The sequence below is a fragment of the Oryzias latipes genome, chromosome 16, assembly GCF_053564925.1.
Source record: "Oryzias latipes strain Hd-rR chromosome 16, Olatipes_Hd-rR_3.1".
Classification (NCBI taxonomy): domain Eukaryota; kingdom Metazoa; phylum Chordata; class Actinopteri; order Beloniformes; family Adrianichthyidae; genus Oryzias; species Oryzias latipes.
Genome location: NC_136252.1, coordinates 21,866,276 through 22,001,105, shown reverse-complemented (window position 1 = coordinate 22,001,105; position 134,830 = coordinate 21,866,276). Strand labels below are relative to the sequence as shown.

Here is a 134,830-nt window from a genome sequence, read left to right as displayed (position 1 = left end):
CACAAAGGAATTGTTTTGTCTGTAAAGTCTTGTTAAGGGATTGAAAATGTATTTGCCTAGCTGGCCAAAGTTAAATTATGTGCAAATATTTTCTTCCATACATTTTTTGATTAAATAAGGCATATTTTATAGGAAATAGTCCAAAGTGAAACTTAAACAATCAGATTGCATGATATTCTTTCTTTTTTTTGATATTCTTTTTTTTGTTTCTTTTTTTTTATATTCTTTTTTTGTTTCAATTAAACTTGAGAAACGTTAGCCTATTCAATAAGTAGCTTGCATTTAGTAAGCAGAATACCTTTTTAAGGTACTTTATACTGCACATTTTATAATATATTTTACAATAGTAATTTCAGTGATAAAAACAATGTTTATTATGCATTGTGAGTGTTCTTCTGCATGTGTGTTATGAAAATTATAACTATTATTTATACAAATGAGCAATGCAAGTATTTGCATTTTAATTTCTGTCCTAGTAAAATGTAGTTGTGTTACCACAGATAAACACAAACATTTTTTAAACCACTGCTAACAAAATCTAACCAAACGTAAGAGAAAACTGTAATACCACAATATAGGAGATTTTTGCATTTTAAGACATGGGCAAATTTAATTGCAGTTCCAAAATGTAGTGGCATCATCTTTTTGTTCATGAAGTGAAAAGTTTCTTTGAATGGTAAATCACAATTTTCTGCTTAGGCTACGCATAACCCTTAAGTTCAGTCTTAAGTTAAACATTACTCAAGCACTGCACTTAGATACTCGGTCAACTTACAAAAAAAAGCCCCCCCCCCCCAAAAAAAAAAATCTTTGGCTTATCAAGTGCTTTCCTTCCCACTCCACTCCAGATCCGCCCCTGGGTGTCTATTGGTTTGCGTGATGTGGGTCAACTGAGTGCATTTGTAGTAGAGCGAGCCTGAATGAGCAGTGGTGAGCCTGAGGCTACCACACAGTGGCTCTTCTCTGTATAATAATCCATGTCAGTGCTAACAAATTGCAATTTCTTTTGTAAAAATGCTCTGCAAAGCTATTTACACTTACTAGAAAAATGTAATACATTAAAATAATTGTCCCAATGAACCTTTAAAATAGTGGTGGACAAAACTGTTGGTATCCCTCAGTTAAAGAAAGAAAGTCCACAAGGCTCACTGAAATGACTTTAAACGTTCAAAAGTAACAATAAAATTATAAATTCAAATTAATTGAAAATTAAATAATCAAAATCAGCCATTACTTCTGAGTTGTTGATTGACAGAATTATTAAAAAAAAAAACCTAATGAAATAGGGCTGGACAAAAATGATGGTACCTCCATGAAAGACTGAGAACTAATTGCCCAGGGAGTCATGATGAACTCAGGTATGTCCTTTAACTGACATCACAGTTGTTTTTAAACTCATGATCAGCCAGTCTGCCTATTTAAAGGGAGACAAATAGTCACGTTGCTGTTTTGTGAAAAGGTGTGAACCACACTGAACATGGACAACAGAAAGCGAAATAGAGAATTGTCCCAGGACATTAGAAACAAAATTATAGACAAACACCGTAAAGGTAAAGGCTATAAAACCATCTCTAAGCAGCTTGAAGTTCTTGTGACAACAGTGGCACATATTATTCAGAAGTTTAAGACCCACGGGACAGTAGCCAACCTCCCTGGACGTGGCGAGAACAAAATTGAGGACAAATTGAGGAGACGACCAAGGAGGACACCACTGTTGAAAAGAATTCATAAAAAAGCAAGACTGGAATTTGCAAAAATGCATGTTGACAAGCCACAAAGCTTCTGGGAAAATGTCCTTTGGACAGATGAGACAAAACTGGAGCTTTTTGGTAAGGCACATCAGCTCTATGTTCGTAGACTCAAAAATGAAGCATACAACAAAAATAACACTGTCCCTACTGTGAAACATGGAGGAAGCTCAGTTCTGTTTTGGGGCTGCTTTGCTGCATCTGGCACAGGGTGTCTTGAATTTGTGCAAGGTAAAATGAATTCTCCAGATTATCAAGGCATTCTGGATAGAAATGTGCTGCCTAGTGTCAGGAAGCTCAGGTCATGGGTCTCAGTCGCAGGTAATGGGTCTTCCAACAGGACAACTATCCAAAACACACAGCCAAAATTGTGTGCAGTGATTGCCACAAAAGGTTGTGCAACAAAATAGGAAATTACAGGTACCATCATTTTTGTCCAGCCCTATTTCATTTTTTTAAATAATTCTGTTAATCAACAACTCAAAAGAAATGGCTGATTTTTATTATTTAATTTTCAATAAATTTGAATTTATTGTTACATTTGAACGTTTCAAGTCATTTCAGAGAGCATTGTGGACTTTCTTTCTTTAACTGAGGAGTACCAAAATTTTGTCCACCACTATTATTTTCACAGTAAGGCTAAAAAGTAGTCATCCAAAGAGTGCAAGACTAGGGGAAATAAAATAACCTATGAAAAACAGTTTAAACTCACTTCAGTTCTAGCTTAAAGCTGATGAAATCGGGCAAATACAAAATAAACATTAATGTTTAAATTCTGATATTTCCGGTCTATTCAACCATTGTCTATACCTGTTTTGTCCCTTTTAGGGCCGCCAGAGCCTAACCCGGCCACTTGTGGGTGAAGGCAGGGTACACCAAGGACAAGTCGCCGGTGTGTCGTAGAGCTACAATCTCACACCCTCATTCACACCTATAAGGACAATTTAGAGCAATCAATTAACCTTTGGACAATGGGAGGCAGCCAGAGTCCCTGGAGAAAACCCAAGCATGCAGGGGGAAAACATGCAAACTCCACACAGAAAGGTCCCCCATTGGTGATTCTGTTTAAGGTCAACCAGCTGGGACTTGAGCTTCTGGCTGTGAGGCAAGAGCACTAATCACTATGCCACCATGCAGCTCCAAAATCTCCGGTGTGGAATAAAATATAATTACACATTTAGGATTTTTGCTAAAATACCAATACTTTCAAATCACAAACACCAATATCCAGTTCAAACCTTCCTTTATAAATGATACCATACCAAGACTCTCCCTCTTTGGGTTATTAATCAACGTTTTGTGTAGAACAACTATTTGGTTTAGCCTGCCAAGCATTACCGCTGCTTTACAAACATTTCAAATTGTTAGTTTTGTCCCATCCCCAAGATTTTAAATATCCCTAATTTGTTAAAGATTGTTGCAGGCATGTGATGTGTTTACTGTGGATGTATAGTTGAAGTTGTGCTTTGCTGACTCAACTAAAGTACCAATATCCACAAGTCTCTGCTTCAGAAGCATGAACACATAATAACTTGACCAATAAACGTTTACCTCACCCACAGGATATTATGGGGGAACTCTGTTTTTCCAAAAATAGAAAATTGGGCAACACCCAACACAAATATTAGGTTTTGCTGGGTCCACCCGTGAGTCCACCCACCTTCCAATCAAAACATTACGACCTTGAATATGCTTGAAAAAAACGTCTCAATTAAATTAAGGAAACCATAGTTTTTTCTTTTTTTTGTTAACAGTTTGGAAATTATCCAACATCTGTTCTGCATTTGTTTCTGTCATTCCAGCCACCCCTCTGTTATGTAATAGCACCTCAAATGTAAGAATTGCACCAAAGTTAAATAAAAATGACAAACACAAACAAGCACAATGAAACATGTGCTTTTAAAGATATTAATTATTAAAATGTTGTCTATTTTATCTCACAACAGCAGCATTTTTGGTTACGGTCTGTTATTTAGAAAGCTCTTACCAGAGGTCTGCAACCTTCAGGAGTAAAAGAGTCCTTTGATTCTGTTTCTTACTGATCAAGATCTAAATGAATCTGCAAAGTCGTACTTTACCCTTTAGGAAAATTTGACACTCCTTTGTTGTTACGTTAACAATAAATATGAATTGTATTTCTTTTCTGGCTTGAATAAAAACTTACTTACTATTGCTGTAAACCTGAACCTAAACATGCATTCATTGGTTTATGACACAGTAGAAAGATTATATAAAGAATTTGTATCTTTATTTTTTTTAAACTCTCATCTTGATAGCTGCTAACCATTGTTGCACAGCAAAAGATAATATGTGCTTTGAAGTCATAAAATTATCTGAACAATTAGAGAAGATCAGGCTTTTTACCAAATTTTAGCTTAGTATTTGAAATCTGTGCATTCTGGAGTGAATATGGCTCTGGTCAGTAGGGATGTAAAAACCTTTACATTGTTTGTCTTACTTACACCTAACTTATACATTTAGAAACACAACAAATCCATATTAAATCTGTGCTAATTTAGTAACCCATACTTTTAAAATAATTCTACTATTTTTGTTTTTTAGCCAGATAGTCACAATGGAGGGATACAAGAGCCACATGTGGCCTCAGGTTGCAGACCGCTGGTTAAAACTATTAAATCTCCAACTGTTTAACTCAACAGTGTAAACTTTTACTTTGAAGTTAGTTGAATCTAAAAAAAAAACAAAATCGTGTTACTGCAGTATTTTTACATTTTGGTAATGAGTATTTCCCCCCTGTCCTTTTGTAAAACTTTTTGAGTCGTCAAGTTAGAATATTTTATCACATTGACCCAGTTAATTGTATTGCTTCTGACAGGGGTTGTAAATCACCTTGGAAGATGCATTCCCACTGGACTCCACTGTCTGGACTTCACACAGCAGCCTTACAGTGTGTCCTCCTGCACGTGCTTCGCTCCACATCCCACACAGACACCACATGTTTTTTCCAATTACATAAATATTCCTTCATTTGTAATTCTCTTTTTCCTTTGTCTTGTTCTTACTCCGTACTTTTTTCTTCTTTCTCCCACCATTGAATGTGGCAATTCTCTTTCAGTCTGTGAATAATTGAACAGTCACGTTAGAGGGGGCTTCCCAGAACAAATCAAGGCTGAGGAAAGCGATGAGGATGTTGTTTGCCCATAGCACGACTCTGCCCCAAATATCACACACAATGTCAAGAGATACACGTGAGTCCTTGAAATACAAGTCCTGGTGTTGCGGTCTTTGCCAACCTGTTGACCACCGATGGTGGGCCAGAGAATTCCTTTAGTGAGGCAAGGAGAGTTATTACTCTCTAGAAATAATTTCTAGGAGATCTGATTTCCAATGCAGGGCTGTGCAATTTTAATGAGCTCTGAAGCTGTTTTGGACAAGTCTGCACTAAAATCCCCTCTGGACTTACGGTGAGTAAGAGCATGTGTGTGCGTCGGCTGTACCAAAGAGTGTGGGTATGGAGTTGTAAAATCCCATAGTGGCTTCGGCTCACGTGAGTTTCACTGGAGTGCAGGACTTGAGCCATGGGGGAGGGGCAATGAGTGAATGAAAACCTCATTCTATCGTTCCAGTACTTTCTTGTTGGGCACGAAAGGCAGAAGACATCCTTAATTTGTTAAACCTTTAAACAGGATGCAGACCCACAGCTAAAATCCACACAGCATGGGATAACAGGGGCAGTAAGTTCATTATGTGTAATCCTATTGATGCTTGTATGCACACACGTGCTGGTTGCATCGTCAGGAGTAAAATAGGGCAACGTTTTACCTTTATTATTTTAGTTTTATTATAATTGTGAGGAAAATGCCACATGTGACCATTCAATCCATCCAATAACTGTATCCAGAGTCAAAAGGAAAGCTGGGATCGTGAATATCTTGGGGTTTTCTTAAAAAAAAAAAGCAGCAAGGTCATGTCTCCTCCCTGTGCAACCACACATCCTCCCTCCACTCTTCTGTTATTGCCCATTCCTTCAATTCTTGAGAAGATGAAACGGGGGATGTAGCGGCTGTGTGCAAGAGCAGGGTAGGGGCTTCTCGGCTAAAAACTGCATGGATACAAGGGGGGGCCAGGAGGTGTGTGAGCAAAAAAGGAAATGACGGTTGTGTCTCTTGTTGTAGCCTGGCGCAGTCAGTGTGTCATAGACAGGCCCATCATGAAATCAGCCAGTCAGTGTGTCAGATTGTGTGGTGGGGGGAGTGGCACACACGTGCGCAACTGTGACTCTCGCTACGTGTTTGTCAGTTTGTGCAGCATGGCTGATTTCATCCATTCAGAGCGGCGAGAAGTCAAACCACACCCATGTTGTACTTGAGGCTTTTACCCTGATAGGCATCCTGCAGAATGCTGTTCTAGTGTGAAGGGAAATCATTAAATGTGGTTGCTTTGTGACTCATAAAATATATATATTTTTTAAAACATATACAATAAATGCATTTTTTTGCTTTTATGATCTGTTATTATTTTTCTCATTAGAAAGTCTCACAGTGCATATCATAATTGTTAGTAACCTTAAATGATTAATGTTCTTTAGTAGTTTAGTTTTTTCCACAAATACACTCTTACCTGTTAGATTAAACACACAAATAAAAAGACAAATATAAAATCACAAGTTAGACGGCAGAATGTCAAATCTAGTTGCCATCACAAACTTTAATAACTGGTGATACCCTTTTTAAATCTTTGCACGTGGCTTTTTAGCTGCTTCTTCTGATAATTTTTCCAAGTAAACTTAAAGAAACCCTCCTGCAATGAGAAGCCAATGGTTTTCTTTGACCTTTGGGTCAATACTTAGTGTAAAATTGCCCATAATGGGCTGTTCAGCTCCATTAAAGTGCTTTATAAAATAAAGCACTTAAAGGATTTTAAGGTAAAATGTGACACATTTGGATGTTTTTGTGTTTGTAGTAGCTCCACGGCATGTTAGAACCTTTTGAAATGCTTTAAAGAGCTTCACCGTTGTTTTTTCTGTGTGCATAGGCTACAATTGTCCCCCTTTGGAACTTTTATTTCAAAAGAGATTCTTTTGCCTGGCCCTAACACTGACTGGGTCAAGTGTGCAAGCAGGACTTCCAGCTTAACCTTGTGCTCTCCAAGTCTGTGGTCAAATTTTTTCTGTGCTTGCATTATTTTCTTTGATGTGTTGTGTTTCCTGCAAAAATTTTCAAGTAGCTCAACATTTAAAGCAGTTTCAAATATTAACAAAAAACAAGGTCTGATGATTTGTAACTGTTTTCAATTGAAACTAAAAATGTTTCGTAATGTTAAGTTGCAAGAATAAAGTAATAATTTTCATTCATGATGGGAGTGAGCTAACAGTCTTAGGTTACCCCATGAAAGCTACAGATGAGCTCAGATCAATGATCCTAAAATCAGCAAGAGCTGAGGCAGAAGATGACTCACAGACAGGACATCATGTTAATGACCTCAGAACAGACATGCCACTGAGTAGGACGAGAACTTCACAGGAAGCACTGGCATCAAATGTGGAGGAAAGGCAAGTACAAACCTCTTTGTAAACAGATTAAGGTGACTTCAGAAAAGCACCTGAGAACATATTTAAGTGGGGCCTTGAGGGTAAACAGTGGGAGTGTTGGATAGGGACTCTATGAGTCAGTCAAGTAATTTGGTTGAAAGACACTAGTAACCAATGTTTGCGGGAGACCAGCAACTCTACAAACAACAGAGAAGTGGCAGCAAAAGAACACATCTGATCTTCCAGACAAATGGAAATACAGTCCTCACACTTTGGTCTTGGTGTGTCCTTTAACGGTCTACGATTTTCCTATAACCAAAGTTGTGAGATTTTGCAGAGAATTTTTTTAAGCTTTAATTAGAAAGTAGCACGATGCTTAAGCAGTGTGGCTTTGAAGCTCCCGGTGCAGTCCATCAGAGGAGTTTAAATGTGCTGGAGGTGACCTTGTCACAATCCAAGGATACAGCTCCTATATTTTTTGCTGAAAAATCCATCTACCGGTAGTTAAATCCTCCAACAAAAATGTTTTTTTTCAGAGAAAATGCTTATTGTATTAATAAACATTGATGTTTTTTTGTACCTTTCTATATCTTCATATTTTATATCCGCTTGAGTTTTTTTTAATTCAATGTTGCATTCAAGGTATAACTTTTTGCCAGGTTTATGGGATTGTTTTAATTTTAAAAAAAGTATTCAAATAATTTAGCTCTGTTTGTAATGTTTGCATAAGATACTAGTTTCGACTCCTACTCACCTTTATAGAGCAAAAGGAAAATCAATGAATATGAATACTGACTACAGTAAGGCTGTGTTTGAGTCCAAACATGGCAGCTGGTTGGAGGATCAGCCAGCCCCCCACTACTTTTGGTGAGATTAAAGACTATAGTCTCACGCCCTACAATCCCTCCTTCCCACTGCCCTCTCCTTCCTGTTTAAGCCCCTCCACCCACCCAACTACCCACACACTCACGCACAATCCAAAATGTACAGTCTCTAAATCTGCCCCCCATTGTGCCGCACATCTGTTTAGCGAGAGAAGAGATTCAAAGCTGGAGTCTCATTCACATAACCTTAAATATTAAGACATAAAAAGCCAATGATAGTGTATGAACAGGTTTAAAAAAGAGAAAAACAAAAAAGTTGCTTTTAAAAATGTCATTTATTAAAATTTTTTCATGTCATTAATCATATATAAAAACCTGGATGGAAATGTTTAAAAATGAGAAAAAGAAAGCTTGAAGAGACGGTCGATTTGGGTTGAAGGAGATGGGATAAGGGCAGACAAGTGCAGTAGAGTGGGGGAGGGAAGACGAGTGGTAAGCCTTTACAGTTAGCTTACACCATGTAATAAGAAGGCAGCTAAAATAAACAAGACATCATTATATCTGACCAATCAGCTGTGGTCGCTGCAGTAGAAAACATACTTGGGGGGGAAAAAAACAAAAGATCGTAGACAATGAATAGTAGTAAGTGCAATTGTTTTATCAGACATACCGCAACCGTACAGTATTAAAACAGGAGGGAGGTGGAAGACGACCCCCGTCTCTGATCTCGAGTCACTATCTCGATCTTTGATGGAGGGTTTGTACTCTCCCTACCCCTAAAGCACAGACAGTAGCTCAATGACTGCAAGTGGCTCAGTGTGCACATGTTGGTTGAGTCTGATCGGTATGTGGAGTTTCAATTCACATAATTAGTGGATAAACTACTTATGCCAATTTTAAAAATATCATATTTTATATATTTACAATATATGTTGCAGGTAAATGCAATCCCATTGATAAACCTTTCCAATACTTATATCCTCCGAAAATTGTAAATATTTTGACGATTTTCTATGATCCAAAAGTTGGAGCTGGTAGCAGCGGTGGAGGGTGGTGCAAAAAAAAAAAAAAAGACTTCCTCCCTAGCATTTATGTTTCCTTTGTTTTGTTTTTTCAAGTTTTCAAGAGCACCATTATTAAGTGCAGCTCAGTCTGTTCCTCCACGGACAACACCTGGAATAAAAGCTTCAAAGGAAGCAAGCTCTCATTCCAACATGACAAAATATTCACTGTTGTTGCTGTGCGTGTGTGTTGGCTGGACATGTGAGCAGTTTGAATGCTAGACCTGGACACTGTTTTTTTAAGCAGTAGGTAGCTTTTCTTTCTGCTTTGGTGCTGCGTGTATTCTTAAAAATGTAAGATGATGAAGAACACATGTATGCATTCAAGATCAAGCGCACACTGTTTTTGTGAGTTGCCAACAATCTTAATCCGGTTTGTGAGCACCAAATGATTTTTTTTTTGTATCTGAACACATCCTATTTGGTTGAAGGCACAGTAGTCCAATAGTTTTTGTTTCACATGATAGTAAGAAAATGTGAAATGTCAACAATGTCTTTCTAATAACCCTAAAAACTGTAGGCCAAACTATGCAAGTGCACAGATGGTAATATTTAGCCACCCAATAAATAAATACATACAATAAATAGCTGCAGCATCAGATGAACACATGAATAAATTAACAGTGAGACTCAAGAGTCAGAGTTGGTCTTTTTGTTTTGTTTTGTTTTTTCCAACTGGCAGGAGTTTCTTGATCCTGATTGCCAGTCGGTTAGCAGTTAGAGACCAGGCACAGACATCTGTTCAATGGCATGATGGTAAAGGGGATCGCAAACCTCCAAGTGCCCAAGCATTACCTGGATTACCACTGTGAGATGTAAAAACATTTTCTTCCCAATGACTAGCATATCACATGTACAATACAACACTTGAATGTGTTTTGTGGTCCTCACATTACTAGCTACAAGAGTTCCTTCACTCGATGTAATGTCTCAGCAAACCTTATTTGCAAGTCATACTTTTCTGCCATCAAACAAGTATCGGGCCTGCTCTTGTTAATCTAAACTGAATCTAAACATTAGAAACTTTCACATTAAATACTGAGATCAGATGCTTCTATTATAGAATGCACGTCTGTCAAGTAAGATTTGTGCTGAAACAGCTATCACAGATTATAATGATTGCTTTCAAGTTGAGGATTAACTCGGTTATAGTCATTTCCAATCATAACTTCAAGTCCAAACTTCTTTGTCCTCTTGAACCTTTAACCACATCTGTTATTGTGCAAATTTGGATTTTTACTGATCCATGTTAAACATTTTTATGGATTTTACTGGGTTTAACACATGTATGCCCAGCTTGAAATAACAGTTTTACATGTGGCATTGATGAGGTTGGATCCATTATATAAATGAACAACAATTCTTTCCTTTTTTCCACAAGAAATGCATACGTAAAGACGACAGACCACCAGCTGGTTTCCTTCTTCCTTCCTGTCACAGCCACTTTAAGTTTGGTGTAAAAAAACGTGGGCTGCTGGCTCTTTTTGTGGTCAACACATCATGTCTCTAAGATGGCAGGACACACCTCTGGCAAAGATTTCAGCGTAACAATTGGAGACTGGCTTTGACCTTGATGACTGTGAGTTGTCTCCCCGTCACTATGCTTGTCAGCCACAGACTGGCTTTGGCACAAGACTGGCTTCTTCTGATTGTTGGTATGATTTGAGGGTGTGGTGGAGGAGATGAAGCTGTCTTGCATGGCAGGACTGCTTATCTTGCTTGTAAGGATTCTTCCGTTGCTGCTGGCGGTGGCTGTGTCAGTATGAGAGAAGCAGGACTTTCGTGGGGACAAAATGGGAGTGATGTGCACCCACGTCAGGCTTGGTTCAGAGCTCTGGCCTGCTTTGTAATTCAAGATCTTGTCAGGCTCCCTCCTCTGGCTGAATATGCTCTTCATGTCATCTCGCTGGTTGTCATTTCCCAGATGTGCCAAACGTTGGTTGGTATCAGACACCAATAGTGTAGAGGAGATGGGCAAATCCCCTACATCTTGATTATGCTTCACCCCCCTCTCTTCAGCGCTAATTCGAGGGTTCTTGCTAAGAACTGGAGAAGGTGTGGGGGATTCTGCGTCAGTCCAACTGAGTCTCCGCTTCTATCAAATGAAGAAGAAAGTAATTTGACAGTGCTTATGGTGGCGGTTACTCATTAAGTGAGGTTCTTGGATTGCAAGATAAAACATACTCCCTCACCTTGACTGGAATATGTAGCTGATCCTTGTGCTTATGTGGCGGGGTGGAGCCAGAAGGTTCCTGGAGGGAATGAGTTGAAGATTTGGAGATGGTTGAAGCTGTGCACACAGGCTGAGCAGAGATTTGTGGAAACCAAAGCTTTAGCATCATTTCCACCTGGAGCAGAGTATTCAGATACTTCTCCCTATAGAACAAGAAGATTGGGAAATGTTAATTTTAAGCAACCAACAAATGAAGATACAATTATGTCCATAGGTAGGAAACATGTCCACCTGAAGGAATGTGTCTATACTGGTGCAATCAATTTAGTCATGAAGTTAGTACTTAAAAGTTCTTGCTGCACCCGACATTTCTTTGTTCCATGTAAATATTTGGACACTTTTGTCACCTTGATGGTTGCATTCATCCTTTGTCCACTTTCCAGCATATCTCTATTGGTGTTGCCACAGCAAATCAGCTTTCACTGATTTTTACAGGTGGTTTGCCAGAAACTTTTATGCCAGTTGCCCCTTTCTTGACAACCCTGTATCATAACTAGGCTTGGGACCGGCAGAGGGAGACCCGGACTTTTGCCTCCTTAGTTATGCAGTGTTGTGAAGGGTTTTGCCCAAGGACCCACACTGGAGGAAGCTTGTTACGCCCCCTGGGAAACAAACTCTGGTTTCCGACTTGCCAGTCCTACATCTGAGCCATCCAGCCGCTCGTTGACCATTGCATGCGAGAGTTAGCATCTGTTTTCATCTGTTAAAGCAGCCATATTAATCTCCAAAGTCAGAATTATACCAATTGTTTCAACTTTAATGAAAGTCAATTTAAACGTGACAAAATTGCTTGGAACTAATTTCCAACTTGGGAATCAAGCTGCAACACTGGCCGCATATTTCTGGGAGACGTTTTAGAGTCTGCTATTTTGCCCCCTCTGTGTTGGACATGACCGTAGCACCCAACAGGGTGGTGTTCTTGCGCAAACTCCCTCAACTGCTGTCTCTTGATGTGAAAGGAGTAACAGCTCTACCAAATCTTCTTCCATGTGGCAGAGCTTTGCACACCCTAGATCCTTGAAAGTACATAGTTCATGGTCATGTGTAGGTGGGTAATTGGTTTGAGTTCAAAGATTGACAGAAAAATCTAAAGCTTTGCCTTGCAAAGTTCACTCTAATAGATCTTCACCAACCACCAACAAGTGTTTGATCAAACATGCATGAGCATCGAAGCTCTCACTGCATGATAGCATCCCAAGTTCATCTAATAGTCATTGAATAACTTCAACCCTGCTGCAACCCCTACTGTTATTAGAGCAATACTTAGAAAGAAAACACTAAAGGTGAAACAAGGAGATTGTCATCTTACCCACAATCTGGTCTTTGTAGAACTCCCACAATCCTCTGGATGCGATCCATGGCAACACTCTGCTGAAAACTACTTAACCCTGTCAATCAAAAAATATAATTCTTTAGTCAGCATTTACACTCAGAGGGCACGTGTTCAGGCAGATATTCTTACTGAGAAGCACGTTCACAAACAATGCCTTCATGCACACGCAGCTGTCTCATTACAAATCGCTACACAATGGAACACTCATGAGTGTAACAAAATGACCTTTTTCTATCATTGTTTGTATTTAGTGGCTGTAATTTCATCTATTGGCAAGTCTGCAGACATTGTAACAGAGGCAGTCATGCTTACCGTGGTCGAATCGACCCTTCTTCAGTCCATTCAGCAACTCCAGAAGGGGCCTAACAAAACCCTGCAGCTCAGCACACTGACAAAGGAAGAAGGAAAGAAGACAGATTGGAGTTTCGGTCAGGCCTTTTGCTCTGAAACAGTGTGCTGACTTTTCTCCTCCATGCAAATTACTGTCTCATCTCTCATGTCGTCCACAGTTTCAACTTACCTTCTGAGCAAACAGCAGATCTCCCTGTGATTTTGGTGTCTTGCCCATAGAATCCATCTCGCCAATGTGAGATGTTTTGCCAACACTCTCAGACTTGCATGACTCCTCTTCTTTATCTGTGAGGCTGTCACAAGTCCATTGGGACCTGGAGCTCTCGGATTCATCCTCTCTTTTGGTTGTAGCCCCACTTGTGCCACAGATGATGACAGAAGAAGAGCTGTCTGTCAAAAAGACGTCCGTGTCTTCCTCCGCCTGTTCCGAATCACTGAACAGGAGGCCGTCACTGGAACCAATAGAGTCAAAGGAGGGCTGGGTGGAGGTACTTCCTTGAGACTGCATCACTACAGGGGACAACAGAAGGATGTTGGAATAAAAGTGATTGTAGGTTCAGTTTACAAATAAGCAAAAAACAGATTTAGTTTAACTATTAAAGTCCCACTCTAATCATATTTTGATCTGTTGTAAAAACATTCTCTGTGGTCTTTTAGGTGTTTTTAGCCAAATTCTGTGTTGTTTTCTAGGACATAGGTTCTGCAGAATGGCAGGAGTTGATTAGAAATTCGCCTCTGAGTTGTGGATGAGGCATGGAGTAAGCTTTCCCTCATTTTCCAATTTTCCATCATCCACCTGTTCACACATTCTCCCGCTAGCTTACAGCACTACACACCCCAAGCCTAACATTATAGGTGCATCCTAAATGGTGATCAATATTGGAGCTATTCAGTCGTACAGTTTTGAGCCAGATGCCAGTTTAGATGAGGAAAACGAAGACATGCATGGATCTGATTGACTACAAGCGGATGCATCAGAATGAAGTGGAACAGGGAGATTGCGGCCCACCGACTACAGCACCTGCATCTCTGCTAGAGGCTTTTTCAAAACAGCATATTTTGTCTGCTCCAGATTGAATAAAGAAATACTTCGATATACAAATTAAAGCTTAATTTTAATGTTAAAAACATCAAAAACACTATTTTAATTAGAGTGGGTCTTTAAGTGTTTTCAATAGTGTGAAGCAGCACAGGAATTCTTTTTTTTAAGTTGGCAATGCCCTATTTACCCATCTTAACAGCAAAAATGTGAAAACACAAGACGGCTGCTATAGCAGTGCCCTACTTTAACATGGTGCAGAGTGGGACAGAGTATTTGCAAAAAAACAAACAATGGTGGCGATAGTCTGGCTTCCACTGAGGAAACTGGGGGAGAGTAAAATGTGAGGGGGGATGGGAGGGTGCCTAGTAGTGAAGTCAGAACCGACACTCTTCCTCTCCACCACAGCCTTCGGTGCTCTATGTAGCCCCTCCTCTCCCCTGTCTCGGGCTTGCTCTCCATCCCCCCCTTAGATCCAAGCTCACACAAACCACCCTTTTTTCCTCTCCGGCTGCATTTTTGCATGCATCTCATCTCTTTTTGCTGCTTACTTACCCTATTTGCTATGCACACATGGTGCCCCTCCTCTCCTCTGGCAGCCAAGCCTTTTTTTCTCCTCATACTTTTGCATTCTACATTTAGTATCCTGGCCATGAACCCCTTTCTAAAAGGTTTCCTCCCCCCTTTTCTTCTTTTAGCCTGTGTAATCTCTGAATGCCTGACAGTCCCACCAACCCATATGGGGAAAATGACAGCAGGGCTCGGAAGGTAGTTTTCAAACAGAACTGATAAATACATTAATCAGAGGTAGATCACATGCAAAAATTAATTAGCAAATGGTTAAAAGTAAAATTTAAACAAGGGTCCATTTTTGTTTTATTCATAGAGACTACTTTAAACTTTTTTATTTTTACAAAAGACATGTTGCTTTGCCTGCCATAATTGTGAGTAAGGATCCAACACTCCCACATTTTTTAAAGAACGCATTATATATTGTAAGAGTGAAGAGAAAATGAGAAGTTTGCTGCTTCTCTGTGTGTCACCATGATCTAAATTACGGATTTATTTGCTACAAGAACCCTAAACCTTATTATATATTCATTTATCAGAAATTAATTTCACATAAAAATTCATAATTTTAAAAACAAAACCTTCAATTTTCTATCAACTGAAATAATTGAAACATAATTGATTAGGCTTTTTCCTCATATGTATAACTTTAGAAAATACATACAATTTAACATGAAACAAGGAGATGTAGAGGTTTTTTTAAGTAAAACTCTGAAACCTTTATAAAAAATAACAAAAACTTTAAAATACTTACCTCAAATATTTGTGATGCAGCTGCCAAAAAAGCGGACAATCAAGAATATCCCTGTCGGTCACGCAGATCCGTCAGTCCTCATGCCGTCGCTGGAGCATCATCGGGGCGCCCAGCCTCCGCTTTGACACAACCTCGCAGCCCGACCCCTCTTCAAGGCTTTGCTTGAGCTGCCTTCCTCCCTCGACCGTTTACGAGCGTCAACATGTGCGAGGATCCACGTGCCAGCATTGTGGACCCATCCTAATGGCTGCCGTGAAGTTTCAGCGGCGCGCGCGATTGGCCGAATCCTCCAGCCACTGAATGCTTTGCTCGTCGCTGATTGGAGGTCGAGGAACTCGGGCCCCGACGGTCCCGCCCACTCATGTGTCCACAGTGTGTGTTGAAGGGGAAGCGCGGATCTACTACAGCCAGCGAATGTAAACACATGCACGCGCGGCGATATAGACGCCTATGGTATAGATACATATAGAGAAACGAGGACTACGCCCACTCACGCTGAGAATATAGAAACCAGGGTTAAACACTAGAAAATTAGAGCGTTTATGCAACGCAGATCACGATTACTCCACGAGTTAGGAATGAAAAATAATGGAAAAGTTTGCAATTTTTTAATAAAAATAAGAATCTCTTTTGGTATTATTATAGTCGTATTTCTTTCAGAAGAGCCAATAAATCAGATTAAGCAGCTTTACAATCAAGAAAATATTCAAGAAAATGAATGTATAGGCTGAAAGAATATGTAAATAGATATTTATAGAGTTTGGATTCTCTTGTGTGAAAGCAACTGCTACACATTTTTTTGCTGGTTGCACGTAACCATATAATGATGCTGTTGTTGTCATGTGGTGTTGTGAAATAACGGACCACACAGTCCACCTCTAGGCAATTTCACACTCTAACAAGCCGTATTTAAAAACCTACTCCAATAAAAATGTTGTTGGTGTTTTTAACATGTTCTTGTGGTGTTTTTTTTTATAAAATGGACGATATAGATAAAGAAAATTAAGATTAAAATGACATTTCTTTATTCAAATCGTGACTCAGGAGCAAAAAAAAATGCCGTCTGAAAAAGCTCAGTGACGTAAGTGCTACAGTTGGCGGCTGCAAGCTCCCTGCTCTGCTCCATTCTGATGCATCTACTTGTAGACAACTTGATTCATGTTAGTTTTTGTTTCAGAACTGTACAGCTGGATAGATCCAATATTGCCCTCCATTTTTGTTACACTGGTAATGTTATGTTAGGATTGTAAGAAGCTGTAAGGTAGTAGAAGAGAAATTAAACAAAGTGATGATGGAAAATGAGGACAGGCTTACTCTGCGGCAACAGTTTCGTCCACAACTCAGAGGCCAATTTCTCCTGCTGCTCTGCAGAAATTGTATTTTTTTTTCTTTAGCCTAAAATTGGCATGATTTAAAAGACCACTAGAAGACTTAAAAAATAGATCAATAGATGATCGGAATGGGACTTTGAAGATCTTCCTGTTGACATGTTAAACACAAATCCTCAAAAGAAAAATTACAATTGGGTCTTTGTTGAATCTGGAAATTGTTAATAGTTCTGTTAAGTCAATTTAGATTTTTCTTGGACATTTAAAAAAAATCTCTACATCTGAATTCTTTGCACTTTGTTTACTAGATTTTGCTCCTGCATTTAAAGCTCCCATAAGGCAGAGATCCACCCCTCCTCCCTATAGCTTACCAGAATGAACTCAGTGACCACCACTTGAAACGAATGCGGTTCCAATCCTTCAGCATGAAAACACGCACGCACACTTCCATCTATCTCTTCTGTAGCATGGGAAATGTTTTTGTTGCATGTGCACATCGGAAAACACTTCCATCTAGATCTGATGCCTGCTTTTAGATGTTCATTTTTCAATTTAAGAAGCAGTATATGGTAAAGAGAAGCCTGCCCTGCCCCCCCTGCACGTACAACGTAAACATGAACCCAATGGCTCCTTCCTCCTCATATAGTGGGGCTGTGCCCTTGACTGACACAACATGTTGTTGAGTTGTGGCCACGCACAGCCCACTCCCTCTTATTGTTAAAGCTCAACAAAAGTTAACCTTTGGCTAAAGAAAACCAAGTGAATGGTCGTGTTTGTATGGTATAGGGATCAGTGTTCAAACGGTTTGCAGCATTCCACAACACATACACCAATGAACCTAGTAGAGTTCATGTGTGCTGAAGACCTCCCCCCATCATTTCCATCCTTCCATCTCTGCTCCCACAGATTACCATCCCCCACCTGTTTCCCTGTGTTTTTTCGTCTCTACCGCTCCTTTCCTCATTATCAGGCAATGACATGCTCCACAATCCGAGAAGATGGATGTAAGTAAAGTCAGGCAAGAAACACCTCTCGTCAAAGTAAAATGTTTTTCATTAGCAGTAATTAGAAAGAAAATGAAAAATTGTTAGGAAGTTTTGCAATTAAACATGACAGCCCCTCCATATATACGGGAGAATTCTGTAAAATCATGAAGGACACGTAATTGAAAACAATAATAAAGACTTTCCCTGGAAGATTGAAATCTTGCTTAGAAACATGTTGAAGGTCAAATGCGGCAGCAGCACATGGAGCCATGGACCCAAACAGGAATCTGATCTGGGGAAAGGCAGAGGTCTTAAACTGCTTAATCTGGTTCACTGTGGTGACTAACATATCAGGTTTCAGCTGGCTTGGAAGTCCTGACTTCCCAGATTTACACTTTTTTACCAGGCTCACGCTGACTTAAAGTTTAGAAGAAATGCATTTCCTTCCTTTATTTTATACTTCCTTCCTGCCCTTTATTTAATCAGTCATCTCCTTAAAAAATTGATTGTGGGAGGAAAAAGACAGTTTCATGTCATTATTTTTTTATCTACTAGGAATATTGTGTGGTAGAAAGAAGAGAGACGTTGGGGTTTATGTCCAAGAAAATAAAAAGATAATGTAAAATAGAAAAATAAGGATCTAGATTTTTCCATTTTCCTCCACAGCTGCAGACTCCAGGCATGTGCGCTGCAGAGGGGCGTGTGCAGCTGCTGACAACCTGCGCGCTCCGCATGCCGGAGAGGCGCTCCACCGCGGGATTTATGAATGAATTCAAACGACACGCCCCCTGCCGCGAGACAGCCAATGGCACGTGACACAGTTTAGACCACACCTCCCAGTGAGACGCAGATTGACCAATGAAAGACTGCTTGGGGATTCTGATGTTGCATAATTTTTCGGAGGGCTGCACGTTTCAAGCGTACGGTGACCACGAAAGGGGTTCTGTGGTTTTCTACCAGTCAAATTAATTATTACCAACAAGCAAGTCTGGTCTAAGTGTTTGAGCTTCACTTCTATGCTTTACATTATATTAAGTCAAACAGATGTTAAGAAAAAAATAACAAAAAATTCCTTAAATTTTCCGAAATATTTGGGATTTAATACCTATTTTTGTTTGCAATTCTAACTGTATTTCACTATAATCCATTTTTTAGCCCTGGAAATGAATGAAAAGAGTATTTCTGCCTGTGTTAATTGTTTTCGGGGCCTCTAAAAATTTAAAGACAGGGCTCCTCTTCATATTTGTATTACACAAGCTCCAAGTTTCACACTGTGTTATAGATTACGTAATATTTTTAATATATTCACATTCTGTGACCGCAACAGAATAAGAAAAAAGAAGATCCCTCCTGTGTCTCCATTCAGACTGCACAAGTGTTTATTCTAATATTCTCTATTGCAGAATGATGCAAATTTATGTAACCCTCACGGAAATTGAATGCTTTTAAACTGAAAAAGACAAGGAAAGGACACATTTTAGAATATGTAAATGAAAGAAACCTTTTTTTGTGCTGAAAACGAATTAAATAAATGGGAGAAATATTGAAGTGAGACTTCAGTTGTTCAGTTATGCTCACATAAATTAAATGATTTGATGGAGCGCGACAATGAAGCATCCATCTATTTAATATAGCACTTTAATCCACTGCTAGGCCACAATCATGTTTATCTGTATGAAAAATTCAGATTCACGACAAAACAGGATCATATACCGATACTTTAATCTGAATAAGTCCACACATGAAAATAATGTCCAGACAGAAATGCAGAAGCTAGGGTTTAAAACAGGGCTTTCATAAGCCTGTATTATGCACCTGTTTATTTTTGGTCTTTGAAATACATTTACTTTTGAGAGAGAGCTAAATTTTTATTTAGTGGTTCTCAATCAAACCGTTTTTTGTTAAATGATATTTAAGGGAAAAAAAAACATCACTGACTGGAATTGTTGAAATGCATGAAGATGTGGTCCACCATCATATTGCATTGTATTATAAAATAAGATATCATGACTTTAAACGAATTTCTGAAAACGTTAAAAATATGACATTTTTATTGTGGCATATTTTAACAGTGGATTTTCAGCGTGTTTAAAGTTTTGCAAGAGCTCCGCCTTGTGGCCAAAGTGAGCCTGTCCTTGTTCTTTTTTTCTACGTCACTTAAATGTTTAAATGTTTAATGACCGTACATTATTATTAAGTGATCTGTGGTGCATATATTCAAATGTCCTTGTTTTATACGATGTTTTTCCCCTAAATTAAGTCCCATTGGTGGCTCCTCCACAAAGCTTTATTTTAATTTTAAGCAAAGCTATGGAAAAATGTACAGCAAACTGTGGATATGAATGATCAAAATGTCTTTACCATTTTTATTTTATTTTAGTTTATTACACCTTGCATCCAAATTAGGCTCAGGACACTGACGTAAATGAAAAGGGGAATTGGGATTTTAATCTAATATTGTTCACATTCAATACATTTCAGCATAAAAATACAATTTAATTGTTTATCACTTTTAAGGATTTCTTATTGTTTGTGATAACGTCCGTATTATATTTTTTGATACATTTTTTTTTAAACACAGTGTTTGCAGAAGTGTGTCTCCATATGCTGGCTGAACATTATTATGTATCTTTATGCAGGTCATATTTTGTCTATTGATACCAGTAAGTGTCGGTGTGACTTCATTGACAGAAATAAACTCATTTATTCAGATATTTCACAAACTTAAAATTTACATGACCTTTAGTATTTTTCCTCTTTTTTGATCATCATCTGTTTCGAGGATGGAACCTCTAGAGGTCACCTTTATTACTTTGAGTTCAGCTTCTTTCATGTTTAGATAAACAGTGTAAGGTGAATGGATTTTTTCTGAGTCCTATTCCCTCATTTCCATCCGTATCAAACCACTTATTCTGTCTTTTCTTGGAAATAATTTAAGCCCATCTGTCTGGTGCTGATAGCTGCTGCTGTGGAGCTCAGCATGTTTGAGGAGATTCGGTTCTTTCATCGAGGTCTAGCAGGTGGGATTGCTGGACCCAGTCCCTCACTCCCCCGTCTCTCCCTCACTGAGTTAGTCCTCATCCCTCAGTCCCTTTTTACTCACTTGTGTGTATGGGTGCAGAGGGCGAACATGGACTCTCCGGGTCTTTTTGTCCTTTTATGTCTTGTGATTTTTGGTCAGGCAGCTGCTTCTTCTGCTGGTAAGGTCTGCATTAGCATAATAATGTAATGCGATTTTGGCTTGCTTTATTTAACTGCCTCATTGTTTGCTTGAGCACAGAAATAGTAAGCTCAGACACAAAAATAAAATCTGGAGTGTGTTTTAGAACATTTGCTTTAAAAGTTTTAAAAAAGAACTTTCTTTTGAATGCTAAACTGCAAAGGCACTTTTTTATTTAGCTTTTTATCATTCAGTTTAGATGCATAACGTTAAACTTCTGTTATTCTCCCTTTTTCAGAAGAAATCACCTGGTCCTACACTGGTAAGTCAGAGTTTTTCCTTTTTCAGATGAAAATCTCATGCAGATACAGATCTAGAACAAAAACTAAAACAAAATACAAGCCCAATCATATGAAGAAGGTGATTAAAAATCTGGACTTAATCAAATGTCGAACTTGTAAAATTTATTAAAAAATAGGTTCCAAAGACCCCATTTCAGCATTTAAGTAAATAGGGCCACAGAGAAAGAGACGGTTCCTCTTCTTTCAGTATAATATCTAAAACTTGAATTAAAATCAAACAAGTTCTCCAAAACCCTTTTTTGAGCAGGGAATTCATATATGTTTTTACCATTGTCTTACAGCACTAAACTTCATTGTGGAAGTTTCTGCTGGATTGCTTCTTTCTGTTTCACCCGGCGTGTCCCCCTCTGTTTCCATTTTCCTCCCTCTGTCTGTATTAGTTACAGTTCAGCAAGCTGGCGTGAGCCCAGCAGTCACACAGAGATGCTAAAGAGAAGGAGAGTAAAGGAGGAAAGCAAGTAAAAGGACTGGGGTGGAGGGAATCAGGTGCACAGGGATGGGTGAAGGAGATGGGACGGTGTGAGGCAAAAGCATACCAAATCGGGCACCGTATTGTTGCAGCGCACAATAAACTATGTGTTGATTGTGTTGTTGACTCACACTGGCTGCCTATGTGGTGGACAATGACTGTGTAGAAATGAATGGGGCACATAGATGATCCCTCTCTGCATGTATTCAGGACACTAATGTATGGTTCATATGGAACACAGGGCAGTTTTAAACACCGTTCCCTCGCTCAGTTAGTGTCATCTCACACGTGTTGAGATGTTTTTGGGGAACTGGTCATGTCTACATTTGAGCTAATTTCTGAGTCTTATAAAACATACATTTTTAAATGAAGAGCCATTCAAAGCTGCTGAATGAGTGAGGCTGAGCGTGAGGAACGTCGTGTGATAATGACCAGTTTTCTATACAAAAGAGAAGAATCTCCAAAACAAAAACCTCAGCCCTCCTTCCATTCGGCTCATGCCTTTGTTTTCATGCTGCGTTCAGGACATAGGGGGACCATGCCAGGTGATCCAGGGTACCGTAGAACGATTGCAGAGAGTCCAAATATTTGCCCTCTTGTTGCCATGGCAACTGATTGCAATGCAAGGGGATGCATTTTTGAAGGGGTAGGGAGGAACCAGGTATCAGACATTAGTGGTGTGGTAGCAGATTGTTTAATGGTGCATGCATGCATGACTAATGAAGAGAAAACTACAGTTTTAGGAATCTGAGAGAGGGGGCTATGGAATGGAGGGTCACTCATATTTGGATCCCTATAATTTCTTTTTTTGGGGATAAATAATTTGAGATAACAAAACTTTTATAATCATGGAATTACTTTTATCTATTTATTTCTGCAAAATGTTGAATGAAAAAGAAAATATTTCTTGCCAGTTCTGGGATTTTTAGAAAAAGACGTGCTCAGCAGTTATGAACCTTCACTATTTCTGTACGGCCACAGTTTGGCAGCAAGAGAATAAAAAACAGAAATTATAACAGATTCAAGCAGTTTTTTCAAAGATGGTATTAAATTAAAAGAAACAAACTTTTAATGTCTTACTGAAGTTCACCTCCAGCTTAGAAGTTTACTGAATGAAGGGAAGGTTCCCTAAATCTCACATTTTGCAGCTAAGTGTTGCAGAACATGGGTGCAATGCAGTCATTTGGCTCAATGTTACCTTATCTGAACACAAAGATTTGATAAAGTCTGATCTGAGCCTTTCTGTTTAGGAAACTGGATCTCAGAACAGAGTTAATTTCAGAGAAAATTCAATGCCAGGAATGATAGTGTGGGACCCTAAATGCTCATGTGAAAGAAACTTAAAAACTTTACCAAATAAACTTAATAAACCCAATAAAACTAAGAACAAAGCGAGAAAAAAAGGAATGTCAATTGATGATGGTAGTCAGTAGAAACAGCAGAGTAATAGAAATCTTGGACAAGGTGAAAACATGACATGAAAACTCAAGAAGGCACTGACATTTAAAAGCTTAAACAGTTTTAAAAAGTGTAAGATACTCAAACACATTTTCTGCATTTTGACTAAAATTTTAATCAATAAATGGCTTTTCTTGAGATTACAGGCAATCTATCTTTTAATTAACCTGCACTGAAATGGGGCGTCGTTTCTATTTTTCTTTGACTGAAAGATGCGAGGTAGTATGTTGGTGGGTAAACCATGGCAACAGCTTTATTTATTATGCACTTTTCCTTGTTATTTAAATTCAGCTTCTTTGATTCTTTTTCTGTTCTCTTGCCAAGGACCAGGGCCGAAAAGCTCTTTGTCTTTCAGTGAACTGAAGCTTTGATCAGCTTCCTCTCGTCTCTCTTTCACCATTTTTATGTTGACTTTTCCATGTGTTTCTATTATACACACACCAGTGTAACTTTTCTTCTCTATATGCTCTGGGTGCAAATAAGTGTTACTTCCATTTGCTGTGGATTTGGCAAAAATAAGACTTTTATTATCAATTGCCATTTGAGCCAAATGGGGCCTGCTAAACAGTCATATGAGTGGGCCAGAACAGGTAAAATCAAAATAATATTTAAAGTTATTGTTAATTTTATTTGAAATACAGTGTGAACTGAAACAAAACAACTGAAACATGAACTCTGACATCCTTCAGATATTTTGGTTTAGGTTTATATTGTTGTAATAGTTTTTCAAAGATTTTGAGAACATTCTTTTTTTAATTAGTTTTGATCCAGCATTAACAAAACTGAGAGGAATCTGTTTAGCTAAAATGACAAAAATTTAAATGCAGTTTAAGCACATCCCTTTACATCACAATAGTTTTCTGATCTATTTGCATGACAGGATTTACCTCGGTAAATGTCAATAATGGGACAAAGTTTGGAAAATAATTAGAAGTAAACTTTTAACAAAGATGTGGGATTATTCAAATTTAAAATGAGTTGAATTATCTCATCTCGATATGCTGTTGACGTTATTGGTAACATTAGATTCTTTAACACTGACAACAAATTCCTTTGACATGGGAAAAAATATAAAAAAAATGCTAATGTACTTTATTTTCTCAAATTTTTACTGTTATTATTTATTATATGACTCGAAAGACAACCTGCTTTTGTCCTAAAGTTGAATGTAATTACTTTTGTTTGTTTTATCCATGAGTTACTTCAATAAGCAATGTTACATCTGTAGATTCACTTCTAAATGTGTTTCCAAAATGATGTTGTTGCAAAGATTTCTTTGAGAGATAAGTATGTTAAAACTGACTTCTTCTTCTTTTTACTGAACTTATATCTACTACATTTCTCCTCAATAATGCTGCCCTCTCTGCCATGAGGCTTTGAATGTAATTGGAAGATAGAGGGATGATTGTTCTGCATAATTAGAGGCCGATCAACGGAGGCCTTTCACTGATAAACAGAGAGCCAGTGGGCTGTGTGATTAGGTGACATCACTGTTTCTGCTTTTTCTCCGCTGAAGGTTTGATTGGTCAGTCTGAGTGGTCGGAGTATTTTCCGGACTGTGGTGGCACTTCCCAGTCACCAGTTGATGTGATAACCACTCAGACTAGGTTTGATCCCAGTCTGACTCCTGTGAGGCCACTGGGCTACAGCCAACACGGCAACCAGCCCTTCACTCTGTACAATAACGGGCACACAGGTAACTTTGGGACCATCAGTTCCATGTATGATTCTCTGGAGGATGTTTTAACACATTCTCTTCTGCATATACTGCATGCAAATTGAAAATGACACAAGGCTTTAAAAAAAGTAAAGAGTAAAGCACATCATCTGTTCAAACACGACATCTTTACCTTTGGAAAGAGTTAACTTTTTTTAACCTTTCATTTCTGATCAGCGATTATTGTGATGCCAGAATGGATGGGATTAGAGGGTCTACCATGGTTCTTTACTGCGGTTCAGCTGCACCTTCACTGGGGTAACGGAGGCCCGAACCAGCGAGGCAGTGAACACACCATGAATGGGATAAGTGCAGATGCAGAGGTACAATCTGTGCTACTACTTTACTTTGGAAATTAACAACATCACAAAGTAAACCAGGAATAAAAGGAAAGAAGAATAAATGTCAAAACGTCAATGACTTGGTTTTAAATTAGACTGCTGTACAGTTACCGTCAAATTTTCCTGTCTTTCTCTTCTCAAGTGTTAGTTGTGAGGAGCAGCTTCTTCCTCATTAGTATGTTCTTCGTTTCTTCAGCTACATGTGGTGCACTATAACTCTGAGCTGTACCCCAACATGTCTGCAGCCATGACACAGAAGGACGGCCTGGCAGTTTTAGGGATCCTCATTGTGGTATGGACACAACACACCAATGCAATGCTTACAATCAAAGGTCAAGAAAATCAGCTGTTTTTGTTCCAGCTACAGTGTTTTGAGCAGAGTTAGCCTGAATTTGATTTCCCAGACAGGTGAGGAGACCAACCCAGCATTTAACAAGATTCTGAACTACCTGAGTCGAATCAAACACTTTGGTAGGTCTTTGCCTTTTTTAAATTGTTGGCACCTTTCACTTTTTGCAACATTATTGTTTGAAATTTAACATGTATACATGTAAACGTCTCTCACGTGTTCCAAACTTTAAAAAAAATGCTAATTCCCATTAGGACAAAAAGTGTTCATCCCTGCATTTGACATCCAGTCCTTGCTTCCGGAGGACTTGGGGCGCTACTATAGATACAACGGCTCCTTGACAACACCCCCCTGCTACCAGAGCGTCATGTGGACGGTGTTTCATGAAAGGGTTCAAATCTCAAAGGCACAGGTTGGTCTGAAATGCACAGAACTACCATCCCTCAACAACACATTTATTAAGAGTAATTGTTTCATAATTTAGAATGGTGCCATTCATTTACTTAAGGTACATATTTGTAGATTAATATTTATTTCTGTGTGATCATCAAACCACATTGAATGGAAGGTGTTTTTATTTCTTTAAGCTTCTGTTTAAATTTCAATAGAAGTTGGTGGTTCCACAGTGGATCGATCTGCTCAAGAAGCAGCAGGGTTGTTAAAAAAAATCTGATTTCTTTATTGTTATTTTTTTAGCAATGTTAAAAAATACGATTATTTCCTAACCTATACGGATCTTATACTGAGCCCTGGACATTGTATTAAGAAATCAAATTAGTGTGTGGCCACAAATTAGTGTTTTGTATGCCCAAATTTAATTTGGGAGCACAAATTAGTATTTTGTATGCAAAGATTACTATTTTGATTGGCATTTTTTTGGCACAAATTAGTATTTAAGTGCCTTCAATTTCTACTACTAATTTATGGCCAGAAAATACAAATTTGTGTGCATAAAATACAAATTTGTGTGCTTAAAACAGTAATTTATGTACAAAAACTGCTAATTCAGGGGCATAAATTTCTTATCTGTGCACAAAAAAATAATTTGTGCACACAAAATACTGATTTATAATGGTTATTGTTAATTATAATGGTTTACGACTCAATTGTTCATACGTACATACATAAACATGTATGTAGTCAAGATGTCCATTAGCTCTCTGAATCAGACTTGCTTTTGACTTAATTTACTTCTCCACACTAATTCAGCACCATAAAAAAGTACCACGATTTATTCACCAGGAAAGTGTTATTTTTCAACATCTTCACTGCAGCTGCTGAAATTGGAGACAATACTTTACTCCAGTAAAGCTGAAGATCCAGAGAAGATGCTGCTGCAGGACAACTACCGGTCAACACAAGCACTCAACCAGAGAGTCATCTACACCTCCTTCTCTGCAGGTCAGAGCAAATGACAGCATGGAGGATGTACTCTGTGCTCCATTTTCAGAAAAACAATAAGCACTTGATAGCATGTTGCTAAAGTGTGTATATGTTTTATTTTATCTTCTGCTACTTTGATTGATTTAGAGCCAGTACATTTTTTAGAGGAATTCCTTTAAATCAGTCAGTCATTAAATCGGTCAGTCACTTGTTTTGAACTCAGCTGCTGCTCCGATCAGCAGTTTCTCACTGGTTATGCTGACCGCTGGTCCAAATCCAAAACTATTTTGCAAACCCGTAGATGCTCTTGCAAGTCCAAGTTAGCAATTAGTGCGAGCTGTGCAGGTAGTGGAAAAAAGGATTGTTGAGAAAAGATGAGAAAGATTAAGAATTGCCAGTGGCTTAAAGAGAAAAAAGGGAAAGCAAAAATACAAGGAGTTAGAGAGAAAGCAAAAAGTGAGCCATGTTGCTTTGCATGTTAATCAAAAAGACAAACTTGGAAGGAAAAAAAAAAGTAAACAGTGACTCCATTGTTGCTACACAAGTCCAGCTGACAAAAGGAGTGGAATAGGACAGAGGCAGAAGAGGGAGGCAGAGCAGGGGACAAGGATAAAACTGAAAGAATTTGTGTTGAGTACTCATTGTGGTGAGTGACTGAACTGGAAGGAACGTGACATCAGCACCCAGTGGATAAAACATTTCTGATCAGCTGAGTGGCTGATTCCTCCAGGATGAATTAGCCAACAATACAATGTGACAGTGAAAAGCCAATCCACTGTTTTCTTACTGCTAATGCCATGTTCATTTTGCAGAGTCGGGGAAGGAGCTTTCCTCTGGTAAATCTAGTTGTTAGCAGTTTATGCACATCAATAAAATGCCCCCAAAGTACTTAATTGTTTTTAAAATCTTCTTACTATGTCATTTGTGTCCTGCAGGGGAAGTGACAGCCATAGTTATAGGAGTGATGTGTGGCTGTGTGGGCCTGGCAGTAATCGTCCGTTTCATTGTCAAGACAATACGGTAAAGAGTCTCATTCATTTCTCATCCACTACTTACCGGGGTTTGCCAAAAAATGCAAATGAATGTGTACAGTCAGCTAAGGGAGCCTTGAAGGATGATGAGTCCAGCCTCCTCACTTTGCTCTCCTTTCTTTGACAGATTTTTTAAAGTCCTCCACCGTGAGACAGTTGTGGTAAACAGGTGGTTTACCTGATACTAGTACTGACACAGATGTTTAACTATCATTGACTCCTTTTTTGTTTTGTTTATTTGATATTTGAACTTAACGTGTTTCCATTTCCATTTCAGAGACAAACATATAATTTCCTAATCTATTGCATATAAATTCTCAAATTCTGGGCCTTTTTAGGGTGCTCACAATGATATGAAATCTTTTTAGCCCTTCATGTTGTATGTCACTGATTTGCAACGTAAAATGAATCCAGGAAAACAAGAAATCCAAGATCCAAGAATACATTTTTAAAATGGAATGAAGTCGAGCATGAAAGGGTCAATGAAGTATATTTTTGAATAGATTTAGTCGTTTCTGCAAAAATAACTAAAATGATTCATTTGGTGAGATTGTTAGCTGTAAGAAAAAAACAACATTCTAATAATTTTATCTCAGTAGAGTAATGATTTAAATGTTTGGAATAAACCTAGAGAACCAACAGCAGTTTCCTGAAGCAGGATCTGCTCCCTGTGAGAACAACAAATAACGCTTGAACCTGTTTGCTTGGATTTCTGCAGAAATGTAAGCAAGTGCATAATCCTCTTTGTTGAGTTAGACCATGAAAAGCTAGAAGCCAACTTATGATCAGCGTTGGGATAATCTGATCATCTGACCTCTTCTGCAGTAACCCGCATGCTTTCCAGCTCCTGCCTTCCCCCAGTGTTACAGCTGATTCATTAATGTGAACAATGACTATCCTCATTTCTTCACTCTGCATGAGTTTGATCAACCCTTAAAATTCTTAAACAGTGATTGGCCTCAACGTTTGACTCACATCTTTAATGTTGTCCATGTTATTTGTTGTTACAAAAACAGCTCACAGATTTCAAAGCGTGAACTTCATGTCACTTATGAAGGCACGGCTATTGTTGATCTGACTTGTTTTCCTCACACAAGTTGTACATGTCTGATCAGATTAAAATCCAGAAATAAAATCAGCACCTTGAGATCCTGCCATGTGACATCAAGAAGCCACAGCAGATTTTTGACAATACTTTCCCAGACATGTCTGTTAAAGCCCCATTAGCCTTTTTTTTAACAAATGTTTGAACACATCATCTGTGTAACATTTGAAGTTTGATTGTTCTTGTGATTTTGTGGTGTGATTCTGCCTTTTCATCACGTGACAGTTCTACCTCTAGCTGGGACGTCTTGCACAATAACCGGCCTGCTCCGATGCCAAGGTCACTGTTCCAAAAATTCACCTCTAACCTAAAACTTAGCCACACCTCTTTTTTTTTGGCACCAACTAACTTTTAACTCTTTCGGGTAGACTTTAACACTTCTGACAGCATTTCTACTCAAATATGTTGCGCACTTTTTTAACAAAACAAGGGTATAATGTAATAATTTAGTCATGAAATGTACACAGTGAAAGTCTTCTTTAAAGAATTTCCATAAATTGTTTAGTTACTTAGTTTGTTTTTCTGACTCTATTGTAGTTTCTTTCAAACTTATAAATATCTGTCAGAGCCAAAATATCTGATACCAAACTAGGGTTAAAACCAAAATATTTCAGTTCAATCATGCAGCTTGATAAGCTGAATGCCAAAAACAATATAGCAAGACCCAATGGGGTTAGGTTATGAGTGTAAAAATTAAACACAATTGAACAAATATTAGAGGTCTAAAGTGAAATGACCAAATTCAATGTCATTGGGTTGTAATTTTTCTATACTAAGTCCTTCAGCTTGTTGGAAAATGCTTAGATGAGACAATCAGGAAAGTGGGTCAAACCACATGAAGATGCTGACCACCTTCACCCAGAGCTGTAATAAAAAAATTAGACTAAACATTTGACGTTTTTTCACCTGTTCATTTAAAGCTTATAATAAAACTAAAAATGAATTTATGTAAGTAAAGGAACAGTTCTTAGATTAACAATTACTTACTTACAAATGATCATTGATTGGTCAGTTATTTATTTGTTTTACAATAAAAGACTTTGTAACGATGTGATATGCCTAAGAGATAGAGGAGGTAACATTTGCTAACACACTACTATTATAGTTTGGGTTGGTTTAATCTACCATCTTACATGAACATCCACAGCAGTCACCTTTAGTGAAGCAGAGAGGCCCTCTCCTGGAAATGAAGGGAACTGCACTAACATGAAAACCCTGCTCTTCAGTGGCACATCTCAGAAGGCATCATTTTCATTTTTGTCTTTCAGGATTAACGATCCAGAGAAGGAAAAGCAGAAAAAACAAGATTTGGTTTTAAACTCGACCTCTGAAGCTGAGAGGAGAGATGAGCCCTCTCCATCCTGTAAAACTGAGCCCTAGCTGACGGCAACATTTGCTTCAAGCTTGATACTTCAAACCCTCTTGTCTTTGTTATCAAAAGGCAACTAGGAAATGTAAATCCTAACCAGAAGTGACAAAGGGGCCTAATCTGCTCTGGGCCTGCCATACAGTTCTCATTGACATCAGAAGTCAATGCACTTTATGTAAACAAGACATTTAAGACATGGTTGCTGCGTCCCTCATGTAAGATGGTATGTTCATGTAAATACATAATTTAATCCGGAATAAAATGTTTTCCTTTTTGTTCCTATGAAATCACACACACTGTACTGCTTGATGTGCAAAATGTTTTTTTTTGTTGTTGTGTGGAATTAATTCACTTTTATTTTGCACTGCAAAGATGTGAAGAGGTTAGGAACGTGGGATTTGGTTTTACAGATTCTCTCCAAACATGTTCAAACTGAGTTTAAAATCAACAGGTTCTTTTTTGTCCTGTCCGGCATATGAACACACACATTGCTGCTGAGTGCTTCTTGTTCTGGACATGCTTTGCTTTTACAATAGGGGTTGTTGTTACTCAAGTGTGTTAATATGAACCCCTTTTGTAGCCGAAGTGTACTTTATTGAGTTTTAGGTGCTGAGAGGGGGGGGGGGGGTATGGGAACGGTGTCAAATGTAACTTCCATTACATGCGTTGATGCTCATACACACATGTACACACACTATCACGCGGCATCCATACAACTGCTTATAATTCTTAATCATGTCCGTACAAGTTCACAGTATCTATAGAAGACTTCCTGCCACACATCACTCCGACCGCCCCTTCTCGTGCTCACTGACATGAATACATGGGATTACGCGTCCAACAAATTAACAAATTAAACATCCACCATGCCCGTGTTTAACCAGTAGGAATGAACATGTAAGCTGAATCATTGTGTTTCCTGATATGAACTTGATCACCTTGAATGCTTCAGTGAGAGCCCCCCCAGAAAGACCAGCAGCACCCCAGACAGACAGATGCCCAGGATCAACCACCCACAAGCGTACTAGTTACGTTGTCAAACAGGGAATTGTTTCCATGTGCTGCTTTGTTCCACTGACAGATCACTTCAGGTGCTATCGATATTTTTGTAATCATTCTATCTAACCTGCCAACATCAGCTTCACATTAAAACACATGAATGTTAACTGGAGTTCTTCTTTCTTATGAAAGTCATTCTTTTGTCACATGAACACAAGTCTAATGCTTTACCCTTTATATTTTTTCATATTGTGATACTAATATAAACAAAGGTTATGTCAGTGTTCTTAGACATATCTTCTTTCTCTTTTGTCACAGCCTAGCAGATCATATAGCAGGCATGTCCAAAGTCTGGCCTGGGGGCCAAATGCAGCCTGTGTTCAAGTGTCCACTGACTGTGAGGCCCCTGTCATAAAATCATTAATATGTGGCCCTTCAACGTTTCATAAAACTGTGTGTCCAGTTTCTTGATTTTGATTGTCTAAATTACATTGTAAGTCATTGTAAACTTGTGGTAACAACCTGTAGCTACTTGACCTTCAGAGCCTTGAGGGTCAAACAAGAAAAACTGGTTTATTTTCTTTCTGTGATCAAAACGACAGTGGTCTATTCTTGAAAAAGAAAACTGCTGTTATTTTTTTGTTCACGTGATTTACAAGTTTACAGTGAGTATTCAATAGTGAATAATCTGTAATATTTCATATGAACCCAGATTTAATATTGGTCTTGTTGTTTTTTAGGGTTTTTGTCTTTTTTATTAAAGTCAGTGATAGTCTGCGACCAAACCAACTTTCCTGACTATGAACAAAGTTTAAAGTTTGCAGAAAATATATTGGCTGATGACATAGTAAGTTTTTTTTTTTTTTTGTAGTTATTTACTAAGAAAGTCTCTCTTAGAAAAAAAAGACATGATATAATTGCAACCAATATCTGTAATTTAAGACAGAGAATCACTAAATTCATACCTTTAGCTTTGGAGAAAATGTCTGAGATGGTTTTGCAGACACAAAAAAAAGACTAATTCTAAAGATTTGTGACAGTCTGACTTTAAAATGAAACAGCACACCCAGAGTACAGAACAACAATTGCACATATTTTTTTGAACTAAACTTAAAGGGAAGTGAATGTGAAACAACAGCTAAAAACCGCGGAAACGAATTAACAGAGGAACCATCAACGCTGACAAAAACAGGGTAAGTGTGTTCTCTCAGCTACATTTTGATATTTTTTAACTGTTTTTATGAGTTGTTATTAATGCAAGTCATTTGTGAAGCATCGAACAATTTAAGTAGAAATGCATTTTCTAATAAAGCCCAATGTGATGTTTTTCATCCATAGCCTTGCTCTGCAGGACTCCTAAGTGATGGCTGCTCGTACAGTTTGTCTCTTTCTCCTTATCGCAGTTTGCCTTGGGCAGCACAACTATGCACCCTGCCTGATATCCCACAACAACAATGGCTACAACACATTTCTCAGGCATCACATTCCACCCAACAGTCCTTCAACTCTTAACATGACTGTCTGGGAGAGATTTATTGAGACACGTGGACTCACTCACAGACCTGTACAGTCCTTTCTTCATCCAGGCGACAAGAACAGAGTGAAAGCTGTCTGCACAACAGGAGGAGGGAAAGTGTACTGGAGGAATCTGTGCATCAGCCGGTAGGAGTTCACTTTTTACACTGTGATGTACAACGTAGCAACACGTCATGTCGAAAGTGTTGAAATAGAAAACAAACATCTGATCCTAGCCTGTGACAAACTTGACAACAGGTGCCTACCTGTCCACTTTCAGAGAAACATTGATAATGAAACGCCAGACAATAATGCCAGAGGCTGCAGTGCTCCACAACGCTCGGCTGGATAGGACTTTATATCAAACCACATGAACAAACTGTATGCCTACAGTTGCTGTTGAAATTGTGTTCAAGGCGGCTATTGTCAGACCATTTTTAACAAATCTTTTTTAATTTCATTAGCTCAAAATGACTAATTTAGCTGATCAATACACTGCTTTGCTATAACCAGTGCACACTCATAAATAAAGGGAAAGCAAATGAAAATGCTGTGTATTTAATGCATTCATTTTTATTTTACTGCAGAAATGCTGGCTTAGAAATATGTGTTCAGGAACAAAAATACGTTCCAAACTTTATGGTTAGATCTGTACTACAAATAAATACCACATGCATTAAAAGCATTAAAGCTTGTTCACAATTTCAATGTAAAACAGTAGCTTTGTCCTATTTATGTAAACCTGCTTTGACAATACATTTTCACGTATTCAAAAGAGGATTCAGCCCAACAGACATCTTGATTGAATAAAGTGTAGAACTAAAATAATAAAACATTTTATTGTTAAAAATATCCTGAGGAGAGGTCAGTCTTTTGAACTAAATTAAACAAAACTGCAGGCTCTAAAACGATCAAAAACAGAAGTTCAGTGTTTGCTATGAGTAAGCAAGCATGAGTAGATGAGTTTGAGAAACCGCAGTTAGTTCCTGTTATTCATATGCAAGACATCAAGATTCAAGTCTTCAGATGAAGAATATGAAAGGATGATTTAAGAAATTAAACATTTACTAAAGAACAATACAAATAGCAAGGACAACGTTTTTAGAGTCTACTTACTATTAATATGACTAAAGTGTTTAACTCCAGGGATGGTTAAAATGTTCTTTGCATAAAGAACAGGTATGAAGAACTGTCTGTCCAAAAGTTTTGAATTAACAGAGACACCATCAACATTTTATTAATTTAATTAAATTATTAGCTTTAGACATGATGTGACGATGGATGGATGGAGAGCCCTTGGTTTATATATTCAAGGTAACCACATGCCCTCATTCCAGTATTTAGCAAGCCGAAAACTATTTCAGTTTCATTCTTGGCATCTGAGTTATATTCTAAAACCAGAGGACTGAGTGAATTATATGGTGTCAAATCAGCGCCTAATGGATCAAAAACGTAGAACCGCATTAGACGCTGATTTGATACCATTGAATTCCTCCTGTTTGATTAAAATAAAACAAAGTCCAATAAAGTTGTTCTTTACATTCAATATCACTACTTTTGATCTTTGGAAATGTAAGAAATGTCTATTTTTTGCATCTTCAACTTGTTTCTTTAAAGTTGCTGTCCCCTCTACAAATTTCAGTTTAGGTAAATCTTCTTTTAATTCAAATCACATGGATGGTAAGAATTTAAATTTAAATCTTCATAGTCAAACTGATCAGACTCTTTCAAAATTGTTACAACAGCAAGTGTAAGTGTAAGAGTTGGTGTTAATGCTCTGTGTCAAAATGTGCAGAGTTAAAAATGACTGTGGGGGTTTTGCAACACTTTTGTGTTACAGTTGTACTGACAGTGTCAATTATTAACACCCAAAAGAGTTATGTTAACTCTGCAAATTCAACACTATGTTAAGTGTCACTTTAACACTGTAGAGAAGGACGGTATGTTATCTGGCTCAGAGTTAAAATCAACTCTTTAAGTGCTGCATTAACACTTCCGATTTTACTGTGAAGCAGCATTTCAAGTACTCTTCTCACCTCAGTAACAGCGAGACAGCGAGCAGGACAACAGAGTGATTGTAGCTGCTGCAGGTAAACCAATCAAAACTGAGTCAAGCAAAGGTGCGTAACTGAATGTAATTGTGTTAAACTATTTTCATATTTTGATGGAATCAAAACTTGTTTAGCTCTCTCACTGCATCGACAAGGCCTTGGTTCGAATGCTGACTGAGACCTTTCTGTGTGAAGTTTGCATGTTCTCTCCGTGCATGTGTGGGTTTCTCCCACAATTTCTAAAAATATGCATTGTAGGTCAATTGGTGAATCTAAAGGCCCGTACACACCGGGACGAATATTCGCCAGGCGTTATTCGCCAGCGTTTTTCGCCACGTTTTTTGTGTTCACACCCAGGCGATTTTCGCTGACGATGAGTGGAGTGAACATGCAATTTCATTCCCTGACATTAGATGGCGCTTAATGTAAAACAGAAATACTCCTGTACACAAGGTGGCGCTGCGCAACTTTACGCTTCTTAAAGTCGCTTTTCACTCAGAAGAAGAGAGCAAGTATTAACACGCTTGTCAGAATCAAACAAAGAAAACATGAATATTTCAAGCACCAGTAGCTCCAACTGGTGCTTGGTTCGGGGATGTTTTAGAATGTCCGTCATTATTGCTTCGCGGCTGTGTAGATGCAACTCGGCGTCCATCTTCTTCGCTGGTATGTGTGCTCAGCAAGGCAGTTTTGTGTTTGAGCGCCCCCAAGTTGTGTTTTACTGTAACTTCAGAAGCTCCAGACACGTGAGCAAAAGCGCCGTTCTCATTGGTCGAGTAGTTTTCGACGCGACGCGTCGAAAAAAAAAAACGAACCCGAGGCGTTTTTTTTTTTTCGACGCTTTGACGCGTGGCGTTTTTTCGCGTCGGTGTGCACACTCTCGTTGGTGCCCTTTGTTTAGTCACGAGGCGTTAAACGTCGGCGAAAATCGCCGGCGAAATTCGTCCCGGTGTGAACAGGCCTTAACGGTGTAAATGTGAGTGTGGTGCGGTAGTACGATGGACTGGCAAACCATACCATACTCCGCCTTCGTCCAGCAGTTGCTGGGATAGGCTCCACCAATTTTGGTGAAGCTGACATGACATCAAACATTGAAGTCATGTGGGAGAAAGATTTTAGTTGACCTAGGCGCACAAATTATTAAAACAAAAGATTAAGACATCATCAACATCAACAAGGGTCACAGTTTGCATGAATCTAACATCATTTACAGTATGCTCATTATTGAAATTTTTGAAAATGTGTTGGGTTTTACAAATAAAAATGCATGCAAGTAGTTTGTGATATTTCAGACTTCTGAGACCATTATTTCTTCTTGTCATTTTTATTGCTGAACTGCTTAGTGATGGCTGCTATCAGAGATTTTATCTTACTTGCTGCCTGCATCCTGATCGGTCAGCAAGCATCAGCTCTAAATGATGTACCATGAAACAATTACACATGGATCCAAACACCTCTACGTCTTTGTCACACACAGATGGAGTGATTTATGCAGATAATAAAATGAAATAAAAACCTGTTATGATTAACTTCTTGAGACATTTGTTACAATATGGATGAGATAAGACAAAAACATTGTTGGTAATTGTTGCTTCTTAAAATAATTAAATCTGTTCAGGGTTAAAAAAACAGATCTATTTGTTGTTAGAAAGAAATGATATCTTGGTCTATTAGTCAATTTACCAGTTGAAAGAAAATATTTTAATTCATTATGACAGGTTTTATAATAATTGTGCTCGTTATGTGATTTTCATGATTCGGCTCACAAATTTTAAGTTCACTGGACATTTTGCCACTGAATTAAAAAAGCAGTCTTTTATTAAAGAAAAAAACATGATTTAAAAGATAGCGATGAAGATGGAATAGACATTCTCACAGTAAACAATCTCATTAATTGGTTTAAGAAAAAAAATCCTCTAATATCTTTCTAGATTTAAGTGAGTTTTGGTTTTAAAACTGTAGTCTTCAAATTGGGGGCAACAGTTGATTTTTTTTTATATCAATCAATGAATATTAATTTGAAAAGCTTAGGAAGACAAAATAAGATTTGTGCAAAGTTGACTTTTTTGTGGACAAAAGAACAAAGCGTTCAGCGTCCAGTTTAAGAGAGGACAAAAAGCTCCAAGGATAAAAGAATACAGGCAGTGTCCAAAATTAACTCTCACTTGGCGCCAAATACGACCAAATTTTCTTTTGGAAGAGTAAAATTTGGAGCAACATTTGGCTAAAGAAGATTTGCACTTAAGTAGACTAGCATTTTCACAAACTCATCAGCGAGAGTAAAGGAGCAGACGTTCTGCTCATTCAAATAAATCAAAACACTCTCTGGGAGGCAGGACTTAAATTCCTCCAGTAAAAAGAATTCTCGGAGTTGAGCGAAGTCATCTGAGCAGTCATGCAGCTCACCACCTGTCAAACACCTGGTAGTGGGTTCCAACTGAGGATGTGGCAGTATTAAAACCAAGCTGGACGGCCTCAGCCAATCAGGTGTTCTGGACAATTTAGGCTCTGATCTACACACTGAGGCTGCACGTGCAGTGGTAAGCGCTCTTGCCTCACTGCAAGAAGGCTCCCGGTTCAACTCCCGACTTGGGGACCTGAACCAGAACATCAATGGGGGACCTTTCTGTGTGGAGTTTGCATGACTCCGGCTTCCTCCCAACGTCCTAAAACATGCTTCATAGGTTAATTGGTTAATCTAAATTGTCCCTAGGTGTGAATGTTACACTGCGTGAGTGTTTGATTGTGGACACTCTACCCTGTGGCAGACTGGTGACCTGTCCGGGGTGTCCCCTGTCTTCGCCTATGAGTGGCCGGGATAGGCTTTGGCAGCCACGTGTCCCAGAAAGGAAACAAACAGAAGAAGATGAATGACTGAATCTACACACATGTGAGGGGAAGAAAAAGAAAGACAGAGCACACTCCAGCACAAAAACAAAGAAAACAGAGCCAGAAAATACTCTAAAAGCACACAAATAAAAATATTACGTCTACAGCCTAACAAAAGCAAGCAGGAATGCATTTTTTACCAAAGCCAAATGTGATGTTTTTCATCCGTAGCTTTGTTCTTCAGAACTCCTGAGTGATGGTTGCTCGCACAGTTTTTCTCCTTATCTTTGTCGCAGTTTGCCTTGGGCAGCAAACCTCTTCCTACAACAGTGCACCCTGCCAGACATCCCACGATAACAATGGCTACAACACATTTGTCATCCACCACATTCTATCCACAGTTCTGCAAATCCTGACAAGAAGACTGAATGGGAGAGATTAATTAGGAGACTTAGACTCTGTCACAGAACCCTACAGTCCTTTCTTCTTCCAGAGGACCAGAATGACATGAAAAATGTCTGCACAACAGGAGGAGGGAAGTGTACTGCAGGAATCTGTGCATCAGCCAGCGGAAGTTCAATTTTTACACTGTGATAAACGATGTGAAAACCTGTCATGTCAAAAGTGTCGAAAGAGAAAACAAACTTCTGATCCTGGCCTGTGACAAACTTGACAAACATTACCTACCTGTCCACCGTCATGATGCAACGCCGGACAATAATGCCAGAGGCTGCGGTGCTCCACTACGCTAGGATGAATGGAACTTTATATCTAACAAAGTGAACAAACTGTATGCCTACAGTTGCTAGAAATTGTGTTTAAAGAATTGTGTTCAAGCCTGCAATTGTCGAACCATTTTTAACTAAGCTTTTTTAATTTCATCAGTGTGACAAAGTAGTTATCTACTTGTCACCGGTCTATCATAATTCATCACTTTTAGACACATAATGCATAATCACAACATGTTTAAGACTTCTTTTATTTTTGTAATGTTTCTCACCCTCTCTTCTTGTTGCCCAAGGAACAAAATGGTGGCCAAGGCCTTTCCTTCCTGTTTAATAGTTGGGCACAGGAAGTGGAAAGAATTTGGATTTCTTTGTATATACAATTGTTGTAATGATTTCAGTTGTTTGTTGATTTATGTATGTCTTTATTTGCAGGACTTTAACTGTATTATTTACAAGACATTTCTATCTTTTGTTGTAATTATTTGAAATGTTTGTTTAAATGTGACTTCCTTCCTGGTTGTGGCCAGCCAATTAACTGGAGCCCATAAAAGAGAAGGAGCTCAGTGTGAAGGGAGGGATGTGTGAGCTGTGCAGCCAGAGTGTGAGACCAGAGAATAAAACCTGTTCCTGAACTTAAGAGTCATCTGCCTCCTATGTACACCAGGCCACTCTTGTCACCTCATATTGTGACAATCAGCTACACTGCTTTGCTGTAACCAGTGCCCACTCATAAATAAAGGGTAATCAAATGAAAATGCTGTGTATTTAATGCATTCATTTTTATTTTACTGCAGAAATACTGGCTGATATGTGTTTCTGATAAAATATGTTCCAAACTTTACTCTATGTTTGGAAATAAATGCCAAACATTAAATGTATAAAAGCTTGTTCACATAGAAAACATTAGTTCTTTGTCCCATTTATGTAAACCTGCCTTGAGACTGCGTTTTCAATACAAACAGCAATGAAAACGTTTTTAGTGTCAATTAGTGTTAATATGACTAAAGTGTTTGACTCCAGGGATGGTGAAACTGTTCTTATAAGTATTTGCATAAAGAACAGATATGAGGAACTGTCTGTCCAGAGGTTTTGAATGAACAGAGCAACCATTAACATTTTATTGATTTAACTAAATGTTTAGCTAAAGAAATTATGAAGGATTACTAAATCAAGGATATAATAAACTCCTGAAGTTCTTTTTTTTGCAAAAGGGTGCCTGAACTGTTCACTGTACTAGTGAGACAAATAGTGTTAAAAATTTACCTTAGGAGACTTTACAAAAGAAAACATCATTAATCACTCTTTTCAGTCAGTCAGTTTACTTTTATTTTAAAAAATTGTCTATATTTTAACCAGGATGCACAAGAGTATGATGTTTCTGTTGAAATCAACAAACATTGCTATTCACTGCTTCAACTGTAAAAAAAACTACAGCCAGTTACTAAAAAGGTTAAATAATTCATGTTGATATTTTGTCCCCCCACTTCTATCCTATGTTCTGAATGTGGTCAGCTCTCATATTTAATGCAAAACTTTCCACCTATGGCGGAATATGATAATATGAAAAAATTCTTCATGTATGTAAAGCAGATGTGATATTCTCTGGCGGTAAAATTCCTTACTAGTGCATTGTAAATTAGCCTCTGGCTGCTTTGAATACTACATCTGCTATCATTGGGAATGAAAATGGTAATGATTCTATAGACATATGATTCTTACTCATTTAACTGCAAATATTGAAACATGATTTTTAACAGACTTTATGGTCAGAATGAACTTTCTTTTGATTTTTATAATGAATTAATTTTATTTTTATTGAACAGGGGTCGTGTACATAAATATTGTTTACTTTAGTATTATAGAAAACCCTTGGATTCCTGCGGCCGACTGGCAAACTGGTCAGGCTGTGTCCCACCTTTGCCCAACAGTAGCAGGGACTGGAGCCTGTTTAGCTACTATTGGGACAGCTGGAGCATGTCCCAATAGTAGCTGGGACAGGCCCCAGGAGCCTCAGTAACAGCAGGTTGGAAGATGGATAGATGGAAAGCCCTTGGTTTGTATATACAGGGTATGCACCACCCCTCATTCCAGTATTTAGCAAGCCAGAAAGTGTGTCAGTATCGTTCTTGGCATCTGACTTATATTCTAAAACCAGAGGACTGAGTGAATTCTTCCAGTTTGATGAGAATAAAACAAAGTCCAATAAAGTTGTTCTTTAAATTCAATATCAGTACTTTTGATCTTTGATAAAAGTCAGAAACTTCTATTTTTTTGCATATTCAAATTGCTCTCTTAAAGTTGCTGTCCTGTTTCAGTTTAGGTCAATCTTCTTTTAATTCAAATCATATTGATAGTAAGGTATTATCTCCCCAAACTAGCAACATATAAAGTACTCTGCTCAGCTCAGTAGCAGTGTGACAGCAAGCGGGACACCAGAGTGATTATAGCTGCTGCAGGTAAACCAATCAACACTGAGTCAAGCAAAGGTGCGTGACTGAATGTAGTTGTGTTAAACTATTTTTATATTTTGATGGAATCAAAACTTGTTTAGCTCTCTCACTGCATCGACAAGGCCTTGGTTCGAATGCTGACTGAGACCTTTCTGTGTGAAGTTTGCATGTTCTGTCCGTGCATGTGTGGGTTTCTCCCACAATTTTAAAATATGCGTTGTAGGTCAATTGGCAGATCTAAAGCTATACATGTGAGTGTGGTGCGGTAGTGCGATGGACTGGCAAACCATACCATACCCCGCCTTCGTCCAGCAGTTGCTGGGATAGGCTCCACATATTGGGTGAAGATGACATGACATCAAACATTGAAGTCATGTGGGAGAAAGATTTTAATCGACCTAAGCGCACAAATTATTAAAACAAAAGATTAAAGACATCATCAACATCAACAAGGGTCACAGTTTCTATGAATCCATTTAGAGGACGCTTTTGTCCATTCCCCTTTAAAAGGCATACGAGAGAATAAATAAATCTAAGCAAACATACGAAAGCACTGCGAAAAAGAACAGCAAAAAAAAACAACATTGTATCTGTTTCTATACCTGAAAGTTGCTGATCCACATTTAAATTGTGTATGATATTCCTTGTGAATCACAATGTCAAATCTAGAAATATCAGAATAATATCTCAACTGCATGTTGCGTGGAAAGTTTACATTTTTGACACTCTTGTTGTACTGTTCCAGTGGACTGCCAGAATTTATCACTAAATTTACAGTATGCTCATTATTGAAATTGTTGAAAAGTTGATGAAAGGTTGTAGAGGTAAAGATGCATGCAAGTAGTTTGTGAATAGTTGATTTTACAGACTTCTGAGGCCATTATTTCTTCTTGTCATTTTTTATTGCAGAACTGCTCAGTGATGGCTGCTCTCAGATGTTTTATCTTACTTGCTGCCTGCATCCTGATTGGTCAGCAAGCATCAGCTCACAATGATGTACCGTGCCAGCCCTCCATCAACAACAATGCTCATGACACATTCCTCAGACACCATGCTCCCCCTGGAAGTCCCACAACAAATGACCAGAACAGTTGGCAGAAATTCATCATGGACAAAAAACTGTGCAACAGACCCATTCAGTCGTTCATTCCTAATGAAGAACGTGCCAGGCTGATTGCTGTTTGCTCAGCTGCAGGAGGGAAGGTGTTCGACAGGAACCTGTGCATCAGCAAAGAGGATTTTACCTTTTTCACTGTGACGGTTGATAAAAAGTGTGTGGTTACAAGTGTCAAACAAGAAACCAAACGTCTGATTCTGGCCTGTGATAAAGTGGACAACAAGTGTGTACCTGTTCATTTTGAGGCAAATGCTAAAAATGTCAAACCCAATGATACTGCTCTAGACTGTAAGGCCTAATAAAAAGTTCAAGTTCAGGCAGTGAGTGTTGACTAAAAATAAAAATAACAATGAAAGAATCACAGTGTCAAGGCTCAAGCTTCTGTCTCCCGCTCCGACCACCAGAGGTAGCCATCTCCTTAATGTTTTCTTTCATGTGGTTCTCAACTTCACTACGTCTCCTATCAATGTTTAGGACCTTCCACCTGCTGTTCTGCACTCAGCAATTACCACGACTGTTTTGCATTTGCTGGCAGAATGAATCGAATGACTCTGTTTAGCCATTTGTGTATTTTGACCCTCTCCTGCTTTGACTTCGCTCTCCCTTGCCCTTACCTGTTTGTTTGCCAGTTCACTTATCTGCTCCTTGACCATATGTTTGAGCCATGTATGTGTTTGTCAAATAAAAACACAATTGCACATGGATCCAAACGCCTCTACGTCTTTGTCACACACAGATGGAGTGATTCATGCAGATAATAAAATGAAATAAAAACCTGTTATCCCTTGTGCTACCTTGTGGGGTCCAGATGACCCCTCTCCCAACATTAACGTGCCTTGGAGACATCTTAACATTGGGAGTGGGGTCATCTGGACCCCACAACACAGTGCGCTGAACCTTTTTTCTTCAATGATTTTTGATCTTCACTGGTGTCCATGGATTACATGAAATGCTCTCATCCTTTATCCACCTTTGTCATGGTAGGGAGAACACGTCAATGTAAGGGTGGGGTCATCTGGATCCCACAAGATAGCACAAGGGTTATGATTAACCTCTTGAGACATTTGTTACAAAATTGATGAGATAAGACACAAACATTGATGGTAATTGTTGCTCCTTAAAATAATTGAATTTCTTTTGGGTTAAAAAAACAGATCTATTTGCTGTTAGAAAAAAATGAGATTTTGCTATTTTAGTCAATTACCATTTAAAAGAAAACACTTTAATTCATTATAATAGGTTTATGATAATTGTGCGCATTACATGATTTCCATGATTTGGCTCACAAATTTTAAGTTCACTGGACATTTTGTCACTAAATTAAAAAAGCAGTCTTTTATTAAATAAAAACATGATTTAAAAGATAGCAATGAAGATGGAATAGATGTTCTCACAGTAAACAATCTCATTCATTGGTTTTAGAAATAACTCTAGAAAAATATTTGTGAGTTTCACTTTTAAAACTGTAGTCTTCAAATTGGGGTCAAATTTTGAAATGCTGTTTCTAAAAATGTTCATTTGAAAATGATCATTTTCAAATGTAATCTTAGTTTAGGAAGACAAAATCAAATTTGTGCAAAGTTGACTTTTTTTGTGGATTTAATCATAAATTAAACTGTTAAAAACTAACATCTCAAGACCAAACATCCACTGGAACTATTAACTCTTACCTTTAAAATTTCCATACCTGACTGAAGAAGACAAAAAAGCAGATGATGCCACAGTTCTGTACGGAGCCCGGCGGGCTCCGTAGTTCTGTGCTTTATGGTGTTACTGTTATTGTTACTATATTTTATTGTTAAAATCGTACCAGTACTTTTTTCCTTTCTATGTTGTTAAGCTTTTAGTCTCTTTGAAAATCAGTTTGAAGATTCTCTGAAGTTAAGTCATGGCACCTGGAAAAAAGACTGTTCTTGAAATGTCGCAGCACTCATCCAAAAAGCTTCATCAGACACTGGGATGGGTGGGGACACATTTAAAGGAAGATCATTTTAAGTCCAGATGCCATGACTCACCGTAAGGACAGCGTCACCTGGATGAATGAGAACCTTCACTGACATTCCTTTTGAAGACTTTTACCTCCATGTATGAAACCAACCAACAAACTTACTTTATTTTATTGGTTCTTCTGAGTTTCCTGCAAAATAAAATTTAATTAAACGCTAGACAATGGGAGTTGGTATACTGCACTCAAGTATATTTAGTACTGGGGGGATTGTTGAAAACATACATTCAACAATTGGCAGCCGCCAGCACTTTTTACAAACCATGTGTCTGATTTCTTCATAGTGAGTGATTGGTAAAAATGCATGTATCCCATTGCAATAACATTGTCATTAAACAGTTTATTGGCCTTTAATGTCATTAGAATACTGGACGAATTATGACCGGCCCTCACATCTTTTCTCAGCACCAAATCTGGGCCTCTGCAAAGGGTTTGGAGTTGGACAGTCATGGTTTAGAAGCACAGCTCTGGAGCACAGCCACGTGGACAGAGGCGCAAGTGCACAAGCTCCTCCCACTCAGCTCACAGGAAGTGAAATGTGGAACAGCAACTGCAGGACGGCAGACATATCCAACGGCTGAAGTGTTCATTCAGGTCACTGATGTGATTTACAGGAACATGTACTGCTGCCAAAACAAGGTAGGGAATTTCTTACAGCTGCTCTCCAGTTCCTCAAAGATGTATGTCTATCCGCCTGGTCCTATATGCTTTTTATCTAACATTTGCAATACTTAAGGTTTACTGAAAAGAAAAGAGTGATATGCATGGAAACACAGTGGGATTTATATCACATTTCGAGTATTTTGTGCTTTAGGACCGTGTGGGGATGGCTGCACGCAGAGCTTTTGTCTCTCTTGCCCTCTGCTTGCTGCTGGGTAAGCAAACATCTGCCAGAAACGATGCTCCCTGCCAGCCCTCCAAATGGAACAACGGATACAGCAGGTTCCTGAAACGCCACCTGCCCTCTGGCACTCCAGACTCTGTTGATCACAACGAGTGGGAGAAGTTCATCAAGAGTCTGGGAGGCTGCGACCGGCCTACGCAGTCCTTCCTCCACCCGAAGGACCTGGACAGAGTGAGGGCTGTGTGTTCAGACGAAGGGGGGAAGGTGTTCAAGGACAATCTGTGCATCAGCCAGCAGCCGTTCACTTTTGTCACAGTGAGGAGCACTCCAGGAACCTGTGGGATCAGAAAAGTGGAGCGGGAAAGGAAACACCTGATCCTGGCCTGTGAGGTGTTGGAGAATGTGTGTGTGCCGGTCCACTTTGAGGGAAACCCCACAGATCAGAGGCCCAGTAACAACGCCAGGGGCTGCCAGAGTTCACAAAGAAGAAACCAGGCTGCAACCTTCCAACCATCATGGCTCTGGTTGATCTTCACTTTCCTGGTCACTTTTTATGCTTTCTGACGTTTAATTTACCCTGTGAGGAACTAGAGGACGGCAGAAGTTTGATCTCAGTCCATTTATATTTCTTTTAATGATTCTTCATTTGATCCCAAAAATTCAATAGTATTTTTAAAATTTTAAACCAATATTTTATCAGTTACATGAACGTACCACCAGCAAAAAAAAACAGATGTCGATCACTGAAGAAAGGCGCAAAAAAACTCAATAGTTTAACATTTTTTAATTGACAAAAACTGAGAAGTCAAATTCAAAGCATTGGCATCTTTTTCATAATTGCTTCTTTGTAAAATTTAACAGTTTTAACCAATATTCAACTTTCCTAATAGGAAAGCTACCATTTAATGGAAACAAAAATAAAAACATGCATATATCATGTGTGTAAATATAATTGTTTGCACCATCATCTCTAAATATAGCACAAATGACACTATTACCTGTGAAATTCAGACATGATTTTTTCATGAGTCAGATCTCCTTGCACCAATAAGTCATTATTTAAGTGACGCTTCTGTTAAGAAGATGATCAGAATCCCTTCACAAACGTTTGAAATGAACACTCTTGATAACAAACCACAGTGGAGGAGTATTTGACAGTCAGGAGGTTTTTGCCCAAAATCTCTCCATTCGAGGCTGTCATTCATCCTTTTCCTCAGAAAAGCAGCCCCAAAGCATGATGATGCCTTCTTCTTCCTCAAAACATCCCGAGTAACCTTTGGTTTGGTTTCATCTGACCACGTGAATTTCTCCCAATCTTCCTCTGGATCATGTAACCCTTGTGCTATCTTAGATGACCCCACCCTTGCATTGACATGTTCTCCCTACCATGACAAAGGTGGATAAAGGTGGAAAGATTTCATTTAATCCATGGACACCAGTGAAGATCACAAATCATTGAAGAAAAAAGGTTCAGAGCACTGTCTTGTGGGTCTAAATGACCCAACTCCAAATATTAAAGTGCCTAGGATGGCACAAGGGTTAAGATTCGACTTGCAGAATGGTTGACAAATCCTTTTTGTCTCTCTGTATTTTAGAGACTGTAACCTGAACAAAGTTTATCAGAGAGACTGTTGCTAAAGTGAGTTAAAAGCAGAAGAGAAATCAAATAACCCTTGTTTGTTCATGTAAGATATGGGACTTAATGCAAACAGGTTACGTCATCTCACCTGTACCAGCAGATATTTGATTAGGCACAAGGTCATGCAAGACTGAGTGCATAAAACAGAGATAATCACTTATGGCAACTGTGTGATTTACTATGAGTGACAAATACAGTTGCACAAGCCCAGGCAGATCCATGTTAGGCTCAAAAGGGCAATGTGGAAAAAATTGCACTGTGTGTTTACCACCAGAAGATGGCAGTAGAGTTCCTTTGTACTCAAAACTTGGGTTATAAAAATATTTAGATGAAGTAATGAATAATAATTTACTCTATTTCCATTTTTATACATAAACTGAACATTGTGTTATTCAGAAGACTCAGGACACTTCAGCAGCTTCATATAATGATTTTGACATTGATTTTGGCTTTTTCTATGCTTTTGGTTTTATATCATATTTTTTCTGCTGTCTCAGCATTTAAATAAATTGTGTGTTTTCTTTAAAATAATAATTTCACACAAAAACTTGTATTGTATTGTAAAATACTGATGATCAAACGAGTCGTTCTTTTATTACAAAAGCTTCCGAAATTGCAGTGTGATCTGCAGGCTCGGTTGTTTGAACCTGATAGAGTTAACACGAGTTTCCTGTTTGTCTCAGCAACTTCGAAGGTTCATTTAGAAAATGTTTGCCTGTTTATCTCAGTGACTTCTTCAGTTCCAAGCTGCTGGTGGGGAGTTTCAACATATTTACTATCTCTGAAGGTTGTGGCACACCTCAGAAATTAAATAGATTGAGATAACATTGTGCGACAAATCTAGGACTAACAAAACTGAATGTGAATCTTATCAGAAATATTAAGAAAATTAAGAAAATCACAGTTGTACATGTAACTTCTCTCAGCTAGAGGCAGATTTTTACAAAAGCACAGCTTTTTAAACACAAATAGTCTTTTGAAAAACTTCTTAGTTTTGGCTGATTAGCCCAGGAAAGTAATCTTTGCAAATGGACTCAGTCAGCCACAACAAGCTCAGAGTTAACTTAAATGAGGTCTGGAGTCCCTCCGCTCAGATGGGAGAAACTTACAGAAGGACAACCATCCGTGAAACACTCCATCAATTAGACCTTTATGGCGAACTGACCAGAAAAAGAAAACCTTTTTAAAATGCGCGTGATGACCAGTTGGGGATTTGCCAAAAGGCTCCCAAATGGCTCTTAGTGGATCAGAAGCAAAATTCCTGAATTTTAAACAAAGAGTGAACTGTTTTGTAAAGTTTTCCACCAACATGTTGGGCGGAAATGGATGCTTTGAGACATTAGATGTAAGAATCAGCAAAGTTGAAGGAGAAATCTGTTGCTCATTAATCTCTCTGTTGTGAAGAGCTCCAACACACTGCAGCAATACTAATGGGAACATTCCAGTTTATCTGCAAATTAATCACATCTTTTAAAACAAATGATGGCCATTTTCTGCCTATTTTTACATAAATTCACTCTTAACCCACTTAATATCAAATCCAGCTTCAAGGAGAGACTGAAATGTTGGTTTCCATGTAGCCCCAAATTGTTCATAATTAAAAAAATAAATATGACCTTGTAATCTTGTGTAATCACCCTTGGGGGGCCCTGTCTCGTGCCAGGCGTTGGGGTGGGGGGATGCTCGGAACTCCTTTGTGGCGGTGGGCTGCTCGTCTGTGGCTGGGGGTGTCTTCCTGGGGTGGGGACCTACGCTGGGGCCCCGGGCGTGGCGTGGGCCCATTATTTTTGGCTAGGCTGGAGCTTCCACTCTCTGTGACATTGGGGGCCCCTGTGGCATTCCTGCTGGCCCCGGTCTGGGGGGTGGCGTGATTGCCCGGCAGGTGGATTTCTTCTATCTGCTATACTGTGTGGTTGTTGGGGGGGGGGGGGTCCTGGCTACCACTGCTGCTTCTGTGGGGCTCTTAGTTTGGGGATGTCTGGGCACGCTCCCTCTTTTTTTTTCATTCTATCATCCACCACAGCAGAACATAAATATTCACTTGAGCACAGGTGCTAGCTCACCTTTGCACAAATAGTTTGTGTGACTGAATGAAATGCACGTTTGTATGCATAAGTATGTGCATGTGAACTGTAGTTGTATTGTGTACATGTTGACATGTTTTTATGAGAGCATTTTTGGAGCCAACAGGTATGTTTGTAACATTTGAGTGTGTGTGTGGAGAGGCCCCGCCCCTTTTAGAACAACATTTACACCTGCCAGTAATGATCATAGACCTCCTGCATCTTGTTGCTGTATGATTCTACCCCCCCCTCATAATAATAATCCTCTTATTTCCTTAACCCCCCCCCCATTTTCTTTCTCCCTTTCTGTTTTCCCCTAACCCCCCTAACATCTCTCTCTTCTTTCCTGCTCTTCTTTTCCGTCCAGTTCAACAAAAAATGGTTACAAATATAATCAATATAACTAATTTTCCCTAAATTACAAAAGTTGTTTTTACAAATACACATCTTGTGTGTCAGAAGATTCGTAACCCCTGTTGTAACCATAAAATCTGTCCAACACACAAGATCTTTTAGCCCTCATCTGTTTGCTCAGCTGTTGGACAGAACAAATTAGAAAAAAAAAACTATTATGCATCAATGTGTTTTAGTGCTTTCTTGTTTATAATCAACCTATCTTCACCATGTGAGTTCTAAGAGAATTGACTGTCTATTTTATAGCTCAATACTTTCATAAATCTGTTATCCTTTCAATTTCTCACAGATCTTTGGCAAAGTCATGAGATCATGAAGAAATCACAAGATCCCTTTAACTTAAAGCAGTCTTTCTGTTTTTGCCTCCAAGCGCCGCACAGCTATAAGAGGCCTGAATGCTTTTCAAGTCAGGAAGGGAAATCATAAATGGGATCTAACACTGTGTGGTAATTCTGACGTCTTCAGAGACACTTTCTGTCCATGTTCAGTGATCAGCCCCTCAGTACCTTTCTCATGCTCGTGCACGCACATGCAGAAAATGTTGAACTTAGACAGTGCAGGAAGTTCGACTTTTTGAACAGATTGTTGACACATTTACATCTGAGGAAGAAGTGAAAGTGCACAACAATCGTTGACTGGGGTCCAGGAAAGAGAAGAATAAGCAGATTGAGAGGGAGGCAAGCAGAAAGATATGAAACAGAACGCTGCACTTCTATTGACCTTGTGATTTAGGAGAAAGCAGTTCACACTAGGTAAAAATAAGGTGAAAACACTTGAAGTTTGGGAAACAACTCTTGTTTTCTTTCTCACCCCCCCCCCCCATTCCCTTCACCACACTTCAGCCACACTTTCTCATGAACCCCTCTATCTCCTTCGCTTCCTTTCTTTTCACTTTGACCCCTTTTTTCTTTTCTCTTCCTGTTAGCTCCTCCCTTCTGTTGTCCTCAGTCTTCCTGTCCAGCTTTGAGTGATTCAGCATCAATGAGGCCACACAAAGCAACTTTACAGTGCTGCGGTCATGCAGTGCAGCGGAGGTGCTCTCATTAAATCTGTTTGTCACAGTGACATAGAACAGAAAAGATGCCAGAAAACATCCAACAGAACAACAGATCTGGATTAAATTATGACCTCGATGGAGCAAACTTTTAACGTTTGGCTTTAAACAGCTTCCAGGTTCCATTCAGGCTGAACTTCAGCTCTTGTTCTCCTGCTGTCTGCAGCAACTTGCAACAAAAGAGCACAATAATTAGAACCACAAAGACACGAGGGGGAGGGAAGAAGGATTTTAGGAGTTGAAGGGGGAGGAGGTGAGACCTGATGGACAAAGGGAACAGACTGTGAGTAATACAGGCGTCTGGGTGCAACTGCACAGGCATCTGGAGGTTTGGTACACACTCACGCGTCTACACAAACACTTGTGTGCTAGATAAATCTCAGGTTTGTATAAGGGCATACATGAGCCTGATAAATTCTTTTCAACCTCTGTGAGTTGCATTTTTTTGAGGTAATAAGGGCCATTTAATGAGATAGTGTCATAATAAAAGGATGAGAAACTGCTATGCAGGGCTGGACTTGCTTTCCTCAGAAACAGGGAGCCTTTGCCTGCATTTTTTCAGGGATTGTGGCATGCTGCACACACAAATTTCATGCACAAAATCTGACAAACACACAATTATCTGCCTCTGTTTTCAGTTTTAATCCTTATCGCTTCCTTTGTCCTCTTTTGGTTCGCACGTTCTTGGCATCCTATTTCCACATTATTTCTGCCATCCTTACTGTTCTAATCAAATCCATGTGCTTTGCTGGGTCAGCAGTGCTGCACAAGCTTTTGGCTGTTAATCCACATGTTCAGTCTGTTTACTTTATAAATATGTTAGAGTTTGTTAATGGCAAGTTTTTGCATTTTAAACCACCAGTCAAAGGTAAAACATGGATATTTTAAATTAAAAAAATTAGGCTAATTATTCTTTTTTTTATCCTGCAAAAGCAAAACAACCTAATTTTGTTTCTTGTGGTTCATCTTATGACTGTGACATAAAGCAAGAAAAATCAGGGAGAAAGTTACAATCATTTTGAGAGACTTTGCTTTGTTGCTGGTTAAACGCCACAAATCATGAGTTCCAGCCTGGATTTGGTGGCTCGGAAGCCGGAGGTCAAGTTCACATCTGGGAGGACTGAGTATGGTGGGGGTCATGTAGATGATAAAATGAAGAATAGCACAGAGTCATTTCTTTACTGAGGGCTTATTTCATTACATCAAACACACACCAGATGCAGCTCGTGGAGAGACATTGCTGTTCTTCACTAAATGTTTTTGCCAATTGCCAAATACCAAAAAACTCAAAAAAAAAAAAAATCGGTTTTCTAGAACAATAACCAATCTGGATTTGCCTTCTTTTTGGGTCAAATCTGTACCATTTGAATGAAGAGAGGAAAAAGGAAACAATCCACAGCCTAAGAGGAAGTCAGTGTTGAGATATGGCATCGGTCATTACAGTGCGAGTGCTGACACAAGCTTTGCTCTCATTTGAATAAATAAGAGGTTACATAATCCCAGAAAAAAAAGAGACTGGTATCTGCTCCCAGTGGCATCTTTACTGCAGAATTTCAGCTTAGATTTAATATGCAGTGTCATGTGAAAATTAAGTCAAACACCTGGTTGCTTTGGGTAGATGTAAAAGCATGTATAGGAATATATATGATACTGTGTAGGATACTGTGATACTGTTCAGTGTAGGACACTGATTTTGGAGGAGGAAAACATCAAAAATGTACAGATCTTAAGATTTAAAAAAAAAATCAAAAATAATATTGATGACGATTTATCAGCAATAGTTATATTATTAACCACTTGCAATTTGTTTAGTAAAAAAGTAAACAGAAATAAACTTAAACAGACATTCACATATATTTTAATAGTTGTTTGTAATGGTAGAGAGGGAGATGGGATGCCTCCTCCAAGGAACTCCTTTGGGTTCCCTGACACCAAAGGAGGTGAGGGCTTTCTGCACAATGATAAAGAGAAGCGAATGTGATAGAAGTTAGAAAATTCCCCCATCTAGTACAGTAGTCATGACTCAGTTCTTGAGAAAATAAAGGAGTGGACTGTTGTGTAAGTTGCTGCAACCACATGTTTGAGTTTACATTAGCCATAAAGCAAGATGCATTTTTTATTTACCACTTTGACAAGGTAATAGTTTGTGTTTCCTGTTTTCTTCTTCATAAATGCACACCAAAACACTTTCTGTAGATATCACCAAAGCTGGGAGTATAGAACATTTACAGCGATCAGAAAATGTTGGAGTGACAATAACGGACACACTTCTGTTACGATTGCTGTAAGAATTGCAGAACACAGTTCCAGCATTCGGCTTTTTCCTCATTTCCCTGTCAATCGATCAACCACCTTTGACATGTTTGACTTCTTTTCTTTCAAAAGGACTGACAAGATGTTGACATTTTAGAAATGTTTTGTTCATGAAAAACAAAAGTAATACTTTTTACTTACTTGCTTACTTTTTGTTCTCTTTTGGACTGCAGTCAGTGTTATTAACTTTCGAAATGTTTAGGATTTTATTAAATGATTTTAACTTCTCCTCATATTCAGTTGTTTTAAAACTTTCTTTAAATGGGTTTTTGCCCTGACCTTTGGGCAAAGAGCCAAATCCGATCTGAATAGACATTGTTCTGCTTCCATGTCGGACAGCCAGTCTGTCAGTTTTCAGTGCCAGCTGATGAGATCACTTACTGACAATAATTTCAGAGTGAGAAAGAACACACCAGAAAAGAAAGACGCCAACCGCTAACAGAGGGATCATGGTGTCCCCATAAGGAAATGAAGATGAGTAAAATAAAGTTGGCACCATCAGAGCACATGGAAGCTGGCAAAGCCAGAGAAGCATCTCTTCTTTCATGCCTCTTGGGTTTTCCATCATCTTTCTCACTGTCGGCCAACTTTTGATCTCCTGGTTTTCTTCTATCCCTGTTTGATGAGTCAATCCCTTTCACAACGAGATTTAAAAAATGAGCTCTGATCTCTAACTTTTCACCTTTCTCCTCCTTCCTCTGTCCATCCTCTCCTCTTTGAGCTCCATTCCTCAGAAGGGGCACAAAAGAACAAAAGCATGACAGCAGGAAAAAGAGGACGAAAAGAAAGGGGGGAAAGTTTTTGGAGGTGAAGAAGGAGCAAAAAAAGGAAGAGGGAGAATGGAGGGAAGGATTGGGCGGACAGGGAAAGAGAGTGGGAGGCAAAGCACGGCTGAGTGGACCTGAATGCTGTGCCGTGCTTTGTCATGGTGTGCTGACATGCAGCATCACACACATTACGGATCTCTTCATCAATCCCCTGTCTGAGGAGCACAAACACACACACACACACAAACACACGCACCTACAGCGGATAAGGGTGTCATTACGCTGTAGACCACACAGCGGACTCCTGTTGGATTCAGTGGTCTTTGATGCACTTCTTGTTGTGCCATAATGGCCTGCAGCGAAGGTAACGATTAATCCTCTTGGTTCTTTTGTGAATATGTGACTTAATTAATTCCCCTTTTTAACCACACCCCATCCAGCAGGCAGCTGATGTTAAATTCAAGCTGCAGGTTCATCCAAACAATTTTTATTGGGAATTAAAGTCCCACTCCGATTGGATTTTGATCCCAAGCGTTCCCAGTGGTCTTTTACATATGATAATGCCGTTTTGTTTAGCAAAAATCTAAAAATATGTGTTTTTTCTAGGATATAGTTTCTGTAGAACTACAAGAATTCATCCAATTTTCATTTCTGAAGTGTGGCATAAGCCTATCCTTATTTTCCATTATCCATCTGTTTACACGCTCTTCTGCTAGCAAACAGCCCCTCATAATCCCAAGATAACATTTCCGCTGCAATAAAAATTCTGAGCAATATTGAAGCTATTCAGCTATACAGTTTTTGCCAAATACCAGCTCGGACGAGGAAAACAAAGACTTGTCTTAGATGCATGCTCTTTTAGATTACAAGCTTTTCCAGCTGCATTTTTTTCAACTGCTCCTGAATCAGAGCAATTTGAATAAAAAAACATTCACGTCCAAAAATGTCAAGATGAATCGAAAATCTAAAAAGATCAAAACTGATTCGAAATCAAATTGTGTTCGTGGCATTGTGCTGATTCCACCATGATTTGCAGGACCAGATTAGGGTGACAGGCTCATCGCTAGACAGTATTTGAAATTTGAGGTTTTCCATTATGACTCTGATAGTGAGCCCTTCAAATAGCTGTCAGATACTGAAACCTGCTGTACCTCTTTCCAATAAGCCAGGTCGCCTTGGTAACCTTTGGTTCATTCACCGTGGATGGATCATCCATCAAGAGTCAATAGTTAACGTGTGCTTTGTCCACTTTCCATCCATCATCCGCGCATGGGTGCGTGTGCGCATACTTTAGGTGCATGAATGTGTATGTGAGATGTTAAAGAGCTACCTCCGACCCCGCGGGCCCCTGACCCTGCCCCATCTGACAAATCTCCTCCTCCTCTCACCCTTTTCTTCCGTCCTCGCAGCGGGGGGCGCAAAGCTCTAAGGGAGGCACCACCGATTTACCCAATCCTTTATTTTAATCTCTGCCCTTCTCTCTGCGTGCTTGCTTCGTGAGTGTTGTTCCCTCTGACGCAGGCTCAGCTAAATCATCAGCTCCTAAGGTCGCAGCCAGGAGCTGGATCCCATTACGATGGTTTTGATTTTCACAGCACAGTTCCGTGGCGCACAGGAGCTGCATGGGGTTCGGGATTGAGGGGCGTGAACTTGGCTCCCTCCTCTTCACAATCACATCCCACCCACGCGCGCGCGCGCGCACAAACACACAGTCACACACAACCGCTCTGCAACCACTCAGTCTGCCAGTCTGGCAGTCGAGTAGCTCTTCCTTCGCACCGCCCTGCCAAGACGACATGTTCTGTCAACACTGTGGCCTGACTACATCCTCCCTGTTTTGAAATAACAGCGCTGACTGGATCAAAGTAATGCACTTAACAATGCCATAATCAGAGAAGAGCAAAATACTCGCCTATATATTTGTGCTGTCATGTTTTACGCGCGGTCCCTCCAGGGCGCGCAAGATTTTTGGTCTCCGGGACGCGCACAGAGTCTGGCTCTCCAACTTGAAAATGCACGTGTTGCCTAAAGGGGCGTGGTTGGCTTGAAAAGGTTTTAAGTTGGCCTTCGGGGCGGGTCCATATAAAAGCGGGGCGTGCAGTCTTGTTCAAGTGTCTTAACTTGTAGCAGGCACTTGAAACGCTCAGTGGATGCGGCAAACACGCTGACGCAGGTCACTCATCCTAGAAGAGCAGAAGCTGAGCAAAGTCAGGCGACCCAAACACAAAGGGGCAAATTTCAGCATTTTAACACGGACAACAGCCTGATCCTGTCTGACCTGGACTAGACTTCTTAAATTTTATTAATTCCTAAACTTTAACTTGCTGCAGCCGAATATGGATCGAAAAATCCCTGATTTTTCTGGCACCTGGGAGATGAAAAGTTCTGAGAACTTTGAAGAACTCTTGAAAGCTTTAGGTAAGATTGTTTTTTGATCTTTTTAAAATTATATTCTGTCAGATCTTCTGAGGTGTCAGCTCACAGAATCTCATCACACCCGGTCATGTTCTGCATCTGGGCACAATCGAGGGGTCACTCTGTCCCACATGGGTGGGGGATCGGCGGCACCCCAAACTCAAACCTTGGACTGATGCCAGCATCAGCCCCCCACCCTCCCTTGGCCTTCCCCGCCAACACAATAGAGACAAGCGGCTGTACTTCTGTTCATGTCACAGCTTCAGATTGTGTGGATGCGCGTGAGGAGACCGTTAGAACACAATACAGCGCAGCACAGCAGCGGCGTTATCTGAAGCGGGAGTCAAGGATAACAGAAACACCTGCTGTTCAGATTGGGACCGTTTTGTTTTGCGCCCCGTTTCCCTTGGACCGCGCGCCCCCGTCTGCCGTTAGCGGTCGTTTTTCTCATTATGTGATTTTCCAGTGCACACCTGGAATTCATGTCATCGAGTGGTCCACTCAGGGAGAGAGAGATGATTGAGCTAAACAAGGCTGCTCTTTATCTCATGCTCCATCACACGCGCTTTTTAGTCCACAGCGCATGCGAGGTCACGGAAGCAGCCGTAAAAAGGCGCTATTGTCAAGAGATGACTGTAGTGAAAGAGTGAAAAATTCCTAATGAAGTAATTAACATGTAACTTCGGTCCAATAACCATATCCCCATCCCTCTGTTTGAAGAGAATGAAAGGTGGAGGCCTTACAAAGAGGAAGGATGAAATGATTGGGCACCAACTGTCTTTTTTGTGTGGAACCACTAGGAATAAGAATGCAAAATGGGTTGCACAAACCCTCATCCACCAGTGTGCTCACAGCATTCCTGCATAACGCTTGGCTGCATTGCTAAGAATTACAGGGAATCATCTGATTCCCAGTTTCATTAGGGCACATCGCAGCTGGAGGCAGCCTGTCCGCACCCCTCATCTCCATTTCTTCTTCCTCTCCCACTCTTCCCACCCACCACCCTCTAGCCATCCCCTGCTCTTTCCTCTGTCCTCCTGCCTCCCTGTCTCCCAGGCCTCTGCCCTTTGACCCCTGACCCTGAACGTCACTGAATACATATGGGTCCAAATTTAAGATTTTAGGCATTAAGCATTTCTTAAGCACTCTGATATACAGAGGTCTACACACCACAGTCTGTCACTGGATATATTTCTAGTAATGACAGTATTATTTGTATTAATAATTTAAAATAGCATGGGAGTGCATTACTTGTGAAAAAAATCTGTGTTGTGAGGCGTTATAAAGTCCCTCTCCAATCTTCTTTTGATCAATTGTAAAAGCGTTCCCAATTGCCTTTTAATTTTTTGCCAAAATAAAAAAACAATAACTTAGCTTTCTGGGACATAGTTTCTGCAGAGTAGTTCATTGACAATTCAGCTGAGATGTGGGTGGGACTGTTGGTACAGAGCATCCCTATTTCCCATCATCTCTTTTTTTGCATGTTCTTCCAATAGCTTACATCCCCTCACAACCCCTAGCTAACATTAGCGGTGCAACAAAAATGTCGAGCAGTATTGAAGCTATCTAGCTGTTTAGAGCAAGATACCAGCTCAGACAAGGAAAAATTAAGATGTGTGTGGATCTTATCATTTAAAAGTGGATGCATTGGAATGGAGTGGAGGAAGGAGCTATAGTCTTTCCAAGGGCATCTTTTCATCTGGTCATGATTCACAACAATTTCAATAAAGAAATATTAAGAAATTTAATTGTAAGCTTAACTATCTTAATAAATGTCCTCCATCAGAAGAAAAATGCTATAAGAACATGGTTAAATTCACCAAAAAAACCAATTTTTCATCGGACTGGGTCGTTGAATTGATAAGAAAGTTTTAGCAGAAACATAATTCCTTTTATTGATAAAGGTGTTTAAATTTGATTATTTGTGTGTATTTTTATGGAGTCACCATCAGTGCGTGATTGTCTGTGTGCATGGGTGGGACTGTACAGCACTCTGGGCGTTCTAAGAAGGTAATAAAGCGCTAAATATCCACCATTTACCATTTTTGTAAAAGTTTAATGAAAATAGAAAAGAAAACATTCAATTAAAGAAAACATTTAACCTAAAGGCAACACTTGTGTACTTAAAAAATAATTGGCTCCTTGCTATTTTTCCTTGCATCATCAAAATAACTTGGATTTACCTCAGAACAGTTTGCAAGTGTTTTATACTGACATTGCCGAAGTTGTACTGTCAGGATAATACAGCCAGGCGATAAAAAGTGAAAGCTGGAAACCCTGCTGCGACTGCGCATATCTATTTTTATATATTTACACTTGCTGACAGGTAGGAATCTGCATGAGGTGAGAAGTGTGAAACCCAACTCGACAGTGCACACAAACTTCCCCTCGCACTTGGAAGACATATTCACACACAGACCACTGACCCAGGGCTGTCTGACCCCCTATCCCTACACATCCCTCTACTCCTTTGTCCCTCCTTTCCCACGATGCAACATCAGCTTCTCTCCTTTTTACTTTATTTCACGCAAAACCTTTATCTTCCATCTGTCATTTTTTTTTAAACATGCTGGGAATAAAGCTTAAGGAATTCCCCACAAAGTGACACATTACAACCATTAAAATCAATTCAAATTAAGTAAAAAACAAAACGAAAAGTTTTAAAACAGATAAAAATGGCATTTTTTCTGTGGAAGGAAGCTTTTTGAAGTCTCTTGTCTCTACAATCAAGCATATCTGCATGTTTTCTCTGAGGCTGCTGGAAGTTGGAAAAAGGAGAGTGATGTTTATCTCGGAAAGCATAAATCATCACGTTGGTTGGAGTGGTTCAGCGTGTGTTTGCGTGCGTGCTTAGATGATTAGGTCTGAGAGGAACACAGATGTGCTTTGTCTAATGACCTCATTGTTTCCTCTGCCATCATCACTGCGCAGACGCCGACCCACAACTTTCCTTTCTTTTCATTCTAAATTGAATACTCGCAGGACACGATGTCTTAGACATTGGTGAATGAGTTTGTTGAGTTTCTTGGGATTATTTTCCCCATAAACCTCCCCCAATGACATTATGGTCAAAAAGACAAAACACAAAATATATTTTTCTTTATGCTCTGTGGGACTTTTTTTTTTCATTTTCCTGAAGCTGTTCTTACGTAATTGTCAGGTGTGAACATAATGCTGCGCATGATTGCGGTGAAGGCGGCCTCCAAGCCACTAGTGGAGATAACGCAAGATGGGGAGACGCTGTCGATTAAGACGTCAACCACAGTTCGCACCACTCACATCACCTTCACAGTGGGACAGGAGTTCAACGAGACCACTGTGGACGGGCGTCCCTGCACGGTACAGAGAAAAGGCTCAGATCTGAGCTTCATCTTGAGCTATATCTTGTGGATATAGACATCTACCAGAAAATCTGGACCATTATTATGTTTATGTGATGGTCTGTGGTGGTACACTGCACTCTAATGGTCCTTTTCAACTCCTGTACATATCTCAGTTTCCTTGTCTTGCCCTTTCCTGCCCTCTGTCCCTCCCTAATTCTCCCCACTGCTCTCCCCATTATCCCATGGATGGCCTCTGTCTGGCCGTATCCAAAGCAAACACAAGCAAGCAGCCAGGGCTTCACGCCACCCAGGATGAGCGCATCACAACTTATCACCTCTGCTGCACTGCTGCAGCTGTCTTGACTCCCTCTATCAGACACTCCCTCATTAAGTTCTCCTCACCATCATTGACATCCCATTCAGCTGTGCATGCATTCATGTCTACATTTCTCCCTCCTTTACCTTTTCAATGCCCTCAGAGTTTTCCGGTTTGGGAAACGGACAACAAGATCAGCTGTGAGCAGACTCTGCAGAAAGGAGACGGACCCAAAACGTCCTGGACCCGAGAGATCACCAGTGACGGCAAGCTGATTCTGGTAAGACAATCAGAGTGTCCACTCAACTTTATGAGAGTGATGTTTTTGTATGTTTTGTTTAGGAAAACGTGGGGTTCCATTGCAACAGCAACGAATCTGCAAAGTTGACAAAACAACTTAAAAGAGCAAAATTACTCAAACTGTCACACATGTGGTTTTGTTTTGTCTTTTGTTGCAATATTCTACACTTTTTGGCACACATTTAGCCGAACACTGGTTACCTTGTGGTCGGCATCTCATAAAAAATCAGCCCATTTGGACAAAAAAAATTTAGAGCACTGTAATATGCCAAAATGGGGCGTTATGTTTTTTATACTTCTAGCAATAAACTGAAGGTATTTTTATTTGTACAGGTTATATGCATTTATTAAAAAACACTTAAAAGCTTATTAAAAGAGGAATTATAGAAACCAGAGTACCCCCAACCCCATTTAATTTTAAATGTAATTGTTTTTTCACTATTTCACTTCTTTTATTGTTTACTGTGCAAAATTTCTTCATAATACAGTTCTTAACTTTTAACAGCCCCATTTTACTTTTCCTGGTAAAATGTTCTCCAAATGTTGATTTTGCAACAACATCCCAAACATCAAATAATCTGCTCAAGGCTAACTTTATCAAAGAAACGTTGTATTTACTCTTTTTAAACCTTAAATCCCATTCAAACAAGGGGAACTGAATTTGTTTACTTTTTTTGACCCAGGTGAACCTGTGAACCCAGTTTAACTGGAAACGGCACACAGACACTAATCGCAGCCCTCCCACCAGTAAATAAGCTTTTAATTGAGCTGCTTGTAAATAAAAGGAGCATTTACAAGGAGATGCTTGCTCAGTGGTTGGCAGATAGTTAAGTATTGACTCATTCACAAGAGCTTTCATGAAGCCAGCAGTTGTTTATGTGTGAGATGTGACCTTTTCTGGACTTGCAGAAACAGTTTTTCATACCAGCTAGATCCAGTGACATTTTGGGTTAACTCCCCAGATCATGGAAAAACGGAATCTCAAATTGAAGTTTAGGTTTTGATCAGGGCTGTTGGCTTCTGTTGGGGAGAAATTGGACTTTTCAGACCTCATTTTTTGCCCTTTTTGCTCTTTCTTTCTTTGCAGACCATGAGAGCAGACGATGTGATTTGCACCAGAGTGTACGAACGACAATGAAAAGAGCACTTCTCCCTTCACGTCCTTCAGCAGCTTCCTCCTCTTTACCGTTACGTCCTCCAATACAACTCCTTATGCTAGATATTTAGTTTGACACTTTTACCTATAACTTTATCAATTTATCAAGTATTGTAATTGTGCGCTACACACATTTTTTTGGCACTGTGCTTCCAGAGAGCCTCAACAAATGTTTGTTTCACTGTGTGCTGGATTTTCTAAGTCGGCAGTTCATGTCTGAGGCTTTGTTAGAGCTACTTGTATGTGAGTGTTGTGTGGGAGCCGATGAGGTGTGAGTCTAAATTTGTAGATGTGTAAACCAATCTTTGAGCTCTTCCAGTACCATGTCAGCTTTGATGTGTCCAGCTGACCTCTCTGTTTTTCGTAGCCACGCCCCTCTGATTTTTCTATCTCATTCTAATATTGTTTATTTATTACTTTACTAGAAGTGGTTTTTACTTTGTGTCTCTTTTATATGAAATATGACAAAAGGAATGCAACACTTTCTATGAGAAAAACAATAAACCACATCTTTAAGTCCACCTCATGTAGCCAAAAAACATTCCAGAATAACTTTTCCCATACCCTTTATTTTATGATTTGTGTGTAACTATAGCATTTGTTTGCATTAGGTTGCTCTGTCTTATTTTAGGCTTCATGTCTGCTGTCTACAACCAGAATAACTTGTCTGCACTCTCTGAGGCCCCATGTTAGTTTTCAGTCTGTCCATCTCTCCCATCTTCTGTCTGAAGAGCTTTTCTTTGCCCCATGTCCTCATATTTCTGCAGGTTTCCCAGGTAATATGCAGGAATATTTAATATTGATCAAACTAAGCAACCTCTGCTGTGAAACCTTTTAAAAATAGGTAAACGTTATCTGTCTGGAACACGTCCAATGATAATAAAACTAACCAATGAGCAGATGTGGATATCTCTAATTAATTTGTTATATAATATGTAAAAAGCAGAAATTATATTTTTTGTTTGTTTTAGAAGTTATGTGCTGTTTTATTTCTAGGTTGTGGACTAAAACCTCATAATATCAGCTGTTTGACTAAGTCGTTGTGATACTTCAAACATTTTAGAGCACTACAGTGTCTGAAGAAAGCATACATTTATAGCAAAGTGAACCAACAGATCTACTTTTTTGGCATAGGAATGGCAACAAAATTCTTACATGTTCCTTTTGTTTTGCAAGTCAAACAGCTGCCTTTTTGGGAGGTGGGATTGACTAAAATGCGCTCTGATCAGAAATAAAATTAAGCACCAAACATGAAGTGATAGTTCTTTTAAAGTCTTCTTTCTCTTTTCTTGTCTAAACCTATATTTTTATCTTTAAATGTGCTTTTATTTTTCCTCCTTTGGTTCAATTATATTATTTGGTTTCCCATTTTAACGAAGGAAACAAACTCTGAACCTGATCCAACACTTCATGGTGTGGTCCATTGTTTCTGTAAAACTAGCAAAAATCTAAAGCAAGAAAATGTTAATAATTGAAAGTTAATGTCCTTTAATATCCAAGAACACTGTGAATATTTCTTGGCACGGAATTTCCTTCAAAAAAGAAGGATGATCAATTATTTCATTTCTTTATTCTGTGACCCCAGTTTAGTTGCTGTGGGTCCTAACTGATCTCTCTTGCTCCAAACAATGTTAGTATCTCTGACCCCCCTGTCATGACCGAGGTCAAAGGTTCATGTTCTTCCTCTAATCTGTAACCCATCTGTACATGTGTACATGTTAGGATACGTACACAAGAAGGGCGCTGATTTTCTCATTCACAGCATAATCCAAATCCATGTTTAAGACACATCTGTTGTTATGCCAACCTCCACGGATTATAAATCACATATGGGTCAGTATGCTAGTCAAACGATGGGTTTTTGGAACGGCGACATCATAGTTCAGGCCAGTGGGCATGTCTCCCGTGGCAGGAAATGCCAGTTGGATTGCAGGTACAGCTGATTGACAGCAGATGTTTTCAACAATGAGCAGGCAGCTAGGTCCTTAAAAACAGAGGATTGGGGGGGGTAAAAGTTAGCACTCATGAACCCATGCTATCAGCAGCACGAGTGTACACTCCACAGACAAAAATCAGGAACTGATCTAGAGGAAACACATCAATGATTAAAAAAAAAAAACCTTGAAAGAAGCATCTCTACTTCATTTCTCTCTTTGCCCTGCAGCTGTGTGCAGTTACAGTGTGACCCCAATAAAGTCCCCTTCTCTGCCTCCTGCTCTAATAAAAAGAGTAAATAACTACCCCTCCCTCACTGTTTATTACCCCCTGGGGCAGTAAAAGGCAGCTGTCTGGCCCCCTTCAAAACGCCCAGCCTGAACCGGACCCTTGTAAAATGAAAACATTCACATTAACATGCCAAAGGAAAAACGCATTCTGGGAAGTGTTCACACATACCAGTAGACACTCACAATATATGTGCAGCTCATAAAACCCCAGCGGGTGGACGCAAAGGAACAAAGGTAAAAATGCAAAACTTCACAATAAGAGGAAAAAAATATGGTCCTCAAAACAGGATGAATGAATGCAACAAAAGTGGAAATTTACCACATTTAACGTCTAACCAAACAATCACTAAAAATTTGAAGAGAAACTTAACTCTTTTGCAACCGGTCTTTGTAGCAGAGCAGGTTAGTTTAGGTACCTGGGGGGGGGGACCACGGCCTGACACAGCCCTGTGATAGATGACTTATCTGCAGAGATGAGAGGAGTGTGTGTTCTTGTCTGCATACTTGAGTGCATGTCACAAACGTCAAGCCAAGTGATTTGTGATCTGTTTGAAAGAGCTATCCGGAAAAAGAAGGTCAAGTGGATCCTGTAAAGAAGTGAGTGCCGGCAAAGACAAATGCTGTGGCAGGAAAGCGCACCTCCTCGGGAAAAGAACATCCATGTCACTCGGAGGAACCCCTATCAGCAAAAACACCTCCACAAAATGATATCAGACTCAAATTGAGCAAAAGTGTGGCAACCATGATCAGACCACCCAAGAGATCTGAGACATTCTGCAGAACATATGTCAGTGTGCTGCATCCAAAACACATTTAAGCTCTCATTTCACAGGTCATGCAGGTTTGTGTTAGCTATGAAAGGACTGTTGTGACACAAAAAATTACTTTTTTAGACACAAAATTAAAGCGTAAACTCTCCTTTTCTGTAATATCCAGTGTTACAGCCCACTGGAAAAGCACAACAGTGCATTAGATGTCTAAAGATGACGTCTGTGCTGGCATCTTCATTCGCAGAGATGCTCAGACGTTCAAGTCAGCAAGTTTTAAAGACTTTTCTCACTTTAACATCTGGTCGGAGCTTTATTCCATGAAGGGAAATTAAATTAAGGATGAGCCCTGCTGAGAAACGGAGAGAAACGAAAGCAGGGGGGAAAGCAGATGAAAGCTCTATGGGCTCTATCACCAAACTAATATCAGCACTCTGGTATGAGCAAACTCATCCTTCCTTTGAGAACAGAGCCTCACAGTATACTGAACAGAATGAAGTCTTTGTGGCAGTGAAGAATGTACCAACAAATCTGATTACATACTTTAAATGCTGAACTCCAGCTAAACTGAAGATCATTGCAATTTAAGACAGAGCAGAAGACAGAAGAAAAGTGAAGGTGAAATTCTAGAAGGACTGTCAGACACACTGATCGTACTCTGTGAAACTGACCCTCAGGCTCTAATGTAAGCAACCGAAGCTCTGATGTCAGCTCTCGCAGTTCAACATGTCAATGCCAAAGTTCATAACAAGTTAAGACTGTTGTACAGTAGTGGTGCATGAATTCAATCTCCTACTGATGTCTGAAAGGCTGATATTTAAAAATGTGTTGATACCACCAATTTAGCCAAAAGAACCATTTTTCCTCGTCTAATTCACGTGTGGGTTCTGTGAAATTCTTTCCTTGCTTCCATTTTCTCTGTTTCCTGCCAAAAAGTAATTGCAAAGTTTGGAATTACAGCTTTTGGGCTGAAATTTGCAAAGTTAAATTTTGGTTCTGGGCTCTTTTCCACTCTGTAAAAGACATCCAGAGAGTGTTGAGATGTGGATTTCTCTCAAGTTGGAGCTGTGGTGTTTGAAGTCATGAAAACATTTAAAAGTATTGGTGTTTTATGAGCCTAATATGAAATTTCATTCACTTTTCTGCAAATGTTCACAAAATGGTGATGAAAGTGCACATTTTCTGGTTCACATTTTTTTCATGCTTTTTCTTTTGTTTTGTAGGTCAATTCTTAGTTTTTACATGAGCACTTTTTAAGAGCAGTAACTTTTTTAATGTACAAAGATGTTCCTGCATGCTGTAGTTCTTTAGTTCTTTGTCTCTCTTGGCTTATTCTCAACAAGCATGCTGCTTTGAGATTTATTTCAAGCTTAGCTGTGTATTTTTGAGGGACACAGAGGGGGACTTTCACAGTGGGGGGGTGCTACAAATGTTCACACCTTTGTTTGTTCTGGTCAAGTTCACACTGCATTCTGGAAAACTTCACACCATCACAACAGCTGCTCCACTTAAAATACCAGAAAGAAAAAGACAACAAAGTAGAAAACGTTCGACAACCAAATGTTGTTTGGTGCCGTCTTGTTCTTACTAAACTTCAAAAAAATAATATATTATGTAACCTTTTTGTAAAACGCAATTCTTCATGTTCCCGTTATGAGTTTTATTGTTCTTTCGGCTCATATACTTTATTAATAAAGGTTTGTTTTTGCTCTTTGCTTTCCTGGACGCTCTGTCTGTACTCATGCTGTTGCCGGACTATATCAGGAGTCACTTACAAGCTAAAACCCAATTCAAAAGAGTTCAAATGAAGCAGATTATCCACAGAAACAAACTAATTTGGATCACACAGACCTAAATAAGCTTTTTTTTTCCCACTCATTTAGCATTTTTTAAAACTCTGTTTTGGTGTTTAATCTATCTAAGATGCAAACTCAGAATAGGAACAACATTTTCAATCATGTCTCCATTTCACTGGATTCTGATTTCACTGATCGTTTGCAGACACAGACCTTGAATATGTATATTTTTAAAGAAAATATGTTTAACATGCCTATTGATGCAAATATTTATCAAACTTGACTTAATTTAGCATCTAATCGAAAGCGAAAACAAAATGGAAATTTAATGGCTGGAAATAAATTCAGACATCAATCGGCTAAGAAGCAAGAACAGATTGATAAAAAAAATAAATTCAAGACTAAGGAGTTACGGTATTTGACATAACCATAGCATAGCGAGATGCAAAAAGTTAATGCCAACAGTTTTTCCTGGAAAAAAAAAAAGCATAGGAACACCAGCACTGGAATTAAATTATATAAATAATACATTTTCTGACTTTTGAATAACTGAAGCATGGGGATTTTAGCTCAACTTTATTGGTCTCAATGAGAAATTTCTGAGGATCAGTGTTGTGGTTTAAAGAAAAAAACAAGCTTCTGCTGCTTGATGAGATTAATTTTAAGATAAAACATGTTTGTCACACTCTAAGCTTGTATGACCTTTGTTGGCGAGGATATGACAGCAAACAAGCATTCACCAAAACTCTAAAGCAATCCATGCATGTCATTTTTTTTTCCAACTGCCGCACAGCAGATCCTGGCTGAGCAAGGCTGCACTGTCTTTTAATTATTTGCAGAACATTGTGATTTGGGGCTGTAAGGGTAAAGGAAACAAACAAGAAATAGCTTGCACGCACACAAGCACAAAACATGTGAGTGCATGACAAGTCCTAAAGTGGCTGTGCAACTGTGGAGCACATGCAAGACAGATAAATGTGCTGTCTTCCCAAGAGTGAGCGTTCCCATTTTTCATGGGAATAAATTATGAAACCAAGCACACTGGCAGAACATCAGTTGGCCAAAATCATCAACATACCCGTAGTTGTAAAATGCTGGCACAGCTGCAAAAACAACAATGTGATTGACATTTAAAAGACTGAAAAAAACAACAACAACTGGCTTGTCTGCTAGCGCTGCTCTGCCACTATCGTCAAACTTGATCACAAACACTGTACTGCAGGTGAAATGTGACACACTGGTGCTACGATCTCCAACTGCCCTCCATCTATGTGTCTACACAAATATGGCCTGTTTCTGACCGTAGTTCATTGATCATGCAAGAATATCCCAGGAACATGCCAACTGATATTAACACGCAGAGACATTCCAGCTTGTGATTCATCCAAAAAAAGAGAGACCGTACACTCTGGGAAAAGAATACAAAGGTCAGCCAGTTTGTGCCGTCCATTTTTACGGATCCCAATTAAAGAAAATAAACTAAAAAAAATAATTGTTGGATTGGCCATGGTCTTCTGGCAGCAGCTCCAGAGTAGGAAATGTTCTTGTGTGGCACAGTTGCATGTGAGCAGATTTTACATGCAGCTGCCACCCGGTACAGCTGTGCTGCCAGTCAGGTCACAGCAACCACAATACATAAAGTCTCATTTCACTTCAACGAATACGAACTACAATGATATTTGTCATAAAAAGAGAAACAAAGAGGAGGCAAAGAGAAAAAGAGGATGGAAATTTTGGCAAGAGTACTGGTAAATGTCAATGTCAGTCCTGCTGTTAATGGAGAGCTAATGATGGCGAGACAAAGGTCAGTTTACCAACAACCATCGCTTTTTCTTCACACTGGACACTTAGATGACTCAGATTCTGCTCTCCAACTTGATGCTCTTTTGGTCCTGCTGCTGGCAGACATCCATCATCAAATGATGAGTCCCAGAGACGCTAATTGCAGAAGTGAGACTAAAAGAAATTCAATCATCAATGTGAAAACAGTATTACAGATTTAAAAAAAAAACTGTTAAACCATCTGACCATCAGGAGTTACTGCAGGGATTTTTGGATGGTAACCTAGCTTTTGGACGATCTCAGTTAAACAGAAACTCTGCTTTATCTAAAAATAAAAACCCACACAACTCAAAGCTGTTCAGTTAAAGCGAAAGAGTGACACAAAGTGGTCACAGCTTGAAACTGTTTCTGTAGGCATTTCATTTGTGATGGACAGAACCACGTGACCCATGATGGTTCTTTATCCTGTAATTTTTTACGTTACAAATTATTTATCTTTTACAGTTTTGTGTCATATAAAAATAAATACGGATTCAAAAATACATTGTCAAGAAAAAGCATCAATAAATTAGATTATGCATGTTTTATTTCTAAGTGGTCAAAAGCAAATAGTATCATTTTAATCCAAATTATTAATTTATTTGATATTGTTTCTGGAAACCAAAGATTGTCCCTTGCTTTATTAAGATATTTCAAAATCAATGCAAGTTCAGATGTTTTCTATTATCCTTTTTATAATTTTTCATCAAATAATGTGTTTTTATTGTTCTTTGATGCTAAGATATCATTATCCTCTATAAGAGTGACGTTAAGCAAAATCGGACGCAAATTAATAAATGATGCAAGATTTAGAAGGGGGGAATCTAAAAACAAGAAAAGAAGAATAAATAAATTAAACAACAAATGCAAGATTGATTGTGCACTTACATATAATATAACTTACCTTTGCTTTTAATTCTCATTTCACAACAGCTAATTAACATATTCAGAGTCACCTGTGCTGGAAAGTGCTTCATTTATGTTTATTAATCCCTTTCAACCTTCCCAAAGTTGGTCCACCCCAACATAAATATACAAAAATATAAGTGAGGATCAGAGACTTCAATTTTTTAAACAAATATATGACATGTTTTTATTAATTAATTTTTATTCATTGCTACTACCCATTATCCACATCAGTCCATCACCTACTGTGACCTTTCAGGTCAGCCCTGTCCTGTTCCTAATTGTCCACATCTGACCTGGTTTAATCATCACACCTGCTGCTCGTTTGGAGGACTGTCCCACAGTTATTTCTTGAAATGTAAGATCCTGAAGTCAGTCTCCCTTATGTTTAAGGGCAGCACTGTCTTAAACATCTCACTTTGATTTTTTTTCAATTGGATTTCAGGTTTCTGTTTCGTCATAAGCCTGCTTGTTTTGTCCACACGCACAAAGTTCTGTCTGTCAGTTCCAGCAGTTTCTGTGTTTGTTTCTGTCTGAGGTTGTGATCCTGTGGGCATGCTATCCTCCAGCGCCTGAGTCACACCTGCTCCTCATCAGCCACTCTACATAAACTTCATATGGATCTCCAGCAGACGCCAGACAATTGTTCACCTCTGGTAATAATATTGGCAAGTACTATCAGAGCTAAAAGTAATTTAATCCTCCTGTTTCTCCTTCCCAAGATCCTGCCTGCCAGCCAATCTGTCTGCCTGCCTGCAAAACTGCCAGCCTGCTCGCCTGCCCGCCATCCTCACTCTGTTCAAAATAAAACTTGTTACCTGGTAGGGATGGGAATAGAAGCACCCTGAAGCTTTCCTTGGGGTTCATGTAATTGTGCCGGAAAAATGAACCAACCATTCAGGGCTTTGAAACCACACAGAACAGCGGCATCTGGTGGCAGACTGGACGTTTATCATATGCTTCAACTAGTGATGGTTGAGTCGACTCCTCATAAAGCACTGGCAAACTTTGACACAACTGGGCTAAGTTTGATACTCACTTCAGTTAGAAGTAGTGATATGCTGGTTGTCTGTTAAGAACTATTTGGCTTTTATTGGTGATCATAAATGAGTGTGGTCAGCAGGAAAATGATTCCATATAAAACATTCTTCATAACCATTCTGCACAGACACCTGAGCCTTTAAATTTTTGGTTTTTGTTGTTGTTGTACATTTGAATTTTTATTTTATTTTGTGGATTGATTGTCTTGTGTTGAGTTGCTTCAATTTTGTTTAAAAGGAGATAAAAATGCAAGTAATTAAAAGTTGAATTGTCAACAGCTGGTTTATTTTTTTACATTTTATCCTTGGGCAGAGTCTGGGAATGTGCACCTGAGCTGCAGGAATTGTATCCATTGTTCATGGTGTAATTGGTGTTTAAAGGTGTCTTTGTTTCCTTAACCATAGGTATTTTAATTTTTTTTTTAAAGATTTGTATATTTTCCTAAATTACTTGTCTTGGTCTCCTATGTCGGAGAGTCCTACGCTTGTCTGATTTTAGTTTTCTGGTGGCGGCAAGCAGAGGAAACCATAATGCCATGCAGTCTACTGGAATCACCACTGAGCGACACTTCCGGTTAAAAAAATTGATACCGTGTTGAGAAGGTGTCGAGCTAGACATCTCTGAGGCAGGTATTTTCTCGTTTGACATTTTAAAAAAATTAGGAGTAGGAAAAGTTACACAAGTAATCTATTGCATCTTCATTGCATCTTATGAGCCCACAGCATGAACAATGTAGGTTTAAGACTTACAGGCAAAAAAAAAAAAACTTTTAAGGATCTTTTGGATTGGATTTATCTGCGCTTTTCCAGACGCTAAAAGTGCTTGGAATATGTCAATATGTCAGATTTGTAAACGAATGTACATTTTGAGACATAATTAAAAATGTTATGGAATAACAACAAAAGCTCTTTTCATTCCATATTTTTTTGTTATAACTGCCTTTTTTAATGATTTATGCTATAATTGTTTAACTGATGATGGCATTTTTATTTGGACATAAACTTTAAAATAGAAAATAGGACATGAAAAATTACAAGAAACATCAGAAACATCAAAAAAATGTTTGTTTCAAATTTTTTCATGAAGATATCCTTTACTTTTCTTCATTTATTTTTTACAACTGGTCATGTGGATGTAAAAATAATTCCTACATGTTTGGCAGGAAACTGACATTGTTGGAACCCTGAAGATCAAAACAAAGAAAATGTGTGTGTATATATAAACATATATATAAAATTACTTCCATATGTGCAAAAATGTAAGTATCACCTTGATTTTCTGTTAATCTGCTATAGACTGCTTATTATAAAAAATAGAAGCAGTATTGAGGTCCTTTAATATTTAACTATTAAGCACTAAATATGACTTAAAGACCTCTTCTTACATCAAGAGACAAAATCAACTCCAGATGATTTTCACATAATTAAGGTCTTAACAATTTCACTTATTTTGCATTCTAATTGTGATGCAAACAACTTGAAAAAAATTTTTTTTTTTCAGTAAACAATTCAATGACTCTTTTGTATCGGTAGATGGAGCCATTGCTTTGCTCGAGAGGAGGCAACCTTCACTCAGAAACTTAAAAAATATGAGGTATTTCCCAAGCAGTATGTTTTTAAAGGCGTCTACTACACATTAACATATTTTTTTCACTGGTCAAAGCCCGTTTTTGTCTTTGCCCGTTTGGGTTTATTTTCCAAAGAGGGACTATTCCAGTTGCTCTTATTCATGCAAAAACGTGCCAAACAATATATTTTACAGTTTAAATTTGAGTGAAAAAATGGATAAAGACAGCTGTCTGGTCTATGTGATTAACATTTGTCACTTTGATAAGCAAACAGATGGTTTCTCCAGATCAGCATAAAATAAAACGTCTTTTGGCCATGCATCAAAAGAAAATGGAAGATTTACATCTGTTTTAAAGGATTTTTTTAAGTTAATGGAACTTTGAATGTTTCTGAGGGAAATGGATTGAAAGAAGAGGAAAGAGGGAGATGCGGGTTTGAGGTTTTTCAGTGTGAGGACTGGTGGATGGAGCAGGACGCACGGGAGGGAGGGAAGCAGTGCGCATAAATGCGCCCTTTCATTTCCAGGAGTGAAATCCGTTTTTAGATGCGGAGATTTGCCCTCAGAGAAACACGGGAGCCAGGAGTTCTGTGGATCATGGATTTTAAGAGCATCAAGGAGACTTCGCAGTGTAAATGATCCTAAACTTTGAGCTTGAAAAGTTTTTATCTACTCAAACCGAATCCTAGGAGGCAGAGAGAGGACTGGTGGTTAAGGGTGTAACACAATTCAGCGCTTCATTGACGCGCCTCTTGTTGATTAGGACAGGTGCAATGGTAATCCAGCGCAGAGCAAGAATCACTGAGGTGACGCAAAATTAAGACAGACCACAAACATTTTGGATTCTTTTCCCCCTGAACGAGTGTGGAACCGAGCCACATGCGCACAGCCAGCATGGCACATGATCTTCTCCGGAGTTTTACGCAAAGACTACTTTAAATGTTTTGCGTCCAGGCACGCATTGTAAAAAGAGAAAGAAACAAAGAAAACAGAAAAAACTTTCTGCCTTAACCAGAATTTATCAATGGAGCTGCGCAGTTACGTGTGGTGCTTGGAGTTTCTTATTCTTCTCAAAGGTATGTCAAGGTTTTCCCCTGCGATCTGTTCTTATCTTCTAAAGCATAAATGGTGCACAAATATGATTCTTCTCAAGACTTACCTGAATCTACGTCATCCTGTATGTAGCTTCTCACTACTATAGAGCTCAGCAACCTTTAACTGATAACGTGCCAGAAATGGTGACATGTGTGCGCACAGTAACGAGCGTACTACGTCCTTAAGATGGCTGTGTGGAGGTGAAAAGAAGAGAGCTTGGTGTTAGGTAAAGCATCTGGTCAGACTCTTGTAATCAGTCAGATCAAAAGCAGGAGATGTAGACTCTGGCAAATGAATACATCCTGGTTTCAAGTTTGATCCTCCAGCTAAACAAACGGTGCAGATGTTTTATTTAAACTGGAAACCTTTAGCTGCAAGAGGCGGGAAATGAGCATATGAGATTTAATAAACATATAATAATACTGTTGGCAGGTCAGCTTCAAACCACATATGAAATCTTGAAACTGAGATATGTAACTGTGGCCTGTTTGATGCCAATGTTGTGGATTTCAAACTCCAGCAACTTTAGGAGCATTTAATATTGACCACTCATATCAATGATATGACATCACCAAAGAGACTTGGTGACATATTCTATATAACTTTATTAGCATTTCTATGTTTAAAATGAATTAATTAAATTCACAAAAAAGCATGAAGAGCCTCTTCTCTGTTGCAACTAACAGTTAACACAGTGACGAGAACTGGTCATACTTGGATTTGTAAAAGATGCTTAAAAAGCAATGACGGTTCTGAGTTGTCCGACATATTCCGCATGTTTTCTGGGAATGTTGTTGATCCTCTTAGGTATTTTACTTTGTGTTTGCAAGGCGTTAGGCACTCTGTAAATTAACAGCTGATTGAGTAATGCCTAATTCATAATCTTTACGTTGGCTGTCATACCATTTTACCCAATTCTCTGCATGGACAAGGCGAAAAACAAACACAAAAATCTAAATATGAAAAACTGCCTTTAATTGGTTAGTTTCATAATAGGTGGTTTCACATATAATTTTTGAATGGTTGATTTCTGTATCATAAGTTAAGAATATCTTTTCAATAAAAAAAAAAAACTTTCATGAACTCTAGTCATAGTTTTCTTCTCAAAAATTCTGACAGACCTTGGAAAAAGGTGCAAGCACCTTTTGAAACCGAGAAGAGCATCACAAAGGTCTGTAACAGAAATTCCACTATTTCCGAGGTTTGGCAGAATTTACAGGGGAGCAAAAGGTATTTGTCAGCCACAGATTCTGCGAGTGGTCCTTCTTAAAATGATGAGAGAGGTCTGTAATGTTTATCACAGATACACTTCAACTGTGAAAGGCAAAATGAAACAAAAAGTCCAGGAAATCACATTGTTTGATTTTTTTTAAACATTTTTTTGTAATGGTGCCGATAAAAGCTAAATAACTAAAGTTCACATCAATACGTTAAAATGTAACCCTGTTTTTTAATGTCAGAGGTCAAATGTTTCCTGTTCATCAGAACCTTGAAATGTATTTTATGCAGCCACTCCTTTGTTGCTCGGGTGATGTGTTGGGGATCACTGTCATGCTGCAATATCCAAACACGTTTTATCCTCAGTGCTTTGATGGAAGGTGTTTTTTTTTCTTTTTTACAAAATCTCACAACACAAACTCTTGTTTCTGAGGTTTCAGCACTCTTCAGGTTATTTATCAGTTCCCAACATGTAGTTCTGGGCTAAATGATCTTGTATTTATTTTGTTTTCTAATAATTGATACAACAGTTGTCTTGATCTTTTCTTACCAAGGTGCTTGCTTATTGTAGATTAATTCATCCTTATTCAGGTGAACAAGCTTGTCCCTGGTGTCCTTCAACAGCTCTGTGGTCATGATGGAGAGGTTGCAGTCTGACTGAAAATGTGGACAGGTGTCTTTTATACAGATAACAAGTTCAAACAGGTGTCATTAAAACAGGTAGCAAGGGGAGGACAGGAGAGCTTCCTAAATAAGTAACAGATCCCTGTGGAAAGAATTTATGGGGTTTGTAGTAGCTTAATACTTGTTTTCTACACTATTGTACATATCAATTCTTTAAAACTCATACAATGACATTTCCTGGATTCTTTTTTTCACATTCTCTCACAGTTGAAGTGAACCCATGATGAACATTACAGACCTCTCTCATCTTTTTAAACGGAACTGCTTGCAGGATCAGTGACTGCCAAATACCTTTTTGCTCCACTCTACATGGGATTTGAGAGCATTCACAGCCTTCTGAATCAAATCTTTTTCCTTTTGTACATAAAAGGTTTCTTTTGTCTTAAGAAGACAAAATCAATTGAGAGTCTCAACTTCAATTCATTCTGATCCATTTCCACTTTGCACAGCCCTTCTGTAGTTGCAAACTGAGCGAAATGTATCATGTTCCAGAAGGTTGCTGATTCATCTTCTCATGTCAGTGACAGACCCCAGCAGCTGTCACACGAGACCTCCCAGTTTATATCAGCTGCTCCATCTCTCACACTTGAAGTCTAGCTTTTATGTGTGTGTGTGTGTGTGTGTTTTTTCCAGTGATGCATAAACATCAGCTTCCCTCATCTACTGTGTTTTCTGTTGCATAGCAGACTCACACACCTCATTCAGCAGTTTCAGCTAAAAAAAAAAACGTCAAGAAAAAGACCATTGTTGTCTACCAGAAATAAGCGACTGTGAGGCCGATAAGCAGTGGGTGAGCTGCTGTATTATAGCATGCATCCATGAAATTGAATGAGAGTGGGAGATTGCAGTGCAATTTAGAAGTATGCTAATTTAGTGCCTGAATCATAAAAAAAATTCTGAAATTAATCTGCAGATATACATCTTGGAGAATTATCAAGCACGCCCGCCTCTTGCTACTCTAAAAACTGAGGATTGAAAGAGGAATGCAGGAAGTATTGAGGCTCTACAAGCTGCTAGGACTGAAAGACAAATGGCTACTCTAAAAAACAGGTTCAGCTTTAGCAAACGTCGCGACATTGCCTGCCACATTTTTTGCCGCGTTTTTATGGTACATTTTAATTTATTACATTAACTTGCACAATTGTGGTGTTTTGTTGCCTGTGTGTGGATTTGTGTTACACAGGAGTGTGTAGGGGAGTATTAATGGTTTCACCAGAGCTCTCCTGATGAGGCCAGCCGTCCTCTCGCGTGTGTTACGAAGATGTCAAATGCAGGTGTGCTCGTCTGTTGTGCCCCAGCAGTCTTCCAGAGAGTCCATGTTTTCCTTTCAGAGATCTTCATTTTTCCCCTTTTTTTTTTTTCTTTTCTTTTAAACTCTGGCATAAATTTACTGCCATTCTCCCCCACCGCCCACCCCCACTCCCCACGAGAGGGTGACAGAGATGAGAGCAAGATAATGGAGAGAAAGTCTGTGAAGGAGGAGAGGCACAAAGGAACAAAGTGAGTCAGTTATGATAGAAACAGACAGTTAAAAAGACATCTCCGAAGCTACGCCCATATCGCCCCTGGTAACGCGCGTTCAAGTGACCACTTCCAAAGAAAAGGCTATGTAAACTCACGTTTCGGGCTTCCACATTCAAAACTTTTACGTTTATGTGTAAAGCTATGCAAGTTTTTGCAACTGTTTTTGGTCAAATTTTGGCAAATCAGGGACCTGGATTTGGTAGATTTGGTTTATCTTGTAAACACAGACATGGCGATGAGCCTGACAACAACTGCATTTGTTTTTCAAATAAAGATAAACCAAGGCAACTCTACTGACATAACTGTAATCCATATCTGCCATAACAAGAACCCTATGAATCGTTTCCATTTTGTGCCCAAATCGCAAGACTTGCAATGATTTGGCATTTTGCGCCAAGCCTCTTCCAACTATAAGGGGTGGACATGTGTATGTAAGCAGTAGAAAAAGAAGAAGAAGAAGCCCCTTCCTGCTTGTCCAGTGTGAACACCATGGGCTAAACTTGGTTCCAAGAATCCGAGTTTAGCTCGTTCTTAAACGTGCGTCAAATGCCCAGTGTGTATGCTGCAGCTTTAGTGGGGGATGTTGCTCATTTGGACTTTTGTAGCAGTTGGTGACTGGGGTGCACTCAGATTGCCAAAGACAATAAAATGTCTGTTTATTCATATAATAAGTAAAACACTGCAGCCAAGTTTGTTTTTTTTCCCCTACTTGTAGACTACATGCGGTATAAAAGCAGCCATTCAGTTGCAGCAGCAGTGTAGTGGACTGAGCCCAGTATGTGGTTGAGGCAATCTGGACTTACTTTAGCTTGATAAATGTTTGCCACCAGTTGTTATGGCAATGAATGGTTCGAGAGTATCTGGAACAGGGTCATATATAAGCTCCAGTAACAAAAAACTGGAAGCAAGAGAGGTAACACAGGACAAGAAAGCAGAGAAGGGTGATGCCGTTTTGTGAAAACTGCAGATGTTGAGAAGCAAAATGTAGAGTCACGGCCTAGCCTTTGGTTTGTTGTAAAAGTGAGGGCAAAAATAAATAAAGCCGGGAATGGTTCGTGAAAGAATGAGTAAATACGGGAGATAAAAGAGAAAAATCAGAGGCAGAAATTGTTATCAGAGGTTTGGCTTGTTGTGGTGAAAAGCTTGGAACCAGAGTTTGGGAGAGTTTACCACACAAAAAGGAAAAAAAGTTTTACAGCAGCCGCTTTTACTGTGGATGGCGGGTGCAAACAGTGGAGAGTGACTAATTGCATAAAAGTTTGAAGATGAAAGGTTTTAAGATGTGTTTGTGATTCTGTTTTCATCTGCAAATGCAACATTCTGCCATCCAATTGCAAGAGGAAATGTTGTCTTGCAAAGTGCTCAAAGACCCAGCCAGTCTCAAAAGACTAATCAGTAAAGTTTGACTTCCACCAATAAATAACAGAAGAGCTTTTCTCCTGATATCTGCTTTTTGGTGAAGCAGGCAATGATATATTGCAAAGAAAAGTTTTAATTGAAGTTGAATGTGCTCACTAGAAACAACTGCAAGTGAAAGTGAAAAAAGAAAAATGAGAAAGGATAGAAAAGAAACAGAGAACATATCCAATTTCCTTTCCAAACCAAATGGAATCCCCCCTGACATGACTGGAGGAGCATTTGTGTGCATCCGTGTGTAGAATGTGTGTGAGGCGCAAGTACAGCAGTGATCTGGTAATGTTCTTTTTGTTCTAGACCAGTTATTAAAGATGCAAAACTGCTTAACTTCATACCAGATAGTTTAAAAAAAATAATTTTTAACTAAACATTTTAACGTAGCCCTTTGTTTTAAAAGTTGAAACAACGCACAGTACAAAATCAATTTTGACACATTTAAAATTGGCCATCACAAGTGTTTTAAGGCCTAAACTTAAGAAAAATGTGCCACAATGCTCTAACACTTCTTTGCAGTACTGTTTTGTTAAAAGTCAATGGCGCTAGCATGTGTCACTGAAAGATTCATTTTTGTTTCATCAAAAAATGATGAAACTACTGTAAAAAAGTCTACAACCAATGTTGCTTAGAACCCTTTCTTATGTTATGACAAACTCAGGATGACTGTTTCAAGTGTTTTCGTTTGATAAAGTAATTTATGTTTATAAAGTGTCAGATGAGACTGTAGATTTAGCTCCAAGCATTAAAATATGTCTAAACAAACTGCAGCTCACCTTACATCTTCTCTACTTCTCAGCCTGCAGACTGTGTTCACTGTCAACCAGAGAACCAAGGCTTCACTAGATTGCTGCTGGGTGGTGCTGGACTGTAGTGGAGGCCACAGACCCCATTTATTTCAACCCTAACATTAACCTACAAATAGCACAGACCCTAAACTGTCTGTGGTTCAGTTTCATTATGAGAACTTTGTTTCATAGATACTAACATAAACGCAAGAGTCCAAATAAATTAGAACGTCTTTATATCTGTATTCTGTACATGAATCCATCCTTTATATTAGATATAGATCATTGAATTTATAAATGTGGAATGCATTTTAAAACATTTAATTTTTTGCTTTTTCTTCACTCAAAAAAGTTGCGTGTTTCACTTGAACCTGCTGACACATTCTTCAGTTTAGATTGCAGCATTGACATTCCACTGATCTTTGCTTATGTCTTCTTTAAGCCTCCTCCACTCCTCCCTCCGTGTATGAAGGGTAGACTTGTGTGTTACAACAGGAGGCGTACTATATGTGATAGTTTTTCTTACCCACGCCCTTCCCGACTTTGCTTTCTACCTTCCCTCTTCTTTGCCTCTCTCCCCGTCACACCGAATTCCTTTTTTCCTCAGAGGTCACTTTGTTAATCTATCATTTTGGCTTCCCTTCCTCTCTGTCCAAGGCTCCTCTTCTGTCTAAATGGCACTAAAAGGTCCCCTGGTGGTTTTTAACCTTAGGTGATGATGCAGATGAACCGCGGAAAAACACAAGAAAATTGTAGAATTCTAATCTAAAATCTAACATCACAACAATCTTTGTTTTAAAATTTAATAACAACAAAAAAACATTGTATTACACTGCTTTTTGTGGTAATATGACCTACAAAAAGCATCAATTTTAGGTAATAAGCGTGACCTTGTAAAAAAAAAAAAGAAAATCTAAAAAACAAGTGGAAGTGTTTTCATGGTGTTGGAATCCAAAATAAAAGCACATTTTACACTTATATGATATATTTACTTTGTTGTTTTAACCTGTGTCCATTGTTGGTGTTGCTAACACCAAAGATAGTAAGGTTTTAGTATTTTCCCTACAACCTGTGCATAGGGGTTCAGTTGATAGATCGCCTCGCAACATATTTGTTGTTGCATTAGGATTTTATTTAGTTGCAAAAGCAATGTTGGGTTACTCTGACCACATCCCATCTGCATCCTATATCATTTTGTTCCTCTTTTTCAACATTAATTGTCTTTAAAAATACATTTTAAGCAATTTCTTCAATGCTCGATCACCTAGCCTATGCAACATATCACATGACTTTTCTTTCTGTCATCTTTGTAAGTTTCTGCTTTGTGTCTTCCAGAATTATGTCAGTGTTTCAACATTGATGGAAACCATCCGCGCATCTTCACCGGTCCAGAGGACGCACTATTTGGCTTCTCAGTCTTACAGCATGAATCAGGTGGAGAAAAACTGTAAGTGTGTGAGGGATTTTATGAAATTCATAAAAAATACAAAGTCCAGAAAACAGAAGAAATCCTTACAGGCAAAAGTGGCAAGACGAAGTATTTCTGATAGCTGAATCCCTTTGCTAAAGGATGCTAGTTGGTGCTCCCTGGGATGGCCCACCCAACAACAGAAGAGGGGATGTGTACAAATGTGTGGTTGGAGAGGAGAGGAATTCAAACTGCAGCAAAGTTGGTCTAGGTAAGAGAGTAACCATTTATTTAGTCTTAACGGATTTAGATGTTGTAATTAAAGATACTCTTTCTGTCTACCCACCTTAGGAGAAACTGCTCTTCAAAATGTTTCCAAAAATCTTAAAAATTCTCACCTGGGAATGACTCTTACACCAGACTCACCCGATGGCTTCCTGGTAGGTAGTTTCAAGCTTTCAAAAAAGGCCTTTAAATTTAGCTCCAGGGGCATTACACTGGTGAGAGGGGCGCCTCAAGAGATGTAGTTGTCTTTGTTTGAACAGAAAACCCAAAAGAATCTGTTCTGTTGGAATGTTTACTTTGTGGATTTGACCACATGTTATTCTCAGATCCTTGACATTTCTTTTCTTGTTTAAAATATATGGACCATCTAAAACTTTCATTTTTTAGTTATTCACTTTGTGAATTAAAAAAATAAAGTTGTAAGTCAAGAAAAACTTAATGAGAGTAGTCAAAATTTTACATTGGTAAACTGTATATAGAAATATCAAGTGATGCAGTCAAACTGAGGCACTGCTGCTTGTATGATGGGGTCCAAATGCCTTACTGATAAAAAAAAGAAGGCAACACATGTTTCATGAACATTGGAATTTTACTTAAGTTATCTCAATCTTTCTTTTGGGACTTGTGGAGAGCCCAAATGCAAGACAATGGAGGCAGATGAGAGACAAAACCAAACTTAATGCTAGAAGTCTGAAACGTTAAGTTACTGCCACAGGTTGAATGCGATACAAAATATCAAGATAGATGTCAACTGGAACCCCAATCAATACGTTCTAAACACAATAAACCCACAGAAAAGGAACTCAGAACCTCACAACCTTAACAGTAGATTCCACATTCAGTGTTGTGCAGGTTTGTGCACAACCACTAAATGTGTGGCTCTGTTTTTACAAATAGTGGAGCCGGTTAGGTTGATATTTCAGACAAACTGGGCTTTTTGTGGTACAAGCACCAAATTTGGCATGGATGTATCTTAGGATCCCCTCTTTCAGAAAAGCCCGTTTGCCACAAGACAAATACAAAACGGCAGCCATTTGTAAACATGGCTGCCATACACTTAGTTGTACCAAAAAAATTCAATGTCTAGTCTCAAAAAATATGGGCTATGCTTCTCCGAAAGGGAAGAGGGTCCTAAGGTACATTCATGGTGAATTTGGTCCTTGTATCACAAAATGCATGGTTGTTTGATTAACCGGCTCCACTGTAAAGAAAAAAGTCACTGTCTGTGGCGTAGAGGCAGAGCGGTCAAGCTTTGATCGGAAGATTGCAGGTTCGGTTCCCGCCCTGTCTGTTTATGTGTCCAAGTGTCCTTGGGCAAGACACTGAAACCCACATTACTCCTGGTGGTCATTAGTTGATGCCAGTGTTGCCACTGTAAATTGCTAAAAAGGTAGTGAAGTGTTATATAAGTATGTTTCCACTTTAAGAGGGCTATCTAAGCTTATTTGTTATGGTTCTCACCCAAACACCTTGTCAGTGCTAAATGATTGATGTGCAGGATTTGTACATTTTAAAGAAATTGGTAAGCATGACTGAGTCCCAAATCCTTAAGGTGTTTGTTTTAGTCCATTAAAAGTCTGATATTTTTTCAGTGAGATCTATTTTTATCAGCAAAAGTGCAGCAAAGCCAATGGACCAACACTTTAAAAACCAAGAGTAGCTTATGGTTCAAACTGCTTCCTTTTTATCTTTGACTTTAAGCTTAGACATGGAGGGAGGAGTGTTTGTTCTGGGTGTGCATGTATGCGACTGAGTGAATTTTGAGTGTTTGATGTCTGCCAGGACTTCAGTGCAGCCTCGGGTGTCATGTACAGTTCACAAACGTTTGCCATCTTAGTCCACTTCATTGTGAGCTTGTTCAAGTGTGTGCGTGTGTTTATGTTAACCCGGGCGGTCAGGTCTATAACAGGATTGGAATGCGTCTCCAGCTTTTTGTTAATGACAGACCTATCAAAAACCATAGCAACTCTTTCACTTTTCTCCATCTTCTCGCTCTGTGGTTTCTCTCTCCATCTCGCCTGTCTGGAGAAACCCTCCCATAATGACAGGGCGAGAAAAACCAGGATGTTTCTCTTTCTTTCTTTTTCTACCCCCATTTCACCCCACTTTTTACTGTCTCTTTTGTCTGATCATGGATAAAATTCTCCCGTTGACTCCTCCCCTTTGCGCTCACTTCTCTCATTCTTTCCTCTCAGTGAGAAAACGCTTTGAAGACTAAAATATTTTTATAGGATGCCCCTTCAACCCTGCTAGTCACCCACCCAAACGTTTAGCACAATCAGATTTAAATTGCTTTGCTGGTCTTGTGTTCCAGCTCTGTTAAACCATTCATGACAACTGTGACTGCCAGCATGTCAACAATAGTCTCCTTCTCTCTGCCTCTCCCTCATTTTTCTGTCCTCAAAACCACACAATTGTTTTTTTTTCCATGACTTTTTCTTTTTTATGACTTGTTTTCTTTTTGTTTCCTTTTTGGTGTTACCTTGTGTGGGTATATGTGAGTGCGCACATGCATCACTTAAACACACTGATCTCTCTGATAGCCATCTTTGCATCTTCTGGGAGGACAGATAAACCCCTTAAAGCTCCACTCAGATTATCTTTTAATCTATTTTAAAAGCGTTCCCTGCGGTTTTTTAATTATGATAATGCAGTTTTAGGGAAAATCAAAAAACTTGTGTTATTTTCTAGGGTAAGATTGTCAAATTCATTTTCACCAAGGGCAACTTCAGCATAGTGGCTGTCCTCAAAGGAGGACTTAACTTATACATGTAACTAAATGTAATGAAAAATAAATTTAACTGCTACTTAATGTTAAATAACTGATTATGTATGTATTTATTATAACTTTTTAAAGTGACAATTACAGTTGCATAAAAAAACATGTTTGCTTGTTACTCTAGTATAAATCCTTTTAAATTTGATTCTGTCAGGTTACATTATATGGACAGTGTTTAAGTCCCAATGTATAGTAGCCCAATCCAATATTTTTAGTTCGATTCCCCCTAGATATGAATAAATACACACCAATTTTTCATTTTTATTTTAAGAAATTAAAAACGTTTATGCTCTCGCGGGCCACATAAAATGACATGCCATTTTATGAGTTTGACACGTGTACAGGGCAGTCTTTAAATTAGCTTTAAATTTTTCCTGAATGGTTTTATCTGTCAAAATGATGCCTTTGCATGTGCCTCTGTTCTGCAGGCATGCGCGCCTCTTTGGTCCCAGGAGTGCGGTACATCAAAGTTCAGCACTGGCATCTGTGCATCGGTTAGTGATGACCTCCAGCCGAGGAAGACCATCTCTCCAACTACAAAAAGTAGCCGCACATTCGCACACACATACCAGCACACCCTGCGGCAAAGACGCATGAAGCTGAGGCTTTTTTAACCGACAAATATTCTGAAACTCGTGGCAGGGTGCGCCACTTACATGGACATCGTGATCGTCCTGGATGGCTCCAACAGTATCTACCCCTGGTATGAAGTCCAGAACTTTCTCAGCAACATCCTCAGCAAGTTCCACATAGGCTCGGACCAGATGCAGGTAAAAAAAAGTTCTTGTGTTTTAGCACTGGATTTGAGTATTATTGACATTGGTAATGGAAACTTGTGGGTTTGAGTTTGCTTAAATCTCCGCAATTTCTCCCTGTTGCTTTGGACAGAAAGACAAGCCAGTCCTTCGAGTGAAAACAGGCCCACAGGGACATATAAAGAACAATCTTGGCAAGAATAAATTGGCATAGTATAATCAATGGTACATGAGTGCTGGAGGAAGGAAAGCTGGAAAGCAGAAAGGATTCTCAACTGAATACCAATGAAAGTGGGGGGCGGGAGTCAGCAGTGACAGGCAATATGAGTTGAAGAGGAAATACCTCTGGTTCGTGAATAAATTCAAAGACAAGTGCAGTGTTTGCTTTGAGAACAGACCCCCCCCCCCCCCCCCCCCCACACACACACACACACACACACTAAAAGAGCGAGTTCACCCTATAAACACAAGTCACAAATACTCAGTTTTACATGTGTATGCAAGCATGAGTGTGTTTTATGTTTCAAAAATGTTTCTACTGTGCATGTTCAGGTGGGTATACTTCAGTACGGTGAAATAGCAGTCCACGAGTGGTCCTTGAAGGACTACCAGACAACAGAAAAAGTGGTGGAGGCCGCCAAGAACATCAGCCGGCAAAAGGGACGAGAGACACGAACAGCAAGTGCCATCCAAATGGCTTGGTAGGCATGTCAACCACTCAAACTGGTTGATTTTTTTCTTTTACATTCTAAAACATGGAAAAGATTTGGCCCACTAACTGGAAAGCGGAGTAGGATTCTTCGCGGTTTGTCTAAATATAGATGTGCTGCAATGGCATTAGGTCTGTTTGCTTCTGGTTCCGTCCCTTTGTGTTTGTGAGCTGTACACTGATGCTGTATTGTGGCCTTCCAGATGATGACAGGACAAAACAGTGTAGCATTGTTCCCAGCTTTAATGCATCGTTTCGTGACTTTAGATAAACTAACATGTAGACCTCAGCCTTTAAAGTGAAACCAGACGTTCTCTGTTGCTGCTGATGTAGATACCAGTTTTGTTAAACTTGTAATTGAAAAGCACCAACATCTACAGTCTTCACCACTTTCCAAAGTCTCGTACGTTAAACTTGTATCTTGAGTAATACCTGTAACAAATTTAGAGAGAAGGATTACAGACAAAACATAAAAATCTCAGATTGAATGATTTGTGGCCGGATTTTATAGTTTCCTTTAATTGTCCATTCCAAATATAAGACAGTTATTTTCAAAAACATAGAATTGTTTTCCTTTTTTTCAAAAACAGATGCCTAATAAAGTCCAGGAACTGTGGTGTTTGTGCTCATCTCTCAAGCAATGAGTGGATGCGTAATTGCCACTTTTAACTCTGTCTGAGTGGAGAGGACCAGTTCTTTAAATTCTATGAAAACTCTACTCATTTGGACAGATAAGCTGGACTCAGTGAGAACACAGACCTATTTTAGTAATGACACAGAAATCTCTTTTTGACTCCTTAAAGATGCAAAATAAGCTGGTTTTTGACAGGATGTTGACAAGTTTATGTAGAAAATCGGTCTGTCAATGTAAACAAAATGTATGTAAATACAACTCGGTTAAAAAAAAAAAGGACAATAAAAGGTTTCCACTGAGTATCAATAAAGGTACAGTACTCCAATTTTAGGGTTTATCCTTCACAAAGTATTTTCAGAGAAGACGTGCTCTTTAAAGGTCACAAAGGTCAAATCCAGGCCAAATAAAACCAATATTTGATGTCACCAGTTGTTGCTGTCTCTTCGAGGCAGTGGTGCTGAAAATATATTGCATGAAGGCTCAAAATACTACCTTTTGGGTGTTTGTTTGTCTTCCACTGTAGCTTCACCTCAATGGGTTCTGTTTTTGTACTGCTTTGAAAGTTTGGGTTTCAGAGGCAATTATGATCTGCTTTGTTTGTTCTTTTCATTTTGTTCTTTAGCATTTAAGCCTAGTATTTATGAGAGTATACAGCTAAGTTTTGATAAACAAGTTATCTTACAGTATTTATGTGTTTGATCTTCAGAAGACAGTCTTTTCAGTGTTATAACAAAAGTTTCAGTTTCAGAGCTTTTCACAAATTTAGTTCCTCTTTAAATAAACCTTCCTTCTTCTTTTCGGAAATAAATATTTATTTTAATATCCAACATCTCTATTATCATCTAAGAATACTTAAAGAGCCCTTCATTTTCCAGTTTTTTTTAATGACAGTTTAATGTGGCCAAAAAAAGACTACTTCTAACAATATGAGTTTTGTGAAAATTGCAAACTGGTATTCAAGCCTTAGGAAATGGCTTCATATATGTCGGAATTAAATTTAATGATAATTGATTTCAAAGTAAAATTTGGTATACCAGCACATCACACCAAAACCTTTTGTGCAGCCATCTAGTATTTTGGGATATGTGTCTTGGAGCAATGTTCTGCTTCTGTACGCACAGAGAGCCCAAGCACACAGCCACACGGGTAATTGGAGAATTCCTCTTTTCTGGTACATTTAAAGGTGAAAGGTGGACCAGTTTTAGAGGAACTTTTAAACAGACTTTGAAAAGCAGTGGCTGGAAATGGAACCTTTAAAAGGATACAGCTGTGGCTTACTAAACACACGTGAAGGGAAGTGCAGTCAACACTATCACCTTAACCTTCATTTTTTTCTCTGCACAAAAAGACTTCCTAGTGCAACATTTGAAATATATTTAGCTTAAAATACATATGTTTCTATTTAAATATTGACCGATACAAAATGCATTTTTATTAAAAGAGCTAATTAGCAAAGCTAACAGCTTAGATTACAATCAAATCAGGATAAGCTGCACCAGTCCTAATGACACACACACACACACATGCACGGGTGGGCTGATACAGCTGTTGACACCAAGGAGATACGGGGTACAAAAATCTAAAAGTAGCTGAGCTGGCCTGGTTGGCTGCTGGCTCAGCAAAGCCTGCAGGTGTGGCACAACCTGGTCAGCCAAGTGGTTTTCTGGCAGCTGTGAAAATACACCCAGAAGCATGTTCAGTGCACTCTTGGAGTGTGAACTTTACTCACACAGTGCATGTCTGCTACTTTTCAAATGTTTTGTTAAACTATAAACAGTTGCAGCTTAACTCTAATTAAGATATATATTTTGACAAGAAGGGGAGCATGTACAAGTGTGTTTAATGGCAGTCTGGTAAATGCGAAGTCTGCAAGGGAATCAGACTTAAAACAAAAAACAAATCAGTCATGCCGATTACAAACGGAACTGTCATACCAGATTGGTTGTGACTCAAGTTGACAGCAACTGCCTCTCCATGGTGCTGTTGATCTTCAGGGACAGCTACCAGTTGAAAAAGGAGATGAAGAAAGCGTGTTTGAAGGAATAGATACAAGATTCAAGATTCAAGTTTTATTGCCGTTTGCACATGCGGTACATCGGAATTTTTCTTTGGCATCTCTCATGTCAGGATAAGTTAAAAAAGGACAATAGAAAAATTTGAAGAAGAAATAATAAAGGAAATAAAAATAAATAGAATAAAGTTAAAAGTCAAAATTAGACAACAAATTTACATGGTGTATAAAAAATAGAGAGAAAACGAAAGACACGACTTTAGGAAATATGAATGTGGAGAATTTGACAGGGAAAACTAGAGTTGGTTGATGAAATGAAGAGGAGCATGGCAAGTTCAAGCCGTTTTATAAAGGTGTGGATAGAAAGAGGAACAAATGAGTGATCCTGAAAGGAGAGATTGCTAGGAATGTTCTGGAGGTTAAGAATGTCATCTAGGGTAATGAGTCTGAGGCCAGGACTTACATGTATGATGTTGTTATCAGTGGTTCTGCCCCCACAGGTAGGATTTTAGCATGAGGAGAAGAAATTTTGGAGAAACATGGATGAGGTGATCCAGCGCATCTCTGGACAGGAGAGGGTGGTGATTACAGACTTTAAGAGACAAGTGGGTGATAGAAACAGAGGTGATGAGGAAGTGATGGGGAGGTTTGTTGTTCAGAACAAAAAGACAGATGGTGGTGGACAAGAAAAATGTGCAATAGCAGAGATTCACTTTTTTCCAGAAAATAGAGGAGCATTGAGTGACATAAAAGTAGAAGAACACAAGTTGATTACATCTTGTGCTGACTCTGTTCTTAAAGAACTCAGTAAAAGTCGAGTCTGGGGAGGGTATAGCCAGACATGAATGGATGGTGGTGTTAAGGATGACTCTGGTGGTGGAGAAGATGAAGAGGACAAGAGCAGAGCAAAGAACCGAGTGATAGAAATTGAAGTTACAGCTAAAATGATCAGAGAAACTTGAGAGGAAGGTACTTGGTGTGTCATATTTGGATTGAAAAAACAGATTAGGAGGATAAAAGGGCGTTTGATTACTCAATGTGGCGACCCCTAAAAGAGAGCAGCCAAACGGCAAAGGAAAAAAATCATCCTTTTGACCTCAAGTTCAAACATTTTCACTGGAACTTTGACATCTAGCCTTAGTCAATACAATGTTCTTGTTCTAAATCGGACTAAAACACTTGAATTTAGAGCAGATCCCGATTTAATTAGCATGAACTAAAGTTCCACAATTAGAATCACTGCCGGATTTCTTTTTGCGCCACTCGTCTGTGAAGCTTTGGCTCAGTCACATAAAAGTTTATACTCAGACCACTGTGCTGTCATTACCACACTGCTGTGACTCCATTAAATGGGTTGTAAATAGAGGCAGGCCTCCCAATTAGCTAAGTCACTTTCATTGCTCTTTCATCTCTTTTTCCTGTAAGTTTTTCCATTTATTTCTTTTCTGTCTTGGTCTCTCATCCACAGCATCCATCAGTGACTCTGTCCTTGATCATTTAGTTAATATCATTACTTGAATGTGTTGAATTAAACTATTTGCCATTGCATTTCTTCAGATGATTTGTGTCATTCCTGTTCTTGTTCTGATGCTTCTCGTGTTATTTGCACTGATTTCTTTGCTGTCTTTTTTATTTTCCTTTTCTTTAACTTGTCCCTAATGTTCAGCGTCCCCCCCCCCCCCCCTCCTTCATGCTGGATGTAATTTGCAGGCTACACAGAGAGGGTGGTTGTGTTTAACTACAAGTTTCTTGCGGCTGACCCCAATGTTATATTTAGTCAAGGGCTGCAGTTAGGCTTCAAAATGACTGAGATCACTGGCGGTGACTACTCTCCCTCATCCTTTGTGCATGTGTGAGTGTGTGTTTTTGAGGCTGACCAACCACAGTGAGCACTTCAAGCACATCCCTGTGAGAGCAGCTTCCTTGCAGACAAACAGGGTGGGGCTTTGGTTTGTCATTTGGATTCTGACCCTGGATTTGAGCACAAACAGGAAGAAAACTCACAGATGTGGTAGATGTGTGTAGTGACACACAAACTCAGCATGTAGTGACCCGTTTGACTCATCTGAGATACTTTTGTCACTAATGAGATCGGAAGATGTCCAGATGTGACTGAAATACGTTTAGATTAAGCTCAATGGAATGAAAGAAAAACAATTTAAGTAGGGTGTCATTTCAACAAAAGGGTTTATTTTGCAACCTAAGTGACTGAAATTTCCTTTGAACCATCTCTTTCACCTGAATTTAAGTCTTTTATACTTCAGAAAATGAAAGTTTGACCAAAAAATAATTAAAAACATTTATAGGTGTGAGTTTTGTGTGTTTTTGCAGCACAGAAGCGTTTAGTGCTGAGCGTGGAGGGCGGGAGGGTGCCACCAAGGTGATGATTGTGGTGACAGACGGAGAATCCCATGATGAAGATGAGCTTCCAGACGCTCTGGAGGAGTGCGAGAGGCGAAACATCACCAGATACGCCATTGCTGTGAGCATGTTTTTGGAACTTTGAGCTTCTACAACTGCTGTTTCTGTATCTTTTTATTGTGACTGGAAAACATGTCGACAAGAAACAAACAACAAACTGACCACATCATCAGCAGCACGTGTTGAGCACTTTTGACAGTTAACATGGTCTTCAATATGCCACTCTCCAAAAGTACTATCTTTAAATTGCTAAATTAACCCCTTGACTTTACTAAAATAGCCACGTTAGGAAGTGATGGCAGAGTTTTGAGTGGTCAGCGATGAAACCTCTCCCTGCACCACAAAATTAACTGCGAAACCTTCAGATTTCTCTGGAACCTCTAAAAAGAGAACATGACCCAAACATATGCAATTGTAGACAAAAATCCAAGTGTCTTTCAATTGTGATTATTGCAATTATGCCGTTTTTAGCAAAAATCATAAAACCTGTGTCTTTTTAGGACATATTTTTGCAGAGCAGAAGTTTGCCTCTGAGCAAAGCCCCTTACAACCCCAACATAACATTGTTGATGTTGGTGCAGTGGAATGGAGCAGAGCAGGAAACTTGTGGTCATCCTACTGTAGCACCTACGTCACAGCTACAAGGTTTTTCAAACTTGGAGCTGTGACGTAGGTGCTCCAGATTCACAATAATTTGAATAAAGATTTACTCAGAGATGCAATTTTTAGCTGCATTTTCTTTATATACTGTATGTCCACCATCATCAGAAAAATACCACAATAAAAACACCCAAAAAATGATTTTTATTGGAATGGGTCTTAAACCAAAGGTGGCACTTTTTTAAACCAAAATTTGAAAAAAGTTTTTGTTCCTTTAAAAAAATGTGTTTGGAGATTTACTTGTGTTTTTAAAACAAAAAAGAAAGCTGTGAAAAGTTAAGTTTTAAATAGTTTGTCAGTATTGGAAAATAGGTTGCTACTTGACTATTGTTAAGACTACTTTTTAAATTAAATGTGCCTTCTTTTATTGTTTGTATCTCTGTGATAAATACTGGGTAACAATGGTTAAAGAAAAAGCTTTTGCATACTTTTTTTAACAGTTTAATTCTGTCTCTAATTCAGGACTATCCACTAGAAAGCTAGTGAGATAATTCATCTAAAAATTCAATTCAAACTTGAACTAATGTTTTTTTAGTGTTTTAGTTGACATTTGAATTTTGTATCTCTTGTATTTTTGCAATTCTTAAAATGATTTATTAAAAAATTAGACCTGAAAGAAATAATTTGTGTATTCATACTCAGCCTAAAATGCTAAAAGGACTGAAAGAAAACAGATGGACAGATGAGGTGGACTTTGTGGCTGAGTGTTTGCCCAAAGAGACATAGTGATGACATGTGATTTACATCATGCAATGTGCTTGACGTTGCATTTTGTGCTTTTGTTTTCGGCTGTGGGGTACGTTGTGTGGAAGTGGCACTCCAGGGAAAGTCAGAACTCACTTATTGGAAAAAACCATTGGAAGAATGTTTTTCACTCATAACTGCAAAAAAAAAAAAAGTTCTAGTGTGTGAATATTTCTGTAAGGAATTGCGGTTATACTTTATTATATCGTCGGTTTAGACAAAAAAATGTATTTTACAGTTTAGCAGTGTTCTTTCCTTCTGTCGTCTTCTTTCTTAGTAATGTTTTTTGGGTCACATTCCTGCCAAAGCAAGCACAGTGTGGTTGGCTGGACGGAATTTTAGCTTCTATAAGACCTCAATGCACATATTTATAAGAGGGCACTAAACACGTTATACATGACACCTCCCCTACTCTTTGAAAACAGAGGATTTCCTTATGTTTCTTGGCAGTCAGAGTCGCTGAGGGAGACTATGGGGTTTGGTTTCCCTCATGATTTTTTTTACATGAACTTTAGTTAAAAACTTTCTGTTAGAACATCCTATCAACTTTGTGTACTATTTACCCCTGCAACTGCTAACTCTTTCAAAAAGTTAACAACAAGCATCTGTATCAGAAATGTGGAAAACTAACCACTGCTTTTCAAATGTTCTTTGCTCTCCCTTTATTATTTTTTACTCCCCCTCCTGCTTCAGGTTCTGGGGCATTATATCCGGAGACAGGAGGACCCAGAGACTTTCATAAATGAAATTAAAGACATTGCCAGTGACCCGGATGAAAAGTATTTCTTCAATGTAACAGATGAAGCTGCGCTGAATGACATTGTGGACGCATTGGGAGACAGGATATTCAGTCTCGAAGGTGACAGGCATGCATTGCATTATATGCATGCTGTTAGGCTGTTAAGCTTTCTCATGAATAGTGATCAAAGGCCCCCCAAAAAGCCATTACATTGCAAAAAAAAGGGTAGTCTAAAAACAAGAAAAGAACGCTATTCTTAACAAGAAAATCACTAAATTGGTAAAAGTGTTTGTCCCTGCAGCAAGTCATTTTTACTTGACAATAAAATTTCATAACGAAATATTAAAATCTAGAAACAAGAAGTTCCACACAAGTATTCACAAAGAGAAAATATAAGCCAAAAAAGCTAACTGTTAGATGGAATGACATAAAATCAATTATTAAAGAGCCCAATAATAAGTATTTATTGCTAGTTTTAAACAAGTGGTTTACAGTTTGGTAGTTTTTGTTGTAGTTCATTTTAATTACAGTGACAAAAAGGTAATGTAGTAAGTGGAATGACTCATTTTACAACAAAATGTGAACAAAATGAGAATATGTTTATAGTTGACCCCTTTTTATAATTCCTCATGTAGTTTGAGGCCGAATATGAATTATTTCTCTATCCATGCAACTTCTCCCTACCCCTACATTGAGCCCTCCAAGAAGAGAGTTATGGAAAAGTATTGTCTTCAAATTTGGACGGCACTACCACATTAATGACGTCATGAATAGTCACCGGTGAGCCATGTTAGCATGTTAGCAGTGCTTGGAAAATACTGTACATTCCAATATTGTCTTTTTTTATTTTTAAAAAGTCATGCAAAAAAAAAGAAGTCATTATTTACATTTAAATGTAAACCCAGCTGAAGAAATGGGTTTCTCTTCCATGGCACAAGCGGGTCACCCTTTTGGTGAAGGGAAACTCAGCCATAAGTCCCTATGGCTTCCCCTTAAAAAAAATTAGTTCACTACCACCACACCTCTAAATGCCCCTACAGTTGGAGGGGTAGGGAGAAGCCACAGCGGTAGGGGAAGAACATAAATTTAAATGTGTATTTAAAAATCACAGTGGAACCAAAACCCTGGTCAAATATCTTGAATGTCTAAAAATAAGGTTTTAAATCTTTAAAAATAGTTTGCAGCTAATGCAAATGTAGTTAAGATGCACAGACATTCTGGTTACCGGTATTTGTTTGTTATTTTAAGAGATTTTTTTATCCTCTTTAGTAATTCTTCATTTCATAACAAAGCATGACATCTAAAAAGAATGGATGGACAGAAACACAGGTGACTGTGAGAAAAGGAAACGTCTGTCATCTACTGTCTTCTCTGCTATAGTATAGGGAGTGTTAGATCCTGGGAGGTAGAAGAGAGGAAAAGGAAGGGAGTGAGTGAAAAAACATGACAAAGCTAGAAAACTGACTTGTCCACCTTTAGGTACTTTGGGCTACAATGAGAGCTCATTCCATCTGGAGATGTCCCAGATTGGCTTCTCCACACACACACTGGATGTGAGTCTTTACTCCCATAATTGTCATACCGTTTGTTTTTTTTATGTATATCTAATCCAAGCTTTCTTCTTTTCCTCAGGATGGTATTCTATTTGGGATGGTGGGAGCGTATGACTGGGATGGCGGGGTGCTGAAGGAAGGGGTGAATGGAAGAATCGTACCTCCCCGAGAAGCCTTTGAAAGCGAGTTTCCACTGGAGCTGAAAAACCATGCTGCTTATTTAGGTATCAATGTCATTCCATCTCAAATGACGCCCTTTGATGTCTCTTTTTTCTTTGTCTTCAAGAGTAGAACAGGTGTTTCTGAAAATAAATGCAACATAACTAAAAGACAAACTTAACCATCTTTAAAAACTGACTGATCGTCTTTTTAGCTTTTTTGAATGCGTTTCCAGTAGTCTTTTTCATTATGATCAAGCTGTTTTTAACCAAAATAATCATACTTCATTGTTTTCTAGTACATACAGTCAGGAACATAAATATATGGACAGAGACACATTCTTTCTAATTTAGTTTCTGTACATTACCACAGTGAATTTTAAATAAAATGTCATTATGAGTGAAGCAGATAAAGGCCTGGAGTTGATTAAAGTACTCGTGCTTGCATTTTGAAGATTGTGCTGTGAACAGACGACCTGCCGTCAAAGGAGCTCTCCATGCAGGTGAAAGGACCCATCATTAACCCTTGCATTGACGTGTTCTCCCTACCATGACAAAAGTGGATAAAGGTGGAAAGATTTCATGTAATCCATGGACACCAGTGAAGATCACAAATCATTGAAGAAAAAAGGTTCAGTGCACTGTCTAGGGGGTCTAGATGACCCAACTCCCAATGTTAAAGTGCCTAGGATAGCACAAAGTTTAAGCTGAGAAAACATTAAAAAAAACATGCCAGAAATTGCTACAGTATTAGGAGTGGCAAAATCAACAGTGTGGTACATCCTGAGAAAGAAAGAAAGCACTGGTGAACTCAGCAACGCAAAAAGACCTGGACGTCCACGGAAGACAACAGTGGTGGATGATGGCATAATCATTTCCATGGTGAAGAGGAACAACAGCCAACCAAGTGAACAACACTCTCCAGGAGGTAGGCGTATCAATATCCAAGTCTACCATAAAAAGAAGACTGCATGAAAGTAGATACAGAGGCTACACTGCAAGATGCAAGCCACTCATAAACCTCAAGAATTGGAAGGCTAGATTAGACTTTGCTAAAAAGCATCTAAAAAAGCCAGCACAGTTCTGGAAAAACATTCTTTGGACAAATGAGACCAAAATCAACCTCTACCAGAGTGATGGCAAGAGAAAAGTACGAACAAGGCGTGGAGAAGCTCATGATCCAAAGCACACTACATCATCAGTAAAACACTGTGGAGGCAGTGTGATGGTCTGGGCGTGCATGGCTGGTAGCGGCACTGGGACACTAGTGTTTATTGATGACGTGACCCAGGACAGGAGCAGCCCAATGAATTCGGAGGTGTTCAGAGACTTTCCGTCTGCGCAGATCCAGGTGAAAGCAGCCAAACTGATTGGGCGGTGTTTCATAATACAGATGGACAACGATCCAAAACATACAGCCAAAGCAACTCAGGAGTTTATTAAGGCAAAGAAGTGGAATATTCTTGAATGGTCACCTGACCTTAACCCAATTGAGCATGCATTTCACTTGTTGAAAACTAAACTTCAGACAGAAAGGCCCACAAACAAACAGCAACTGAAAGCCGCTGCAGTGAAGGCCTGGCAGAGCATTCAGAAGGAGAAAAACCCAGCATCTGGTGATGTCCACGAGTTCAAGACTTCAGGCTGTCATTGCCTACAAAGGGTTTTCAACCAAATACCATTTTGTTTTCAGTTATTTCATTCGTCCAATACTTACCAGCCCATGAAGGGATTGTGTTTAAAACATGCTTTAGTTTTTCACATTTTTATGCAATCTTTTTGTTCAACCCATGGAATAAAAGCTGAAAGTCTGCACTTCAATGGCATCTGAGTAGTTTTATTTAAAATTCACTGTGGTAATGTACAGAAACCAAATTAGAAGGAATGTGTCTCTGTCCAAATATTCATGGTCCTGACTGTAGTTTCTGCAGAGCAGCAGTAGTTCATTAGATATTTGCTGTTGGCGTGGTGCAAACCCACCACTACTTCCCGTCGCCACCTGTTTACGTGTTCTCCCGCTGGCTTACAGCGTCTCACAGCCCCCAACCTAACATTACCAGTGCAACCAAAGTGATCAATGTTGGAGCTATTCAAGTGTACAGTTTTGAGCCAGATTCCAGATTAGATGAGGAAAACAAAGACATACATGGATCTAATCGACTACAATTGGATGCATCAGAATGGAGCGGAGCAGGGAGCCTGTGGCCAGCCCGTCATATTTTCCACGTCATAAATATTTTCTTATTTAAACTGAATTTTTTTGTCTGCTCCTGATTTACAAAATTTTGAAAAAAGAAATACAAATTTAAGCTTACTTTTCTTAATCTATGTCCTCCATCATCAGAAAAATAAAGTTTCATGATACAGCAAAATGTTCTCAACAAATGTTCTCTTACCAGATGCCGATATTTAGGTAAAACTCCAAGATATTTCAGTTTCATGTTTCTGATTGTCTGCTGAGACTTTACATTTGTTTTCAATTTTACAATTACAGTAACTCCAGTCCCCTTTTACAGCTGCTTTGGCTGATGAGATCTATAGTGGGGACTTAAAAGTACCTATGTGAATAAAATCAGGAATCTTTCTGCTGCTATTGGTCAGACACCATGGTGGTCCAGTATGGAAACGCAAGGGGGCTACAAAAATTTAGAGATCTTCAAAAGAATTGGGAAAATGTAGTTATAACATAAAAGGAAGAATCCAGGAAAAATGCATATGAGAAAATAAAATGTCAAAAAAAAGGTTTTAACATTTAATAAAATGAAATCAATATATTCCAACATTACATTTACCCTGTTCTTGATGGGCCCTGAAAACTCTGAGGAAAATTAACCTGTGGACACTTTCACTACTATGAGGACTTAATGCTGCTGAATAAGTAAAATAAGAGATAAGAAGATGACTGCAAATGAGTTGAAGGAAAGTTCTACCCTTTCTGTCTAAATGTCCCTGAAACAAAATAATACATGTTATGTTTATGCTTTCCCAAAAAAAAGTCTCTATCTTGGTGACAAAAAGACCTTTATAATAACTATTTTAGCCCAACTCTGCTTAGAATTAGTAAACCTGTTCAGTTCTGTGAGGGTTTTATTATCTCCAAGTGAGCTTTGTCATCTTTTGGCTAATCTGTTAATAAGTATGAATTGTAACCTTTTTTTAACTAGTTGAAAATGTTTACTTTTATTCTACTGTATTTATCAAAACCATCGAAATGCAGTTTTTCAGTTTGAAATGAGCTTCCTGTTTAATGGCTCTTTGATTTGTAAACATGCTGCTGTTTTTTCTGTCAAATCTATGGCTCATGTAAAAAGAATAACAGACTTGTCAAACTATCAGAGGTCTGTTCAAATCAGCAAACAGGCTGCCGGGCTTTGAAGTGCCACTGAGGTCCGTTTGTTTGGTTTCATATGGGTTTTGGAGTTCGATTAAGGAATTTTAGAAGTTGTTTTCCTATTTCATATGTGTTTGCTAAAATGCTAAAAAAAATAACTTTACTTCTGACATTTTGGGATGTATCTTGATGAGTTTGCACCTGTGTTTGCATGTCATGCATAATTAACAGAGTTCTCAGCACATTGTTCAGCACATTGTTCTTGCTACTCTTATAATTTACCGAGTTTTTGTCTCATGTCATTGATAAAAGTATTTAGAATCTGCAGACTGTTGTCTTTTTGAAGAGACCATGTTTGATTTCCTAACTTTAAGTTAAAACATATAAAGAAGCACTGAATCATGTGTGTGTAGCTCAGTAAGTTTAGAAATTAGAATTATTACGTCTGATTTTACTAGACTTTGGTATGAGTAACAGTGTTTATTATCAGACTGAAAGCTGGGTTTTGAAAGAACAAATTTACATTTCAACGCCCAAAAGAAAAATGGTGCTGATTGTGCAACTTATTGGACAAAAAAATGGCAGATCGAAAGTTTTTTTTTTAGAGTTTCTCAACTATCTTATAATCTTTTTTTTTTTTTTTTTTTAGACAAAGACACAAATACATTTAAAGTTAATACATCACTAAGTTGTTAAGCATTCAGGAGATTGTGAACAAATGTTAAACTATTCAGCTTAACGTTGCAAATGTATTTCATGTAAATGCACGAGTGCTGCACTAGTCCATCAACATTGTTTTGAGGTCAAATTCAAACATTTTTTTTTAAATACCTTGTGTTGGGATGCAGTTGGATCTGACGTGTGTGTGTGCAGGTTACACGGTCTCCTCTGTGGTCATTGGAAACTGGAGAACGTTGTATGTGGCTGGAGCTCCCCGATTCAAACACAAAGGCAAAGTGATTCTGTTTGAATTCACAGACGACAGCGGTGTTAATATTGTACAGGCCATGAATGGGGAACAGGTAAAAAAAAAGATTCTTGTTTGAGTTTTTGGTTCACCTTAAAATATGAATGTCACATTCTATGGAAGGGCTCCATCTACTGGACACACCACGCAACAACATGTCTCTGTCTCCAGATTGGATCCTACTTTGGCAGTGAGGTGTGTGGGCTGGACATAGATCAGGATGGCATCACTGATGTGCTTCTTATTGCTGCTCCCATGTTCCTCAGTTCGGGGAACAAAGAGGGTGGTAAAGTTTACATCTACTCACTTAGTGGGGTAAGAAAGTTAAAGCCACAATTATAGTAAGACAATTCCAGTTTGATCTGGTAAATCACAGCTCTTTCTGTCACAGGAGGGGGTTTTTGTACCAAATGGTACCCTGAAGTCAGAGAAAAAGTCCCAGGATGCAAGGTTTGGTTATGCACTGGCAGCTGCTCCTGATCTGAACCATGATGATCTTACTGACTTGGTGGTTGGAGCACCTTTGGAGGATGAGCACATCGGTGCCATTTATATTTATCATGGAGATGGGATTTACATCAATAACAATTACAAGCAGGTATATCTAATTTATGTACTCCCTCATGCTCATGAATACCTCTCAGAGTTCAGTTAAATGGAAATCTGCTTTCTCGTCCTCACAGCGAATACCGGGGTCCTCACTTTACCCCTCCCTGAAGTATTTTGGCCGCAGTGTGAGTGCTCGGTTGGACTTGGATGGGGATGACCTCATAGATTTGGCAGTGGGAGCACAAGGCAATGCTGTGCTACTAAGGTCGGCAGACACAGACTGAAAGACAGCACCACTGTTCATTATCTTAATAATTCAGAATTTACATGTCCATAAATATATCTTCTATAAAAAGTTGGTTTTACCTTTAAAAACTGAGCCTAAAAAAAGAAATGCAAGCCAATTACCAGCCGTTTCTTTGGTGTAACGCTCCACTTTCTGTCCATTGTGTCTTAAAGTTCTCGCAGCATCGTCCAGGTCAAAGTGAGCCTTTCTTTCCAGCCACATTCCATCAACGTCATTCAGAAAACCTGTCAGAGAGGCAGCAGAGAGTCAGCCTGCCTAAACGCCACTGCCTGCTTCACAGCTGTCTCCCGCTCACCTGGATCCAGCAGCAACATTTTTGGTGGTTTTCCATAAAATACTTGCTGTAGTAATAACATGAAGATCTAATGAACTATGTTGTGACCTGCAAAAATGGAATCTTAAGAAAGTAAAAATTCTTTGTTTCAAGCAAATTTACCCTTTTTTTTGTCTTGCAAGAAAAATAATAAATCTTTGTTTGAGAAAAAAATCTTTTTTCTTCAAATAAGAATTCTTGATGAGACCATTTTTCCTCTACCATTGGCAGATTGTTTTGCTTATTTAAAGAAAATCTGTCAATGGGGTAGTGATTTTTGTCTTTTTTCTAAGGGGCCTCTTTTGCTGTGTGAATGCTGAGCATCTCCTTTGTAAACTTGTCTTCCAGATCTGTCAGTGATGGCGACATTGGATGACCGGAAGCTGTCAGCCCGGGCTTTGTTTGATGACAGCTCCCACCGACAAACCCAGATTTTAGTCCAAGCCCAGATAGGAAAGACCCTCTGCTATAGACTTCCCTTTCATGTCTTTGTAAGTGTGGGGACACACATCCTCCAAAATCTTTGAGAAAAGACCATCAAAGGTACTCTTTTTTTTATTTGTCAGGACACAGCGGATTACATCCGTCCTATTAGCTTCTCCCTGCGGTTTAAGATCAACAACACCAAGACTGGCCCTGTGCTGGATGAAGGATGGCAAAACACCATCAATAAGTCTGTAAGTGCACAAACGTGGCCAATTTTCCCATTCCTTTTTTCCAATTTCAACAAAAGATAGTGCTTCACTTCCCCATACATCTGCCCAGATTCCTTTTTTCAAAGATTGTGGAGAGGATGATGTTTGCACAACAGACCTGGTGCTGAACGCACGCATGGACATCTCCGGGACTCGGTAGATATTTTTAGATATTCTTTTCATCCTAGGCAGAGGAAGAAGCATCCAGTCTGAGTTTCAGTGTTTTCCCCACAGACAGAAGCCTTATGTGATTCGCAGCACGCGTAGGCGTCTGGCAGTTGAAGTGCAGCTTCAGAACAGACTGGAAAACGCCTACAACACCAGCCTGAAGCTGCACTATTCACGAAACCTGCACTTCTCCAGCCTAAGCATTCGGGTAACTCACATTGCGCTTGCCCTGGATGCAACAAATCCTCCGTATTTTAATCCAATGTCCTCTTCTTTTTGTTTTTTTAACATAGGAGGATGCCTACTTTAAGATGGAGTGTACAGCAATTGGCTCAAACATTCACTCTTGTAACGTCAGCTACCCAGTGTTTCGCTCTCGGTCAAAGGTGCGCTTACCTGAAGGATTGACTCCATTGGTCTCACACTTTCCTTTCCTCGGGTGAAACTTAAGACTATTTTCTGCTCTTTTTAGGTTAACTTTATGCTGGAGTTTGAGTTCAGCTGCAGTTTTCTGCACAGTCGTGTCCAGATAAAGATCAACGCTTCCAGGTAGTTGAGTCATGGCTGTGTCATGCACATTTTCACCAACCTGCAGGGAAACTTTTGCTGTAACTCTCGCTCTGGTCTTGCAGTGACAGTGTTGAAAGACAGGAGACTTTGGGGGACAACAGTGTTCAGTTGCAAACCTTTGTTCAGTATGAGCCAGAGTTGTATATTAGTAGGTGAGACTGCACAGTATAAGCTTTTTTTGTTATTTTTTCTTGCTATTGATGTACTTACAGGCTTGTTCTTTATGCAGTACCTCTAATCTGAACCGCTACGAAGTCCACCCCACTCGAACAGCATCGGAAGCAATTGGGCCACAATTTTTCACCTACTTTAGGGTAAATCCTTGATTCTAATAAAAAATGTCTGAAAATGTCAAATATTGACATAAGTATCCACCAATTTTTTTTTTTATATTTTAGTTGCAGAATTTTGGCTGTTACTTGCTGAGTAACCTGGAGCTGCGGCTGTATCTGCCCACTGCAGCTGCAGGAGACAGCACCTTCATGACTGTCACCGATGTCTCCTCAAACAACGTGAGCAGATTCTCTTTTTTAGGATGCATTTGCATTTTCACTTCTCTCAGATAAGACATGACATTTGCTCATTCCCCCCCACCCAGGCCTCAGGGGTGAACTGTACTGTCATGAGTGATGTGGCGCAGCTGAAGAGCAGGCAGAGAGAAGTGCGGCCACTTCATCCTGAAGACATGATGCAGGATGAAATCCTGGTGAGGCCCAGAAAACAGGCGCTTCTCAATCCCTTGAACAGCAGCTGATGGGAAATCTCCATTTTCCATACATAGAACTGCAGCAGGTCATGGTGCACGGAGATTGTGTGTGAGGTGCGGCAGCTCAGGGAGGACGTCATCATTCGAGTGAGCCGCAGAGTTCATGAGGATTTTTTCAGGAAAGTGAGTAACATGACAAATAAGGTGACTCAGTTATTCTCCAGTCGCTCCAGCTTTGACCATGACCCTTTTCTTTATGTATTCAGGCAAAATATAAGTCAATGAGGATAATAGGCGCCTATGGCCTCACAGCTCAGGAGACTAACCTCATCACTCTGGGAAAAGGAACAGTCTGGGGGGAGGTAAGAGACGGGCTGAGTTTAAAAATATTAGTTAATCAAATCCATATTTACTAACAATATGCAGAATATGCAACATAAATGAATCAAATGTATGAATCAAATTTCTTTTTAAGTCATTTTGAGTATTTTTTCAGGCATAAAAACTGTTTTCAGTTGGTTTTTATTCAAGAATTACTTATTTTAAGAATGAAAATTCAATTTTTGTTTATTAGTTAGTTAGCTTGTGCGGTTATTTTGGATGGAAATTTGAAAACGTAATCAATATTCACCTACATTTCAACAATTAGTGGATATGCAAAGATGTCGCAAGGGTTAAAATATTTTGGCAGAGACCACCAGCCCTACGTTAGAGTGTACCTAACATACCCATGCGTCTCCCACACTTCTCTTTAGACTGTACTGGAGGTGCTGAAGGGAAGAGCTATTCCCATCTCGCTCTGGATTCTGATCGGCAGCATCATAGGCGGTCTGCTGCTGTTGGCTCTTATTATCTTCATACTGTGGAAGGTATCACATCAAACTCTCTTTGATGTTCAAGACATATGTGTAATATATAAAGGATAGCGTATTCATTCACGCTCTTTTCCTTATTGTCAGCTCGGATTCTTTACACGCAAACACAGAGGAGAGGAGGAAAATCCTGAAGACTGAATCTGTATGAACAGCGATTTGCCTTGTGGACTACAAGGGAAGTAGATTTTTCTTTGAGCCTCCCACCAGGCACAGACATTCAGGAAATGGATGCAACAGAGTTTCCAAAGACTAAAAAAGAGCATCGCAAGGGTCTAACAGAAATGCACTTCCCACTATTTCCAGAGTATGGAGGCACTTACAGCCGGGCAAAAAAAGTATTTGAATATTCTGCAAGTTGTCCCACTTAAAATGATGAGAGAGATCAGTAATGTTCATCGTAAGTTCATTTCAACTTTAAGAAACAGAACAAGAATCCAGGAAACCACACTGTAGGATTTGACATTAAACGCACCATTATTCAAGTACATTCTATAAAAAAAAAAACAATTCTGGATTCTTTTTTACTTTCCGTCTCCCACAGTTGAAGCATATCTATGATAAACATTACAGGCTTCTCATTAACTTGCAGAATCAGTGACTAATAAATACTTTTTACCCCAATGTTTGTAAATAACCTTAGTTTAATTTTAAGGAATTTGAAAATGTATTAAGCCACAGTTCTTTTATTTAACTTGCAGACTTGTTCATGGTTTTATATTTCAAATGTTCACTCGGTTCTACAGCTTTTTGTTTCATGATGGGAAATAAAAAACATTTGGAAAGGGTTCCTCCTGTTGTGTTTATTATTTGCAAGGAATAAAAACAATCAGATTTAAATCCACTTCTAACCGAAACATATTTGCTGTAAACTCTAAAACTGTTGTGACAAAAAAACAAAATCAAATAATTTTTAAGTAAAATGTGGGGTGTCAGTCATTCTTCCAAATCTGACTTAACTTGTAGGTTTTGTAGAGGAACTTATGTAGGACTCCAGAAGAAAGATTGTTTCATCCACTTGATTCTCTGCTGAATCTAATCTGGAAAGAAAAAAAAGGAAAATTTAAAACCTGTTTAAAAAACTTTGCCAAATATACATTTTTTGTTTCTGTCGTCTTCTCTTACTTGTTAACATGAAGCCTTAAGCTATCCAGTTGTTGCTTTTCAGGAGCGGTGATCATTTCTTCCACTTCAGTGAGCTGTTCGGGTTCGGCCCCGCTGGCCTGCAGAGACGCCAAAATAGCTTCGATTCGTTGCGATTTCTCCAGAAGGCGCCTAAAAAACAAACATAATTCACATTTGGCGCATAGCAGTACCTGCATTCTTGTAAAACTTCAAGGAAAAATATGATTCAAAGACCCACTTGCTTTCTTTGGCCTCAAACAGCCGCCGCTCCATAAGGTTGGCCACTGTCTGGAGAGGAAAGCAGGCATGAAATAATACACCTGTGGCTCTCCATCCAGCTTTCTAAAGCTCCCAGTTTGTTTTCAGACTCACCTTGTAACAGTTCTGTAGCAGCAATCTCGCAGTAGGCAGCTGGTTGACGGTATAAAGATAGAAGGTCCGAGAGGGAGCAAAGTCTGGTGTTTTGGGGATTTCCTGGAGGATACATTTAAAAAAGAGATAATTACAGATAATAAAAATTGTACTAAAAAAAGAAAAAACTAGAACTATGGCTGCTTGGTTCAAACTTTGAGAACTCAACACATGTATTTTTAAATAAATCTATATACATTGGTAAACAGAACAATGCTGTTTTGGATTAAATAACTTCAGCTCAGATGTTTAAAATTCACCACCAGGTTAAAAAATTAGTCTTAGGATAGATCCAGGTGTATGATTAAAACAAATCGTAAACTTTTCATCCAGTTCCTTCTTTAAACCCATTTTACATCCACGTACCTGAAGCTGGACCAGGTTCTGTGAGAGCAGAGTGTACAACATGTCTTTAGCCTCTTTTGCTGGAATCATGGCGAAATCCTCCACTTGCTTCTGCTCCAGATGACGTTTCCGTAGCAACAGGCGGAAGATGCGCGCTGATCTGGAGCCAAATCTGAGGATGAATAAAAGGTATCTTATTAACAATGGGAGCCCAATAGCAACCGTATGTGTGGAGAGCAAACACACACACTGGTGTACCTCTCTTGTACGATGGACTCCAGGGTGGCCCGTGCCAGGTTAGCCAATGCTTGGTTCAGATCTGACAGAAAAGTTAGGGAAAGCTTTTGTTTTGGGTTTAGTAGCGAATGACACGCACACCTGTGGGATGGTTTGAACCTTCAAGTGAGCAGAAAGGATACTGACAATATACATTCCTCCTCCACTTTCCCCAGCCTTCCCCACAAACTCCATCTTAGGAAGGAAAAGTGGGAAACTTTTTGAGCATTTTGTGGGGAGCCAAGCAAAAATCAGAGAGATATTTGAGATGAGGAGGACCTACAGGGTCATCCACCAGCAGAGTGAGGTACTGGTCCAATATATGGCGGGGGATGTTGTAAGTAGCTGGGAGGGACCTGAAGATCTCATTGGCTGAAAGGGGTTTTGTGCACGGGGCAGTGGAAGAGGTTGTCACCTCACTCATCCTCAGCATGGTTCTCACTATTTCACTGCTGGTCTGGGTAGGAAAGATGTGAGAAGACAGCTAGTTAATAATAAATAATAATAATAAATAATTAATAATGAAATAAATGTAAAAAGCTGTAGTATTTAAAGCACAGAGAACAATCCAAGAAAAAAGAGGAATTATTAGGAGTACTTCCAAAAACTATCACTTTATTTCATTTAAAATTTGAATTTTCTTTGATTTTAAGGTCAATACTTCAAAGTCAGATAGTCTTATCAAACAACCAAATGCTTATGCTAAATTCCTTCAGCCATACAAAGAGGGTTTTCAAATACTATTCATTTTTACTTTTAACCATCAAATAATTATACACTGAGGAAATGTATTTGGGTTTTTTTTTCTAGGCAATTATTTTTCAAAACCTGTTTTTCTTTTAATGAATAAAAAAAATGGTTAGTTTGAAATGTTTTGTGGAATTCCCACCTGATCTAGTTTGTTGGCGACAGCACTGATGATAGTCTGATCCCGGAAATGCTGGTGGAACCGTTCAAAGTTCACCTGCCAGTAAATCCCCTCATCCCCATGAGTCTGAGCACCAAAGATCCAAGTTATGAGAAGACAAACAGAAGTCACAACCATAGAAGTCTTAGCATATGCAGTGAACATCTTGCTTTAACAAACGTCTCTCTGACCTCTGGGTCCATTTTCGCTTTTTTCGCATTTCTTTGGTCCTCTCCTTCCTCGCTGGCGAGCGAGCGTTTGCTCCGGCCTATGAGTGTCACTTGAGGAACCCTGTAGCAGTCGGGGAAGCTTTCCGGTGTGGGTGCAGTGCTGCTGGCAGGAGCTGCAGAAGTCGAATTGGCAGTCTGACTGCTCCCTGTCGTTCCTGCTCCTGCTGCTGGGGGACAGCGCTGGAGAAAATGAGTCTCTACCAGTTTGGAAAAGGTGGCGGACACTTCACCATAATCCATGCTCGACCCCTCTGTATCAACAAAACATCAAAGGAAGTATTCATTAGAAAATGAATCTACTGATCGCGATATTTTAGGCCTCAATCCAAAGCTTAACTGAAAAAAAAACCTTCAGAAAACAGATCATCTCTTTTATGGACAGTCTTTTGTTTGATTCTGATGCTCACCGTCCATACTCTGAGTTAGACGGTCTGCGACTGTCTTAACTGTGTTGCTCATCGTCATGTGGCCCCTCTGCAGCAGCTCCTCTATGATAAGCTCACCGGTGTCGCCGTACAGCGTTTTGGCTGTGTATATGTAACGTGGGTAGCGCAGAATTCTCAGTACCCGATCGCAGTGGGCTTTGTATTCCGTCGGGCTCCCCGGTCCTTTTCGACCTTGAATAAACGAACAGGCTCCATGTTGCACAAGAACGCACAGAGACTTCTTTACCTTGATGAAAGAAGAAGAAGTCCTGTTAAAGTACATGAACATTACCAGACATCACTGTATTGTATTGACAAAAAACTGATAAGCAATCAGTTTCAGGTAAAACTGTTTTCAAATATGAATATATATTACCTGAATAATTACATTATAATTTTGTTTCTCTTATTGTTCAAATATCTTTAAAGAACTAACTTTTGCCATATTGCAAGGGACATAGTAATATATGTGACCGTTTGCTTTGAATAATAATTCAAATAATGAATAATTTTGATTATTTTTCAAAGAACATCTGACTACAGCGAATGCAATCTCAGTCTTGCGTTGACCTACCAGATCCACTGACAAGCCAGTTTCATGAACAATGGCTCTTAAATTTTGCGTTCCACTTTTGAGCAGATTTCTTCCCACTTTCTCCACCACTTCTCCAAAGTGCTCCTGCAGCAGAAGACCACACAGACGGACCTCCTGGGCTGTCATCTGCACAAACACACCAACAGTTCAATGAAAACCACTAAGTTAATAATAAGAACTAATGCATGTGCTTTTAGTAGGCTGTAAAGATGAATCGATTCATCCATCTGAGGCAAGATGTTAATCGAATCAAACTATACCAATATGAATTAATTTTAAAAGGAAATAAATCAATTATTATCAATATTGGAAAATACCATTTGGATTAAGGCACAGTAGGCTTTTTTTCTAACTATAACGTTAAAACAGACAACACATCGAATGGCAGCAAAATGTAGGTAAAACTGTCCATTCATTCTTTTTTACTTGTTTGTTTGTAAACATGTTTAATTTACACTTAATTATGTTGCAAAAAAATACAGGGAATGTGGAAAACTTCCCCTGCACTGTTCAGAATCCAGGTATTTATTTTCTGAGTCCCACTGGTTGAATTCTTGGCTAAAGATGTTCTGGATCGATTTTAGATCAGTGAATCGGATCGGATTTGATCGTTCAACATGAACCAATATAAACAATAAATCAATTTTATTTTAGTTCAGTTTAGTTTTTCAATAAACAGCACTTTTTTTAGTTATGTTATCTCTATACATCTAGTTTACGAACTACAAACAACAATAATAGTATTTTACTTTGTTAAAACAGGCACCACTTATTCCAACAGGTAAAATCTAAAAATAAAAAGTTAGATCGGTCATTAAGTAGTTTCCCTTATAGCATACAGTGCATGTAAACTATCTCTTCTAATTTGAAAAGTCAACAGTTGTTCAAGTTCTTTCCCCCTTGGGCTTTTGGATAGTAAAATTACAATTGCATGCTGGGAATTTACTAAATTATCTCTGAATATTTGATGGTATAAGCCTGGCATTTTTTTTTTTTCACAAACCTTTTTCGATTTCAGATCTCGCAATGAAAGCAGACTCCGTGCAGATAGTTTAGCGCATGAGGCTAGTCGATGACAACAAACAGACACTTCCGCTCCCGGTTTTTTGCTTGCTGTGATTCGACAACAGTGCCGCAGTGCATGCCGGGCTGGGGGCGGACAGCTCCCTTCAGCTAGTGGAGGACCGACGTCAGTGTTTGTGCTGCTCCGGGAAGATGGCGGAGGCTGCGGCTGTTCCCTCGCATCGGTTTTTCTGTCACTGTTGTAAGGGAGAAGTAAATCCCAAACTCCCGGTAAGTCGCGTTATTTTTGGTTATTCGCTCATTTTATGTTGAGTGTTATGCGCGGCTGACAAGTCTGCCTTCCGGCAGGTAGCTGTTTGTTTCGGCTACTTCTTGCTACAGCTAAGCCCATAGGCTATTAGCATATAGCAGTGTTTGTTGTTGTTAAGTCAGTAAAGAAACTCCGGTTAGTCGTTTTAGGGGAAACTAAGCTACTCTTAAAACTAACGATAGTAGGTCTTGTTATTCGTGCCTGTTTTAAAATACTTACGCTAATCTCTGTGCTTCAAGGTAGAAGTTGTGTGCTTGGTGGTAAATGATAGATGCATGTTTTTGAACAAAACAGCCCGAATTAATCTGAGAGTTTATTTATTCATAAACTGTCACTCAGATTTTCCTTTTCAGTATATATACACATTTAGTTTTTGTTTCTGTTAACAGCAGTGGCAGTATAAGCAGGGGAAGTTTTCTGTAGATGTCATACGTTGTGGTTTACTTTCAGTTTTAGTGTTAAAGTCAAACGTAACAATGTCGGCAGAAGAGGCGTTTAAATGGCCTACTATTACTATTTTACAAATATTCTTTAAAAGGCCATTTATTTAAAAGGACATTCCTACGTTTTTACAAAAACATTTAACTAACTGTAAGTGTTTGTTTTTTTATTTGTAGTTTTTTTTCTCTTGTTGACTCCGTTTTGTGTTTTTGAAACAAATGTTCCTTGGTAAATAAATAAAAATTGACACACATTTTTCAATCATTGAAATATAAGTTATTTTGTTGATGATAATGATTATAGTATTTCATTTTGGACAAGAAAAAATTTGGACAGGTTAAAATAAATACCAGAAATATCTGAATTTCTAACATGAATGTGTTCTCTTACATGTTTTATAAATTTAGCTTATAACTGGCTGATGTATTGAGTAAATGAATTTTGTTATATAACCCGAATTTTAGGAAACACTGCTTTATGTTGTGTCTAGATTTTGACTGAAAGTTTAAATTAAAAAGTGCAACCTGTTAGCTTCTTAGAAGCAATCTGTTAGACTGATACAGAGATGGAGGGTTCTGTGATTTACTGTGCCATAAAGTAAAAATAAACATCCAAACGTCTATTTGTTTAATCGACCAGTAAACTGGAAACAGAGCTGTGACTATTGCCTCCCCATTATTTTTAAATTTCAGATAATTGGTCACTAATTCTGGATTTACTCACTTGTCTCTTTGTGATTTTCTTTTTCTGTGTTGGATCAAGCAACTGCAAAGATAATATCAAACATTTTTTAAACCTGAAATATAAAGTAAATTATAAAAATCAACAAAACAATACATAACATTTATTTATTACAAGTAATTGTGTGAGTTTTGTGAGTAAATCTGAATTCAAAGGCTTTGACCAAAATAATTTCTGTAATTCATAGTCACTTTTTTTTTCAATTCAACCTTAAGAACATTTGTGAATTTCATTTGTATATTTAGCACTCCAAATCGAGTGAACTACAATCTAAAAAGACATTATTGTTGTGACCCACTTTTTAATGCTACAAGTATTGTACTTCAGGTGTTGCCGTAATGGCTTACAACTTTGTTTTTATGCTAAGTGACCTCAATCCTGTTCCCCTGAGTGAAAAGCTCTATCTTTAAATGAGAGGACAACATATGATCCATCCTGCTGCAAAGGCTGCTTGCTGGTTGTGTTTGCTCCAAGCTGTCATGCTGGTTTTGAACGCCCTCCCCCTAAGGTGTGGTTGGCAGACCAGCCGTACCTCTTTGGTTGCATTCATATGTTGAAACACTAAATGAAAGTCATTATTTATGCTTTTAATCAGCCAATCAAAAAAAAAAAAACATCATACATTTTTCTTAACAATTATCCTTTGAAGTATCACGATATGTGTTGTATTTTACATTAATAAAACACAAGCCCAAAAATGGTTTGGCTCATGAAAACAGTTGCACAGGCTTTTAAAATGTCTGTTTTTCAACATATTAAGATGTAAACAATTAAAAGTACATTTAACTGGAAAGTCTTAATGATGGACATGTTTGCTTATAGTATTTCTAATGTACTTTCAACAGCCCTTAAACCAGGATGTTAACATCGTACACATTGGTGTGTTGAAATATCTACTGTCATTTGAATCTTTTTTACTTGTATTGTGTTTGGCATCTTCAATAGGATGTATACTAAATGTAAAACCAAGTTTTTACATCTAAATGTTACTTTTTTTTCTTTCTGATGTGCTGAAACCCAATTGAAATGAAAAATGTGGCCATAGTTCGATGTTTAGTTGTCTCTTTTTTTCCTCAGCCTTTATAAATAAGCGTGACTCTGTCCTTGTTCTTTTTCTTGCAGGAATACATCTGTCCAAGATGTGATTCAGGTTTCATAGAGGAAGTAACAGAGGATTCCAGGTAAGAGACCTCTGTTTCTGGAACAGAACCTTAAAAGTGAATACATGTTTGTTGCTCTGTCAGTTATCTGTTTATTGAATCTTCTTCCAGCGTGACCTTTTAGTTGATCAGTTTAGTACGCGTTTATTGAGATTGTTGTACCTCCCCTGTTTGTGTTGCTTTCATTAGTCTTCTAGACGGCGGTGCAAATGGGATAGATGACACAGCCACACAGTTTGCAGAGGTACGTTTGACTCTGATCATATTAAATTATGATTAATTTTTGAGTTTTCCCCCCATTTTTTGATCTCTCTGTCTCCCTGTCTTTTTTTTTTTTTTCATGTCCCTTTCCATAACTGTTTGTTAATCCTAACGTCTCTACAGCTGTGGCACCTCCTGTTATTGGAGAGGCCGTTTACAACAGACAGTGACACTCCTGACTCCGAGCCAAGGCTCTCCAGCAGTCGTTTGGGGAGTTTTAGTGATTTCGGAGGACTGGGGGCTGGACCGATCGGGGGATCGGTTCCAGCTGGTCTCGGGGGGCAGATGGGTGGTCTGTTAGGATCCAATGAACACTTCGGACCAGGCCGCCCACCTCGCCTTCACAGCCAGAGGAGATACCGGTTCAGAGGCAGCAGCAGACCAGAGCGCTCACCTGCTGTGGAGGGGTAAACTCGTTTAACTTTGCTTTTCAGTCTTTTGACACAACATCCATTGTTGTGTTGCTTCCTCCGTGTTTCGAGCCACAGTCACCTGTAGCGGCTCTGATGTGGGCTCTAAAGTTGATTGTGGCTGCTGAAGTCAGTCGTGTTATGCTCTCACCAGACATGCTGTGTTACGTTCCATAAGTGGTCTGGTACTGCACACTATAAATAAGCGGCTGGTCTATTTTGGACAGAAGCCTCATCAGCTAGCACTGACCGTGTGCTTCTCAAGATAAGGCAACCTGTTCAGACTTTTGATTGTAAATTGCACTTTTTAAGAAATCATTGAATCAATCATTACTTGCTCAGCAACAAAAAGAGATCCGGCCCCACAGTGTTGTTTTTTTTCATCGGGAAATGCCAGAAAGGACTGTTTAGATCAGGGCTCTGCAACCTGAGGCCCTGGAGCCACATGTGGCTCTTTTACCTCTCCATTGTGGCTTTCTGGTTGAAGAAAAATAAAATCTTTTTAATTTTAAGAAGTTACGTATTTTTTGAACTACATGTTAAACTAAATCGTCTTAAAGTCAAACTTGATTCAACACATTTACAAACAATTGAAGGACAGTGCGTATCACTCTGTTAGGCTCCTGAATATGGTACCCATAATGTTCTAACAATCCATCAAGCGGTGTGTCTTTCATTGTTTACCAAAGTCGTACTAAAACATTTTGTCAGACTTTCGAGCACCATGTAATAGTGTGTCAGTAAGCACAACCAAAATTCATATTTAAGGCGCACTAGATTATAAAGCAGATTTTCTATTTCCTTTTTTCTCTCCAAGTTTTTTAAGTGGGACTCATGCTCCGAAAAAACGGTTAGGCTCACTTGGTTTGCTCTGATCTGCTTTTAGTTACATTTATGAATGTCTGGCTGAGATGTACCACAAATAGTAAAACAAACTGTATAGTTTTATTTAACATTGATGAAATCACACAACCTACTACTACAATTTTTGAATTGATCTTCTAAAGGGAAAATAAGGCTTTGCGGTTCCTGCTGGGTTGTGGTGGGTAAGAAATCGACCCGAATGGGTCTTTAAGTGTTGAAAGTTGCAGCTCCCTGGTTTAGATGATCTTTAAGATGTTTGAGAGTATAGTGGTCCCTGCTTTACTACAGGAGTTATCTGCTAAATTAATAACCTGCAGTAGGTGAAAACTATAGTTTTTATGATGATTACAGATGTTTAAGGCTATAAAACCCCTCACTATACACTTTGTACTCTTTTGTCAGACAGTCATGAACACTTTCACACTTTTCTCTTCTGTTTAAACTCTCAAACCTTTATAAAAAAAATAAGTCCAACAAAGATCTGATAGTGATCGAAGATTCATGTAGATTTGGCAAACTGAAGGTATTTTGTGCAGGAGATGAGGAACGGAAGAGATTAATTGACAGGGTCTACAGCCAATCAGGATGCAGAACATAATGCACAGTAAAAAATGAATAACATGCAAAAATGCAGTAAAAAAATAAACGAAACCACAAAAGGTGACATGCAATAACAGCAAAGGACCACAGTAGATGAATCTTAAATTACTGTTGAGGAAAAACAACATTCTGAGGTGTTTCAGTAAGAAGTATACATAATCGTAACATTGCAGGTGCCAGTCGGTTAATGGAGAAGCCCTAACTACCGTATTTTCCGGACTATAAGTCGCACCGGAGTATAAGTCGCACCAGCCCAAAAATGCATTATAAAGTAGAAAAAAACACAGATAAGTCGCACTGGACTATAAGTCGCATTTTAACTTTCACAACCTCATATGACACAATCATAGCAGACTGTTTATCTCATAATTTCACAGTAATTATTTCTCATACTTATTTATTTATTCCTTTCATGAAGCATCATTGGCCAACTAATACTCTGTTTTCATCCTGTTTTTGTAGAAACAGTTGTCATTTTTATTGCATTTTTGAATCTATGAAATAATTGGAAAATAGAATATTATGTTCTTAGCCTTCAAGATCTTACTGTAAAAAAAAGTTTGCTGATTCTCTGAGTCACTTAACATCCTCTTAACACTTAACATACCTCATACATCAAATTGACCCAGGAACATCATCTCTGTTCCTCACAAATGAACATAACAGGAGGGTTAACAATGTTTTTATTTCAATTTATTTCTAAGATAAGTCGCTGCGGAGTATAAGTCGCACCCCTTGCCAAACTATGAAAAAAAGGGCGACTTATAGTCCGGAAAATACGGTATTCTTGTTGGGTTTAAACTGTGTTTCTGTTTGGCAGGATCGTACAGCAGTTTCTTGCTGGTCTTTTTGCCAACTCTGGAGTGCCTGGCTCCCCTCCCCTGTCATGGTAACTCACTTTACTCTATCATAATCATACAGTTGTACAGGTGTTTCTTCTCTCTTCACTGTTGGTGACTTTTGATCTCTCTCAGGACAGGGATGCTGCACTCCAACCCCGGGGACTACGCATGGGGACAAGGAGGGTTAGACGCAGTGATAACACAGGTAAACCACTGGTTTTATTACAGTTGTGTCACTTTTTAACAGCAAAGTTAACACTTGTGTCATTGTAGTTACTAGGTCAGCTGGAGAACACGGGACCTCCTCCAGCTGAGAAAGAAAAAATCTCTTCTCTCCCAACTGTCAATATATCTCAGGAACAAGCAGGTAGATCCCGACTCATTCCAGCTGTCACTTTTAGAATTCATCAGATGGTTATTGTGATGTAACAGATGTACAAAAAGAGTGGCTCTGACATGATCCAACTTCAATTTCAGTTTCTCATTAGTTAATTTAATAAATCACTATAACAAACGAGTGCATGAAACAGCTGTAATTTATAAGATAAAATTCAAGGAATATTAAAGTGTGACTCAAAAGCTGCCTGAATAAAAACAAAACCTGACTTTTCTATGTTGTTACTGTTAGCTGTTTGTACAGTGGGGCAAAAAGTATTAGTCAGTGACAGATTCTGCAAGTCATCCCACTTCAAAGGATGCGAGAGGTCTATAATCTTCATTTCATGTGTGACAGAATGTAAAAACAATACAGGGAATAGCATTGTTTTAATATTTATGTGTTTGTATAATGTGTATCATGTTGATAGCAATTGGGAACATGCGTAAAACCACATTAGATGGCATCGTTAACTTATATTTTTTTGTGATTGACACTAGGGCTGCACGATATGAAGAAAACTCGCGATATGCGATATTAGTAATTAATATTGCGATAACGATATCATTTGCGGTATATAAACAATTAGCAAAACAACCAAAAATATTATTCCCATTCCATTACAACAGCTTAAAAATTATACTACAAATGACCCTTGTTGACATAGGAGGCGAACATACAACATAATAGGGCGCCATCCGATTAGTTAACAACGTGAAGGGGTCCATCTGATTGGTCAAATGCAGAAAGGGATTCTTTCAATCAATTAAACACTTCAAGCTGCCATAAGATTATTTGGCCACATCTAAGGTAACCATTTATTGCAAATTTCCTGTCTTTTGCGATATGCATATTGCACAGTTTGATATTGCGATAACGATAAATTTGCGGTATATTGTGCAGGCCTAATTGACACAAAACATGTGCATGTGCTGAAAATAAGTTTGAAATGTTAAAAATGAAATGTCTGGATCTTCCAGCATGACGAACGCATCACCTGAGCAACAGAGGAGTGGCTACGTATAAGTTCTGAAGTGGTCTAGCCAGTCTGTGGACCTCAATCCAGTAGTGAATCTGTGGAGAGGAGTTACATGTTATAGATTGGATTGTTTAAAATAGATTTTAAACAATCCAATCCAATGAAAACTGTTTTTAACATGCTCTTGTCGCTATTTTCTGATGGACGTGTATAAAGAAAATTAAGTTTAAACCGCATTTCTGAGTATTTCTTTATTCAATTTGTTGTGAATCAGGAACAGATAAAAAAATGCCATTGGGAAAAAAACCTGTAGTTATGTACAAACTACAATTAGCAGGCCGCTCCGCTTCATTCTGATGCATCCGCTTGTAGACAAATGTCTTTGTTTTCCTCGTCTGAGTTGGCATCTGGCTCACAACTGTTGGGCTGGATAGCTTCATTATTGCTGGCCTAAAAATGACACTGCTGTTATTGCATTCTAGTGAGAGCTGCTACTTCCCTTTTCTCTCTCTGACATTTTCCTCTCCTGGGCCGTTGTTAGTTCTCAGCTGAAAATTATCCTTGTCAGCTTTTGTAGGACTAATATTTTTTTCAAATTAGGAATCCACCTAAATCTTTATGGTATGTTGTCTCCTAGTTTAAAAATATTGTGTATTCTGTTTGGAGTCAGATTAGTGATTGTTTAAGGTAATAAGATATTTAATAAATCTCTTACAGATTGCTGTATGGAGTGTCCAGTGTGCAAAGAGGACTTCACAGTGGGAGAGCCTGTCAGAAAACTCCCCTGCAATCACTTCTTTCATTCAGACTGTATAGTACCGTGGCTGGAAATGGTGAGTTACAAGCAAAAAGACATTAAAGCATGAACAGTGTGATTATATCTAATGTTCATTGTAAAAATGACCATTTAAAGAAGGAAAATCAGGAACAAATACTTCTTAAATATATAAATCAAAGTTTTTCAAATGAAATCAGCGATTGAAAGAGCTGTTTTTTATTTAATTACTTTAAAATAGTAGTTAAAAAAAAGTTAATTAAAAAAATTCTGTCAAATAGTTTGCTTTTAACTCCTCTTTTTCAAAGATCTGTTTTGATCAGTAAATAGAACAAAAAAGAAAAAAATGAGCCGAGGATCTTTGGAAGTCCTTCCTCAGCTCTGTTTGGTAACCAAGCATCAGCCAGTGTCAGATTAGAAATGTCTACACTTACAAGAAGCAGAGGAAGTAGCTCTCAGTGTTTATCTGAATTGTTTCTCAGTCCAAGTCCTGACTTTGATCAAATCCAAGCAATAATGAAAATGTCCAAATCCATGCATCAAATGAACTTTCTTTGTCACAAAGTGAACCTGGCGTGGACTGAAGGCATGTGTACAGAACTGAACTGCTGCCGTTTTTGTGTTGGCTGTTGACACAGGCCTCTATGGTCACATGACTATCAGTTACATGAGGGGTCAGAGGTCAGATCTTGTCAGGCTGAACTTCATTTCATTCAGTTTAAGTGTTGAATGGCTGAGTTTAATATTTAAAATATTCACGACTTGCATATATTTATCTGTAGTTTGGCTAAGGTAACGTTTTTAAAATCGATTTTAAAGGGTATGTTTTTGAAATGTAAGCTTTTAAATCAATCAGATTTTTTTTGTGGTTTTGTTTTGTGTTTGACTTGGTCGTACGTTTACAGTTTCTTTATCTGTTGCCACTGATATGTATAGAAGTCTGATTCCTAAATAAGGCTGAAGGAAGGTTTCTGGGTTCAGATTCCTCTAATATTTGGGAGAAAACCGCCATGAGTTCATGTTCACTCCTTACGTTTTTGTGTCTGTGCAGCACGACACATGTCCGGTGTGTAGGATGAGTTTGAGTGGAGAAGACAGCAGCCAGCCCCAGTCAGAGTCCCCCTCGCTCCCCACGGACCCCCGCACACAGGAGAGATGGTCTTTCTGAGACCCCCGTCCACCAAAATGCTTCTCACTTCCCTTTGTTCATCTCTCTCAATCATTTCAGTCTGACTTTTTTGTACTTTTTCTTTTCTATTTTAATGCTCTCCTCAGTCATGTTCTCTACAGATGTCTTAATAACGCATTACAGTTTGTCGAAGCGGTTTCCCTTTTGACAAACCAACTTAGAAACAATGCTCATTTTACCCGTTTCCTCTATTTCCAGCACTGAATCAAACCACATCTTTGTTTAAATATACAACACAACACCATGATTTGAAGTCAAACAGCATGCCCTCTTTCATCAATTGAAACCTGCAGCTGAGCCTCCATAGGTGGGACGGTGGTGCATTTCCAGAACGCCGTATGCTCAAACTGAACTCGGTGCCGTACTTTGTTTTATTGGACTGTACTGTTTAAAGAAAAGAAAAAAAAGTTCTTGTTTCTGTGTCGGCACCCTTACGCTTTTCCACTGATGACACAGTTTTCATGTTTGAATGATGTCTGAGAAGAAACGAAAGCCGTCTTCAGAGGACAGGAAGGGGATCGTTGCACCTTCCAGAACTTTCTCCATTTGACGGCTCCATCTCCGCACCAGCGGGGGGGTGAAACTCTTTTCCTCCACCTCCTATCTGATCTGAACTTTTAAGTTCCACTGCTCCCACTTTCAGTGTATATACTATAAAGAGATGGCATTCCTGTCATTTTATTCTTCAGTTTGACCTCAACCTCACATTTTTATCACTTAACCTTTGATGTAAATAATTTTAGTCCAGCCAATTTAAGGTTTGCAGAGTAAAGAAACAAAGTCGAGAATGGAGATGCAAATGTGAAATACCTGGTTATCAAGCTGTATATTATATATATGAAAAATGTCTATGATGTTAATAAATTGACAAACTAATGGTTTACTTTTATTGCTCATGTTGTATTTAATACATTCATTAAAAAAAGTGATAATTTTTTTAAATCAAATCAACAAGCAAATATGTTAAGGAAGTAGAAATTCTGTACATCATTGCAGTGAGATGAGAAGCCACCGTGCAGTCGCATGGCAATCTGTTCTGAGAAAAATGATTCAGGTAGAATGGTGAGCATCATTTAAATTAAAAAAAATATATATTATGATTTGTGTACAAAGTTAAAGCTTTAACTCAGAAAACAGTGAAATGAAATAGATTTTTCAGATTTTTTTCTCCTCTTGAAGGTGAATGAATGTGTCCCGAAGCTCAGCGTGTGTTCCAGGCCAGTGTGAGTATGGAGTGAGCTGGAGCAGTGCAGGGAATGTAGCCCACAGCCGGATCCCAGACTTCAAACTGGATCTCAGACGATGCCCTGGAAACGTAAACACACAAACCGTTCAGTTTTTTTTAATCAGCGTGGAGTGCCTTTTTTTTTTTTTTTTTTTAAACCGGATCAGTGAATCTTACTTGTTGAGTACGACAAGAACCACTGAGCTGTCTGGTCTGACGAAGGCCGAGTATTCCAGCTGCGTTTTCCCACTGGAAGACACGCCCACCCTCTGAGAGTCCTCCAACAGGAACTTGCTGTGGAAACGGTGAGGACTTGATGAGAGAGAGAGAGGTCTTGGAAAGTGATCTGTTTAAAGTCAGGCCAAAACTACCTGAAGTGAGCCATGCTGTAAAAAGAAGGCTGTTTGTAGAAGACGTCCCGCTTTGCATCCACCACGATTGGACTGTCCACTAAGTTTTTCACCCAGTTTGGTCCACCAGTTGGATCTAGTGCAAGATTCCAGTCAGTCCAGCCGACAACATGGTGATTTAGGTCCTGAAACAGAAAAAACCCTTCACATCCTCAGGATTTACTGCTTTACAGTTTTTGAAATCCAAAGAGCCTAGGCAGGATTAGGTTTTATTAATGTGTCAACATTAGAGTTGACCTTTTACGCAAAACTAGACTAAACGGAGAAAATCCAATAGTGAAGAGAAAAAAAAATGCCAGTTCCAGCTTGCTTTGCGTTCCTGCAGGCGCTTTCTGAAGCATTTGTGCAACATGGTGCAGCTTGTAACCAGTACCGCAGCATGGAGGCAGGTGACTCACCTTTCCAAAGCAGCTCACAGCATGTCCGCCTCACATCTGATGCACTCAATCTGACCAAACAAGCTCACCTCTAGAATGTCGTGAGCGTACTCTTCAGCTCTGCTCCAGCTTCCCAGCTTCACTCCTCTGTCTGGTGAACTCCAGCCAGCGCAGGCCTCTGTGCCGAAGAGGTAATACTCTGGATAGAGTTGATGAGTCACCCCTAAGCTTATATCTGCAGGGACTAAACTGTCCATGTACCAGTGGACGGCCACCCCATGAATGTATCGACCAGCATGAACGTCATTTAGGACCTGAAGTAGAAAAACAAAAACACGGCTGGGATTTTTTAGGCCTGTCAGCGTGGATATAAATAACTAGAATGGAGGCAGTGGATTCCTCCCAGCGTTAAAATAAGTAATATTGATTAAAAATGATTGCTTAACCCCTTCAACCCTGAATTTATTTTCAATTATATCAAGAAAAATATTCTTCAATGTTTTTTGGTTCATATAATGCTAAATGAAGTGAAGCCCTGGATAACATGTTGCAAATTACTGACATGCAGCGTGAAGGGTTAATAACGACCAAAGAAAGTCTATGTCCAAATTATTTCTGGCCAAAGACCTACATTATAGACGGCTGGGTCTTACAATGATGCAGCAGCTACAACTTACAAAACACAACCATGGCCACCTGACCTCAACACAAAACCTGTGGCTGGAAGAATCCCAATGGATCAGAGAGCAAAACGTCTTCACAGATGTGCGAGTGACTGATATTCTTTAGAAAACAACTCATTCAAAACACGCTAAAAGCTGATTAAATAAGCTTTGCACTTGCATCTTTTTTTTCTAGTTGCATTTATTAACCTAGATGACCATATACATTCTTTATTCGTTCACTTTTTTACATGTTAAACAATCTCAGGACACACTTCTTTGTACTTGTTTTTTTTTTTAATTCTCACTACAATATAAGGATTGTGAACATTTTGGCCAATTATGGAAACTACAAAGGTTTTCCTGATTTTTTTATTTCTATTTCAGCACCTTCAAATAAACTTATTAATTACATATTTGTAATTTATCTTTTAACTAGAACATTGTAGCAGTTATTTTAATCTATCATTAGCTATAAAGGGTTGTTATGATCAATTTAGTACTTTATTTTGCTAAATTAAAAAACGTTTTTGCCAGTCTTTTACTGTTTTCAGCTCAGCATTTAGCTTTGCATTGTTTAACAGATCTTTTATATTAATTTCCCTTTTTCCTAATCTGCTTCAGTTAATCTATTTTACAGACATTTTCTTCTACATTTTCAAAATTAAGCAATAAAATACATTTATAAATTGGATTTTGACAGTTTGCACGAAAAACACACCAATGTGTCATTTAAAAAAAACAAATTGAATGCTCCTTATTTTTTCCAAGAGTCTGGATATTTATATCATAAAAAAAATACTGAAAAGACTTTTTTATAAATGCAACTACAGAACTATTTTTACCTTGCAATTTCAAGTGAGCAATTATTGTTGGTAGGCAGTTGCAAAGCAAATGTTGCAGATTAGTGTCTAAAATCTTGCAGAAATTTGTCGATTTTATTTTTGTACAGTGGAACAGTCTCTTTTGTGAATAGCAAACCTGTCTAGACTGAGAATTACATATTTCCTCAAGTTGATTCCTATCAGCTCACTGGAGGTGAAATCTGTGAAACTATAATCCAGACAGTTTAACCTCTTCACCATAAAATGTGTATTCTTAGGTGTGCTTGACTGGAATTACATATTTTGTTTCTGTTCTGATAAATGTTTTCATTGAAAAAACGGGATAAATCTGGTTTCTTTTTGTGACCTCACACCTCCAGCACGAGTGTTTCTGCAGGTAAAAAAAACAAAATGCCAGGCACGACATTCCTGCGACTTTCTCTCTGTCCTTGCACTCACCACTTTAGCCCAGTAAGGAAGCAGCAGGCGACTGTCATCCAGCAAAAGGATGTGAGTGTCTGGGTACGCAGAGGCATGCAGGGCGGGGCCCAAGTCCAAAGCTACCCAGTCCCTCTGCTCTTCTGCAGTGAAACCCAGAGCCTGGAAGCTGCAATGATAGACACTGTCCTCAGACTCTTCCAGCATTAAAAACAAAGCGAAGGCGACAATCAGTCAACAGCATTAAAATCCTCAATAAATTCAGGAGAAGACAGACCTGTAGTTTGTCATACGGCCTGCAGAGGGCTCATTTCCAGTAGTCACAGCCCAGAAGGTGAGGTTATATTTAGCATACTCCTCCAGGAATCTATGATGATGAATTAAAGCACCCATCACAACACATTTATCTTGCACCAAGTGTGTACGCACCTGCTCTTTAAAGTCACCTGATATAGTACTGAGCCCATGTTTTATGCTCCTTGCCTCCTGGCTTTCCCTTCAGGGAGCCCTTTCCTATGAGGGCGCCATTAGTTTTCATCCAACTGGGGGCGCTCCAAGCACTGGCCAAGAGGGAGAGAGGACGAGGAGATAAGGTCTGCGCACGCTGCAGGAGAGGGATCTGAAACCAGAAAGAAAAAAATGAAGGAAGAAGGGATTACAGAGACGATGACGAGACGACATGCAACTTTTTGCAGCGGACAGAAGAGAGGGGACACCTTCATGTGAATGTCCTCAGGGGCCAAAGTGAAATTAGCCAGGTTGTAGTCTCCAGGTGTGTCAGCGTAGGTGTAGAGGCGGGTGGAGAAGTCGCAGCTGGCCATGGGGACGCGCACAACGCTGTAGCCAATTCCTGTCACCGGGGAAAGCTTTAAAAACAGCTGATGATGCATTTTCCTTCAATCACATCAATGGAAACATACTGGAACACGAGGAAAGTTACTGCACCAAAGACCCGCTTCAATGAAAATCATGTTTTGGAGTTTTTAACATGTTCTTGTGGCATTTTTCTCATGATAGTGGACATATTAGAGGCGAATTTCTAATGAGCTACTGTCACTCTGCAGAAACTATGTCCTAGAAAACAGTTTTGGGATGAGAAAACGACAAAGGTTTTTAGATTTTGGCTTAAAATGGTCTAATCATAATTGACAGACCACTGGAAACACTTTTAAAATAGATCAAAAGATGATTGCAATGCGACTTTAAACTTTGAGATCAAAGTTGCAGCTTTGTGTTCAGATATCATAAAAAAATTGATCATAAAAAAAACTCGAAAATTAAAGATCAACATTCAGGCTGTTCATAGAGTCTGGTTTTTCCAAATATGTGACCTAGGGCTGACTCGGTGGAAAAAGTACTTCTCCTGTGCGGAAACCACAAAAAGAATGCTTTCAGATAGCAGCGTTCAGACTGTACCGTCCCTGGAGAAGTACTGTCGAAGCAGCTGCTCCTGTGCACCAGCAGAAAGAGACAGGATGTTGATGGCCGCTGCATCTGTCATTGCTCCACCAAATCCCATAATCCTTTGAAACTTCTGGTGTGGAACAATAGTCAGTCTGAGGCCTGGAAGTAATAGGTTGACATAAGTGTGGAAACTCTCACCCCTCAGTCACAGTGCTTCTCCGGCCTCACCTGCTCCAGTGCTGTTCACCTGGATCTGACCCTGGCTGGCCTCCAGCCTGCTGCCCGCCATGCTGCTCAGGTAGGAGGAGAAGTTCCCCACTGGAGGCAAGTTCCCCGGCCCAATGCTGTCACAGTGAGTGGAGTTACACTCACACACAATGGAATCATGGCCAAAGTTTCTGGCAACACAATCGGAGCTTCCTGGATGAAGAAATATCATATTTATTGATGTTGACTCCAAAAAAATGTATGTTTTTGTTTACATTACGAACCTGAACTGAGGATCACTTCTGCTCCAGTGAAAAGAACCAACAAAAATACAGACGATGGCAACAACAGCCCCATTTTATCTGAAGTCAAAGCAGTAAAGATAAGACAAATTCTGACGAGAATGTGTCACAAGAGACAGGAAATCTCCCTGCAGCAACGATCCACGGCTGTCTAAATAAAAGACTTAAGTCATCGCCACATTTAGGGATTCAGACAGGAACATCGGCATGTCCCGAAGATAAAAGTCCAGTTTACTTTCACCCGTGTTTGAGTGTTGTCGAGTTTGAAACGTCTCAGCTTCCCATGGTGCTGCCCAATGAGTTATATCGATATAACTCATTGGCGCTGCCTCCCCTTGTCCACGTGACGGAGAATCCATCATGTGACCAATAACCATCAACTGTCCACTAGATGGTGCTGTTTAATGCAAGGAGAGCGAAAACAAGGAAGTTATCGATACTATTTTAATGTAATACAGTAGAACGTCGCGGTAGTACCATAGCATTTTAAGTGCATGTATAAAACAAATATAGATGTAAAAATAATCATCGTGTAAAATTGTAATGTCCCATGAATTATATATATATATATATATATATATATATATATATATATATATATATATATATATATATATATATATATATATATATATATATATAATTTATTTTTTTATGCAACAAAAATAAAACTTAAGTAAAAAAAATTGTACTATGTATTTCTGTCAAATAGGAAGACATTTGTTGTCCCCTGAATACAAAGTAACATGTATGAAAACAAGGTTTATGCAGTAACTAATTAATAACTAAATATTTACACAGAATGAGAGTTCAGACAATGATTTGCCCTTTATAAATATATTGATAAAGTCAAACATTTTAAAAAATCCAAAATTAACTAAAAACCTTTATAAATGAACAGGGACGCAGTTTTTTTGTTTGTTTTTAAAAAGAAGCAGTGAAACAGACTATCATACACCTTTGCTCATTTGAGGCTAATGCAAATGTAAATTTTTGCTCTTTAACACTAAATATATTTTCGGTTAAGTCAAATTTTGACCGTTTACCTTCTTAATAAATCAAGCAAGACATTTTCCTTAAATATTTTATTAATAAACAAATGTAATGATTTATAAAACACAGTGACATAGATGTTGCATGAAGACATAGATGTCTGAATGCATATGCGTTTATACCCATACAGCGACATTTACATGTTTACTTCTGTGAAAAGCATGGCTTTATAAGAAGCCGCAGAGTCTGTCAAACATGGTTGGATTCCTGTTGCTCAGGAAGATGAGCTCTTTCTTCCCTTCCTCTGTTCGACCTGATGGAAACAAGGAAACCAAGACATGAAAATAAAATGACAAATAAATATTGCCATATTACCTTATTTCATCACTTACTCTGTGGATGCTGCAGCCAGTTACGCTCTGTATAGTAAAGGTAACAACTCTCAAACTCCTTCTCGCTGTAGTTGGGAACTGACAGAGGGATGAAGGGATCCATGCTGTCAAACCCCCTCTGGTGAGTAAAGCACAGCACGTTTAAGGGCCAAACACTGGACCTGCTGTAGCAAGACTGCAGTACCCAACATGCACTGATCAACAATTCAGCATCATTTAGAAGAACAGTATAGAGCACAACACATCCTTTCAGACAATTCAAGCAAGTGCAAAAACAGATATATCTAGAGTTCAGATGCACAGAAGAAAGAAATCAATAATGAATATATTAAATAGGAAGCTGTGCATTAGAGAGATTCAATTTAGAGTCAAGCCCACACATACTCTTGGGGGGGTTGACCTTGCTTTTAGTACGATGATATCATTGCAGTCAAGAGCAAAGTAAAAGAATGTGGTTGACAAGGATGGATTGACAGGTCCATTAAGTTAAGTGATGCTGTGCAGGAAGCACAACTCCTTACTTAATGAAAACAATCTCTTACAAAAGAAACAAATACTGGAGAGAAAAAAAGAATGTTTATGATTATTGACATGGTTTTGCTCTCAAACAACAAAGAGTATTTGATCTTTAATTTTCTGACTGCAGGTAAAAAAGAATTATGCTTTAGAAGCAATAAAGGATTTTTAAAAGCAGACAAACTGTTGGGCTTTAAAGGTAAATATGATCTAACCTCTCCCAGGAGCTCCTGAGGTAAGTAAGCAGACTTTGGAGTGTAAAGAGACCCCGTCTGAGACAGAGTGGTGATGATGGCCCCTCCAATCTGCGTGAAAGGACAGAAAAATTAACAAAAAACACACACACAAAAAAAGTACTCTTAAAGACCCACTATCATGGACATTGTGTTTTTTCAACATGTTCCTGTGGCATTTTTCTGATAATGGAAGACATATATAACGAATATTAAGCTTAAAATTGCTTTGCTGAGGTTTTTTTTTTAATTGTTGTCAATCTGGAGCAAGCAAACAAAAAAAGCTGTTTGAAAAAGAGCATATATGTTATGTAGAAAAGACACAGGGCAGGCCAAAGGCTCCCTGCTCCACTCCATTCTGATGCATCCCCTTGTAGACAAATCAATCCATGTCCGTCTCCGTTTTCCTCTTCTGTGCTGGTATCTGGCTCAAAACTGTAAGGAAGATATCTCCAATAATTTTCACCATTTTTGTTGCACCGTTAATGTTAAGTTGGGGCTGTCGCTGCCGCTCTGCAGAAACTATGTTCTAAAAAAACAACAAAGGTTTTGAGATTTAGCCCAAAAATGGATATCATAATTAAAAGACCACCAGGAACACTTTGAAAAAGCAAAAAAGATGATCAGAGTGGGGCTTTAAGCAACTTTTTGAAGCTGTGTTCTACTAACCCAGTCATTTTTTAACAACTTCCTCAGGTTATAGACCAGTGTGAGTTCTTCTGGATCCACCTGATATTAGGGAGAATAAATATATAACATCAGACTTTTTATCTTAACAAAAAACACTGTGTTCGATGCACAACAGCACTGAGAATGTGTTTTCTCACAGCGCTCTTATCCTCCTTCTTAATAGTAGACTTTCCCCAAAGGGCATTGACACCATCCACTGCCACAGCCAATCGGAAGTTGCTCTCGGGATGCCCGCTTTGCAGCCTAAGCTCCTTCATCACGGCTGCTACCACATCACTGCTGCTCTTCACACGGGATGTGCCCTGCAGCAAAACAAACACCAGCAGGGGGATCACTGTCAATTATGAAAGGGAAATCCAACAGCAGTGTCGGGAACATAACAAAAACAAACAAAAAAAAAAAAATCAGGAAAATTGAGAATTAGATTCAGGAAACAAAGTTTAAATTAGGAAAAGAGGAGCTTACTTGTGCCCTGATTAAAAATGTAGCCACCAAACACTTGAATTGATATATTCCAACATTCAACTGTTAGACATTTGAGAATTCCCATAATTCCAAAAGTTTTCTTTAGCTTTGCTGTGACACAAATCGTGAAGTTCAAATTCAAATATGTTTTATTTCAAATCAAAACAACAATTACATAAAATAAATCAATGCAAGACTTTGAAAATTAGATTTGAAAGGGGATTGGAAACCGCTTAAGCTTATAGGAAACCAATCCCCCACTCAACACCACTCATAACAGACACCAAAATGAAACATTTGACATTATAACGTTAACACACGACAAGACAAAGACAAACAAACATGCCCAAACGCTTTAGTTAAATGGGGAAAGTTGGTGAACATTTTTGCACCTACTTGATCCACAAGTTCCCCAAGTGGACGCCCCTCTTCTGTGCTTTCCCTCTTTGTCCACACGTAGCGCTGCTTAATTTTTATCTAAAAAGAACACAATCTTCAAAAACACTTTCAGAAATAGTTTTACCCTAGAACACTATCGCCGGGTGATTTTTACCCGCACAAAACTATTTACATGAATTTCAACATGCCGCGTGTCAAGAAGTCTGTGCCTTCACCAGGTAAGTCTCACAGGTCCCAGGAATGGGTGGACAAAGATTAAGTTTCTAGTATCGTTTTATTACTTTTTAGGAATATTTTGTTCTCAAATTCCTAGTTTTTCAGGAATTTAGAGCGTGTTTTTAGGAACTTCCTATGTTTTCAACCACAGTTGAAAATAAAAGAAAACCCCTCCAATTTATCATTTGATGTCATGTTTTGATCTATTTTTTATGACAAGTCCTCATGTTGGGTAAATTATATCAGGTAAAAATTCCCCAGCAAAAGTGATGGTGTAACTTTTTTTAGCGCAAGTGTTCTAGGGTTGAAACATTTCATCCCTACAAACAAAAAACACAATACAAAATGACACTTTCATATCAATTTTATCATATCTTGAGGGAGGAGATGTCAAAATCCATGATTTGGTTCACTGCTCTCAACTTAATTAGCTGGAACTAATGTCATGATTGAAAGTAAATGTAGGTGCTTGGATGTAAACGTGGATGTAAACTAAAAATTGTAGAAATTCAGACAAATACTACAGGTGCACAATTTTCAGTGTTGGGCTAAATTTAGACTAATATTTCCTTTTAAAATTAAATTATGTCAAACCAAAATGACATTTTATTAGAAAAACTTAGTTAAAATCAATGACTGAATAAATCAATCATTGATTTTGTAATAATAATGTGGAGTTTTACAAAGTAATCATTTCAACCTTTGCTGTGCTGTTCTTGAAGAAAATCTTGTATCAGCAGTTTATATACAAAAAAAAGGTATTTGGGAAAATCTAAAAAAAAATATTATGACTCAGCATTTATAATGACATTAAAGGTTGTTACCTTAGAAAGAAAAGGTTCATTGGTGATTTTGAAGTTGCGCAACCACGATGTCGCCTGCAACGGCTGATCAAAGCGTGAGGACTTATAGGATGACGGCATCAGCTCCTTACAGTTCTTCACCCACAGGTGGGCTGCATAAAGCAGACATGGAAAAAATGACTTGTCGTCGTCATTTTATGGGTCAAACTTCAGGCATGCATGACTGGGTCTGCCTCACCGTCAGGAATGTGCAGCACCACCCAGCCCTGTGTGTAGCAGAAGTGGACCGAGTGACAAAGAGACATCGTTTTGCCACTTCCCTTAACACCATCTTGACATTTCTATAAGGACAATATGTGCCTTTTTTAAGGGTTAGTAGAACTTTTCTGTCAGTGACTGTGTGATTTAAGGATACAGAATAAGTATCTTAAAGCAGGTTTGCTGTAGTCTGCTTTCTTTAGGTAAGAGATGGCCTCCAGAGCGGGCTGCCTGACCATCATGCAGGCCTCGTTGAAAGTTTTCACCTAAAATCATAAGAAAACAACTTATATCTGCACTTGTTACACAAATCTTTCAAGTTAGCAGTGGATGCCGTCATGGTTTCTAAATTACTTCACTTTTAGGTTCAAACTTAACCTGCCTGTTGTTGATAACGTTTGGGGAGGCCATGAGGAAACAAAAGGCGGATGTGCTCAGCAGGCAAAGTATAAAACTGTCCAATTTGTTTTTCTGACTGGCTGGCCTGAAAAAACAAACACAAAAGGTAAGATTATGAGACCAAAATAACATCAAAGTTTATTAGAAAAACAAAGCTTTTCAATATTTCAGTTGAATAAAATAGACAGGCAGGCAGGACGCTGATAAGATTCATGTGTTTCAGGGGAAAAATAACATATTGTCTAAGACTTGGATGCCCACACAGCTTCAGGGAAAGCTTTGATTAGTAATGGGTTTAGAAATCAATCTAGTCTTCTTCTTTAAAGTTAGCTTTCAAGTTGTCAAGAAATAACTTTGTAGTTCATTTTTGAGTAATACTTAGTCTTCTTTTTGAAATTGTGTCTCTTTATTCAGTTATCTGAAAACCAAATTGGTTTTGAAGTGAAATGTAGATAATTGAAGTGATATTGAATACACATTTTTGTCATATCACAATTTTTTTCTCTTCCTTTTCCTTCTAATCATATTTAAAAATCAGTTGTTCTCTATGTTTTAAAAAAGTGTATTGGGTTGAGGGGTCAAAGTTATGTGCTTTTCCATGTTGGTGTTGGTTTTATACTTAACCTGTATCATAACTTGAATTTCCTTTCATCTATATTCTTTTTTATGTTTGTTTTTTACCTAACTCTACGTTGTCATCTTTTCTTTTGTTATAGATTTAAAAGGAGGAACCCCTTGAAAAAAAAGATGTCATCTTAAGGGAATAATCCTTTCATTGCTTAATAAATGTTTAAAATGAAAATAAAAAAATAAAAAAATAAATAAATAAATACAAAAATCAAATATATTCATGAATTTGTGATTTGAAACTGAATTATGTTCTGACAGTTATACCTCATCCTAATTTTGAATTTGGATTCTTTATTTGGACCATAACTTCATAAAACCAACTCTGTTATTTGATTTCAAATCAAATAAAGTTGGTATTTGGTCATATCTGGCAGTTAACAGTAGCAGCTAATTCACAAATGCATGACACTGTAAGCACTAACATTAATGTAGCACACTTATTTCTGCTGCAGCACGACAAAACCAAAGCTGGTTTCTGTTACCGGGTCATTTTCCTGAGTTCTGAAGACTGATATGGGTTCAGATTCTGAATCCACAGCTGCAGCCTCTTGCTGCCGTCCGTATCTGCTGGTATGGATGGACCTTACATGTGCAACCTGTGACGCAAAAGTACAACACTAAACAAACTAAGTAAGAAGAAAAATACAGAAAATCTACTGTCTCTCTGAGTTGTGCTGCAGTTGTTCAGTGAACTTCAGGTTAGCATGACTGTTACCGTTGGCCGAAGCCTGAGAGACAGTCTGTGAAGAGCCATGATCTGAAAGACAACAGTAGATCATTTTCTTCTTTAAATTAAAGCTATTTTTAAAGGATGCTCGTGCAGTCGAGTCCTGTAACCTTGCGTAAACATTTAGCTAACAGTTAGCTGTAGCGCCCGGTAAACCTTTGCAACACTGAGCCCAAAAAGCGGCTGTCGGGACTGAAATTAGCTAAACCGGTGGGTTTATCGTAGGATCTTGGTCACGAACGGTTCCAGTCATCATTCACAGAGGAGTAAAAAGATGTAGATAAAATGCTAACCTTCAGTCGAAATCAATGTGCTGGACCTGTCAAGGAAAACGCCATCATGCCTTACCGGAAGTGACGGATAATGCAAGCGACAACTGATGACAAAAATTAAACTTACAAAGCTTTTGACACTGTAGAACATCCATTTCTCTATAATGCATTGAAGTTATTTGGTTTTGTGGAAAATTTCATGTCTATTGCTAAAATGTTTTATAAAGACATTAGCAACTCCATTCTTCTTTATCCTAATACATCCCAAAGACTCACCATAAATAGATCAGTACGCCAAGGATGCCCAATTTCTCCATTTTTCTTTTTAATTGTTGCAGAACTACTTTCCATAAGAATTAAAAATTGTCCAAACTTATTAGTTTTATCTATATTTCAGAAAGAAATCAAAATAACACAATTAGCAGATGATACTACATTATTCTTAAAAGAATTGACCTTACTATAAGCACAATTTATTCCTTTTCAAATGCTTCCAGTTTACATCTTAACTTAGGAAAATGTGAAATATTAAGTATTAAAAAATGTAAAATATGAAAAAATTCATAATATCCCCAAAGAAATGCAAATTGGGGACACAAAAACCCCCAAGTCCCCTTCAATCGTGTTCCCACACCTCTGGGAACAAACCACCCACATCAACCACTACCCCCTTACTAAAGAAACCCCAATCGGGAACACCAAAACTACCATGTCCCCTTCAAACCTGTTCCCCCACCCCAGAGAAGGAACCCCCCATATCCACCACCCCCTGCCCGCACATGAATCCTAACTGGGGACCCAAAAAATGGCAATGTCCTCCCCAAACCTGCATCCCCCTCCCGGAAAAAAATACTAGTACCCAAGATCCACCAGCCCCTTCCCTGGAACAGAAGGACAACAGTAAACTCTTCGACCCTGCATTCCCCTTCATTCCCAGGGAAGTTGAACTAAGGGAAATTGCCAAACAATCCACCCGTTCTGATAGCTCTGATCCTCAGTCAGCCAATCTAAATCCTCAACTGGAAATACAAGATAACGGAACCCAGAATAATCAAGCAAATTTGGCTGCAAATTTGGCTGCCAGTGAGTACAAGGCATCAGATGAAAATGTACAAGACTTAAAAAAAGAGATAAGCGATTTGAAAAAATTAGCTGATGGACAAAGACGCTTATCTTTCTGAATTAAAGGAGAAAAAATTTGCGGCCCTAAGGGATCACACGGTTAAGCGTGATAGGCTTGCTGTCAAAAATAAAAAGCTTCCTTCTTTTTACATTCCATCATCCATTTTAGAAGGACATAAACACTCACTTGAGCACAGGTGTTAGCTCACCTTTGCACAAATAGTTTGCGTGCTTGAATGAAATGTTTCACACTAGTTGGTTTGAATGCATAAGTATGCATGTGGGAACAGTATTTGTATTGTGTACATGTTGACATGTGGACATTTTTGGAGCCAACAGGTATGTTTGTATCATTTGAGTGTGTGTGTGGACAGGCCCCGCCCCTTCTAGATTTGTGTCACATCTGAACCTGACCGTAAGATAAACATCCAAAAACTTGTTGCTTTATGCTGCTTCATATCCTGCTTTATGCCCCCTTCTACAATCACCCTCCTATCCCCCATCTCTAATATCCCTCTCTCTTCTTCCCTCCTTTCCTTTTCCGTCCGGTCCAACACAAAAGATGTTGTTTAAAATGAATAAAGTTTGGCCTCATATTACAAAAGGTGTTTATTCAGACATTCCTCTGGTTTGTCAGAAGATTCATAACCCCTGTAGTTAAAATAAAATATGTCCAACAAAAGAGGTCTTCAGCTCTCATCTGTTTGCCCGGCTGTTGGACAGGACAAGTTAGAAAAAAAAATAAAAAATAAAAAATAGCAAATGTGCTTTTTTAATCTATGTTTAATCTGCTTGGGTTTTCTCCTGGTGCTCAGGTTTCCCCTAAAAAAACCTCCTCATTATTCATCAATGTTTCTGCTTAAGACATTGTTTATGTATTATTGGTGACTCAAAATTGAAATTTCGGTAGTAGTTATTTATTTTATTTTTTTAATCTATGATTAATCTGCTTGGGTTTTCTCCTGATGCTCAGGTTCGCCCTTAAAAACCTTTGTCAACATTTATCAATATTTATGTTTATTTTTATGAGACAAAGAACTAAAACCCTTTTTGTAGGTGTATGGTTATTGGGTTTTTCTCCTGGTGCTCATTATTTATCAATGTTTCTGCTTAATATGTCGTTTATGTATTATTGGTGACTCAAAATTGTCATTAAGAATTTTTTAACATTATCAATGTTTGAACAAAAGAATGCATAGATGAAGGACATTAATAGATGGGAAAGCAAAATTACGTGTGTTAGATGTAACAGATGTAATTAAATGATGTGAATGACTGAATGCATGTAATGCAACCACAAGGGAACAAAATCCAGTGCTCTCTTGTGCTGGTCCCAAGTCTGGATAAATGAACGTTCCTTTGCTCAACAGTAGCTGGGACAGGCTCCGGCATCGTCAAACCTCCAAAAAGACATAGCGGGTTAAGAAAATGGGTGGGTTGATGAAAGCCAGAGTCATCATGTACATTTGACTGCCAATGACAACAAGACATCAAATGAAAATGGACTTGATATAGAAAAAAAAGATAGCTGACTTGAAAAAAAATACACCTGATTGAGAAAGATGCACATCTAGAAGAGAAAAAAACTTTAGGCCATGGATGATTGCACACTTAAGATAAAGCTCTGTGACAAAAACATAACTATGGACAGAGAGTTCAAGTTTAGGATAAGTGTGGACAGAAAGTTGTGACACTTACAGATAAACTATTGGAAATAAGTCAAGCTGCTAAAGCAAAGAAGGCAAAGCACAAACATGCACGTACACATACACACTTAAAAAATACATTTTGTTACTTGAAAAGAATTTATCTGATCAGAACCGGATTACAAAAACTGTGCAATACTATAAAATGATCTAACTCAGTAGGTGTGGGATTATATAAACTTGCTTCTTCCCACTCCTTTTTAAGCAAGAAATCAAGCTTTACTTGACTTTAGTTAATGATCACTATATTTAATTAAGAAAATGTGACTTAAGTATCGCTGTTTCTTTTATTTTTCATCTAAGCATTTCATCATTTCTGAATTGAGTTTGATAAATCTGTATTATTGTTTTTATTGTATTGACTACAATTATTGTTTGAAAAAAAAATCCCCTCCGTGAACTGCCACCTTACCGTGGTGGAGGGGTTTGAGGGCTTGAGTGATTCTAGAAGCTGTGCTGTATTGTGTTCCCCCTCTTGTCAGGGTCTCCCAAAGCAAACAGGTCCTAGGTGACAAGACAGACTTTGAGTGGTTCCGAAATTCTTTATTGAAATTGTTACATCTAAAGTCACCTTTATCTTTCCATTGTTTGCTGGCTTTACTTCAGATTTTACAATAGACTGTTAGATTTTTCATGGCTAACTGGTCTCTCCAATTCATCTTCACTTCTACTCACCTGGAAGTGTCTGCCTAGCCTTCCCCAACCCACCGTACCAGAATCTCTAATGAATTAAGGAGACAAGATCACCCAAGCTGAAGTCACCAAGGTAGTCGACTAGCTCCTCTGTGGCAAGGAACTGGGAGTGGATGAAGTCCTCAAGTGCTTCAAAACTCTGCAGGCTCTGGGACTGTCTTGGTTGACACGCCTTTACAGCATTGCATGGCAGTGGGGAAAAGTACTACTGGCCTGGCAGACAGGGCCGGTGGTTCCCCTCTTCAAGAGGGGGCACCAGTGGGTGAGTCCCTACTACCAGGGAATCACACTCCTATGCCTCAATGGGAAAGTCTATGCAAGCGTACTAAGAGAGTAGAGTTTGTCATGTAGTCGAAGATCCAGATCCAGGAACAAAAGTGTGGTTTCCATCCTGTCTGTGGAACAGTGAACCAGCTTTATACCCCTGTAGGGTGCTGGAGGGTTTGTGAGAGTTGCTCATCCAGTCTTTGAGGATTTGGAGAAGGCATTCAACTGTGTCCCCATTGGTGGTAGAGAGGATTGTCATACGTAACTTAAGTTTTCTGGCCTCTAATAACGAAATTCTTTTTGATGCAATTCACTGTTAGTGTACAAAATACTCCCTATTATTTTTTACATATGATATTTCTTTTATTAAATAAATCTTTATCTTGTTCACAGTATATTCTACATAATTACAGTTTTTCTCATCAAAACCAGTAAAAATTGCGTTGTTCAAAGGGTTCTATGGTGTAATGGTTAGCACTTGGGACTAACTTGGGACTCTGAATCTAGTAGTTTGAGTTTAAATCTAGAACGTTGAAATTCTCTTTACTCATCATTGTGAGATGGATCTAAATATTACAGCACTTCATACTAATGACCTAAAGTAACAGACATGGCCATACATACGTTTTGTTTTCTTATTCAAATTGTTATCTTATTCATGTTCTTCCGTTTATTCCCTTTTGGGGTCACAGGGCTGCTAGAGCCTATCCTGGCCACTGGTGGCCAAAGGCAGGGGGCACCCTTCACAGATCGCCAGTCTGTCTCAGGGTAGAGTGTCCACAATCACAAACCTACGCAATCTCACATTCACTCCTAGGGACAATTTAGATGAACCAATAACCTATGAAGCATGTTTTTGGATGGTGGGAGGAACCAGAACATCCCCGATTGATGTTCTGGTTCAGGTCCCCCGCCCATCACTTGAACCAGGGCCTTCTGGCAGTGAGGCAAGAGCAATAACCACTGCGCCACCTCTTATTAATATTTACTGTAAAAAAAACAAAAAAAGTCGTGAGCATGGTGTCCGAATTGCTTTTAAAATCCAAGGCACTACATGGTCCCACACTATATAGCTTTTTAGTAGTCAGGGGTTAGGGTGGGAATTCGGACACATAATATTTTTTTTTTTGACTCAGCTACATTGCATAGTGGCGCATACTACAACACTTGACAGACGCATCACTGCCACCAAGTAGTGGGAGGCTGCATTCAGGTCCCGCGGCCCTCGCGGCCCACATATTCAGAAGAGATCTATTTTTGCGGCCCACTAGTTGGCGCTCACGGACCAGGACTGGGCCGCGGCACCATGGTTAAGAAACCACTGCTTTAAAGCATGTAACCCTTTGGATATCCTAGGCACTTTAACGTTGGGAGTTGGGTCATCTAGACCCACTAGACAGTGCGCTGAACCTTTTTTCTTCAATGATTTGTGAACCTCACTGGTGTCCATGGATTACATGAAATCTTCCCACATTAATCCACCTTTGTCTTGGTAGGAATAACATGGTCATTTAAGGGTGGCGTCATCTAAGATAGCACAAGGGATAAAAACTGCATTTATTATCATAATTGAGTGTTGAGCATTTGTATACTAACCTGCAGCTGTAGATGGGTGCCCAGAAAACAAGCACAGGGAAGAAACAGATCATGTGACTAATAAACTTACAAAAAAGGTTTTAATAAACTGGAACTCAACATAAAGACTAGACAAATCTACAAAGGAAAGGAACAGAGACGGCAAATGCTAGTCATGAACACCATGATAGTGAAACAGAGGCAACAACAATTGAGGTGGATCACAAACAGATGGAAAGAAAGGCAAAATGAAACATGACACACGAGGACAATAAACAGCAAAACTGAAAGAAAAGGAGAAGTGCTATCAGAAAAACAAAGATAATACTACATAATATAACATATTAATAATAGAAGACAGACAAAAAGTAGAGAACAAGTAACTAATTTAAATATGGACTAGAGAGAGAAAAACAACTTTAATGACACAAACATTCATAAGTAAACAGACAAAATAAAACTATTGGGTCCAGCAAATACCAGCACTTTGAAATTTCTTGAAAATGTGAAGTGCACTATTAATGAAAATGTATTGATATTCTTATTATAAACAAGTATCTTAGATGTTCCATAATAAAGAAAAATGTCCACAGCAATTTTGTTTTACTTTGTACTTATCACACAAGAATTTGTGTCTGAGACAAAATGTCTGCAAGCTTATAGAAAAACTTTAACCTCTGAAAATCTTAGCTCTTGATTGATATGCCTCTTTTACACACGGCCCTAGTTAAGCAGAATTAACCACTGTGGTAATGTAACCTAAATATGAAGTCCAGGCATGTGGACACCAGGTCCTAAGAGGTTAAAATAGCAAATCAAAATAGCAAAATTCCTTTAGGTAATCAAACTTGTCCTAAACATGTGTCTATTAGAAATCTGTTTGTCTTTGCCGTTTAGATAAAATATATATATTTTTTAAATGTGCAACATTGAACTGAAAGTGTATCTTTTCTAACATCCTTATAGCTCATTGTTTTTACACATTTCAATGTGTAAAAGACCTATAAAAGGTCACAAACTGTGTTTAATACTAATACATGTTTTTCCACTTTCTAAACATTTTATTCTGTGCTAAATAAAGTCAAAGTTGTGACAACCTACGTAAAAAACAACCTCACAGTACTCTAATCATAAATTTAATTCTAACATAATGATTTATTTTATGATTTTGAGATTTAATTCTTTATAATTGCAGCACACCATTCATTTGAAAAATATGCCCAACAGTCATTTACATACTAGGAAACCCGGTTCCATGACAAGACATTAGTAGCCTGAGGGAGTGAATCAAGTGTGAGGATGAGTCTCAGGGGCTCTCTTAAAAGAACACTGGGCTCTCTTAAAAGAACACTGATATGAACATCAGCATAGCTTCAAATTAAGACTAAGAACAAATGTGTCTGCT

At 38.7% G+C, this 134,830-nt stretch overlaps 9 protein-coding genes and 2 long non-coding RNA genes across 16 annotated transcripts; 7 read left to right on the top strand and 4 right to left on the bottom strand.

The window, feature by feature from the left end:
* Positions 1-8,379: 8,379 nt before the first annotated feature.
* Positions 8,380-17,348, bottom strand: LOC101157319 (uncharacterized). The gene is made up of 6 exons (XM_004078155.5): positions 15,405-17,348; positions 13,211-13,551; positions 13,003-13,078; positions 12,667-12,745; positions 11,317-11,500; positions 8,380-11,219 (listed from the first exon to the last, which is right to left on the bottom strand). The coding sequence occupies exons 2-6, from the start codon at positions 13,547-13,549 to the stop codon at positions 10,623-10,625; spliced, it is 1,275 nt and encodes a 424-aa protein (XP_004078203.1). The 5' UTR covers positions 13,550-13,551; positions 15,405-17,348; the 3' UTR covers positions 8,380-10,622.
* A 3,411-nt stretch (positions 17,349-20,759) lies between these two features.
* On the top strand, positions 20,760-31,633 carry ca14 (carbonic anhydrase XIV). Of its 5 annotated transcripts, none has more exons than XM_023964066.2 (13): positions 20,760-20,918; positions 21,177-21,200; positions 24,684-24,863; positions 25,062-25,207; positions 25,422-25,517; positions 25,630-25,696; positions 25,829-25,986; positions 26,849-26,975; positions 27,770-27,793; positions 27,893-27,977; positions 28,116-28,157; positions 29,319-29,372; positions 30,362-31,633. In XM_023964066.2, exons 1-13 carry the CDS (start codon positions 20,849-20,851, stop codon positions 30,471-30,473), a joined length of 1,185 nt encoding a protein of 394 aa, XP_023819834.1. In that variant the 5' UTR covers positions 20,760-20,848; the 3' UTR covers positions 30,474-31,633. The 5 variants fall into 5 exon arrangements, with proteins under 5 accessions (XP_023819834.1, XP_011483625.2, XP_023819835.1 ...); XM_011485323.4 differs by having other exon boundaries at positions 28,116-28,149; positions 30,362-30,534; XM_023964067.2 differs by lacking the exon at positions 28,116-28,157.
* An 881-nt stretch (positions 31,634-32,514) lies between these two features.
* On the top strand, positions 32,515-33,524 carry LOC144984506 (uncharacterized). The gene is made up of 3 exons (XR_013648255.1): positions 32,515-32,654; positions 32,800-33,123; positions 33,257-33,524. It is a non-coding gene; the product is annotated as an uncharacterized LOC144984506 (long non-coding RNA).
* A 7,446-nt stretch (positions 33,525-40,970) lies between these two features.
* LOC144984505 (uncharacterized) lies at positions 40,971-42,510 on the top strand. The gene is made up of 2 exons (XR_013648254.1): positions 40,971-41,070; positions 41,944-42,510. It is a non-coding gene; the product is annotated as an uncharacterized LOC144984505 (long non-coding RNA).
* Positions 42,511-44,644: 2,134 nt separating this feature from the next.
* On the top strand, positions 44,645-47,186 carry LOC101158970 (angiogenin-2). The gene is made up of 2 exons (XM_004077916.5): positions 44,645-44,795; positions 44,971-47,186. The coding sequence occupies exons 1-2, from the start codon at positions 44,775-44,777 to the stop codon at positions 45,562-45,564; spliced, it is 615 nt and encodes a 204-aa protein (XP_004077964.3). The 5' UTR covers positions 44,645-44,774; the 3' UTR covers positions 45,565-47,186.
* An 8,154-nt stretch (positions 47,187-55,340) lies between these two features.
* crabp2a (cellular retinoic acid binding protein 2, a) lies at positions 55,341-61,659 on the top strand. The gene is made up of 4 exons (XM_004077915.5): positions 55,341-55,668; positions 58,826-59,004; positions 59,468-59,584; positions 60,692-61,659. The coding sequence occupies exons 1-4, from the start codon at positions 55,587-55,589 to the stop codon at positions 60,740-60,742; spliced, it is 429 nt and encodes a 142-aa protein (XP_004077963.1). The 5' UTR covers positions 55,341-55,586; the 3' UTR covers positions 60,743-61,659.
* Positions 61,660-71,330: 9,671 nt separating this feature from the next.
* On the top strand, positions 71,331-101,723 carry itga10 (integrin, alpha 10). Its single transcript, XM_004078154.5, has 30 exons — positions 71,331-71,958; positions 78,937-79,048; positions 79,171-79,280; positions 79,361-79,449; positions 82,502-82,616; positions 82,716-82,843; positions 83,381-83,529; positions 88,514-88,664; positions 90,701-90,866; positions 92,226-92,299; positions 92,379-92,523; positions 96,662-96,810; positions 96,927-97,070; positions 97,147-97,353; positions 97,439-97,569; positions 97,764-97,930; positions 98,273-98,415; positions 98,491-98,601; positions 98,690-98,775; positions 98,854-98,995; positions 99,081-99,173; positions 99,260-99,336; positions 99,420-99,509; positions 99,587-99,671; positions 99,756-99,869; positions 99,956-100,063; positions 100,139-100,246; positions 100,330-100,425; positions 100,819-100,932; positions 101,023-101,723. The coding sequence occupies exons 1-30, from the start codon at positions 71,907-71,909 to the stop codon at positions 101,074-101,076; spliced, it is 3,510 nt and encodes a 1,169-aa protein (XP_004078202.1). The 5' UTR covers positions 71,331-71,906; the 3' UTR covers positions 101,077-101,723.
* polr3c (polymerase (RNA) III (DNA directed) polypeptide C) lies at positions 101,719-106,398 on the bottom strand. The gene is made up of 13 exons (XM_004077914.5): positions 106,253-106,398; positions 105,229-105,375; positions 104,637-104,901; positions 104,191-104,480; positions 103,982-104,086; positions 103,376-103,549; positions 103,236-103,287; positions 103,075-103,135; positions 102,838-102,988; positions 102,433-102,534; positions 102,299-102,348; positions 102,061-102,210; positions 101,719-101,975 (listed from the first exon to the last, which is right to left on the bottom strand). Exons 2-13 carry the CDS (start codon positions 105,373-105,375, stop codon positions 101,891-101,893), a joined length of 1,632 nt encoding a protein of 543 aa, XP_004077962.1. The 5' UTR covers positions 106,253-106,398; the 3' UTR covers positions 101,719-101,890.
* On the top strand, positions 106,384-116,103 carry rnf115a (ring finger protein 115a). The gene is made up of 9 exons (XM_023964716.2): positions 106,384-106,542; positions 108,887-108,945; positions 109,114-109,168; positions 109,309-109,592; positions 111,880-111,948; positions 112,034-112,106; positions 112,175-112,268; positions 113,974-114,089; positions 115,083-116,103. Exons 1-9 carry the CDS (start codon positions 106,465-106,467, stop codon positions 115,197-115,199), a joined length of 945 nt encoding a protein of 314 aa, XP_023820484.1. The 5' UTR covers positions 106,384-106,464; the 3' UTR covers positions 115,200-116,103.
* Positions 116,104-116,421: 318 nt separating this feature from the next.
* Positions 116,422-121,124, bottom strand: gba1 (glucosylceramidase beta 1). The gene is given in 11 exon segments (NM_001305418.1): positions 116,422-116,527; positions 116,623-116,739; positions 116,817-116,980; positions 117,322-117,546; positions 119,178-119,325; positions 119,434-119,523; positions 119,603-119,775; positions 119,873-120,006; positions 120,573-120,719; positions 120,789-120,980; positions 121,052-121,124. Coding segments are annotated over 11 exon segments (1,569 nt in total).
* A 1,015-nt stretch (positions 121,125-122,139) lies between these two features.
* Positions 122,140-128,216, bottom strand: dap3 (death associated protein 3). Of its 2 annotated transcripts, none has more exons than XM_023964414.2 (13): positions 128,084-128,216; positions 127,779-127,820; positions 127,546-127,659; positions 126,417-126,518; positions 126,192-126,300; positions 126,015-126,107; positions 125,798-125,928; positions 124,755-124,835; positions 124,031-124,195; positions 123,873-123,932; positions 123,186-123,275; positions 122,455-122,572; positions 122,140-122,375 (listed from the first exon to the last, which is right to left on the bottom strand). In XM_023964414.2, exons 2-13 carry the CDS (start codon positions 127,815-127,817, stop codon positions 122,290-122,292), a joined length of 1,188 nt encoding a protein of 395 aa, XP_023820182.1. In that variant the 5' UTR covers positions 127,818-127,820; positions 128,084-128,216; the 3' UTR covers positions 122,140-122,289. The 2 variants fall into 2 exon arrangements, with proteins under 2 accessions (XP_023820182.1, XP_078789281.1); XM_078933155.1 differs by lacking the exon at positions 128,084-128,216 and adding an exon at positions 127,947-128,030.
* Positions 128,217-134,830: the final 6,614 nt, after the last annotated feature.

Coding starts and splice junctions, on each gene's coding strand:
- LOC101157319 (XM_004078155.5), bottom strand. CDS start 13,549: ATGCAGTCTCAAGGAAGTACCTCCACCCAGCCCTCCTTTGACTCTATT. Junction 13,079..13,210: donor ATCTGCTGTTTGCTCAGAAG/GTAAGTTGAAAC, acceptor TTCCTTTGTCAG/TGTGCTGAGCTGCAGGGTTT. Junction 11,220..11,316: donor AGCTACATATTCCAGTCAAG/GTGAGGGAGTAT, acceptor TTCATTTGATAG/AAGCGGAGACTCAGTTGGAC.
- ca14 (XM_023964066.2), top strand. CDS start 20,849: ATGGACTCTCCGGGTCTTTTTGTCCTTTTATGTCTTGTGATTTTTGGT. Junction 21,201..24,683: donor AATCACCTGGTCCTACACTG/GTAAGTCAGAGT, acceptor TCTCCGCTGAAG/GTTTGATTGGTCAGTCTGAG. Junction 24,864..25,061: donor GTACAATAACGGGCACACAG/GTAACTTTGGGA, acceptor ATTTCTGATCAG/CGATTATTGTGATGCCAGAA.
- LOC101158970 (XM_004077916.5), top strand. CDS start 44,775: ATGTACTGCTGCCAAAACAAG. Junction 44,796..44,970: donor TGTACTGCTGCCAAAACAAG/GTAGGGAATTTC, acceptor TTTGTGCTTTAG/GACCGTGTGGGGATGGCTGC.
- crabp2a (XM_004077915.5), top strand. CDS start 55,587: ATGGATCGAAAAATCCCTGATTTTTCTGGCACCTGGGAGATGAAAAGT. Junction 59,005..59,467: donor TGGACGGGCGTCCCTGCACG/GTACAGAGAAAA, acceptor CAATGCCCTCAG/AGTTTTCCGGTTTGGGAAAC. Junction 59,585..60,691: donor GTGACGGCAAGCTGATTCTG/GTAAGACAATCA, acceptor CTTTCTTTGCAG/ACCATGAGAGCAGACGATGT.
- itga10 (XM_004078154.5), top strand. CDS start 71,907: ATGGAGCTGCGCAGTTACGTGTGGTGCTTGGAGTTTCTTATTCTTCTC. Junction 97,931..98,272: donor ATCCAGCAGCAACATTTTTG/GTGGTTTTCCAT, acceptor CTTGTCTTCCAG/ATCTGTCAGTGATGGCGACA. Junction 99,510..99,586: donor CCAGAGTTGTATATTAGTAG/GTGAGACTGCAC, acceptor TTCTTTATGCAG/TACCTCTAATCTGAACCGCT.
- polr3c (XM_004077914.5), bottom strand. CDS start 105,375: ATGACAGCCCAGGAGGTCCGTCTGTGTGGTCTTCTGCTGCAGGAGCAC. Junction 103,288..103,375: donor CTCTGCTGGTGGATGACCCT/GTAGGTCCTCCT, acceptor TTCCTTCCTAAG/ATGGAGTTTGTGGGGAAGGC. Junction 102,211..102,298: donor TTTGAGGCCAAAGAAAGCAA/GTGGGTCTTTGA, acceptor TTTGTTTTTTAG/GCGCCTTCTGGAGAAATCGC.
- rnf115a (XM_023964716.2), top strand. CDS start 106,465: ATGGCGGAGGCTGCGGCTGTTCCCTCGCATCGGTTTTTCTGTCACTGT. Junction 111,949..112,033: donor GGCTCCCCTCCCCTGTCATG/GTAACTCACTTT, acceptor GATCTCTCTCAG/GACAGGGATGCTGCACTCCA. Junction 112,269..113,973: donor TATATCTCAGGAACAAGCAG/GTAGATCCCGAC, acceptor AATCTCTTACAG/ATTGCTGTATGGAGTGTCCA.
- dap3 (XM_023964414.2), bottom strand. CDS start 127,817: ATGGCTCTTCACAGACTGTCTCTCAGGCTTCGGCCAACG. Junction 127,660..127,778: donor CTCTCAGGCTTCGGCCAACG/GTAACAGTCATG, acceptor TTTGCGTCACAG/GTTGCACATGTAAGGTCCAT. Junction 123,276..123,872: donor AGTTGTTAAAAAATGACTGG/GTTAGTAGAACA, acceptor CCTTTCACGCAG/ATTGGAGGGGCCATCATCAC.